We start from the raw sequence: 109986 nt of genomic DNA on the forward strand, positions 1-109986 counted from the left end.
TGGAGATATAAATGATAATGTAGAACCAGGATCAATCAATGCATACACATCACGAGAGAAAACCAGTAATATACCTGTGACGACATTAGGCGAAGCCTCCTGGTCCTGTCTGCTGGCTAAAGCATAAATGCGGTTCGAAGGACCGCTAGAACCCGAAGCTCCGCCACGACCCCTGCCGCGGCCTGCTGGTGCTGGAGTACCTCGCCCCGCAGGGCGCATCGCCACCGAGGCTGAAGATGAACCACCGGCTGACCCGGTAGACTGAGCTGAACTGCCTGTACCACCTCTAGCCGGACAGTCTCTCATCTGATGGCCCTGACGGCCGCACACAAAGCATGCACCCGTAGCTCGGAAACACTCTCCCGGGTGCTGTCTCCCACAGTAGGAACACAAAGGTCTGGGTGGCCTCATCTGACTGCTGGAACCTCTGTTCAACTGTGAACCTGAAGCCCTGGAGCTCGGGCCTGCCCCTGAATATCCGACACCCTCAGATCTCCTGCCGGTAAACTGTGGGGGTGTACCCCGGCCTGACGGAGGAGGATGTCTGCCTGACTGCTGCTGCTGAGGCTGTCCGCCTCGAGAGTCTCCAGAATAACCTGCGAATCTGGCCCTCTTGGGCGGCCTCCTGTCCCGATCTCTGCTAGAATAATCAGCTCTATGTCGGTCCTCCATACCTAGGGCATAAGCCTGTAGTCGGGCAATATCCATGTCTGCCTGCAATGCCACCGCCATACAGCCATCAATCAAATAGCGGTCTAACCCCATCACGTATCTGTGCATCCGATCGGCCATATCTGCTACTATGGCAGGTGCATACCGGGCCAAAGAATCAAACTCCATATTATACTCACGGACGCTCCGACCCCTCTGCTGCAGATGCAAAAATCGGTCAACCCGCGCTCGCCGTAACTCTGGGGGCAAAAAGTGGTGAGTGAAAGCAGTCACGAACTCGTCCCAAGTAGCTGGGGTAGCACCCTCACCCCTGGATAGCTCCCAGGACTCATACCAGTGAGCAGCAACATCCCGTAGTCTATGCGAAGCCAACTCAACAGACTCAGTCTCTGAAGCCCTGACCAAATCTAGTGAGCGCCGCATCCCCCGAATAAAGTCATGGGGGTCCTCGTCGGGCTTAGACCCGTAAAACTCTGGAGGGCCACATAATAGAAACTCTCGAACCCTCAGGCTGTCACGCCTATCGTCATCATCATCATCTCTCCGCCCGCGTCTGCGAGCCTGTCCCGCTACCAGAGTGGTCAATAACTGCACAGCCTCTCTCAGTGTCCTGTCCTCCGCCCCTTGCTGAGGAGCTGGAGGCGCGGAAGCTGAAGCCCCTGGAGCTAATGGTGAAGCTGCTCCAGACTCCTCTGACGATGAAGACGTAGCAGAGTCGGCTGGCCGGGATGTAATATCACGCATCATCTGAGCAAGGGTCCGAGTACCCTTCTGAGCCCGGCTGGTCTCTCCTACTACGCCCTTTTTCTTCTGGGCGGCCGTCGCCTTTTTCGGAGGCATCACTGAAAGAAAAACAACAACAGATCAAAACAGAATCATCCTAATAGCACAGTTCTATCGCACGATCTAAGATCAGAAGAAAAGACAACATCCTAAATGTCCTGTAGCCTCCTGTTTATAGATGTGGTGCACAACACACCGATAAACAAGACTCTACTAGACACGATCTGTGGACACTCCGAGGACAAACCGCTCTGATACCACTTCTGTCACGACCCAACCCCGTAGGCCGTGACTAGTGCCCGATCTGAGCACCCGAACCCATCTATTAAGTATTATCTCAAATTCCATCAACTCATTCTAGTATATGGCGGAAGCCGACAAGGCTTTATTTCAAATTTAAGTAATTTCCAGAAAAATTTCGGCAGAGTTTCCTTTGTTTTACGGACTATCCAATATACCCTGCACGCAGAAAATACCAACAAAAGCCACACAGGGCTAACCAAGCAAGATATAAACATATGCGGACCGGCCGCCTCGGCGTATAGGATCGCCCAAACAACATATGCGGACCGGCCGCCTCGGCGTATGGGATCACCCAAACGACATGTACATACATCCATACAGAAAGACCCTAACCCACAAACATGTCCACAGACCTCTAAACAGACCGACAGAATCATATGACGGGACAGGGCCCCGCCGTACCCATGAACGAATATATACAAATGCACTAATAAATATATATACCAAAAGTATAAGCTCCGGAAAGAGAGGAGCACTCCGAATAGCAGAAAGGGTGTCCTAAACAGGTGGATCACCAGGCTGTGCGTCTGTACCTGCGGGCATGAAACGCAGCCCCCGGAGAAGGGGGTCAGTACGAAATATGTACTGAGTATGCAAAGCAGAAGGTACAGAAATAAATCTGAATAATAATCGAATCAGATATATAGAAAATAATACATATCAAAATGTTTATTCCCAAAGTATAAATTATGCATAGGGCACTGGAAAATGTGGTCGCCCGCCTGTCGATGGCGCCACAACACAGCATAACACCAGAAAGTTTCAAATCTCCGAATCCCCGTCACACATCACAACACAGCATAACGCCAAACACAGCATAACGCCAAACATAAGTGGAACCCGGCCCTCGAGCAAGGAGCACGGTGAACCATAAACACAGCATAACACCGGAATATATCAAAAAGCGCACGACAACAGAACCGGCCCGGGAACCGGCGAACGATATCATAGTAGGCACGAGCGGAGTAGTGAGGAATCATATGCATAAAATCATTATTATAAATCCGAAGGATAAGTAAAATAGTCATATTTGAAATCGGAGTAATAATTATCACTTTTTGATTCAAAGTTGTCGAATTTACATAAAGGGCGTCGCGGGACCCACGGACGAGTATAGACCCGAACTGAGTCCGCCTATGAAAAACATACCCATTATACATCAAGCAAACTCCTATAAAAATTATTGGAGCGATCCGAGCCTCTATGCGAAAAATATGGCATTCAGAGATTACAAAATTCCTTAAAGCGAACATTTTCCATGCGAATTTCGGAAAGCGATTACTTCAAATACATCATGGTTCATATTTCATAAAAACATACATAAGAGTGCCAAAGAATATATATATATGGATCATAACATGCTCGGATCTCGAATTTGGAATTCCCTTAAAGCTCCAATCTAGCCTATGTGAAACTAAGGCACGCCAAAAGAAGGAAGGTTGCTTTACATACCTCAAACGCTCTCCAATATGATCCAACTCCAGCTAAGTCCAAACTATGATTCGGGCTGCCCAAGGTCTACAAACAAGCCATAAAATGCCAAACATTAGCTAAAGACTTTTTGGGCATTAAATTCCAATTTCGCCCTTAACTCTACGGAAATTTGGGCGGCATTTCCCCTGTAAATAGGCTACCCCGAGAATTTAACTCGGCCATATCAATCAACAACAACAGCAACAACCAACCTAACAACATCAACAACTAATTCGGAAAGCAATACAACAACAATAGCTTTCTTTTTCCACTATTCAACAACTTACATAAATTCAATTCGACAACTTACCTTCAAGCCAAAATCGACGCTTATACATTCACATACTAACTCATGCCCTTACCAACAATATTTAAGGACATTCTAAGCAATTCATACAACATTTCCAATAATCCAAATTTTTCTCCAGCTACCCGAAACAGCCCCCTAACCGAAACAGCCCCTCTAACTTTTTCTTCATTTACAAATTATGGTTTGTATTCACAATTCACCTTCTAACAATACTATCTCGTCCATATACCAATTACATTAAATATACAAAAGCCCCCAAATCAGTCCGCAACATCTACAACCTCAATTTGAACCAATGAACATTCATTTCCAGCATAAAATTCAAAGCGACGACGATTAAAACATTAAGCGATATTCATTCGCTCATTGTCATATAATGTGAACCATTTCAATCAACACTACACATACACATATATGGATGATTCCCAATTGTTCTTCACCTTACAATGATCATAATCAACTAACTAAACATTAATTCATAATTTCAATCACAACACAACAACACCCATCACACGCCCAACCCTCATACATATGGCATCCACTTCACCATTCTTTATTTCATGATTTTTAACCATAATAAGATACTACAACATGAATATAACCATCATAACACAAGAACAAGATCAAATCTTACCTTTTTATCTTCAACTTCCACAAGCCTAGGGTTTCCACAAGATGAGAAATAGTGGATTGATCGCTCCCACAATGCTTCCACGCTACTTAGGGACCTCAATATAGTTGATTTGTGCCAAAGAAATAATTTTTGGAAGGCTAGAATTTATCTTGATTTTTTTCAACTTGGCCGTGAGGTTGGGGGGTTTTCTCCTTCAACTTTTAGATATTTTTTTTTTTTTGTGGGAAGTGAGAAAGATGAATACATGGTCATCTTTTAACTAATATGAAGTGCATTGTTGTCCCTTGGCCCACATTAAATGAGTTGGACCACTTAAAAGATGACACCAAATTGTGTGGGCACCACATGGAATTTGTGGATGACTTTCCACTTCTAATTTTATCACTTTTGGTCCCAAATTTTTCCTAATTGATCCATACCAATAAATTCATGCACAACTTATATCTCAAAATAAAATCGAAGGTCAAGAATCCCGACTTTGTATCCCGAAATAATTTTGTCCCTAACTTATCGTAATTAATCCAGATTATTCCACTGTACAAAAATACGGGTTCTAACAAAAAAACTGGTTATTTTAGTGTTTTCACTAAAGACAGATTTCTCAGAGGAAGGCATATTTGGCTACTTGTACATTTGAGTAGTTACTTTTCACTGGTGCCAGATTTGCAGTATCATGGTTCTAATGTTATTATGAAATGCATATCTTTTTCTGGCACTGTATTTGTTGGACTTGGACTGAGATTATTATAGGGAGGCTAAAATGATTGAATCAGTGTAGATGTATCTTAATATTTTCATTATCCATTCACTCATTTCTCTAGGAACACCTCTTTCATTGGACATCTTTCAGTTTAAACCGTAGTTTGATATTTTTACTTTTAAATAGCTTTAAACACATATCTACATTTAACTTAATACTTTCCTTTGGGCAAACGCACAATTTATAGTTGTAAAACGCAACTCGTTATGTTTGTAAAATTGAATTAGTCCTACAAAATTAACCCCAGCCAGTACATAAAATTGTAAGATCTTTGTAAGGTGCCCATGCTTTCCGTCCAAAGAAAGACAAGACTCGGGACTTTCTAACAGGTAAGGCATATTTCTCTGTATTGGGTCTTCTTTGAAATATTAACATACTATCCCCTGAAGAAATATTAATTGATGAATTCTAAATCTATTTTGTGATTTTATCACACAACGCAGGATAAAAAAGATAACCATTCCTCCTTGTAAGATTAACGTTACTGCCCGTTTAGTTAAAAGGTTTTAGAAACATAACTACGTTTTCTTCCCAGTATAGCTGGATTTAGTTAATCAGAAAAAAGGAAAATAATAAATCTAGTAGACATATTTCAAAAGGAACAAGCAACTGTTATGCTAACGTTGACTTCATATTAATAGAACGAAATATAACATTCAACTAGTATTACACAAAATTTGGATTCTGCAAAATAATAATACACCATCCGCAACTATTTAAGTGCTTTGCACCATTCATTGTATCCTGAAACAACTACTTTCGAAGAGTAAATTGATGAAGTCCTTCTCGGGAACGGGAACTTGGCAACCAAAAGGATTAACCCTTGCTATCCTGCCTTGAGTTTCAGGCATCGAATTAGTCGAAGTACATAAAGATCTCTGAATAAAAGGATGTTGGAGTAGTTGTTCGGACGTCCATCTTCTTCGAGGGTCCTTTATGAAACACTTGTACAAAAAATCTCTGGCAATCTCAGAAACATCACTCGGAATCACAGGGTCTTCATTCATAATCTGCCACTGCAAATCTTTAGTACTGTTGCGATAAATCCAGATGCGGCTTCCAGTCATCATCTCCGCCACAGTGCACCCTAGCGACCATATATCATAAGCTTTGGAATGAAAACCACATGACAAAGATTCTGGGGGTGCATAGAGTAAAGTCCCCCGATTGCTCAACGTCCTTCCAGTCATATATGCCATTCCATCACCAACTCTCAGTGACAATCCAAAGTCGGCCAACTTCAACTTGTGCATCCCACCATGTTCATTATTATCATTATCGAAAACCAAAACATTAGCGGGTTTAATATCGCAATGAACCCACCCTTTCTTATGAACATGTTGAATACCCTTTAAGAGTTGATATGCATAAAAACCTACTTCCAATTCAGACATCTTTGTCATTCCTCTCTTTGAATTAATCAAATCGTGCAGCGATCCACCACTTGCATATTCAAGAAACAGATTGTAAGTTAGAATATTGCCGTTATCAATGCTTATGTCTGCTCCAAAGAACTGGACAACGTGAGGACAACCTTTTAGAGTTGTCAAGATTTGCGCTTCTTGTTGAAGTGAAATTGAACGGTTGATATCTGCGCATTTAACAGCAGCAACTGAAGCAGATAACGAAAAAGGATCGATCTTCACTGCATAATACACTTTGCCGTAAGAGCCCGCACCAAGAACGTAAAGCTTCTTCCACTCCATAATTATACTACTACTACTAATTTTCTTTTCACTTTCTTCTTACTTTGTAATTGAATGATTGTGAAAAATAACAAACGATAGCTGCTCTTTTATAGGGAATCCTCAATCCTTACTGATGTGGAGAAGGTTTCCTAAATTAAAAATTACTGTGTTGTTTTTTCGGTAACTTTAAATTTTCAAGAGACGATCCATATTTGACACGGAGAGGGTAATTTCCTTAACGCACCAATTTTAATTTCTTGGGCATTAATCAACTTTTTGCTAGTTATACAATTTTTGTTTACCTAAGGGTTAACTTAAGTATAATAATTCTAAAAAGGATCAGTTACCGGTATTATTACTTTCATTATTATTATTTTGAGGGAAAGATGGTATACAAATTTGTAGTTCAAAAAGTTACGAAAAGATTCTAATGAATAGTTACAGAAATATTAACTGAGCTATAAGTACACCCACGGTGAACGTGGCTTGGCCAGCACTGCATAAACTTCTAAGGCAAACGACTATCATTTTCGTCTTATCTTCTCGTTTATCTTCTTTATTTTTGGATCGGATCATCTGCCTTCTTTCAAGCCCTACTTGAAAGGCTCGCTTTCTCTAAAAATGCTTATGATGATAGTTTAAGTTTATGCTTGCAGTTTTCCATAATCTCAAATTTAAGACTTAGTTCCGACCATTTTTCGACCTTATATGAAAAGCACATACCTTTTCTTAGAATATGGGGTGATATTAATGTACCATCGCCGAAGAGATCTTAAATAATGATACAAGTTCTGTATTGTTGGACGACTTAGAAATAGGTAAGGCAAGGATGGTGAAATGAGTGAATCAGTGTATAGATGTGTGTTAAGATCTTCACTATACATTTATGTATTTATCTAAGGTCATCTCTTTAATTATATTGGACATCTTTCAGTTTTAAACGATCGTAGTTTGGTGTTTTTACTTTTAGGTAGATTTAAATACATATCTGCTTTTAATTTAGTATTTTCTATTTGGATGAAAGCAGAATTTACAGTTGTGAAAAACAACTCATTATCTGCGTAAAATGGAATTATCATATAAAATTAACTAGAGCCAGTGCATACATTGTCATTCAGAGAGATCCTTACAAGATAACCATGCTTTTACTTGATGTTTAAGTACAATAGTAAAATTTATCTCTGCGTGCTGCTTTTTTTAATGCTATCTGCAGAGTTACTGTCTAATTTTCGTCCAAAGAAGACCCAAGACTCAGACTTCTCAAAGGAATATTACTGTCTTTGATGAAATATTAACAAACTATCACCTGAAGGAATCTTATGAAATGGATTGTATATTGTATTGTTGTACATTATTGATATGGCGGAGATGCTAAAATAAGTGAAATCGATCTAGATGTGTGTTACGAATTCCGTTATCTTTTTACTCATTGTGCTAAGTTATCTTTAAACAGTCTTCTTCCCAGCATAACCAAATTTAGCTACAATAGTTGAATCTAGTTAACATCATTCAAAAGGAACAAGCAACTATATTACTTTTGTCTGGGTACATTAATTACAAATTACAAGCAACCATTGTACGCAGTATTGGTTTTGGTACATTACAAGCAACTATTTCACCGTGTTATATTCAAGCACAGTTGATATCATATTAATCAACATTCCAGGAGATTCTACTAAGGTTGAAATTTTGTTTGGATATATAAATACGATTTAGATTTTGTGACTAAAAAATTCCTAAAACTTATTTTTCTACTTGAAATGGCAATCCATAAAAAAGAAATCAAAACTAAAATCGGGTCGAACGCGGTAATCACCAAAAGGAGTTACTAAATAACTTAGATAAATATTACTCCTATGGGTCGGGTAGGACAAGCTGCCCACCCAAAGTCCTTTTCGTAGTATGTTGTGTTACTATAATTAAAGAATCATACAGGTTGGTCATTCTTTTTGTACATGCGTACTACCTAAATTATGTTGAGCAGCGTGAAAATGTAGAAGAAACAAACCGCGGTTGCATAGAAAATTTTGGAGTCCGGACGTACTAAAATGCTCAAAATAAACCAAATGGAGTGCTCCTTTCTACCATATACCAAAAGGCGTATAACGTGGAGGGGTCAACGTTATACCTCAAATTTTTTTTCAAACTGTCAGAAAAAAAAAAAAATTATAAGTAAAACGTGGACTGATCGACGTCAAAAAAAAATTATATTTTGTAAAACGTGGATCAGTCCACGTTTTACTTATATATATTTTGCAAATCGTTCCTCAGTCCACGACATTAGACAGATATGCGATTTTTTGTGCTCGGACGTCCGATTTACGTGATTTTTTTTTTTTTGCAACATATTTGAAATAAAGTTACGCATTAACAAAGAACACACTTAAGGAACACTAGGAGCCTGTTTGGATGGGCTTATGCCTATAAGCTGCAAACAGCTTATAAGCTAAAAAAAATAAGTTGGGTAGTCTAACTTATTTTTTTTGGCTTATAAGCTGTTTTCAGCTTATAAGCTGCTTTAGATAATCTAAGTCAAATGGGCCTAATTATTTTTTTGAGCTTATTTTAAGCACAAAATGACTTTAAGCTGGCCAGCCAAACACTCAAAAAAGCTGAAAACAGCTTATAAGCAACTTATATGCAACTTATAAGCCAATCCAAACGGGCTCTAGGTGTTTTTTTCCATAAAAAGATCGCAACATCTTATTTTAATAAATCTTTTTTTTGCAACACTTAGTGCTTTTTTTCCATACTTTGACCAATGATTAGTCGTGTGTCAAGACTCCGAAATGTCAATATTTTATATAGAACCTGATATTTTTTTTCTGTGTACAATAATGTAGGTTCAATACATCAAGGATACGTAAACGTTCAGATCGTCGTTTTTGGGGTTGAAAAGGTACCCGAAGTAAGTTTTGTTTGGAAACTTAAGGTTTAAGTGTTTTATTTTTTAATGTTTTGATTTAAGCGTGTTATTTTTTAATCAAGACATAACTTTATTTTGAATATAAATCTAATTCTAAAAAATATAGGGAGAAAAACTAGTTGTAAAGTGGTCAAACTTTAGATGGTCATAACTTGGCGCTGGGATGTCCGTTTTACGCGATTTTTTTTTTATCTTGCGTATTTTTTTGAGATCTACGCGGAAAAACAGCCACAAGGCGGTTTGGCCGAGCCGATTTATGAAAAAACACTTGTTATCCTATTCAATTTCAATTTTCCCCCAAATTGGCATGAAGTTTTTAGTTTTCTTTACTTATAATATGATGATACGCAATAGATTTCAACGTAAAAATCCCTGAGCAATGTAGCTGTGAATGTCAATTTCACTTTTGTGGTTCAATTTTCCAAAATAAAACTGACTAATTTTCTCGACATATAAAGTTGACTAAAATAACCTTATAAAAATAGAACACTTAAACCTAAAGTTTTCAAACAAAACTTACTTTGGGTACCTTTTCAACCCCTAAAATGACGATCCGAACGTTTACGTATCCTTGATGTATTGAACCTACATCATTGTACGCAAGAAAAAAATCGGGTTCTATATAAAATATTGACATTTCAGAGTCTTGACACACGACTAATCGTTAGTCAAAGCATTGAAAAAAAACACTAAGTGTTCCAAAAAAAAATGACCAAATTTTATTTTATTTTTTTAACGCAGTATTTTACTGCGTTAAAGGACTCAACCGCGCCGTTACGGTTAAGTCCTTTAACGCAGTAAATATTGCGTTAAAGATACTTTTGTCACAATTTTTATTTTTTTTTTGGGTATTTTGGGGGTATTTCGGGGTCTTGACACACGACTAATCGTTGGTCAAAGTATGGAAAAACAAAACACTAAGTGTTGCAAAAAAAGATTTATTAAAATAAGATATTGCGATCTTTTTATGGAAAAAAACACTAAGTGTTCCTTAAGTGTGTTATTTTTTAATGCGTAACTTTATTTCGAATATGTTGCAAAAACAAAAAAAAATCACGTAAATCAGACGTCCGAGCGCAAAAAATCGCGTATCTGTCTAATGTCGTGGACTGAGGAACGATTTACAAAATTTATATAAGTAAAACGTGGACTGATCCACGATTTACAAAATATAAATTATTTTTTTATTTTTTTATTTTTATTTTTATTTTTTTGCCTGACAAAAATTGGGGTATAACGTTGGCCCCTCCACGTTATACCCCTTTTGGTATATGATAGAAAGGAGCACCCCATTTGATTTATTTTGAGCATTTTAATACCCTTTAAGCTCCGGACTCGAAAATTTTGTATCAATGTACCATCGGATTTCAACACCCACGTATGTTTAGGTCTCTTCATAATGTATTGTATTATTTTTATTGCCATCATATGAAAGAAGATCATATGTTGGCCAACCTCGGCATTTATGAGGTTTCTTGATACTGTATTGTATTTTGCCTTAGTAAATGGAAATTCATTATGTTGGCCAAAGTGAGCATCTTTTATTTTTGGTACAAGCTCTGCATTTCTGAAATACGATTACATTTAATTTACTCATATTCACGCATCTTTAAGTATGGTTTGTGTCCTACCTTAAACCTATTGCAAGCATGAGCCAGTACAAGGATCAAGCTAGCACATAAGTAAACTTGGACGCCGCTAGAAGTTCTTTTAGCATGCAACTTATCAACGCATACATCAGTGGAAAAGGTCGATCAGGAAAGTACGCCAATTCAACAACAAACTAAGTAGGCATTTGGACATGCGATTTCATCTCATGGTCTCAAACCATGGGATGAAATCTCAAATCATCCAAAAAGGCATGATTTGGGGTTTCAAACCATGTCCAAACGGCACCTAAGATTAGGAACAACAACTTGCAACAATCTCAGACCTGCTCAAGGCCACACTAGTTTTGGCCACTACCAAAAGCTATAATTACAGCATTATGTCCAGCACTGATAATACAAGTTAATTTACTGGCACAGCAGGAGACAGATGTTCTGATCAAACTCAAGAAGTTGCTACTACATCCCAGCGCCATATAGTCCCATCTTCACAGCAGCTAAGTATGGTGCTGAAGAATAAAGACATAATTAGTTAAAGCACTGGTTGCAAAAACATAAACAAAGAAGCAGGTAAAGTGATTTTCGATCTTAACCTTCCATCAAAAGACATGGCAGTCTGTCTAATTGGTAATTTAGATTGAACATGAGATAACCTGCAAAAGTCAAGCACAAACACTTGAAATCCAAAGCATTAATATGAGGAGGATCAGAAACTAGGGAGCAGTGCATGGACGGAGAACAACCTTGCAATCAGAGTTGGTGGGCTGGTCTGTAGGTCCCAGACAAAGACCTTCCCTTCTCTATTTCCTGTTAGATAAAAGGTCATAGGGTGAATTCAAGTTTGCTAGGAGAAACCAGAAAATGGATCGAAAACTTTTTCTTTGTATTCAACTTGGACTAATATTAGATAATCTCGATTGCCCTCTGGGTTACAAGTCACTTCATACCACACTACTCAGCAGTACCAGATGGTCTTACACAAGCAGTAACATTTAATTCCAAATTTGAGCATTATACAGTGATCAGCCCATTAATAAAAGAAAAGTTGAAAAAACTCATTAAGCGACATACAAGATTTTGATCAACACTTAGAATTACCTATAGCTGCTGCTTTGTAGTGAAAATCACATGAAAACTTGATGAACCAGATATCACACTCCGGGACAGGATACTTTTGGAGGATGTCAACGGTGCCCTAAACATAGAGTAATATAAATTAGGAAATTTTTCTATTTAGAAAATATTTATCAAAGAGACAGTCCCAAACAAGACTAGACTAACCTCTCCAGGAGACTGTTCTTTCATCTTTGGTTCCCATAGTACAATTTCATTGTCAACACTCTGAGTATTTCAAACAAAATTTAAAGATCAGTACAGGTAAAATATGAGAAGACCGTCTGTGGTCAAGAAAGAAAGCTATAAAGGCTTTTCCAGAGGCTCCCGGGTTATTCTCATTTTCCCCTCTCTGAATTCAGAATAGTAAATCTCTCCCAGGAAAGGAAGCGAATGCCAACCAAGAACTAATACAGCAGAACAATTGTTTTAATTGGTTGATATAGCAGAACAGTTGGAAAAAACAAACCACTCAGGCAGTAAGCAGGTCAATCCATTTACCTTGGATAAGATAAAATCACCAAGCCATCGGTTACAGTCAACATAGTTGTTATGGACTGAAGCTATGAATATCTGAAAGGATTAAAAGGAGGTTACAGCAAGAAAAAAATCTCCAACCGAAGTTTCAGAAGGAAAAAGGCAGGGAAGGAGATAAGCAACAAGAAAATACTCACTGGAAACTGGACATGTTTTGTGGGGAACTTGGAAGGAAGATCCGTCCAAGTAAAGGATTTCTCAACATATGTCCAGAATTCTGCAGCACAAGCAGTTCATAAGAAAAGAAATGTCAGCTCAAATTGACGTTACTTATTTTCTGTTCTCAAACTTGTGTAACCACTGAGCACCAATGGAATAGATGATGCAATGCAAATCTGATCCACAGCCAACACTGCATCCTCCTACCAGTAACAACAGTACAGTATTTGCTGATATGTGTGACTATAAACGGGGTAGTATAGTAGTCTAGATAACAAGCATTGATGAATGGGGTAGTAAAGTAGTCTAGATAACAAGCATTATCAACACCAGAATTTGTAAATGTCTAGGATAACTGCATGCTGAGTCATATTTCCTTCTAGGTATTTGGTGCATTTATAACTACAATTGGATCTTTGAAACTATTGACTTCATTTCAACACTTGTAACTGAAGACAAAGATATCCTCATAGAAATATCTGCTAATACATTAATGTATTCCATGTTGTAGATTGGGTGCAAGTCATTCGCTTAACACGTCCAGGCAGTCGTGTCAGGTTCAGCGTATATAGGCTACAAGTCACCAAATCCAAAAAAGTAAAGGCATACAGTAAGCACAAAATTAACATCATTCGGAAGGTTCTGGAGAAGCCTTGACAACATAACCAATCACAAGTTGCTCATCTAGAGATCACCCTTTTTTCTCTTCTTCAAAGTTTTAGTACTACTTGGTCAGTTAGTTGTATATCATATGTCATTTCAACAATCTATGTGAAATGGAAAGTGTTATAAATCTTACCTTTCATTGACCAGATCTTAACAGTATTATCCATTCCACAGCTAGCAATGCGATATATATCAGAAGGATGGAAGTCCTACAACCATCACAAACCAGCGGATAAGCTCAAAATCCTAATTCCCAGTATTGTTGACAGATGTGAAAAACATTCTTTGCCACCAGCTCCATCGTTGGAGTGGGACTGCAGTTAACAGAGTAAATTACCACACTGAGTACTTCATTTCGGTGACCCCCAGCGCCAGCAAATACCAAAATGCATATTCCAGTATGAACATTCCACAGGCGAACAGATTCATCCTGGAACACTCGTGATAATTAAAATATGCCATGTGAAACAGATGCATAATTGATTGATACTCCACGTACAACTTGCAACAGTAATTTTTCTTCCCATTTTAGAGGAAACTAAAATTTTCCTTTTTGAGGAAGGGTTAAGAAAGAAAGGAAGAGAAGGATACTTAAGGAACATACTTTGCTGGCAGATACTACGAGAGATGGTTTCAAGGCTTGAGTCCTAATTTCGTTTATTGAGTCTCCATGCCCAACAAAGCTCTGTTCAATCATAACCAAGTAGATTAACAAAGGTGAATAGACATTAGCTATTAAGTTAACATGTAACTAATTTCAAGAGCACCTTTATCTTTCAAGTTTGTATTGTTAATACAACTTTAACATGGAACGAATCATGACAGAAAACTTAACTTGTTCATATCATGATGAATAAGATTGATCAGATCATGGAAGAAAGGAAATACTTTAGTGTTCAGATAAAGATTAATTAGATAAATGTTAGTAACACATTTGCAGATATTCATTTTTTATAACTAAAGAAGCAGCTACTTTTGTTTAACCATGTAAAGTGCGAATGAAAGATTTGATGTATAAGACCTTGTGTATCTTTTCATTGCCAGCATCAATAACACGGAGAATTCCATTTGTTCCTCCAGCCACTATCAATGGACTCCCGTCAATATTGCAGGCCCAGCTTACAGTGTAAAAGGATTCGTCTTTCTGATTTTCATAGCACATGGAAAAGCCCAAGAGCATTTTAAGTATATGAGATGACATATGTAAAGTACAAATGCAACAACTTAGTACTTGCAAATTCTTACATCTTCATCAATATAAGACTGCAGCACAGCAATAACACCACCTTCGAGACATTGGTATACAGTAACCTGACAAACCAGTTAAAAGCATATAAGTCTGAGCTATCGACAATTGGCATACAGTAGAAATGTATACTGAAGCTAGCACCCTGATGCTTCTGTTATTATTATCTTCTTTCAGTTCCGTATTATTGAACAATTATCAGATGACATGATCTACACCAAGAAAATACACCTCATTTACAAGAGCATGCACCTTTCTGAATTCTGAATTTATCTTAAGCAATAACAAATTTGCATCATGCATAACTCTCAGGTTTGATAAGAAATACAACAAGATGTATAATAGCAGAACTCCACAATGTTAAGAGGTAGTACAAGATTTACAGTTTATACCAATTCTGAAAATCATTATCTTTGGCATGGATAGTTTATATTAGTAAGGTAAAGCAATAAGAAATTATTATCAATCTGTTAAACATATGGCACTCCGCAAATGTGGAGAAACCAAAACAAAAACAAAAACAAAAACAAAAAAAGTCAACATATTACAAGCATATAAGGTAAGTTTGAACAAAGCTGGCCACCCATCCTCAGTGCATAAAGACATTTTAGTTTGTGATGTATCAACGAATCTACCAAGATAAGTATAAGAGCAATTGTAGGAAACAAAAGAGGTCCTTGAACCATCAACATTAAAGCAACTTGGAAGTCAATTTTTGGTACATCTTATCTGAAACGAGCAACAGGTGAGCTAATATTGACCTTGAGGCATTAAAACAACTAGACAGACCAAGATGGGAAAAAGAAAAAAAGATTGATGTTTTCTAGCTAAATAGTACATCTTTTCAGTATCACATTCACCAAGCTAACAAGTAGTAGTAAATTCCCAAAATCACATATGTTCTGTACTTCTCAGCCCTAATTGAAAAGCAGAATGTGAAACACATCCTAAAAGACTGAAATTTTAAACTTTCAAACTAATTCATGAAGCCAACAAGCACAAGAACAACAACAACAGCAAACTTCAACCTCAAACTACTGGGTCGGCTATATCTGTACCCGTTAACCCGTTTCATTTGAGAACTCAATTATTTTACTAGCGTTACTTCCGAAGGCAACACACAAATCTCTAACCAATCCAAAAATCGGTATAATTTTACCAATCCCCTAAAGGAAAAAGAAGGAGGAGGAGATTAAATACTCGATTCTCGCCGACAGCAGCAAAGAGATTAAAATAGGGAGAGTCGATGAAATTGAAGGCAATGGCGTATAATGGGCGTTTGCCTTTTTTTTGTTGTTGCTCTTCTGCTTGTTGCGTTCTTGGATTTTGTAAGTCATTCTGTGCTTTTTTTTTTTTTTTTTTTTTTTGGTTGGTCGGCATTAGCGATCCCACCATTGGCTCACACCCTATAGGTATTTTCGACATTGCTCTCTGCTTACTCTGGCGCCACAGGTTAGAGAGGACAGAAAAACTGGAAAGAGGACGTTTTTGCCACTCCTTTTATACCCCTCTCACACTCTCTATTTTCTTTTTTCACCAAATTTTTAGTATTTAGATTCTAGGATGCTTGGTTTAGTAATAATTTTTGAAAGGCAATACAATAAATTTATAATTTTGATTAAAAAGAATCATTCAGTAATCATTGTGGCGTAAATGAGGCTACTTAATCTGAACTGATTAATTAATTAACTATTATATTTCTCGATTGAGTAGAGGTTCTATCGGAAACGGCCTCTCTACCTTCACAAGGTGGGGGGTAAGGTCTGCGCACACACAACCCTCCCCAGACCCCACTTGTGGGATTACACTGGGTATGTTGTTGTTGTATCACATGTCTAGATTATCCGTAACACTTGTGGAATGAAAACCATGACAAATCCTTAAAGCATGAAAATTTTAAACTTCCATACTAAGTCATTAAACCAACAAGCACAAGAACTACAAAACATATGCTTCAACCTCAAACTAGTAGTATATACTCAAATCAGACTCATGAATTCTCGTACTTCTGTTGCTCCGACTCTCCAAAAATGTCACCGACCGTGTCCAAAAAATGCACTACATTTGTAGTATCTGACACGCACCCGTCAACAACATTTTTGAAAAATCCTAGCAACATATCTTCTCAGCCCTAAATGAAAACCAGAACTCGAGACAAATGCTAAAAGAATGAAACTTTATGTACTAAATCATGAAGCCAACAAACACTAAAACAACAACAACAAGAGCAACCCTTCAATCTCAAACAACTGGGTCGGCCATACCCATACCCGTTAACATAAAAACCAAGAAATGTTTTTTAACGTACAGCATAGCAAAAAACCCAAAAGAAAAACAAGAAGGAAGAGATTAAATACCCGATTTCCACCAACGGTAGCAAAAACATTAAAGTAGGTAGCATCAATGAAGTTGAAAACAACGGCATATAAAGGGCGTTTGCCCTCTTGGAGTCTGTTAGTCACTCTGTACTCCTTTTTCTTTGACGGCGTTAACGATCCCACCACTGCCTCACAACCTATAAGTGCTTTCGACATTCTTGTCTCTCTCACTCCACACAGGTTACACACCAAAAACTGGACATACAATGTTTTTGTCCGTCCAGCAAAACCCTTTTTATACCCCCTTCGCTCATTCCTAGTTGTCTGATATGTCCGATTTATATAGTAGTATTACTCTTCACGAGTTCCACTTAGTCATTTATATCTAACCAAAAATGAATAATTTGACTAAATTATTTTTAATTTAATAGGAGCAAATTTAAAAAGATAAGATAAATTATTTCATGATTTGATAAGTGAACACTTTTTTTGACCTAAAAAAAAAAATAAGTGGACAATTTTTTTTTATTCGGATGGAGTAGTGTTCACTAAATTTGAATTCGAGTTGAAAAATCCTAATAAGGGTGTTCTATAATGAGCAGGGCTGGAAAACAGAGACCTGATGACGGGGTAAATATCCTTTCACCATAATTTTTATTGATTTGTTTTTGCATTGGGACTTGAGTTGATTAATGAAGTATATGAAAATAAATTCAAAGAAAGTTTCAAAAACGTATTCGAAAGTTGAAATTGTGTTTGAATATAAAAATATGATTAATAATTTGTGAACAAAACTTATTTTTCTACTTGAACTGGAAATCCGTAAAAGAAAACGCTAATACTATAAGATTGGTTAGAACAAGATGATCAAACAAAAGAAATTACGGAATAACTTGGAAAGATAAGATATTAAACTACTATGATGGTCTCATACCGGATAAATGAGTATCTTCTATGTAGATAAAATAAGGTTCTCTTTTGAAATTAATTCGTCCCATCGGCTAGAGCTCGAAGAGTTACTAAAGGGTCAGCATATTCAGGTCCAATATGTTGTTGTATTTCTGCAAATATTTTTCATTATCAGATTCTGGTGGAAGACATAATTTTTTTGAAGTATTCGCCATGATATACCTCAGCCTCTTGCAGAAATACAAGGTAAAGCTGCGTACAATAGATACTTGTGGTCCGACTTTTTTCTGGACCCTACACATAGCGAGAGCTTAGTGAACCAGATTGCTTTTTTTTTATTTATTCATCATGATATGTCTTTCCCTGCATTATATCAGGAAAAAAAATACAAATCTTTGACTGCTACTCAATATTGACAATAGGTCTGAAAAAATATTTTAAAATATCAAATTTAAATATTTGTACCCTGTCTAAGCGAGCAACCATGCCTGCATATTTGGAATAGATTCCATTTTGAGATAGTTGAAACGGCACGATCCCATTGAAAGTTTCTTTACATTAACTCTTTGTCAACGCATTTCTTTAATCTTTAAATTTCATATCTCAAGGTTGAAGTTGCAATAATAGGCCGGTTTAATGAGAAATTACTTGTTTAAAACAATTTCCAAATATTAAGTCAAATTTTTGAAACCAAATTAATGGACAAACGGGGCTAGATTCTATGTTTGGTTTAGTAAATAGTGTATTTCTAAGGCAATCGAATAAATTTATAATTTCGATGAAAAAGAATCATCCAGCAGTCAATAATAGCATAAATGAGGCTAATTATCTTAACTGATTAATTAATTAACTATCAGCTATCTAGATTACCACTTTACCAGTAACACTTGTAGAATGCAACCCAAACAAGTTCCTAAAGTTGCTATCCTAGATCAATTCCTAATAAAACTTTAAATATATAAAGTTAGAAATATTTCAGAAGTCTCAGTTCATCTTCATGGTCCAATGAATTGTTTCACTTTTGATTTATGTTCAAATTTAAATATTCAACTAATTGATACCCATTAAATAAGAGTGGCTTCGCTGTTACTTAGAGATGACTTATTCAGAGTAATTATAGTAATAAATTACACAATTATCACTTGCAAAAAAGAGTAGAAATAAGAGTAATTTACATTGCTAAAAGAAGTAGAGTAATTTAAATTGTTAAAGTATATGATTTTTAAGATCGATTAAACTACACATATGGTATAATAGAAGAGAATGGAAGAGTATATTATCGATGTATATAAATTGCAACAATTGATAGCTATATTGATATTTGTTAAAAAGAATTCCAAACAGACAACTATATTCAACAAAATCCTGTCATGTAGTTAAAAAGGAATTTTAAAGAAGAAATACCTGGATCTTGTAAAAATAGGGTTTGTGCAGCTCTTTAATTTTTGTCCCTCGTAACAAATGAGTAATTATTTTGCGAGGCATTAGTTTATATTTTTACATCATAATATCCTACGAGTTATGTTTCGCGTGACTTTTTCCTTTAAAGAAGAGTTGTGGGTCAAATATCATGACTTTTTGTTTAATTAGGGATGTTCAAATGAATCAGTTCAAATATCATGACTTTTTGTAATTTAAATTTCCAAAAGTAACACTAGCTAGAGTTTAGAATATATATAATCTGAAAGTAAAAGTTTAAGGGGCACTACATATGCACTCGAAATTACGAACGTAGATGTGTATTTACTAATGTATTATTATATATATTCACCTATATATTGACGTAAAAATTTATTTGTACTAGGTGTTTACACCAAATCGATACAACATACTCAAAAGAAGTATCCAAAATTTAAGAATGTTAACTACAATAGTGGCACAAGACATTTAACTCTCTCTCTTTTGAAATGAATGATTCTATAAAGTATTTATTTTCTAACTTTTTTTAGATTTGATTTTGTACTTACTCATCATTTTCTTTAGCAGTATTCTTCTTCAATGAAATAGGTGGAAATCGGAGAAACCCACTCGTCAAGTATAGACACAATAAAATTCTGAATCCCCCACCGCATAACTTCTAAGGCAAAAGAGACTAATTTTAGGAAATGCCTTACTATAATTTTGCTTCTCTCTTTCAGCTAGTGTAATTCGATTCCATTATTTAATGCCTTCAAGTTTCTCCAATTGGTTTTATAAACCTTTCCTTGCATTCAACCAATGAGCAAGAAATCGTTAAATTGAACAACCAACGAGCAAGAAACAGGAAGAAAAATATCATGAAATTTGTACACTTGAAAATTAAAACAACAACATTATATTGGTGCCGCTCACATTTATACCAAGACAAGCTCATTAACATAAAGGCTACATTATATTACAATTCTCAACAAAGAAAACATTCCTCATTTTAATGTGGCCACCAACTTAGAATTCTGCTTTCCCATTTCTCCGTGTTTGTGAAGACGACCTGTAAATGCATAGCAGTAAGGCATCAGTTACACTATCACGATCCACTAATGAAAAAGAAGACTATCATCAAGTTCCCTAAATGAACACTACTATAATGTTGCTCTTCGCGAGCTACCTGGCCTAGAAATCCTGTGAATACGAGACCTAGGGCCCTCAAACATCCAGCTATCCTCATCTAGGGATTTAACCTCTTTATTCAGTGAAGCCATCAGATCGGATTTGAGAACTGCAAGCAGAACAAAGAAACATTTAGTTCTCTGAATAAAAACTGAAACAAACTATATCATCAGCTAACTACTGAATTTCTTGGATTAAGAACGTCTGTCACATTACATCATTGACCTAGTGTAATTCATCTTTCCACTGATAAGACAGTAGAAAATAATGCAAAGACTATAACACTGGCTTTCTCAATTTGATAAAAATTTGTTTTGAGCAACAGAAGAAGCCAAATTCACCGCCAAACATTCTGACAGATTGCATGCGATGTTACTTTATTCAAAAGGGGAGGTAAAGACACGACTCATGCGGTTTTGGTTTGTGTTTGCCTAATTATCAAATATGTCATCGAGTTTTATAGAGCTAAGAACTTCAATTGGCTTTATCTATCTGCCCTGCTACGGTAAAGCTCCAACGGCGGAACCTATAACCCAAGTACTGATGGACTAAAACGAAGCCAAACACTTTTTCCATCAGATAAAAACAGTCACACGAACCATTTAGGTCCCTTCTCAAGCATTAAATGGCACAAGAAGATAATATTTAGGAAATGAGCTCAATGAACTGACAACAGCTTACGTAACAATAATCCTAAACATATTAGGTTCTTACATCACAAGTGAAATTATTTGCCAGTTTACTCTATTTACAAGTGAATCATCACTCGGACCAATTGTAAATCTGATATATCTGAACCAACAGCTAAAAGTAATCAAATAACAAAGATGAGTACTCTTCATGAAGTACTGACAGATTTAAAAGTGTAGCACCGCAAGTATAGTAATGATAAACCTAGTGTAAGGCACAAACAATATATCTTTGCTACCTTACCTATGACACCATGCTAAAATTCTTAATATAATAGCTTTACCGCAACAGAAAAACTCTTAATATAATAGATATAACCTACTGAAATACAGTGCGGACTAGTTTTTCACCTTTATTTACTTTCACATACGAATAAAGAGCACTTATTGTCTACTTCATTGTTTGTAAAACTACCTTTAGGATGCAGAGGCTGTTCTAGATATATGACTTTAAACATCTTGTCAATTGAAAAGAATTAAAACAAAAAGTAGGACCATTTACAAATATTTCTTTGCTAGAAAACGTATTCTAGCTGAGATTATAAGTGATGAAATATGATAGGATAAACAATGGCTTCTTGGATGTGTCATTCATCAATCACTGCACAATGCTTAAAAGGACACTAATGGAAACACAACACTTCAGTTTTTATATTTTTTTAAGTATTTTTTTGGGTAAGTGGAAGCAGTGTTCCCAACTCACATATAACATTTAAATGCTTTCTTAACATGACGTTGGCACATGCATTACTTGAGAGTTACCAGGGTGTCTTCACTTCAGTTAGGTGGTCCTCGACTTCTATTACTTCCAACAACAACATACCCAATGAAATCCCACAAAGTGGGGTTTGGGGAGGATAGAGTGTATGCAGACCTTACCCCTACCTTTGTACAGAGGTTGTTTCTAGTAGACCTTACCCCCACTAAAATTACTTCCATCTTAGGAAAATAGAAATTAAACCAGTAGATGATTGGCTTCTAAGTTATTCCTAAAGAAAAATTGAAAAACATCAAGGCTTTACCAACACCCATTACTTCATAGGGAAACTTAGAGATGTATTCACTTAATTTCTCCGTCTTCTGTTCAGCAAAAATGGAGTCAGCATCATTAAGGGTGTGTTTGGTATGATGTTTTCCAATTTTATCATGTTTGGTTGGTCAAAATGTTCTAGAAAACATTTTCTCTAGGAAAACAAGTTCCTTAAAATGAGGACAATGACTTGCCTAATGGAATAGGGAAAACAAGTTCCATAAGTTATATTCCAACTTCATTGTCTCCTCCCCACCCACCCAATGTCCCCAACCCCCACTCCTCACCCCCCATAGTGTTTTGCTAGATTACATATAAATGCTTTTGGGATAATAAAGTTATTTGCTTACTTACCAAAACACTAGAAAAAAAGTAAGAAACCCACCTGTTTTACAAGAAAACATTTTCCTTCATACCAAAGACACCCTAAATTTAAAGGACCTTTCAGCATTTTCCACCAATGATAAAGAAAAAGGTGCCAGTATTTGAGTAAACGAAACACATCCACTTGAATTTTTCGCGCGTAAAATGTAAAACTGCCTTAATCCTTCAATATCCAGTCTAACATTCATACTTCTAACGATTAGCACACTCGCAATCATTCTCACTACCTGATTTTTACAAGAATGAAATCAATTGCCATCCCACTTTACCTATTGAAAATGCTATCCCTATTATTTCCACCCATATAGCCCAGGGTGTGATGCCTGATAAATCTATGTAAACATTGTTGCTACGAAATTAGTCATGTGATCAAAATATGGTGCTCCTCTAAATTCACAAGAAATCATTCAAAATTAGACTTGCTTCAGACAGAGTGAAATCATTCACTTTCATTAATGAACAAGTGAATTTACTCAACTTATTATCGGCGTATATCTAAACCAACAAGTGAAATCTATCGAGCAACAAAATGACTAATATAATGAAGTACTGGCTGTTTTGAAGACCTGATAAATTAAAATGTTGAAATTAGAAAGTTAAAACAAGGGACAGTATCAAATATCTCGCTGTGTACACCGAGATTAAAAGTTATAAGATAATACGATCTCCAAAAAGGATAATGACTTCTTTTTATAAGTAATAAAACATATTAACACTCTCAAGATTAGAACTTTGTATACCAGCCTAACTTTGCAAGTTTCAATATACAAGCAAGTTCTTGCAATAAAAATTGTTACCGTATTTTCGTCACAGGAACTTGTAGCCTAAAGTAAAATATTCAACAACTTAATATAACCAAATACTCATAATGTCCACATCCAGTAAAAATTATGAATTCATACCTAGCTTGAGGTTAATCGGCAGATATGCAAAATAAATTAGATCTTCTTCCAAGTGAACAGAGTTTTACATGAAAACTACTACTCTCTCTATTTCAATTTGTTTGTCTTGCTTTCTTTTTCAAAAAAGAACGCATATTTCTTTTTCTTTGACAACTCTTTAATTCCAAATTTTCACGTGACATGTTTAAGACCAATAACAACAACACACCCCAGTGAAATCCCACAAAGTGAGGGTACGGGGAGGGTAGAGTGTACGCAGACCTTACCCTATCTTGGAAGGTAGAGAGGCTGCATCCGATAAACCGTCGGTTCAAAATACAAACATATTTAGGACCACAAGATTAAAAGGGCATTTTAGCACATTCTCATAACTGATAAACTCAAAGTTGTAAACATATTTCACAAAAAAAAGAGATATGACCGTTAAGAGCTTCATCTTTGCGGTCTTGAATGGAGATGAGATCAGTTGGGAAGTTGAAGTCATCAACGGCTATAGATGATGATGACGTGGGCCCTACATTTCCTCCCATCATCGCCATCGTTGAACTTGATGACCTCGCCGGTGATGACGTCAGCGAACTGCCTGTGCTCATTTTCCCAATACTTTTCCCTCCTTTCTCAATTTAGAATCCCTAAAACGTAGGATTTAATTCTCGAGAAAATTTCAAAAATGGTCCCAAATATTTTGAGGATAGGTTTGAAGTCATCCCTCAAATATATTCTTTTCTAAAGTTTGTCACAATAAGTCTCAAACAAACTCTAGTTGTTGACTTTAATAAAAATTGTAAGAAAAAAAAATAATATATTAACCAGAAATACCACAAAATTTTGGTCAAATCTAAAAAATCACAACACAAAATTTATCACTCCAAACACCATAAAGAACCCGTTTGGCTTATGTTATAAGCTATTTTCAGCTTTTTTAAGTGTTTGGCTGGTCAACTTATAAGTCATTTTGTGATTAAAATAAGCTTAAAAAAAATAAATTAACCCGTTTAACTTAGTTTAAAAAAAAAGCTTATAAGCTGAAAATAGCTTATAAGCCAAAAATAAAAAATAAATTGGGCTGTTTTTTTAAACCCATCCAAACAGGCTCAAAGTCTCGTCAAAACTTATAAATCGCAAGTGAGCACTTTTAGTCTTCTTAAACATATATGTATTGTTCTTATCTTACTCATATATTTTTTTATGTTTTCTCTTCTTCTACTCTAATTCTTTATTATCCACAATAAAACTCACACATTCCACGTTAAATTCACATGTTGGGCTTGTGCATAGCAAAGAGGGCAATTTACGGGATTATTCTTCGCTGGGGGTGGTCTTTAATTTTTACCCCTCAAAATGGTGATTTTTAACTTTTGCCGTTCAGGCGGAATTTGGGCCTTACAGACAAAATTTGTACATGGGCAGAATTTGTAAATTTCTGCCTTAAGGCAGAATTCTGTCCATGCAAACTCTGCCTTAAGGCTCAAATTCTGATGCATGGCCAGATTTGCAAATTTCTGCCTTAAGGCATAATTTGAATTTACAACCTCTGCCTTGCGTTTTTTTCTTTACTGGGCTAGAGTTCGAACCCATAACCTCGGGGTATTAGGCGAAGGGCAAAACTTAAAGACCACTAATTTGAAGGGCAAAAATAAAGACCACCCCAAATGAAGGTCAATCCGCGCAAAAAACAGTAGCAAAGATAACTATCTAGTGTTATTTATAAGTCTAAGGGTGTGTTCGGTATGAAGGAAAATGTTTTTCACGGAAAATGTTTTTTCTGAAAAATGTATTTTTGAAAAATAAGTGAATTTCAACTTATTTTCTCATGTTTGGTTGGTTAGTGGACAATAAGTGAATTTCTTACTTATTTTCTCATATTCGGTTAGTTGGGAGAAAACATTTTTCGGAAAATACTCATCCAACCTCCACACCCCACGCCACCTCACCACCCACCCCAAGCACCCCCTCCCCCCAACTAACCTCTACCCTCGAACATATTTCATCTTCACCCACCCCTAGCCCACCCCACCCCAAACTACCGCTCCACCCACCCCTCCCAAATTTTCTATTTTATACATTTTATTTTACTTTTATAAATTTTTTTAATAAAAAATGAGAAATTTTTTCTTCCCACCACCCACGCTAAGCACCCCCAACTAAATCCCTCCCCCATTCAGCCTCTACCCTCGAACACATTTCATCTTCACCTACCCCTACACCACACCACCACTCACCCCACACTACCGCACCACCCAACCCCTCTCAAATTTTCTATTTTATTTTACTTTTATAATTTTTTTTAATAAAAAATGAGAATTGTTTTCTTACCCAACTACAACCCCACCTCCACCACCCACCCACACCAAATTTAATGAAGCAAACTTTCCATTTTTATACATTTTTATAAAGGAAAAATAAATTTGAAGTAGAAAATTAGGGGTGGGGGGGGGGGGTGAGTGTAGAAAATCAACAAAAGAAAACTTTTCAAAACTTTTTTAAAATAAAAAAAAAAATGATTTCAAAACTTAAAAAAAAATTAATCTTTTTGGAGGGGGTGTAGTGTAAAAACCAAAACAAAAAAAAAAGCTTTTTAAAACTTCTTTTTTAAGAAAAAAAAATATTTTTTGGAGGGTGCAGTGGGGTGTTGGGGCCGGGGGGGGGGGGGGGGGGAGGGGCTGGTGTAAACAACCAAAAAAAAAAACTTTTTGAAACTTTTTTTAAGAAAAAAAAAATTGGGGGGAGGGGTGGTTTAGTAAACCCAAAAAAAATAAAAAATAAAAATTGGAGGGGGGGTGCGTGGGTGGTTGGGGGTTTTGCGTGGGGTTGTGGGAGTGGTTGCGCTGTGGGTTGGGTGGTGATAGGGTGGTGGTAGGGTGGTTGGTGAAATGTCACTTGTGGATTTGTTTTCCCTACTTTGATTAGGGAAGAACTTGTTTTCCCAAGACTTTGACCAAACGGAAAACAGAAAATGTTTTCCTTGCTACCGAACACGCCCTAAATGGTTGTGTTGAAATGATATACATATACAAGAGCGAAATGAATATGAAAATTGACATGGTAATTTCCATATAATTGGTTCAAACTAATTTGAAATTAAGACTTATTATTAATTCATGAGAACGGTTTGATATATGAAATTAAGTAGGCGTTTGGCCATAGAAACCAAAAACTTTTTCACTTTTTTTGAAATTTTGAAGTTGGAGTTGGAGTTGTGTTTGGCCATAGTTTTTGCAAATAGTATTTTTTTTTTTGTTGAAATGTACTTGTTTTGGTTGTGAAAAACTTGTTCTTGTTTTTCAAATTCTATTTGGATTTTCATGGCCAAACATTAATTTTTTAATAAGTGAAAAAAAATTCCGAAAAAAGAGTGAATAATTCTTATGGCCAAACGGGTCCTAAGACTTATTACTATTAATTTATGAGAATGGTTTGATATATGTTCCAAGTATTCTTTTTTCTTCCTCATGTTTGTTAATTTTAAATATATAAATCTAACAAATTATTATATTTAAAAAAGAAAAAAAATATATGTAAATCGTCCGGTTCGGTTCAGCTCAATACACTTGCTTTTCCCTTGGAATAGGATCTAATTTGCTGCAACAGTTCTTCCTTCACCTACAAAACGCACATCAGCCTAATTAAAAACGACATTGGTGATTGGAATCTCCTAGTAAGTGTCCATTTCTGGTATTTTTTTTCATCATTTTGAGCTCTGGGATTTGTTATCTCTTCTGTTAACATTTGGAGATTGTATCTTAATGATGGATTTCACGCTAAGGGCACTAAAAATTGAATCTTTTTTCTTTATTATCCATTTTTCATTTAAATCTATCAGGTACTGTATTAGCATGGTTAATATGTTGATGTTGTTTGGAAAACAATTGTTAGTTCACCTGAAATCATGGTAAATTTCTCTATTTTATATTGGAGTCAATTTTGGTATTGTTATTTTCTTCTCATCTTTGATAGCATGGTAGCTTCTTTGTGTTTTCTCTTAAGCAATAAGGACTATGACAGAGATAATATTTAGCTTTTGAAGAGGTTTTGCTCTCTACCTATTTGTGAAAATGCTTGAATGAAGCACTCTCTTTCTATGTAGCCTACTGTTTTTCTTGGTATCTGGTGTTAAAAGTTAGAAATACAAAATGAGTTTTCATTCCTGAGACAAACAAAATTGTGCTTTCTTTGACATCTTGCTCTGCTTGTTGTCACTCTTTTGTTGGTATTTCATTTATGTTAGAATGGTTTCATATTTTTTTGTAATTATTCCTGCTTTTATTTGGTATGACAACAAGGAAGAATGAACTGCATAATTGGTTTTCATAACCTTCCTTACAATATCTGAGACATTAAGTTGGAATTGGAATCATGAATGTTACGTGTACTCAGCTTTTTTCAGATTTGCGAGTTTCTGTTGATTTTGTGTTACAAGCTTATGGATTTTGAATTGAACATGCAATTTTAAGACTTCTTTCTTCTTTTGCTTCCATTGGTGCCTTTTGTATTTCCTTGTACAATCACATGGAAAGAGTATTTTTCCATGGATTTTTATACTATTTTGAATTGCTTGTTTCCTGGAAACAGCCTCTCTACCTCCCTAGGTAGAGGTAAGGTATGCGTACACTCTACCCTCCCCAGATCCCGCTTTGTGGGATTTCACTGGGAATGTTGTTGTAATCACATGGAAAGAATCAGTAAAAATGTCTTCAAAGGCTGAATAATTACTCTGCTTAAATCAATTACGTGAGGTCTCATTTTCTGCTTCCCTTTGTGTTTCTTCTTCATAATGAATTCTAATGGTACACAACTACACAACAAACTGACAATTGTAATAGATAATTGATATTTTTTTCTTTGCTTTTAAATTAGTAATTGAATTTAGTTAGATCTCTCTTTTCACATATTTTATTTCCCGAAATAGTAGAAGTTTTGAATCATTTAAGGAAGTAATATTGGCTACCCTGCTTTGCAATGGGTGTTCATAATGACAACTATAGGCAAGTTACAATGTTAAAAGGTCATCACTGTTGATGTTGGTCAACGAGAAAATTAACACTCGGATTATTCTCCTTTGTGTCTTATACCAATGCCAGTTCAAAGAAAGTCACTTAAAAGCAGCGACAAGCTGCACATTTATTTTGAGAACCATCAGTCGTTTACCCGGGAATTAAATTTCAACAGTTGAAAACTCGGACGTGACATATTCTATTCCAGTAATCTGATCATCATTTCTCTAGAAGGGTCAGTTTTGTTGTTCTCTGTTCAAAAATATATAAGCTTATTCAAATATATAGATCTTATTCACTGATATAGTGGTATACTGGTATCTTACTTTCTTCATCAAGTTTTCGGCTTTCTTTTTATTCTTGCATAAAAAATCTATTACTCTGCTTTACAGAAGGTCTTCACAGTGACAACTTCCCCTGTAGTTGTTTAATATTCTCTGAGTGGACTACTTGGCTGCCTTAAGATTAAAGGCAGCTCTAACATATCTTGTTGCTGCTCCTTCATTGATGTGGAACATTTCACCTGCAACTGTTGAAGTATTAAAAAATAGTATACCCCATTGCACTCTAGAAACAACTATTTTATATTTTATCTATAACATGCAGTAGAGAACAAAAGTTGAGTGCGATGAAGCTCACCCTGGATGGTATGGCATGTACAGTTGCATTTTGATAGGCCACACTGATCACTATAGTAACAGTTCTTTACAGAAGCTTCAGTTTTTGATAAAAGCTTCAAATAATCGCTCAACTCAACAAAGTGTTCCAAATATTTTTGTGAAAATAACTGTAAATAGTGTGTCCTTGTATTTGTAAAAACAAGTGGTGAGCAATTTGAATGTTGGAAACAATTGTTTCACTTAAGAAAATTTTTGTATGCTCTTTTACCTGTGATCCCTTACCGTTTCTTGAAGGTCAAAGGAACAAAAATAGAGTGTATCATAGTACGGACTAAGGCATTGGGCACATCCCGCTAATGTTATTAGAAGTGTAATGTATAATATATCCAATATCTCTACGTGTATAATGTGGCCAGTGCTTAATTTCTATCCAACCTTCTCAGATTTACTATGGAACATCATGATCTTCTGGCACGACATTTAGCAATGATCATCACAGTGATACTAATTGCTAGGATCAGCTCATGTCTCGATACTGCAGTATTAAGTGAAGTAAGTGATCAAGCTGCTAAACAGTATCAAAATGTGCAATTTTTTCTCGATAATTGCAGTTCGGGTGTTAGTAATATCCGAATTTACATAAAAACTGTAAATGGATTGCTGTTTCCAAGAAAACTTTAGACTCAATTTAATCATGCAATCATTAATTTCTTTCCGTTATTCACCAGGTTTACTTTATCCCCATCTTCTTCAGGTCCATGCACCTTATCTTGATAAATATGTTGCAAAGTCCTATTTTAGTAAACATGACAATTTGGTAGACTCAAACTTTGAAGATTTCATTGCACATGACATACTGTCTAGTGCATGTGTATCGCTGCAAGGCAATTTCAAATTTGCACCAAGGCTGTCTGCTTTACATCGAAAGTTGATTGGTGAAGGCTCCCATCGGCGTCTATCATCATTTCTCAGATTGAAGATGTCATCAGAGTCCATTTCCAGGCCTCCAAAATCTTGTGAGGTGATAATTGTTGAAAAATTGCCTTCTGGAGTCTTTGCAGATCCTTTTGAGCTACAACACATTGTGCAGCGCGGTGGTAAATAGTATCCAATTCTATCAATTTCTAATGCTGCAACTCTTCATCTGAAACTAGTTGGTGTCCGAAATTTGGTGCAGTTTTCACGGATGCTGCTGTATTTGGAGATACAAATTTAGAGTTGCCCTCATTTCTGTCAAACCGATCGCTTGTTGAGGTTCATCTGGAAGTGGGTCAAAATGCAACATCACACCAGAAGGATGAACTGGAAATACACATGGAACTTCCTCTACATGCGCGTTATCAGGTACATCACGTAAACGATTCTCAAAAATTATGTCGGAGTCTCTAAATACGATTAAGATCCAAGGTAGTCAAGTCATTTTATTCTTCTGAAGTTTAAGTTGGAAGCCATGTACATCTGTTCTTATAAGCTTTTCAACTTTATTGTAACATCCCGACTTCTTGCTGGCAGCCACTAGGACACGGATTTTCAAGAGTCGAATTTTCTTCACCTGATTTGTTTCTACGCTGCAACGTGGAAGGAAAACAACATGACACGAGCTGTTTGTTTCCACTAGACAAACAGAGTGCTGTTTCAAATAATGGTCACCCTGTGTGGGACGTACCCTGTGGAAATAGAGAACATACAGAAGTTGTATCTGCTTTTACTTTCATCTCAGCTGTTGTGTCAGCTCTTCTCATCATTGTTGCCTCACTTAGGTATTCTGACAACACAGCGTCTAATGCCTTGAAACAATCATGAGTAATTGATAAATTTAGCAAGTCTTTTTCTTTTCCCTTTTGGACTAAGCATCACTCACGTGATATTTAGTAACCTCTATCAGTTATAGGCTGTTGCTTATCTAAGTTGTTGTAAAATGTTTTGCTGCTTTTGCCATTACTAATTTCTCAAATCAACTATTACGTGAACAGTTTTCATAGTTACAACACGAATACATACCCAGTAGTAGAGAACTTGCTTTGGATTAAGGTGTAAGTGTTTAATATTTATACGTGAGATTTTGCAGATACAGTAACGAAGACTTCAACCAGACAAGTAATAGTCGAATCAGCTTCCATTTAGATGTTCGTTTTTTTTTTTTTTTTTTTTTTGTGTGTGTGTGTGTGTTTAGTTGGAGAGATGGTCCAGTGTGTTCATGGTATGAAACAAAAGATCATAATTCGAAACAAATTTCACCTGTCTTGCCATAAATTGCAAGCCGACCAATCAGTAATAGCACCACACTATATCATCAATTCCTGGCCACCAGAAAGAGGTAAAAGCTTATTTCAAATTCTTGGGTACGATGAATCATCTTCTTTCTACTCAACCATAGCTCCACGAATATTTTCTTGCGTAAATTGAGCGCGGATTATATTTTTCGTCCTTAACAAATCAACTTCACATATATTCACGTAAAACTATTAAGAAAAATTCTAAGCAAACTTAACCAATTCATTCATCCAGTATAATGGTCTGAAATCAAGATTGGAAAACTGACTATACCCAACTTAACTTTGCGATCCATGAATAAAACTTAACTTAGCATCAACTCATCAATAAAAAGCTATGCTAGTATAGAAAGAAAAAATTATATACTAAATAAAATTACCATTCCACATGTAATATATGACAGTAAATTTGCGTTCGAGAGTTCGTTTGTAAAATAGGTACACCGCTAGGATAAATGGTAATTACAGATTTAGTTCAATGAAAGTGTAGAATTTCTAATTTAAAAATGTGAGTTATCCGGAATAAAATCGTTTAAATCAAATTAGCAAAAAAACAAATATGACCATGTCAAAGACCCAAATAGCAAGCCATCTTTTTAAATTAATATCATGTAGACCAATAATTCACATATCAGATATTAAACTAATTAGAACAAATACCACACTTAATCTTAGCCAGAAGGCTGAGAAAGGTATGCTTTAATAAGTTAATGGGCATCCGGTTACATAGCAGCTCTCGGCTATGTACGCATTAGCTTATTCTGATGTGGGACATTTAAGCGTTACAAAAATAACCCCTTTGCCTTCACTTCACAGTATATCAATGCTTCTGCCTCACATGGAAATGAATACCTTCACTGTCTAATTCATTTCCTCCATATGATGCTGCAATTGCTCAGTTAAACAACTTACATAAATATGGTGTTCAATATTGGCCGCTGGCTGGACTTTCTTTCAACAGAAAAGACTACGTTTAATGTTTTGAACAATTAAATGACTTAACATTCAAGATGTGCAATTATTCTCGATACATGCAGGTTGGGTGTTAGTAATATTCGAGTTTACTGTAAATGGATTGGTATTTCCAAGAAACTTTAGATTCAATTTAATCATGCAATCATTATTATGTTTCCATTATTCACCAGATTTGCTTTTTCCTATCCTCAGGTATCCATTGGCATTTGGCAAAGAGAAACTCACTTGATGTTAGGTAACCTTTATCAATTATAAGCCGTTGCTTATCTATGTTTTAAAAAGTTTTTGAGTGACTCATATAGTAGACTCCAACTTGCTTAGGATTAAGGTGTAAGTGTTGTTTAATGTTCATACTTGAGATTTCACCTGCATACCTTGCCATAAACTGGAAGCCCCAAGGACCAATCAGTAGTGGAACCACACTATATGTCATCAATTCTCGCCACCAGAAATCGGTAAAGCTTTTTCAAATTCTTGTGTAATGATGATTGATCGATTTTTTTTCTACTCAACCATAGCTCCACGAACATTTCTCTTACCTAAGTTGAGCACAGATTAATATTTTTCGTCGTTAACAACTCAACTTACATATTCATGTAAAGTTACTGAGAAAAATTCTAAGCAAATTTAACAACCAATTCACCCCCCTCCAGTTGAATAGTCTGTATCATGATTGGAAAACTGAAACTGAATGAATATACCAACTAAACTTTACCAACCCATCAATAAAACAAAACTTACCAACCCATCCATAAAAAGATAACATAAAAACTAGTACTCCTAAACAGAAATACCATTTCTCATGTAACATATGAGGATAAATTTGTGTCAGAATTAGTTAGCAATTTGTATACAGCTAGGATAAATGGTAATTACAGATTACTTCGTTCAATGATGGTAAATTTACCATACAAATAAAAAGGGTGTAGCAAGCATAAATTAACTTAGTAATTTTTACTAAAGCAGTTCAGAACAACTTCTTTGGTCCGATAAGATAAATATTGGACAAGATTTGGTGGGGTGCGCCAGGCCAGGGCTGTAGTGCAACGCCCAAGCGACACGCGAAGACCCGAATAGCAAGCTATCCTGATGAGCCTTCCCCTTTAAAAAATTGAGTTAATATCGTGTGGACCGATGATCCACATATCAGATATTAAACTGATAAGAACAGATACTACACTTGATCTTAGCCAAAAGGCCGAGAAAGGTATGCTTTAATAAGTAAATGGGCATCCGCCTATATACCAGCTCTCGGCTGTGTACGCATTAGCTTATTCTGATGTGGGATATTTAAGCATTACAAAAATAACCCCTTTGCCTTTACCTCACAGTATATCAGATGCTGCTTCCTCACATGGAAATGAATACCTTCACTCTCGTATTCATTTCCTCCATATGATGCTGCAGCTGCTCAGTTAAACAACTTACATATATATGGTGTTCACTATTGGCTGGACTTTCATTCAATAGTAATAGACTCTGTTTTGAACAATTCAATGCCTTAACATTCAAGATAAGACAGAAGTAGTATCTGCTTTTACTTTCGTCTCATCATTGTTGCCTCAGTTAGGTATTCTGATAACACAGCGTGTAATACCGGGAAACAATCAGGAATCATTGATAAATTTAGCGAGCTTTTCTTTTCCCTTTTTGGACTATCCGTTGGCAAGAGAACCTCACTTGATGTTACGTAGCTTCTACAAGTAATAGGCTGTTGATTTGCTTATCTGTGTTTTCAAATGTTTTGCTGCTTTTGCCTTTACTTATTTCTCAAACTACATTTATGTAAACGTCTTCCGTTCTTGCAACACAAACGAATACCCAATAATAGGTGCTGATGCTATAAGCAAATTAAATTTTCAGCCATTTTTTTAAGTTGAAGATTAATTTTAAAGTGGCGTGGTGAGGATTCATATAGTCGTTTCCAACTTGCTTGAAATTAAACGTAATTATTGTCGTTGTAGGCTGAAGAATTTGCAGATACAGTTACGAAGATTGCTGAGCTTTCGTGTGTTTAGGTGGAGAGATGGTGGCCTTTAGTTTCCATGAACTGATCCTGGCCACCAGAAATAGGTAAGAGGCTTATTTCAAATTCTTGAGTCGACTTTTCTCTACTCAACATAGGTCCACGTCAAATAAAAATATTTTTTCCTGCGCGGACGGTACTTTCATTTGATCATTTCCATGGAACAGACCAACGTTTCTGTTATGGCAAACCTACATTCTCAAAATACAGGAATTTGAGGGACGAAGTACATGAAGCATACACATTAATCTCACACCCTAGTGTTACGCATATGGTGACCTTTTATGATTAACAGGTTTAAGGATATTTCATTCATTTTAACAGAAGAAAGTTATTCGTAGCAATTATTTACCTAGCACATCAACTTTTTTTCAGCTTCAACACTTCAACTTTATATCCAAGATTTAATAGCAAGCACTTTCTGACAATTCTTGTGCCTCTATATCACCCCTAAGGTATACAAACTAACTAATTCTGACGCAATTTATTCTCATATATTACATGAGAACTGGAAAATTACAGATTAGTTCATTCAATAATTGTAAATATACTTTTCCAAATATAAAGGGTATTCGTAGCAAGCACAAATTAACTTGGTAATTTTTAATGAAGCAGTTAAGAACAACTTCGTTGGGCCGATAAGATAAAAATTGGAGTAGATTTGTTGGGGTGCGCCAGGCCTGGGCTGTAGTGCAACGCCCAAGCGACACGCAAAGACCCGAATAGCAAGCTATCCTCATGGGCCTTCCCCCTTAAAAAATTGAGTTAATATCGTGTAGACCGATGGCCCACATATCAGATATTAAACTGATAAGAACAGATACTACACTTGATCTTAGCCAAAAGGCTGAGAAAGGTATGCTTTAATAAGTTAATGGGCATCCGATTATATACCAGCTCTCGGCTGTGTACGCATTAGCTTATTCTGATGTGGAACATTTAAGCGTTACAAAATATAACCCCTTTGCCTTTACTTCACAGTATATTAGATGCTGCCTCACATGGAAATGAATATATACATTCACTCTCTTGTTCATTTCCTCCATATGATGCTGCAGCTGCTCAGTTAAACAACTTACATATATATGGTGTTCAATATTGGCTGGACTTTCATTCAATAGTAATAGACTCTGTTTTGAACAATTAAATGCCTTAACATTCAAGATAGACAGAAGTAGTATCTGCTTTTACTTTCGTCTCATCTGTTGTATCAGCTCTTCTCATCATTGTTGCCTCAGTTAGGTATTCTGATAACACAGCGTGTAATACCTGGAAACAATCACGAGTCATTGATAAATTTAGCGAGCTTTTCTTTTCCCTTTTTGGACTATCCATTGGCAAGAGAACCTCACTTGATGTTACATAGCCTCTTCAAGTAATAGGCTGTTGATTTGCTTATCTGTGTTTTCAAATGTTTTGCTGCTTTTGCCATTACTAATTTCTCAAACTACATTTATGTAAACGTCTTCCGTTCTTGCAACACAAACGAATACCCAATAATAGGTGCTGATGCTATAAGCAAATTAAATTTTCAGCCATTTTTTTTAAGTTGAAGATTAATTTTAAAGTGGCGTGGTGAGGATTCATATAGTCGCTTCCAACTTGCTTGAAATTAAACGTAATTATTGTCGTTGTAGGCTGAAGAATTTGCAGATATAGTTACGAAGATTGCTGAGCTTTCGTGTGTTTAGGTGGAGAGATGGTGGCCTTTAGTTTCCATGAACTGATCCTGGCCACCTGAAATATGTAAGAGGCTTATTTCAAATTCTTGTGTCGACTTTTCTCTACTCAACATAGGTCCACGTCAAATAAAAATAATTTTTCCTGCGCGGACTGTACTTTCATTTGATCATTTCCATGGAACAACCAACGTTTCTGTTATGGCAAAGCTACATTCTAAAAATACAGGAATTTGAGGGACAAAGTACATGAAGCATACACATTAATCTCACACCCTAGTGTTACGCATATGGTGACCTTTTATGATTAACAGGTTTAAGGATATTTCATTCATTTTAAGAGAAGAAAGTTATTAGTAGCAATTGTTTACCTAGCACCTCAACTTTTTTTTCAGCTTCAACACTTCAACTTTATATCCAAGATTTAATAGCAAGCACTTTCTGACAAATTCTTGTGCCTGTATATCACCCCTAAGGTATACAAACAAACTAACTAATTCTGACGAAAATTTATTCTCATATATTACATGAGAAATGGAAAATTACAGATTAGTTCATTCAATAATGGTAAATATACTTGTCAAAATGTAAAGAGTGTTCGTAGCAAGCATCAAATAACTGGTAACTTTTAACAAAGCATTTACATACAACTTCGTTGTGCCGAAAAGAAAAATATTGGACTAGATTTGGTGGGGTGCGCCAGGCCTGTGCTGTAGAGGAGTTACGTACAGCTTCGTTGTGCCGACAAGATAAATATTGGACTAGATTTGGTGGGGTGCGCCAAGCCTGGGCTGTAGTGCAACGCCCAAGGGACACGCGAAGACCCGAATAGCAAGCTATCCTAATGGACCTTCCCCCTTAAAAAATTGAGTTAATATCGTGTGGACCGATGGCCCACATATCAGATATTAAACTGATAAGAACAGATACTACACTTGATCTTAGCCAAAAGGCCGAGAAAGGTATGCTTTAATAAGTAAATGGGCATCCGCCTATATACCAGCTCTCGGCTGTGTACGCATTAGCTTATTCTGATGTGGGATATTTAAGCATTACAAAAATAACCCCTTTGCCTTTACTTCACAGTATATTAGATGCTGCCTCACATGGAAATGAATACCTTCACTCTCTTATTCATTTCCTCCATATGATGCTGCAGCTGCTCAGTTAAACAACTTGCATAAATATGGTGTTCAATATTGGCAGCTGGCTGGACTTTCATTCAACAGAAAATATGTTTAATCTTTTGAACAATTAAATGACTTAACATTCAGAATGTGCAATTATTTCTTGATACATGCAGTTTTGGTGTTAGTAACTGTAAATGGATTGGTTTTCCCAAGAAAACTTTAGACTCAATTTAATCATGCAACCATTAATATGTTTCCATTATTCACCAGATTTGCCTTTTCCCATCTTCAGATAACCATTGGCATTTGGCAAAGAGAAACTCACCTGATGTTAGGTAACCTTTATCATTATAAGTCGTTAGTTGCTTATCTATGTTTTAAAATGTTTTGCTGCTTTTGCCATTACTAATTTCTAAAATCGACAAACTATGTGAACAGCTTTCATAGTTAGAACTTAGATCACGAACACATACCCAACAATGGATGTTGATGCTTATAAGCAAATTTAAGGTTTCTCCTCGATTTACTTATGTTGAAAGTGATAGTAAATCGACATAAAAAGTGAGGACTCATAGTAGACTCCAACTTGCTTGGGATTAAGGTGTAGGTGTTGTTTAATGTTTATACTTGAGATTTCACCCGCCTTGCCATAAACTGGAAGCCCCAAGAACTAATCAGTAGTGGATCCACATTATATATCATCAATTCCTCGCCACCAAAAACCGGTAAAGCTTTTTCAAATTCTTGTGTAATGATGATTGATCGACTTTTTTCTACTCAACCATAGCTCCACGAACATTTTTCTTACCTAAGTTGAGCACGGATTAATATTTTTCGTCAATGACAACTCAACTTTACATATATTCATGTAAAGTTACTAAGAAAAATTCTAAGCAAATTTAACAACCAATTCATCCCTCTCCAGTTGAATGGTCTGAATTGTGATTTGAAAACTGAAAATGAATGAATATACCAACTTAGCAAGCCATCAATAAAACAAAACTTACCAACCCATCTATAAAAAGATAGAAAGATAAAAAAAAACTAGTACTCCTAAACAAAAATACCATTTCTCATGTAATATATGAGAATAAATTTGCGTCAGAATTAGTTAGTAATTTGTATACCACTTGGGATAAATGGAAAATTAGTTACTTCAATGAAGGTAAATATACTTTTCAAATATAAAGGGTGTTTGTAGCAAGCATCGAATGACTTGGTAGGTTTTAACAAAGCAGTTACGGACGACTTTGTTGCGCCGACAAGATAAATATTGGACTAAATTTGGTGGGGTGCGCCAGGCCTGGGCTGTAGTGCAACGCCCAAGCGACACGCGAAGACCCAAATAGCAAGCTATCCTAATGTGCCTTCCCCCTTGAAAAATTGAGTTAATATCGTGTGGACCGATAGCCCACATATCAGATAATAAACTGATAAGAACAGATACTACACTTGATCTTAGCCAAAAGGCCGAGAAAGGTATGCTTTGATAATTAAATGGGCATCCGCCTATATACCAGCTCTCAGCTGTGTACGCATTAGCTTATTCTGATGTGGGACATTTAAGCGTTACAAAAATAACCCCTTTGCCTTTACTTCACAGTATATCAGATGCTGCTTCCTCACATGGAAATGAATACCTTCACTGTCTTATTCATTTCCTCCATATGATGCTGCAGCTGCTCAGTTGACTTGCATAAATATGGTATTCATTATTGGCTGGACTTTCATTCAATAGTAATAGTCTGTGTTTTGAACAATTAAATGCCTTTAACGTTCAAGCTAGACAGAAGTAGTATCTGCTTTTACTTTCGTCTCATCTGTTGTATCAGCTCTTCTCATCATTGCTGCCTCAGTTAGGTATTCTGATAACAACAGCGTGTAATACCTTGAAACAATCATGTGTCATTGATAAATTTAGCGAGCTTTTCTTTCCCTTTTTGGACTATCCATTGGCAAGAGAACCTCACTTGATGTTACATAGCCTCTACAAGTAATAGGCTGTTGATTTGCTTATCTGTGATTTCAAATGTTTTGCTGCTTATGCCATTACTAATTTCTCAAACTACATTTATGTAAACGTCTTCCGTTCTTGCAACACAAATGAATACCCAATAATAGGTGCTGATGCTATAAGCAAATTAAATTTTCAGCCATTTTTTTTTAAAGTTGAAGATTGATTTTAAAGTGGTGTGGTGAGGATTCATATAGTCATTTCCAACTTGCTTGGAATTAAACGTAATTATTGTCATTGTATGCGGAAGAATTTGCAAATACAGTAACGAAGATTACTGAGCTTTTGTGTTTAGGTGGAGATGGTGGCCTTTAGTTTCCATGAACTGATCCTGGCCACCAGAAATAGGTAAGAGGCTTATTTCAAATTCTTGTGTCAACTTTTCTCTACTCAACATAGGTCCACGTCAAATAATTTTTCCTGCACGGATTGTATTTTCATTTGATCATTTCCATGGAACAGACCAACGTTTCTGTTATGGCAAAACTACATTCTCAAAATACAGGAATTTGAGGGACGAAGTACATGTAGCATAAACATTAATCTCACACCCTAGTACCTCCTTAAGCTTTAATCTCCTACGTAGAAATTGGTAACCACGATGGCAGTTTTCAGCAATAGTAAACATGCTATTTTCTATTAAAAAGATGCTCGACCAAGAAAGTAGTTTTATCTGAAAATTACAAACACATCAGGTTGCTTCGGTAGAAAAAAGCAGCTGGAAACCTTCCATACAATATTTATCCAGCAAAGCAAGACAAACAAATCAACAAATCACTAGCTTCACACACAGAAGCATCAATAAAGAATTGAATGTCAAATGTTATCTGGTTCAATTGTACCCAGAGTGCAAATATAAGAGATTGCCCCTCCAAACAAGAATAAATTTTTATTGACAGACCCGCCATTACATGGCAGCAATACATCTTTCAACCACAGCACCAGGTTTACAAGTTGAACTTCACCTTTGCTCTCCCACCTCCCTAACTATGCAACTTTCCTATTCTGACTAGAAGAAAGGATCGGGACGTCTGAGCCACACTACAGGGAGCCTTTGAAATGACTCGAAACACAACAGTCAACTGTTTTTCCCGAATCAAAACAATCACTTCCGTCACTGAACAGAGTTCGGGACTCTTTTCTATATCCCAGTAATCTTCAGCTCAGGCTGCAAGTACTATGATCACAATGAGGAGCACAATTCCAAAAATCACTAGGAGTAAGCAAGTCTGCAGAAAATATTATATGTCAGGAAATCATCTCTAGAGTATATATTGTTCGGTGTAAGGAATATAGAGTGCAAAAATTTAAAGTTGTACTCAGAGGGGAAATCCAAATTATTCACCAACCCCCACCCCCCCGCCCCCACCCCCCAAAAGAAAAAATGAAACCCCAACCTTTTTCCTTTCATGACGGCATGTTAATCAAATTAGGACCTTCTATCAACTCTTACCAAACACACTCTAAAATGTAAAAGGTATAAATTATGATATGCCCAAAGGCAAAACGCTGCTCACCAACTTCTAAATGGTCTTACTGTTTTTTAACATTTTCTTATTTCTACTTGAGCAATAATGTGAAGAATAGCATAAAAATACAATTAGTGGTAGCTGGTCAGTATCAGAATCATAAACCTACTAAAGCTTTGGATTTGGCAAAGGAGCTTATAACCAATTAATAATCCTGTGGATGTCGCATCAAATACAAGTTCAACGGAACTAATAAAAGGTCTCCCACTAAACACACATCATGCTTAAGCACACCAGCCATAGAGTTCTATGTTCAGTAAGATGAATGGTCAAATTTGATGAAGTACCAGAGATGAATTTGATCTTTGGGTCTTCGCAGCTTTGGCAAGTTGCGATCTCCCCTGTGCAGTCGCGGCATGTGCATTCTCAACGTTGGAACCAATATCATCTGCAGAAAACAGAATTTTAAATACCAAAACAACATACGTTATGGAAATTTGAATACTAAAACAAAACAGAGTGGCCTACCAATCATAGTTCCTTGCTCGTGAACAAGCACAGCAAGGTCCTTAAAAATTTCATTCACTTCACCAATTTGTTGCTGTATTTCTTGTATTCCCAGCTCTCTTTCTTCAATAATTGCTTCATTGAAGGCAATCTCGTTGTCCAAAAGTAAAACGTCCTGTCTGCAGCACAGTGGAATATAAAGTTACTAAATACAGGAAGAAAATGGGATACATCTTCTGATGAGGCAACACCACTACTCTACGCTCAGAACATCATAAAAATAGTTCCATATAATGCATCTGAGCTCAACAAAATATGACTTCAGCATATTTCAAAAAAAAATATGACTTCAGCATATGACCAACTGAAGGAAGCTTCAATATGAAAGCTTCATTACACCAACATCCAAGCCAGCACTAAATTCAGTTTTTAGTAAATATGATCGCCCATCGATGGTTATCACTTTCGCATAAGTTAAGCAGCGTGACTTCGAACATTTTTCGAACAAGGAGAGAGCGAGCGAGGATTTGATTTTGACTTAAAAATATGAATAGGATAAAGTGAAAGGAGAAGAAAAGGTAGGCCTTATACAATATGAATACAAGGACTCCTCTCCAGTTACGTTCTATATTATAGTTATAGTAACTTCTTTATCAAAAAAGATATTCTAGCTATAGTAACTTTTCTTCTTCTGTTTCCCCACATCAATTGATTTACTTCTCTCTTATTTTAAGAGAACTATCTTGTTCTTTTGTGTAAAGCATCTTCTCCTACGAATTCTGCCTTTTGGCTTCTTTTCTGCTGTATCCTTGCTGTCAAACATTATTTCTTCATCTTTTTCTTATTTTTTTCATATTCTATTCTCCTATGCTTGATTATAGGCTAATTGTCAAAAATATATACTAACAAAATATGTCATTTGAGATGAGTAACAAATACTTATGCATTTGAAGCTAAATATTAGTCCAATTATCAACGCAATTGGACATGAAACTGAATGCTGCAAATATCTTTTTTTTATGGTGATTTAATTCAACAGCAACAACAACAACAACATACCCAGTGAAATCCCACATAATGGGGTCTGGAGAGGATAGAATGTACGTAGACCTTACCTCTACCTTGGGAGGTAGAGAGGCTGTTTACGGTAGACCCTCGGCACAAGAACAAGCAGTTAAAAGCAGTATATAAAAGCATGAAAAAATTACTGTAAAAAGCATGAAAAAGCCGTTTGAAAAAAAAAAGAAAAAAAAACAAACAAACAAAGAAGCAGTAACTACCACGTAATAGTACGATAATCGAAGTACAAGAAACAACAGATAGTAGCAAAAATCGAAGGCCGGTGGTTTAATTCAAAACTGAAAATCAATTCGCATTTGAAGTTACCTTATTAAAGGCTTATCAAAGTTGCATATAGATGAACTTTAATTTTAATTGCTCAAAGTAATATTGTCATCGTTGTACATCGAAACTAGCAATTTTGATGTCTAATACAATCATTTATGTTAGCTAATTTTTGTACCATTTTTCACACTTCATATGACAATATTTGACTGCACAAAATATTAGATGTTAATGGCTAAACAGCCTCTCTACCCCACAGAGGTAGGGGTAAGGTCTGCATACATCCTACCCTCCCCAGACCCCACTTGTGGGATTACACTTGGTATGTTGTTGTTGTTGGCAAATATTACATTAGTGATAGATGAAAATATTAAATTAATGCTTGAAAGGTAGTGTGAAAGAGAAAACATCACAGCACATTTCAAACCTTGAATAGTTAAATGAATTTGAATAATTGGAAGTCGTGAAATTGCACAGAAAGAAAATTATGTCAAGCCTTCTGGGACACCCCACAATGGAAAGAGTATGGAGCATTTTATGTAAATTGTGTGCTTTATTTCAAAGAAGTGTGCGCTTTTGCTTCTTTTTCTACTCTCGCTTACAGCCCCAAAGCACTTTTTTCGTTTGCGCTTTTGCTTTTAAAAATCTTACCAAATTAAGAGGGATCTATAATTCACCATCCTCTGATGTCCCTTCCATTAATACAACAATTTTTTTCCTTTGCAGTTTATGAATGCCTAAAAAATTAACACAAGGTTCTACCTAGTAATTTCAGAAAACTATAGGAGTTGCTCCACTCCTGATTCACAGTCGAGAACAAGCGAAAATATTGGATCAATAATGTCAGTTTGCTTTAACAAAATGACTTAGGCAAGTGAGCAAACAGCAAGTCAAGTCACTCATCAATAACACATTCTCCTGGACATTTTCTTCACATGTTACTACCACTAGCAAAATTTTGCAACTGCTTACACCACTTGCTAAAAGTTTAACCCTATTAAGCCCCAAAATTCAACCAGCATCCAATTTCTCTATGCTGCACCAGAAAAAGATCCTGCATCTAATTTACTCTACTGAGCAGTCATCTTGGATCCAAATCCAGAGGTCAATTCATTTCCTCATATGATTGACATCAAGTCTTGCTTGCAACATTTTGCAGTTAATTGAATCATCATGGTGTCTATAAACTTAATGGATAGCTGAATTTGATAATTATGATATTAACAATCTCATGAACAAGCACAAAAGATTAAACCTGTACAAGGACATGTCAGCCAACTGACCTTCTTGATTCCACAAGCAGAGCCCGCTGTTCTGGACTCTTTTCCATAACATCTATCTCACTGGCTGTATAACTGTACCAAAAGATGACCAAACCAAAAAGAGAGAGAGAGAGATATCAGTCACATTGAAGGCAAAACATTTCACTTGAGATTATAAACTAAAGAGAGTATGAATTTATCATTCCTGCAGTCTGCTGCAGAAGTTGCTTATATGTATATTTTAAAAACCATGAAATCCCCGAGAAACAGTGGCGCAAGGTTTAAAACTCGCTGAATAATGCACCCGCCCCTCTGCCCTTCTCCACTTAAATACCAAGCGGGCGCTTGACCACACATCCTGTGCTGGGCTGTTACCACTAGACAAAAACCCTAGGGGTGTTGCTTATATGTATTTCATGTGTTGATAACTCAGGTTTCTAATAAACAATTCATACTTTAACAAAGCTGATTGATATTTCTTATAATATAGCACTATCAGAAGAAACTTACCTAGAAGGAAGAACTGCTTGGGGAACAAAAGGTGTATATGCCGTCTCTCTCTCAGCTGCAAGCCTCTGAGCCTTTTGAAACTCCTTCAAGACTGCTTGAAAATCTTTAGCGAGCTTAGCATCTGTTATTTTCTTGCTAGCCTGATAGCAGAAAGCAGGAGTTTACAGTTATTAGTGAAAGAGAAATTTTAGAGTGAAGAGCAAGAACAAGCACATATAAGACTAATCAAACAAAATGATGAGAAACTCATAATATAGTGATGACAGAAGATAAAGAGCATGTGTACTCTGCAAAAATATGTCATGGAAGTCTACACTGACAAAGGCAAACACAGAGGGGAAGAGGAAATAGGTGAGCTCTTAATACTTACACTGACTTCAACACGATGATCTGTTTCGCTGGCTTGCTTAAGTTTTGCAGATGTATCTTTCACTAACTGCCCAATATGTACCCTCGTCTTGTGCCTGTACTTAAGAAAGTTAGTATAAGCCCCACGTGAAACCAAGCTTTTTAATCCAATGTTAACTAGTACATGATAACAGCAAATCTATCTATTGGCTAATTGAAACACACTACACAATCTCATTATTGCAGCACCAAACAGGAAAACAGAATTGAACAGCAAAGGTAATATTGACTATAGAATCTGCTCAAGTAATGGTTAAAGCATGACTGCCAAATTCTGATTCATTAAGGTCACATATCGCATTTCTCCACTTCACTCCTCACCCCATTTTTTTCCTGGTGAACCATCACCAATTATAATTACTTTACGCCAGGGAATGAGTGACGCAACATTCAACCCAATCTAGTTCTAGAGGCATTCCCATAGGCAAACCTCTTTGAGTCATCCTATCAGAATTCGCTCAATAACTTGAATACTGTCTTGATTGTTGCACAATAAGCACCTTGCAGTGCACACAAAGAAGTTCCAATATCAGACATAGTAGGGTTGCAGCAATTTTTAAATTTATGCCCGTACAAAAATCTACATACACCATACTACTATTTTTTTCTAAGTACGACTAGCTATTGCCTTCTGGAAACCAATTCCAGTTTGACAATATAAGGAGTCAAGCAAAGCCTTATTCGACCCTCTAAAAGGCACAGGAACCTAAAGTTCAAACTTCTTCCAAAAATTATTTACTACTCCCTCCGGATCAAAAAAAGAGTCCACTTAGCCATTTGCACACCCCTTAAGAAAATACTAACTCCTAGATAAAAATTGGTAATTTGACTAAACTACCCGTAATTAAATAGGCATTGGGATTTGATCATATAACACTTAATAGGGGCAAATATGAAAAAACAAGGTTAATTTTTTCTTGATTTGCTAAGTGGACTCTTTTTTTGATCCAAGAAAAAAAGGCTAAGTGGACTCTTTTTTTGATCCGGATGGAGTATATATTTAGCCTAAAAACATGTTTTATCATTCATCAGAAGCATATACTGAACAACATATTCTCCCAGGTATCCAGACAAAGTAAAGGGGGACAAAACCCTGAAAATTATTTTCTCATTTGATTTATCATCTTCCCCAAGCTTACTGTTTTTTCTCTATATCAAGCATTCAAAAGAATTCATTTGCACATGTTCAATGATAAATTAGACATCGCTTTTAGCATGTGCCATGTACTGAGCCCTTCCTTAAAATGTAACATCAAGTTCCAAATATAATGCTCTCTCTAACTCAGTTGACCCGGATTATCTCAGGAAATTATAATTGTTACTGTACGAGCTCAATCACAACTATAGTTATAAACTTATACAATAACTCCACAAAACATCAACATAAACATCAAATTTCAACGTCCAATTTTATTACAAAATGCAGAATTTCATCCAAATAATTCTAATTTAAAAATAGATTCTAAACGCCTAAGGCAAGTCAGCTTCAATTTACTACAATTGCATGAAATCTATTGCAATTTGGAGGGCTTACAATTTCTCACGTAGCTCGGGTGTATCTTTAGGCGTTCCAAGTGTATTAACCAGCCTTTGAAACGTGGAAACAGCAGTGTTAATCTGGAATATTCCAGAAGCCACAGCTTGGGTCGGGTCTTGCTTCCCATTCATATACCCCCGTCGGGGCCCCAATGGCCGACCCGCTTCAAGATCTTGAAAACTCATCTCTTTCTCTCTCAATACAAATTCGAATTCCCCCAAAAACCCAACAATCGGAACCAAAGAACTAAAATACAGGACCGATTCAAAATTCAACAAAAGGATTGAAAATGAAAACCCTAGAATTTTGGAGGGGTTTGGGGGAAGAGAGAAGAAATGGTGGAACTTTGGGGCAAAGGGAAAGAGAATAATTGGGCGTGAATTGAGGGAGGGATTGAAGGAGTAAAGAAAAATAAAAAAAATTGAATTGTTTTTTTTTTTTTAAATATTTGGGAGAAAAGAAAATAGTGGGAAAGGGACGTAATGATTTGATATGCGTTGGGATTGTGGTGGGGGGTTACGTTAATGGGTTTAGCAGGATCAATTTGAATTTTAATATTAATAGAATAAAATAAAGCAGCGACATGTAATAGCCGGCGGGACTCGTGGTTATATAATGTGGCAGGTGGATGTTGTCGGCAGCTTTATGCGTCTGTTATTTGTACTTTGTATTTAGCTGTTTTTAATTTATGCCAAAATAAATAATTTTTTTCCTAATTTGAAAATAAATTTACTTTATGAAGTGATTTACAGCTATATAAATATTCAAGATTTATTTTAAATCATAAGTTTCAAAAGTCTTCACTCTTTCTTAAATGTCATGTCCAGTCAAATGGATTCACATAAATTGAAACAGAGGAGTATATTTTATGTGCTCCCTCCATCCTAAAAAGATTGTCTTGGTTTGAGTTGACACAAAGTTTAAAAAATAAAGAAAGACTTTTAAAATGTGTGGTCCAAAACAAATCTTATATATTTGTGTGGTTGTATATCACCTCATAAAATTAAATTATTTCTAAATATATAAAGGTATTAATCTTTTTGGGACAGACCAAAAAGGAAAAAAAGACAATGTTTTTGGGACGGAGAGAGTATAATAGGGAAAATGACCTAATAATACCAATTTAAGACTCTATATTACAAAACATAAGGATATTTTTCTTTATTTATAAAACATACCAACATAATTACAAAATATACCAGATTTGAATTTAATGGGATGCCCACGATTTTAGGCTTTTTTTAAGGAAGAAAATCTGATTTTAAATGTTGACTTAATTCTAGGATAGTTCTCATTCAACTTCTTCTTCTTTTTAAAAATATTTCTCTCTCTCTCTCTTTCTCCCTCTATGATAGACACCATTTTCATACCTAAAGTCCATCTTATCTCCTATTATAAATTTTCAAACTAATATTACAAAATATTTCTTATTACTGACTTGTGAATTAAAATTGATTTGTATCGTTTTGAGATATATATATATGATCATTGTGTGTTTTGAAAATCTGTATAAATTATATAAACTGTAGTTTTAAAAAATGTTGAAAAACAATATATGCATGAAATGTGTATGGAGTCTACTATATGTCATTTTTTAGATATATGTGACACAATGTGTATGAAATGCGGACAAATTCGATATCAATTAGTCTTGAAAATGTTGAAAACTGATATGTGTATGAAATGTGGATGGAATTTGATTTGTATCAATCAAAAAACTTATTATACATATATACTTTCTCATAATCTATACATACTTTGATCAGATTTTATACAATTTATATGTATTTTATCATAATCACAATATACATACAACTTTTATACATATTTCATACGTAGAAATTATAACGAATTTATAAATTTATACATATTGCATACAAAAATTAACATATATTTATTTTCTGGTGTATGAACATTCTATGGAATCTGGTTTGTATCAATTACAAGTTTATTATACATATTTTTGTCAAAATTTATACATACTTTGATTAGATTTTGTACAATTTATATGTACTTTATAATAATCAAAATACTCATATAATTTTTATACATATTTCATACATAAAAATTATAAGAATCTATACAGTTATACATATTGCATAAGAAAATTATACATATATGTTTTTTGGTGTATAAACTTTGTACCTAAAAATTACCGATTATAATGGACTTTTTGAATAAAAGTTGGAGAAAATTAGGTAACAATATCTCTTAATTTTGAATGGGGAGAGAAAAGTGGATAAAGTAAGTAAAATGATTTCCTTACCTTATTTAATGTGTTTTTTTGCTTCTTTTTAATTTACCTAATTTGTATAGATTTTGTAACAAGTCTATTGATATATTTTGTAAACTGAAAAATATCGTCATGTTTTGTAAATATACCCCCTTATCATGTACATATATGTTTTTTGCCCATAATATAATGAGGCCCAATACATCATAACCACATAAGTTTATCAATAAATTTCATTTCAACATTTAAATTTCGGAAAAGGGCCAAATATGCCCCTATACTATGAGAAAAGGGTCAAATATACCCCTCGTTATACTTTTGGGCCAAATATACCCCTGTCGTTATACTTTGAGGCCAAATATACCCCTCATCCGTTAAAGTTGTCCAAATGAGGACATCTCATCCTACTTGGCCGCTACACATTTGATGAGGTGGATGCCACGTGGCATGTCACCTTAACACTCCTAACCCATTTTACTCCTTTCTTCTATTTATTCTTCCACCATTAAAATTTTCTTCCCCTCCACCACCATTGTCGCCGTCACCGCCACCACGACCAATTCTCAATTTGTCCCTTTACAAATTTATCCTAATTAATTACAATTTAACAAAACCAGAAAAATAAAAGATTCAAGGTCCTGATAAGAAAAAAATTATATGCACCAAAATTACAAAAAAAGAGTTTAAACATGCCTACCCCCAGTCCAATCATTTAAACTTCCTTGCAGCATATATGATCAGTTTGTAAGGCATATCACACTGTCTCCTACAGCTTCACCAGACCATGGAGTCTTGTAATCCGATGAGCCATAAATTAGTTAAACAAGAAGAGAAAGGGAGGAGGCTTCAATTGTTTAACCTATATCACTTGTATTTTCAGTCTATTCATACATCATACCAGAACTGGAAAACACTTCTTTCAGTCTTCCTGCAGAAATTTGTAAAGGGACAAATGGAGAGTTGTCGTGGTGGAGGTAATGGTGGCAATGGTGGTGGAGGGGAAGGAAATTTTAGTGGTGGAAAAATAAATAGAAGGAGGGGTAAAATGGGTTAGGGGTGTTGAGGTGACATGTCACGTGACATCCACCTCATCAAATGTGTAACAGCTAAGTAGGATGAGATGTCCACATTGGACAACTTTAAAGGATGAGGGGTATATCTTTTTTGGCCTCAAAGTATAACAGCAGGGGTATATTTGGCCCAAAAGTATAACAAGAGGTATATTTGGCCCTTTTCTCATAGTATAGGGGTATATTTGGCCCTTTTCCGTTTAAATTTTAATAGTTTTGATTGAGAATCTGATTACATAATAAAGTGTTCTTACTTTCAACTAAAATTTTGAAAAAGTTTTAAGCGTACTTTCAAAACCAGTCACTATGTTGATTATATACATAAGTCTTAATAAGTGGTAAAACCTCAAGCATGTTCAATTGATACTAATGTGTGTATTTAACGGAGGCTACAAAAGTCTAGAGTCAACTAGTTCAAGCTAGGGAATTGCAATACTTCATTTTTTCATGCTTGTATGAGGAACAGGCTTGCTAAATATCATATAAGAACACTAACAACTATTGATGGTATACTTTTGCAGAAGGATGAGGACATACAAAGTGAGGTCATAGGCGTCTATAAATAACTTCTTGGGACAACAGCTCATCAATTGCCTAGCATTAGTTCTGATATTATGAAACAAGGGGAGGTGCTTAACAAGCAACAACAGTTCTTATAGATAGCCCCTATAACTAAGGAAGATGTGGTGGATACTATGAAGAATATTGATGACAACAAAGCACCAGGTAGTGATGGTTATAACACATTATTTTATAAGAAAACCTAGGGCATAATAGGTGATGAGGTAGTAAGGGCAGTTCTGAATTCCTTGAGGATAAGATCATGCACAAGCCTTTGAATTGCACTGTTGTAACACTGATCGGTAACAACCTCTATCAAAGAGTATAAGCCAATTTCTTGTTGCAATATATTGTACAAAATTATTAGCAAGATTCTTACAAAGAGGCTAAGTGTAGTGATGAATGACATTATAGATGGGAGCCAGTCTGCTTTTATTCCTGGAATGCTCATCTCTGAAAACATTATTTTGAGTCATGAGCTGATAAAAGGGTACTCTAGAAAGGGTATATCAACAAGATGTATGTTAAAAGTGGATACGCAAAAGCTTATAATTCACTTGAGTGGATTTTTCTTAAACAAGTCCTATATGAGTTGCAGTTCCCTGAATTATTTGTGCAATGGATTATGAGTTGCATTTTAACAGTATCCTATTATGTAGCAATTAATGGAGTGTCAGCTCTTTCTTTCATGCAAAAAGGGTTTAAGGCAGGGGGTCAATGTCACCTTGCTTGTATGTGATATCCATGGAATACCTAAATAGAATTCTGAAGACTCTTTTATTATGAGAGCAGGTTCCGGTATCACCCTAGATGCTCTGAGTTAAATATCATCCAATTGAGCTTTGATGATGATTTTCTACTTTTTAGCGAAGGGGACACTCAATCTATTCAATGTTTTTTCAATGCTTCAATCAATTTTCACAGGCCTCTGGACTTCATGTCAGTCTTCTCAAACGTTCCATTTATATTATGAAGGGGTAAACCAGATGGTACATGATCTGATTATAGAGTTTACTGGCATTCCTAGGGGGGGGGGGGGGGGGGGTTACCAATAAGATACCTTGGTGTACCACTTAGCACTAAAAGGTTGTCTATAGTACAGTGTCAACCGTGTTGGAGAAGATCTTGGGAAGAGCGACCAACTAGATTGCAAAATTTCTTTCTTATGTAGGAAGATTATAACATCTAAAAGCAGTGTTATTCTCAATTCAGACATATTGCTCTCAACTATTCCTCCTACCTAAGAAGATCATGGAAGCCATTGAAAGGATATGCAGAAACATTCTTTAGACTGGTGGTGTGGAAATATCTAAAAAGACACTTGTTGCTTGAGAAAGATTATGTCTTCCACTGATAACATGTGGGATAAATCTAATGAATTTGCACACGTGAAACAAAGCAGCTTTGTGTAAACTGTAATGGAGCTTGTATATGAAAAAATATATTTTGTAGATATAATAGTACACATTTATTGTGGGAAAGGTAATCCAATATAGGGTACAAAAAGTAGGCTTGCTGGATTATTCAGAAGGTGTTGAAAGCTCAAAAGTACATGAAGGAGACGGGATTGAGTGAAGTTGATGTGATTCAAAAGCCCTATTTCTTCATCAAGAACTTATCTCACAGGTGCTTGGAACTCATCATAAAATGACTTGGAGGAAACTAATGTGTAACCCTGGATCTCCCAAATGGCTCTTCATTCTGTACCTAGTTTTACATAGAGACTCTATACTAGGGAACATGGATAGACTGATAAGTTAGGGGATATTACAACTTTTCCCTAAGTGCCAATTGTGTGACAGTCGACCTAAATGTGTTGACCACTTGTTTTTCAATGCTCAGTGATTGCTAAAGACTGGAGTAAGATACTTCAATGGCAGGGCATTGGCAGGACTGCTAGATCATGGTCCGAAGAACTACACTGGGGTGAAACGAGAAACAAAGGCAGAGAGAGTGTTGCTACTATATATGGAATGTCTCTAGCTGCAACCATTTATGAGTTATGGCTAGAGAGAAACCATAGAGCATTTCAAAGTAAGAGGAGATGTGAGGTAGCAATTGTGAAGAAGATTATTCAAGAAGTATTTGTAAGAGCAAACATGTGTGTTAAGCTAAAACAATATCTGACTAGGCTCAATTCATATCTTGTTTAGCTAGTTAAGGCTAGGAGTTAGTAAGAAGATTCCGTCTCACTATGCTGGGTCTGTCCAGATAGTGCATATAGTATAATTTGTTTTTCCTTGTTTGAGATGTAAAGATCACTTTTGGTAATAAAATCTGGATAGTTATTAAAAAAAAAAACAGAGGCCACATATTTTATGTGACTATGTAATAAGCGTTCGAGAACATGCGTGAAGATTTTTTCAAAAATTTAGTGTGGAAGCGTCTCATAAGAACACTTAATCAGATGCCATAATTCAAGTGGCTAAGTACGTTTAGACATGAACTTGAAATAATGATTTGAAATCAAAATTTAGGTAGAGGTTGATTTGAAGTTGAATTTTATTTGGACATGCATTTTGAATTTTAAAAATTGGACTTTTTCTATAAACATAAAGCCACTCAATTTGTGAAAACTATCAAAATTTCCCTAATTCTTATACAATCATACCAAATAAGCAAATCACAGTTTTTAAACAAGGTATCAGACTTATGGGTCAAGTTTTTTTTTTTTTTTTTTTTTAAATCGAAATCACAAACTTGAAATTGAAATTCTCACTTTTAGGTGAATTAAGAATTTGAAATTAAAATTTCAAAGTGAAGTAGAAGTTTCATTCAAATGTCATAATCAAATACAAATTTCAAATCAAATCTTCAGGGTTAAAGTCTAAATTGCATGACCAAGTAGGCCATAGATAAAATTTACTGAAAATCTTAAGGAATTGTCAATGTATTCGGCCGTATAATAATTAAACAATGATGCAGGATTCAAGCAAATATTAGAATTTCATATTAATTGGTTTGATAGCAAATGATTGAGTAAATATAATTAGTTTATTTATTTATTTATTAGTCGTAAGAATTGGATAAATTGATCCTTGTTGATCCATAAATGGTTCTATAACACTGAGGGGTCGTTTGGTAGGAGGGATAGGATGGGCAGGATTATTAATCCAATAGGATTGAAATTAATTCTATGTTTGGTTGGTTGGATAACTTTTTTTATATCTCATCAAATCCCATGTAGATGGGATAAAAGGTGGGATAAGGTGGGATTAGTAATCCCACATAAAGGGTGGGATTAGTAATCCCATCTTATCCAACTGAATCCCATCTACATAGGATAACTTATCCTCCTACCAAACGACCCCTGACTATATGGGGTCATTTGGTAGAAGGTATAAGCTGGAATATCCCAGCACTAATTTTTATACTATGTTTGGTATAAGGTATAAATTTATCCAGGATAAATTTATACCTTCTACCAAACATGGTACAAAAATTAGTGTTGGGATATCCCAGCTTATACCTTCTTATCCCACTTATACTGAGATTATTTTATACCATCTTTTAGATGGTATAAAATAATCTCAATAGATAGGATAAATTAGTCCCGAAATTATAATCCCGGGATAATTTCGACTATCTACCAAACGACCCCTATGAGTCTAGACCTCATAGGAGCTCACACAATTTGACCAGGTGTAGCTCAATTTTAGATCACTTCATCTTCTTGCCAATGAGAAAAGATCTCTTCCTCATTATCCTTAGAAATCTAGCCTCGAACAACTCTAATTAATATTTTCTCTATTTCAATTTATGTGAACCTATTTTTTTTTAGTTTATGCTAAAATGAATGACCTCTTTCCTAATTTAGAAACAAATTCACTTTATGAAATGATTTACAACCACACAAATATTCAAGATTTATTTTGGACCACAAGTTTCAAAAGTCTTCACTCTTTTTTAAATATCGTGCCCAGTCAAATGAGTTCACATAAATTAAAACGGAGGGAGTATGTAAATATTATTTAATGTAAAAAATATAATAGGATACTATGAGCCCGTTTGGATTGGCTTATAAGTTGCTAAAAACAACTTATAAGCTGTTTTTAGCTTTTTTTAGTGTTTGATTGGCCAACTTAAAGCCATTTTATGCTTAAAATAAGTTCAAAAAAATAATTAAGCCTATTTAGTTTAACTTATCTAAAACACTTTATAAGCTATTTTTTTTAAACCCATCCAAACAGACTCCATGCTGAAAAGCTAGAAGCCTAAGGACCACGAATAATATTACTCACTAGAGTTGATTCAAAAGACAAAATCGGAAGCTACTGCTTCTAGAATGGAAGCTCTCTTTTTTGTTTGGAATCAAAAATGAAAAAGGTTCGTGATGAGAAGAAGTCACTTTAAACTTAGATGGAAAGGACCGCTGTTACTTGCTACAAGACGTGTGAGAGAGTATGAATATAAAATTATAAAATATAAAATTATAAATTTGTAAATTTACGATTCTCTTTTTAAATTTTAATTTTCTTTTGAGCATTTAGGGCCCGTTTGGCTATAAATACCAAAAACTTTTTTACTTTTTTTGGAAATTTTAAAGTTGGAGTTGGAGTTATATTTGGTCATAGTTTTTGAAATTATAATTTTTGGTGAAATGTAGAGTAAAAAAGTGAACTTGTTTTCAGCATTCCAGAATATAACTCCGGAAAAAAGTGAATAATTTTTATGGCCAAACGCTAAAAGCAAAAAAAGTGAAAAAAATTTCCGGAAAAAAGTGAATAATTTTTATGGCCAAACGCCCACTTAGTTTTCTTTACAATTACATCCACATATTTAAGAGCTTATTTGGTCAAGTTTTAAACATATATTTTTTTTTAAAGTGTTGTTCGTATAACATACTTTTGGAAAAAATACTTTGAAATTGTAATAAATTAGTAATTTATGTTTGGTCAGATCATTTGAGAAATAATTTTATTAGCGTTAAAAAATAACTTGTACATATTTGGCCAATCTTTTTATAGAATGTTTAAACCATCAAAACACGAAATGATAGTTACAAATTACTTTAAATTAATGTTTTTTTTAATATAAAAAAGCATTTTTTTATTAATTTAGTTTATTTAATGATTTTTCTTCATTTTCTTGTTTGAGATTTGTAAGATTTGCTGAAATATTCTTACCAAAAAAGATTTGCTGAACTTGAAATAAGAGTAAGGAAGACATGGGAAGAAATCATGGTAAGGAATACATTTTAACGACTAATTTCTCGTTTGAAATTATAAGGGTAGCATTGTAATAAAAGTTGATGATAAAGATATATTTGTCTTTTTAATAAAAATCTACGAAGATTTCTTCCCAAACTACAAAACTGGCTGTTACTGCTCAAAATCATTCTATTCTCTGACCAGGCACCTCAAATTAAAAAAAAAAAAAAAAAAAGATGTTTTAGCTCTCGAAAGTTTGGGCAAACGTAACATAAAGCTCTGCATTAATTCTTTAGTAGGATAAAATTATTATACAACAAATATTTGTGAGGATTCTCATTTTATATAATAAGGGGGCGGGGGTTTAAGTCTATATATTTTTTTCATATACGAGAGATGTATCTTGTGTAAAGAAAATAAATTTTGAGTCTAACTCAACCTCAACCGCTAGTTCAAAAGGGAAGAATTGCCAAGACCATTTAAGGAGATCAAGGACTCCTTAATCCCATCGATATGGAACTCCAACACTCTCCCCCCACCCGCCACGCCCAAGACTGCACATTTGGAGTGTGGACAATATAAGACCGGGGGTCCAACATGAAAATAATAAATTGGGATGAGCATGGCGCTGATGCCATGTAAAGAAACTGTCACGACCCGTCTAGGGGCCGTGACGAGTACCCGATACTTGTACCGAGCACCCCTTGTCTATCGTTTTACCTTTACCTCTTAGCAAGCCATGTAAACAGAGCCATTTTTTTTTTGAACATTAACATTAGCGGCGTCATTCTGAACATAGACTAATAAACTTCGTTATCACTTATACATCAACATTAGCATGCCAAAACACCATATACCTAACTATACTTAACTGACTGTACATATCTGTCTACGAGCCTCTAGACATAGTACGTTTATACATAGAAAGGGCTGAGTACTGCCGTGCCCGAATATATATACACAAAATAGTACCAAGGAAGTGAGGCTCCGGAATAATTGGAGCACTGTCAACACTGCTGGTAGAGCTTCTAAGGATCAAATCCGCCTGTCTGCTGACCTGCGCGGCATGAAACGCAGCGTCCACAAGAAGGGACGTCAGTACGAATAGTGTACCGAGTATGTAAGGCATGAATAGTAGCATACGGAAAGTATAAAACGGAAATAACGACATAAGAGAATAATAGCACATGTCCTGAGGTAGAAACATAACCTGTATATATATATACCCTTGGCAGGTGCTATGCGTACTTAGCTTTCCTTTAAGAATCTTTCCTTGTTCATATACATATACATATAAAATAGGACATCTCATATTGCCGAGGCGTCGGCAGCCGATCCATTTAACCATAAATATACACATCCCGCGTCCAGGACGATATCATATCATGTAATGCCAACTGATCAGGTGGATATGCGTTCATAACGCTCTGCCCTTACCTCCATTTTCCCCGTATACACATGCATATATCATGTACATATATCAGCGTCTATAGCGCTCTAGCTCTTTTATCATATACATATACGTGTGTCGTGTAGGTACATCAGCGTCTATAGCGCTCTGGTGCTTTTATCATATACATATACGTGTATCATGTGCATGTATCAGCGTCTATAGCGCTCTAGCTCTTTCGTCATGTGCATGTTTTAAAAATATATACACATATCTTACATACATTTACATGTCTTATATGCATTTACGTATCCTATATACATATGTCTCATAGGCACGCAGGAAAGCCCAAAGAAGAATCATGTAGTCATCGGAGTGACGTAAGGTCGGTGACCTCCAATTATATTATAGAATACTCGTGATCGCTTTGTCTCACCTTGAAGGAACGAGTATTTTAAGGTGAGACTACCAACGGGGAATAATATTAAAGTAAACGTAGAATGAAATCGGGGCATCATAGATGACAGTTCATAGACTTTGAAATCTTTTAGAAAATAAAGTCATAGCTAGGAAATATAAATAAGATTCAAAAATTAGTTTATCATTTTCATGTTTACATAAGATACTTAGCTTAGTCATCTTAGTCATAGAGTCGTTCCGGTAGTACGTATCATAGGCATATTCTCTTATCTAACATCATTGTTATCATTATCGTCATGGAAGTGCCCTCGTTAGAGGAGTCATAGTATTTATCATTTGGTAACGAAATCGGGATCAAAGGTTCCCTTTGGATTCACTTCAAGTAAGTCAAGCAAGACTGTAAGGAAAAATCCGAGAGTAGCTGGCCCACCTCGGGCCGGATGGGGTGACGTATATGATTTACATATATTACGTGTCATGTCATTACTTGTGAGGGTCCTAGGGTAATCGGGTCCCACTTATGCAAGTTCTAGGGGTTTAAGAGGTCTTTCCATCATTTGCACACTTTCTAGTTCAATTCTATTGAACAAAAAGTGGAAAACTTTGGATGCGGATTCCGGGGAAGAGAGTTGTCCCCGAGGCGCGTACCCAACTTATTCCGTCTAAGACATGCCATAGAAAGAAGGGTGAAACCTTACATACCTCTTTCCACTTCTTTTGCTATTCCGAATTCACGTTGCAATCTCGTCAAAATCTGCAAATTGGTCATGTTTACCAAAACTCTTATTAGGATACTTAGAGTTGAATTCTTAAGGAAACATTTGGCTACCGAAATTTCGGCAGCACTTCCCCTATAAATACTCCATCCCACCAAGTTCAACTTGACTAATTTCAATCAACAACAATCCCGGGAATTCAAACCCGGCCAAAATATCAACCACAATTCCAACAACAACAATACTAACAACTTCCATATTCAATCAACTTACTACTTCTTCCAAAAACTTTCTAACTTTAATGAAAACAATCACAACCTCATGATCTATATTCCAACAACATCATACTAACCACATTACCTTCCATGCATGCAAGAACATTACATTCAATTCACATAACTTCTAAAACAAACCTCCACCTACTTCAACTTCACAAGATTATTATGCATTCATTAGCAATCTAGCATCCATAATTCAACTACAACCAAAACATTAAATAGAATTGACTCCTTTTCTTCCATATTACTCTACAACTACACGGCCAACATCAAGCATACACACTACAACCTCTCCAAATTTATTCAACTTCCATTTTCCACATACCATTCACAACAATAACAACCAAACACTAGATAAATTAATTAAAACACAATTTCTACACACATATACATGTTCCATACCTCACGGCCACACCCCTATTTTTATCTCTTTCATGAATTTCATCCATTTTAACATACTACAACACATATAAACCATTCATAACACATAAAGAAAGATCAAAACTCACCTTTCTTCTTCAACTTCTCACTTGACTACAACTTGTATGATTTTGAATCTTTCTTGCTCCAACAACAACTCCACCTTGTTAAGCGCCCTTTACTTGGTAGGGATTGATTTTTGAAGAATTTTTATCAATTTTTCTCATGGACTTTCTCTATGGCCGAAATGGCCTTAAGCTTTTCTCTCTTCTTTCTTTTGTTCTTCTTTTCTTGAAACCTCTAGAACTTATTGTGATAAGGATGACTTAGTCATCCTTTTATTGACCAAATTTTATTTAATATTGGCTTGGGCCATAACCATGGCCAGTTGGGCCTCACAAATTTGGGCCTTATTATTTTTTTTTTATTTTTTTGGGCCAACTCGGTTTGGTCCCGAGTTGGGCCTAGCCCACTGACCTTTCGACCTTAAAACGTTCATATCTCCTTGTACCGACGTCACCTGGGGACCCACGACCTATGGTTGGAAAACTAATTCAATTATCTACAACTTCTATTTCTTGGTACTTTTCCAAATTCCAAACTTATAATATCGTTTTTGCCCCTTGAAGTCAGATCACCCGAAAACGTTTTCTTAAAAATATTCGTTTGGAGGACTTCCACTTTGATTTGGCCCAAGGGTCCTTCTTGAGTCGTGTTTAACTTCTCATATGTGATTCATATGAATTTTTAGATGTCCCAAAAAAAAATCTCGATGTGTGGGTCCCACCTCAGCAAATAATCTGACGTTAAAAAATACGGGATATAACAGAAACAAATCTTGGATCTAATTCAACCCCAAAAGTTAGCTCATGAGGTGATTGTTAAGCCATATAAAGACCGCCCACACACCCAGGCCTGCCAACTGTAGCGTGAACAATATAATATAACGACCCAACATCGGTGAAACAAAGAATTAAGATGGATCTGTCTATGATATATATATATATATATATATATATACTATGTAAATATATGGATTTTAGGCCTAACTCAACCTCAAAGTTAACTCAAGTGGGGAGGATTGCCCAATAGCGTATAAGGAGACGAAGGACCCTTTATCCCATCACTGTGAGATTCCCAACTTATTGAGCTAACGTTGAGTTGAGTTAGATCAAAAGTCCATTTTTGTTTAACACTTTATTAGCAATCTATGGAGCATTATAACTTCTTCTTTAAGACATCATTAAGTTGACATTAGCTCTGTACTTTACGGAACTTTTCCAAAACACAACATATACTTTGCCTTTCTTACGGAACTTTCTCCTCTTACTTCCAACGTCTTTGAAATCTTAATTAGAATCGTTAAGTAACCTTTCTTAATTATAGAAACATCGCATTCATCTCTCCCCGCATCAGTCTATCTATCATACCACGACATGAAATCTTCCGAGGTGTAACATCAACCACTTCCAGAGGAGAACAAGAGCTTTGAAGAGTCGGCTTCGAATAATCAAACACAACTTCAACTTCAAATAAAATAAAAAATATTTGATTTTGATGGACTTAAACTGTTGAAATAGTGAAGTCAAAATAATTCTTTTGCAGTTTGCATCCCCGTTAAGTAAAAGTCGTGGCGTCCATTTTGACTAAAGTGAGCACCCTATATTTACGTGTAGGCCTGTAATGACCAAAAACCTAATAAGCTAATCACAAATCAGCATTCAATCGTGGCGTCAATTTTGAACACCGTTAATTCTAGCCGGCTCTCCATTTTCTAAATTTCCAAAATCCTCTTCATAAATCCTCTCTTCTCTCTGCTCTGCTCCAATTCCATTTCATTCTCTTCCACATCTCATTTTTTTTCCGATCTAACGGCTGCGATATGTCGGTGAGTATACGCTACATTTTGAGTATTCTTCAAGTTTTTAACTGACTTTTTTACTGTCTATTTATCTGATTTGATAGTTTTGAATGTTGCCTCTATTGATTGCTTTTATTGAAGTTTAGCTACGAGTTTTTTTTTTTTTTTTTTTTAATCCTTGAGCTCTGAGATTGAGATGCTTTGAAGTATCTAATTACTTCAGTTATAAGCTAATTTAGCTGTTTTAGGTATCTTTGATATATTTATGATATTCGTGTAATTGTTATTGATTTGTTTGAAATCGTCAAAGTTGTTGTTGGCAGTTTTTCTGTAATAGGTATAGAAAGTATAAGATTTGCGCTTATTAGAAAAGTTGATAATTTATGGACTGTGCATCTGGACAAATTTTTTGTACTACTATCCGAGTTGTGGCTTATATGCGACACATTCTGCGTTAACTAAATAAAATGGAAATAAAATCGGATTCCAGGCGATGAAGCTTGCAATGATACATGTCCTACAATAAACAAAGCAAACTAGGCGGGTTCGATCAAAATGAAGTCTTGTTTTGACTAAATAGTTATGGATGACTTCACTTGACAATTCCAATTCTAATCGATTAATTGAGGAATCATATCAATCAATTGACTAAGCATGAATGTGAACTGTTGGAGTCGGCTATACAAATCCTCTATATCCATTCAACTATCTTCGAGGCTGTATCATTCCAGTACTTCTATAATTTGTTTTTGATAACAAGTCAGCTGAAAAATAATTATAAGGTGATGAATCCTCTAATTCTATTTTGCGGATCATATACAACAACAATTCTTGCCCAGGCATTCAAGCTTATACAAAAAAAAATTGTTTGGGTTAAGAATTTGGCGATGTGCATTTTCTTGCTCAAACTGGGAAGATTTGACTACTCTAAGACCAGATCAGTTTTGTCTATGTTATACGAGGAATCCTATATTCCTATATACTTATGTGTGTTGGGAGGGGGAGGCCGGAGTGGATGAGCTTGACCATCCTCAAATTTGAGATAGTGAAGTATAATGCTGACTCAGAAGACCAAAGAAGTTAGAGTCAACTTCCGGAGGAGTGAACCAAGATTCCGGAGGAGTGAACTTACTATAGAATGTCATATCAAGCAATATCACAATGCTAAGTCACGAGTGAATATACCACATCTTTTAGGTCAAGGGTATCTTCATACGTGGGGTATCGAATAAAAGTTGATGGTTAATCTAATTGCAATTTCAACAAGTTCTCGTAAAATGACTCATTCAGCAAACATTACTTTTACTTTTGATGTAAAGGAGTATAAACTATCACTAAATTACATTTTTAACATGTCCAGCAGCAAAAATATTGGACAAATACATGCTGAACAGGAGCAGCAGAGTTGAGAGAGTATTTTAATAGGTAGTTTACAGAAAGGGGTCAAAATAACCGGGCGTAAAACTTATATTGTATCAAATTAACCTAATTTCAATGGCTCAAACATTGCTGATAGGTTTCAAGCCAAGTACCTCTCTTCTGATATCTTATTCCTAATAGTCCCAAGTCTTCATTTTAGATTACTAGCACACATCTTTGCGTGGTCCTTTGGTGTTAACATGTTGCTTTTCTTATTTGTTTTAAAGGATGATAAATGTTCCGAGTATGTCTTATTAAGAATTAGGTATAACTGAAATGCTGAAAATGAGACTATCTTCCCAAGCTCTTGACAGCTTGCTGGTTCCTGGGCAGGTGAAAACTGTTAAAGTTAGCAATGTCTCCTTAGGGGCATCAGAGCGCGATATCAAGGAATTCTTTTCTTTCTCTGGTGATATTGAATATGTTGAGGTGCAAAGGTTAGCTCTTGAGACTGTTTACCATTTTCTTTGAGCTAATTCTTTTAGTTTGTCTTTAACATCAATTTTTTTACTTTGTAGTGATACTGAACGAAGTCAAATTGCATATGTTACGTTCAAAGATTCTCAGGGAGCTGACACTGCAGTTCTTCTTTCAGTTATCACCGTTCTCCTTATCTGTCAAATTTTCCTATTTGTTTCCCTTACTCTTTGCATTATGCTTATCTGGGGCTAAGCCATCAAGCTGATAATCTGAAATCTGAAGATTAACAATTGCGATAACGTTCCCTCCTTTTGTCCTATATGCATTTATATCAAGTAGTATTCATGTTTATTTCTTCATTATATTGTCCTGGCATATTACTATAAGTCATTTGTGTGTGACTGAGATGGTACTTTTCACTGCTAGAACAATTTTCTAGTAACAGGCCTCCATTATCGTCACTTGCTTGCTTAGTCTTTTTAATATGCTGTTTGCTGACAACTTTCTTTACCACGTTTGACTGTATAAAGATATAAAGTAATGACTTTAGCTAATTGACGATGCAACTGCCAGACAAAACTTTTTATCTGATTGAGGTTATTGTAGAAATTCATTTTTGAGTTCTTTATTTTTGTCATTTAAAATTTTAAGCTAATTTAAATTCATGAAATTTGTGCTGCTATATAGTCTGGCATCAGGGATGTTGCATTTTCAGTTTTCACTGTAGAAGTCCAGGTGCTCCCTTAATGCTTATCTAAGCATGAGAGTTTGATTGCTAAGGCAGACGATTTTAGTGCTGGCTTCCCTTTGAAAGACTCTAGGAGTGAGTTTGGCTGACCCACCATATTAGTGTCCTAAGAAAACTTATCATATAAAATGTTATTGGAGAAAGGGGAAAAGAATATTTTTTGGGCTGTTGGACTTCTGTACATAGTTCTGTTTAAATAGATGAGATATGAGGGAGTTGCAAGGCTGAAACAGTAGTTTTATAAGGAATATGGTACACTATCGTAGTCATTCCTGATTTATGTTGTTATGGTGGAATCTCACTTTAAGTTCTATAAACACACTTAAATCTACTCATAATGTCAATTGCTCATATGCTTGACATTATGCCGTCTCACCTTCAAAACCTGTTAAGAGTCTGGTGATTGCCACAAAATGTCAGATACTTGCAAAACTTTGTTAGGTACTTGTAAAATTTCTCCATCCTTTATCGTTCTAGGGAAGGTATTGAGAGGGCTTTTCATTGTTAAATGGGAAAATGTTAACACGAGGTAGCACTTGGTAAATACACTGAAAACTGAGCCGGACGTTTAACTTTCATGCCCACATAGAGTCCCATGCAAGTGTGAAGGGTTAAATGAAAGGCCATTCATGTTTATTCCCTTTTTCTTCCTAGGATTGTTGGGCTTTCTAGGATAAGAAGGTATTCAATGCAATCTTTGCTTCTGTTCTCTTTTTTCTTTTTTAAGTGGTTTACGGGTCAGGATGGGTGCACCTCAACTATTCCGCCATGTACCTGCATCTCCTGCCATTGCAGGTGCCAGGTAACTTTTCCCACCAAGGCTTAGGCAGATTGAGAGAAATAACTTTTTTTCTCCTTGCTGAGAATCGAGCACTATCTCTAGCAAAAAAAAATTAAAAAAAATCCAGCTTCCTTGACCATTAGGCCACTTTGGGTGCAAGCTTTGGCAGTTCTCTTGAAATAAAATAAACTACTTTAAGTTTTGAATTTATATGATTGTGATGCAAATGAGGTATTAATTGTGCCAAAGGCACTATATGTTAGAACAGTGTCATGTATCCTCATTGCTGACCTTTACCTTGTAACATTTGAACTTTATATGTTGGCAGTTCTTCTTAAAAAGGGTATCGACAGTTATGATGTAATCCTCATGCGAACAAACGTGCTTTCTTCAGACTTGATTTTATTTCCTTTCTGATCTTTTCCTGCAATTCTTTTAGAAGGTTCTGATACAACGTAAACTCTACTTCAAGCAAGAAAGAGAGTTGGTGGCATTTAGCAAGACCGTGAGACAAAATTGTAGTTTTTCTCATTTTAATCCCTATGACTATATCACTTCTCCCTTTTAGTGTGTACATTGTTGTATACGTTGAATGTTTACTACTATGGAAACATGAAGGAGTTATCAACAGTATCATTGCATTTATTTCAGGGTGCAACAATAGTTGATATGTCTGTTATCGTGACTTTGGATCCAGTTTACCAGCTTCCTCCTGCTGCTTTTACAGCATCAGTGGTAAATAAGAAAAAATATACATACTGGCATGCCCGTTGAACATGAAAAAACACGTTTCTTATATGATATTTGTGATCTGCAGCCAGCAGGAAATAAAAGTGCTGGTAAGTCAGCATCTGCTTTTCAGAAAGCAGAAGACGTTGTTAGCAGCATGCTCGCAAAAGGTTATATCTTAGGTAAAGATGCTGTGGGCAAAGCAAAGTCTTTTGATGAGAAGCACCAGTTGACTTCAACTGCAAGTGCTAAAGTGGCCTCATTGGACAAAAAAATTGGTCTCACTGAGAAGATAAGCATTGGTACGTCCATTGTTAATGAAAAAGTTCGAGAAGTGGATCAGAAACTCCAGGTTTCTGATAAAGCAAAATCAGCATATTCTGCGGCAGAGCAAAAAGTTAGTACTGCTGGATCGACCATTATGAAAAACCGGTATGTTCTCACTGGAACCACTTGGGTAGCAGACGCTTTTAGTAAAGTTGCTAAGGCAGCAGGGGAAGTGGGCCAGATGACAAAGGAGAAAGTGGAAACGACAGAGGATGAGCAAAGACAGAAAATGGTGACTGATTTCGCCCAGGTTCATTTATCTGAGTCTCCAAAAGCTTCTGATTTCATGGAGCATCAGTCAGCCAAACCTGCACCAGCACAAGGTTTAGTCCTTTGAGTTGAAGGCCTTGTAAGTATCTTTGAGGACTTCCAGTTCCTCGTACTACATTTCATTTTCCAATTCCCTGGTCTATAAAGAAATGGCAAGCGTACAGAAATATGTTCGATATGCAATTTTAGACGATTTCTTTTGGATCTGTACTTCTTACTGCTACAGAATTTGATTGATTTGAATATAAATGATAATTTCAAGTGGATAAATTCATAATTCTGTGTTATGCCTTGACAAACATACACAATTTCGCACCCTTTTGCCCTTATAGGTTCTTCATTTTCCTAGTTAGTTGCATGAGACATTCTTCTTGACTAAAGTAAATCTCCATAGAATGTGGAGGGGGATATTTCTGGAGAGTGAGTGACCTAACATGCGAATTGTGCTTTACATCGTGGGAGGCGGTTGCTGGGCATCTCTTTTTAACTGGCATTGCAGATTTCCTTTTGTCTGTTTTTGCATACATTTTTGTTCTTTGGGTGTGAAATGCAGAGTATTTATCAGTGTAGAAGGCATTCTTTAGAGGCATAACTGGAAACAGGGCACTTTCTTATTAGTGCGTGTGTGGTTCTTTTAAGACTGTAGTAAATGAAAATCTGATGGACGTTTCTCATGCGTATTTATATTTTAGTGCTTCAATCCATTTGTGCTGGAGAAAGCTCAGTTACTCCAGGTACATTTGTATGTCTGAATCATTAGGTTTTGGCAGAAATCTGAGGTCGAAGTCCTGTAGACATGCTTCACGTGAGTATATACAACCTGGTTTGATCTTCTGTGTTAAGGATGTGTGCTTTAATCTTTCAAACTATTAAGAATTATGGTTTGAGAAGTATATAATAGCGTCAAGTTTTGTCTGTATCTTGATTTTCTAGGAATTCGGATAGATTTGCTTATCACATTAAATATTTTTTCTGTGTCAATCATGAATCAAGCATACCCACTGCTTGACTAAACATTGCTCAAAGGATTTAATTACTAGGAGTACCATTTTCTTCTCTTTTCCATTTGATACTCTTAGTTCTACACAACATAGGAATGACATGAACTTCAGGGAAGCCTTTGGTTTTAGGTGGTAGTTATGTCCTTGATCTCAAGTCACAAATTTTAAGCTTTGCACAGTCTTGATTAGGCTTTCTACACTCTTCCTTTTGATTCTTATCTGAAAGATATAAATTTATAGAAGAATCCTCAGCATAGGCACAGTGAATAATATTTTAGAACATTAGACGTGTTTCACAATGACAACCTGGATGTTATAACTTATTGAAGTTGATTAGGATAAGACGGTACTTAGTACCCACTAGTGTATATAATAAAGTTGAGCCTTCTTTTAACTTTGGTTTTGTATCTATCTGATAATGAGGAATCATGTGATTGAATAATGTTCTCTCCTTTTCCTTGCACTCAGAAATTATTGATAAGAGAAAAGATGATTGACGATAGATGTCCTAAATAAACTTTCTTGTTTTTATTTCTACACCTTTTAGTTTGTTGTAAAATCTTAGCATTGATTCTAAAAAGCCTTCAAAATCAGGAGTGAACATGCCTAAAAGCTCTCAAATTTCCTAATCTCGTATGAGTTATTTCGTTGACCGCGCTGAGAAGAGGATTTTTTAGTCTTCGTATGCATAAATTGTGATAGCTAAACTTTTTAAGTGAAAGAAAATGAAAATACTACAAATTTGGATTCAATTATATATGGTAGCCTAATTTGTTACTTAACTGGACTTTCACCTTGTTGGTGGAATTGAATTCCGATCTTGTAATCTTTTCACATTTCACTTCCCAAATGTATAATAATTTTTTTCAAAGAAATCAAATTAGCAATTGGAATTTTAGTTGTAGTCTAGTAGTGTAATTGTAGGCCTATATGTGCTACTTAGCTATATCCCTAGATGTTGACCGATCAAAACCGTTTCTCTTTTCGAGGAATTAAGATCTATTGTCGCCTTACAATTTGAATAGAAAAAAATGATTTTTTCATATATTTTATGTGTTTCATTCAAATTTCTTATGTGTAAAAAATGAAGATCTCTTATAAAAGAGTTATAAAATTAATTTTTTTTTGTAAAAGTCTAAAAAAACTATTTCTCCCCTCTTTCCTATCCTTTGCTTTATTTTTCTCCCTATTATATTTACCCACCCATCGTTACTATAAAAAGAAAATTTAAAATAAACAAGAAAAGTAGGGGTTAAAAAGCTCGAAAGTGCACATCTTTGTGACTTAAAACCACAAGAATCCTTCAACAAGCTAAAGAAACAGTTTCCCATTCATAGGATGCTTATCTATCAAAACCCTTTTAGCTTTGGCAAGAATCAGTCGGGGGCAGAAATTGGTATAGAAAAAGTAGGTCGTGTCCCTACTACTACTATCACGAGCTGATTTGTTGCACTGAACTCGTGATGGTGGACCCTCTCATTTTTTTTTGTTTCATTTGGTATTTAGTAAGTGGTTACCCTATGGCGTAAAATAACAATCATAATCGGAGCGGCTAAATAAAATTAGTAGTCTAAAATCAAATCTTAACAAGAAATCTCAATTATATTTAATAAAACTAGCTCATACACGTGCATTCCATGAAATAAATTTAGTTGGAATATGACCAGTATTTCTCGTACATGAAATGTACACATCGTTGTATTTATCAATCGATTTCTGGATAGAACTAGTGAAAAATGTGGCCCCAAAAATTCTGGGGCCTAAGGCTTTTGCTTTATCAACTTCATCCTAAAGCCGACATTGGACATACCCAATGTAATCCCACATGAGGAGGGTAGAGTGTACACAAATCTTACCTGTACCTTGGGAGGTAGAGAGCTTGTTTTCGACATACCCTTGACTCAAAGAAATACAATTAAAAGCAGCCCAAAAAAAGAAATAGCGGAAGTGAAGAAGCCATCACAAAATAATATAGAAAGCATGACAAAACATTTTAGAAAGAAAAAAAAAACGATAACTATTACAAAATAATCCGATAATCGAAACAACATATAATAACAAAAATTGAAGGACAAGAAAACTAAAAGAATAATACTATGACTAAGGCCTCATTTGTTTTCATTAAGATTAAGACGTCTGAATCTGAATGCACATCTGAATGATTAAGATGTTGTCTCTAGGTCTGAACACTGAATGATTAAGACCGTTTGTTTTTCAATATCTGAATGTGCATAATGTATTTATTTAAACATAATAAATATACAATTCAAATTAAAAAATAACTAAATAGTAGAAAATAAATACAAGTTTAATAAAATAAAATATTATTTGATAAAAAAAATGAAACATTTATGTTCACTAGTAATGGTGGAGATGTTTTGTAGTCGTGGTAGGTGGAGAGTGGGGCGTGGAGGGGTGAGTGGGTGGTGGGTAGTTGGGGTGAGGGGTGGGAGGTAGTGATGTGGGGTTGGTGGTGGGGGTGGTGGGAGGTGGGGGTAGTGGGGGTGGGTGGTGTGGGGTAGGGGTTGATGGGGAGTGGGGGTAGTGGGTGGTGTGGGGTAGGGGTTGGTGGTAGGAGTGGGGGTGGGTAGTATGCAGTGGGATTGGGGTAGGGGTGGTGGGGAGTGGAGGGTGGGTGAGTGGTGTGGTGGGGTTGAGGTGGATGGGTGGGGTTGAGGTGGAGGGTTGGGGTTGGGGTTGGAGCTGGTTATAAAAAAGTTTCATACAAAAATACTTCTTAATGATATTAAGATTTGGTTCAAGATTTTAATGATTAAGACCTATTCAGACTCAATAAGTGTTTATATCTTAATGCAAATAAATACACTTAATGACTTAAGATCTGAACCATTCAGATTCAGACCTCCAATAAGTACAAACAAATGAGTCAGGAAGTAATGGTAACCCTTCGGCTTGACTATTTTAAATGTGCCGGAAAGTCTCGTAAACTCTACTTTGAGAGTAAAACGTTCCTTATCAAGGACGATTTATATCCTGCTCAAATCCTTGTTTCTTAAGAATAATGGACCCCTATCATTTACTTACTCCTACTCGAAGTCTGCAACACCCGTAAAAAAGAAGGAAAAGAAAAGAAGGCAAATGGTTTGTTACTAGGCATAACCAACCAACCACGAGTATCTAACTATTTCTTTAATGATTGATGATGATGGGAGAAAAGGTTGGATAACGTAGCAGTTGGTCCAGTTTATATAATACATAGAAATGTTACATCATTATTTCAATTATTAGTACTACAGCCAATACACTTTGACACCTTGGAAACTAAGTTTTGAGTTTTATTAAACTTAAGTTTCAGTTCTATAACCTCCGAATGATTTTCCACTTAACTTACCTCATAACATATTTATCAATACGGTCTTAATATCGCCAGGTGGTACAGCGGTCAAAGATAGTTTGTAATTTATGTATTTACTTGAATTCAATAATTTTGTCTCAAACTTTTTATATGCACCATAAAATTCATTAATATCTATTAGTTCTTTTATTTTACCCCACCCCCTAGAGCTTCATCTTTTGGTGAATCGAACTCACAATCTTTGGGTTGAAAGTGAAGGATGTTACCATCTGAGTAACCCCTCGTGCATAACTATTAATATTTGAATGTGAACCCAAATATTATTGTACGTTAACTTGAAATTTCCTTAGAAATTTATGAAGTTCTTAATTTGAATACACCTCTGACGAGGCAAGGAGATGGAGTTGAGGGTAGGAGTGGGGGAGGGGGAACTCATTTCGTCCAATAGAAAATGTTTTTCAAATGCATATTACCTCTAAATGATCTTAATCTCTAAACTAATCAAAATGATCTTCTAGAAGTGAAAAGAGACCATAACCTGAGATTTAGAGCCCGTTTGGATTGACTTATAAGTTGCTTATAAGTTGTTTTCAGCTTTTGTGAGTGTTTGACTGACCAGCTTAAAGTCATTTTGTGCTTAAAATAAGCTCAAAAAAATAATTGGGCCCATTTGACTTTGCTTATCTAAAACAGCTTATAAGCTGAAAACAGCTTAAAAGCCCAAAAAAATAAGTTAGACTACCCCAACTTATTTTTTTTAGCTTATAAGCTGAAAACAACTTATAGGCATAAGCCCATCCAAACAGGCTCTTAATATCCGCTGATATTATCTATTTATTTTTTATTTTTTTCTTTCTAATTAATACCATTGAACTAATTAATTTGTATTTTCAATTTAATGATCCAACAAACGTGGGAAGAAATTTATTACTGATACTGATTTACGAATTATGTAAAGTTTTGTTAATTCACGATAATTGTGCATGGTCAATTATCAATTCTGGGAGTCAGAGTAATGTAGAATGACCTAAATCGATTTTCTTTCCAGCAATTCCTCGTCAAATAGAAAAGTAGTTGAATAGTGACCATAAATTTACCTTATATTTACTTAGATATGTAGTTTGAACCCTATCGAAGATCTTCATTACCAAATGTTAAGCGTTACTTGACGTTTTAGAAAAATAAGGAGTCATTCATTACTTTTTATTTTCAAATCTTCCTTTACTGCTCCAATCTGTAGAGTATTAATCAAGTGTGCTGTTTTAAGACGGAGGTAAATGTCAGTTTAGACAAACATCTTTAATTAAAGCTATTAAATATCTTTTCCAATAAATACATTAAAACACAAATAATATGAGCAGTAAGACTTAACTTTCTTCATTCTCTATTTACGGACCCATTCATGCAAGGAAAAAAAAAAAGGAGTATCCATCAGCTGGAGATCGACAAGTCAAGTGAGACAAATCTAATCAACTTCCAAAACGACTTTCTGACTTTTCAAACGAAGGGATATATGAAAGCAATCTCACTTTACAAATTCATATTGCATGTCGTCCATTTTATGCTAACTTCAGTTTATAAGTGCCCTTGCCCAATTGTTGAAACATTCCTCATGGCTCTACTGGTGGCCTAACGAAATTCAATCAAACTTTGATGCTCAATCAAATTTTAGCATTTGTCGTAAAAAGTTAAATTGTCCTTAGCGTCTTACTTTTTAACAATCTGTTACAAATTCCAGAGTATACTTTATCAATGAAAATTAATCTTATATTAATGGAGAGGGAGAGGGAGAGAGAGAGAAAGTAATTGGGATTATGGACCAACTTTTTATGCTCTTTACTTGTCAATCTATCCCTCATTAAGTCTTCGTCAAACCCATCGCCAGCCTCTCGTGATCGGTCACTTCTTTCACTTGTATACCTCAAGTGACCTTTGTTCCATTCAGACACTTCAGGTGATCAACAGATGTTCCATTTAGACAATTTTTACACGATTTCAGAATTAGCTGAAGCGCGTATTGCCAAGCGCCTCCTACGTGGAAAAATAAACGAATTCGTATGGGACACGTGGAATTTTAAAAAAAAAAAACTTTTTATTTATTTTTCTTTAGAATTTCTATCCACCCCCCTCTTCCCGTCGTCTTCTTCACTCAGATCCCCACCATTGCAATTTTTATTCTTTTTACTTCTTCTTCTTGTTTCTCTCTCCTTCCCAACACTTCCTCCACCATCCACCACCACCTTGCCACCGCAACACCACCACCAATATCCAACCTTCTCCTCCTATCATTCTTTATCGTGGCAAGTTAAATCAATAAAAAAATTATGTATCAGCAAAAAAAAAAAAAAGTAAAGAAAGGACATGGGTTTTTCAAAACTCAAACTCCATATCAACCTCCTCTTTTCGAGAACTTAAATTTAAATTCAGCAACTATGGCTGAACAGAAGAGCATTAGTAGTAATTCAAAAAGTCATAACAAGGTTGAGTTAAAGAGTATTTTTGCAACATTTAACAAGAAGAATGATGGGTACATAAGAATCACTCAAGAAAATGTATGGCTTTTGATGATATTTTTATTATTGCTCCTTATTTCTTAATAGTTTAATAAGGTCCACCAACTTTTAATTTCATATTTTAAAGCAAGTTGGAGAAGGAGAAGTGTGGGGAAGAGGGTGCGTGCTGCCATCTTTTTAGAAATTTGGAGAAGGAGAAGTGTGGGGAAGAGGCTGTGGGGGACCCCCATAACTAATAAAGAAAAGAACCAAGAAGAAAATAGTTAAAAATTAAGAAAAATATGTTCCCAACTTCAAAATAGCATTTATCATGCACCTATTTGATGTGGAACTCACTCAAATTGTCATGTCAGCAATAAGTGTCTAAATGAAACATCGATAAGTGTCTAAATAGAACATTGATTGTCCACATGAAGTGTCTAAATGGAAGAAAAGTCACTTGAGGTGTTCAAGTGAAAGAAGTAGTCGACCACAAGGGGCCGACAATGGGTTTGGCATTAAATCTTTAATATCGTTCTCGCTCATTACTGTTTACAATTGTTAGGAAGGTAAATGGAGCGAGACATGATAATTCTTGACCCGCTAAGATTTTGACCCGTCCATCTCTGCTTAGTTTAGACACCATCCCATTTAGAAGCTGCCTTGCCCCATGTAGAGTTTGCTTTGTCCCGCCCTGTTCCATTGCCATGTCTTACCAATTGTTATCAAGTACATCATTCTTTACTTTCCATACCTTAACATTCGAAAATGGAACTTTCTCAGACCACTTCCCACAGTACCCAAATTAGTGAAAAGTAGCGAACTCAGCTTTATGAAAAAGGTTATCACCCAGAATTTATTAGTGGGGTCCCCAGTCTCCCATATCCTTTTGCTGGAGGGACCCAAAACATAAATCAAGATTATCCAAAACACTCAACAGTCACTGAATAAAAGACACCTATTAGGTTGTTTTGGTAGTGACACAATGATTTAATAACACAAATGCTTCGTCCTGTCCCTATGGCTTGTTAGAATTTTGCAACCTCAATGGGACCAACAAGGAGCGAGAGAATACTTGTGTTACCGACTATTTGGTGATATAGCTTTCTTATGCTACCTTCTGTAAGTATATTTAAAGACTTTGTGAAACAAAAATACTAGTAGTAATATTATTCTTGTTGCAATGGGTTCCAATATTCTACATGATAGAAACTAGCAACCTAGATTATGGAAACCCGAAAATTTTCCACCGACATTATAATATTTTCATGTGATTATATTCAATTACTTCTAGCGTGTCTGTTATGATAAGGGTACCCATTGGCTGTTATCACTTAACACAAAAGTATCGAATAATTTTATCTAGCAAACTTTAGTCCTCAGTGTTTCAGGCATGATTCGTTCCCTACTTTGGGAACTTATGATTTCCGACTATGCAACAGTGTAAAGCTCTTCGACGCAAAATGGTAGAATGCTTCTGGATGTCTGACTACATTTTAGACGGATGGAGCTTTCGAGAGATCGGGTTAATTTGAACTAAACACTTTTGGCGTGGGATATAAATTTATATGTAAAAAATCGTTAAAATTACAATAATAATAAATATGAACACACAACTTTAAAAATATAACGGGTTTAAGATTAAAAATCTTAAAGATTGAACCCATATAGCTAAAATTGTGGATTCACTTCTTATTTATTTTTATCATGTATTATGTAGTGTCATCCTGATGCGAAAAACATGATTTACAAGGACCGGACATTACACGTGGTTGGTTTTGAAACTTTGACCCCGCTTGCTCATGAGGAGAACTTCAAGTTTTACAAGTTTTGGCCCATGGCAACCCTTTTGACCTTAAAGTTTTTTCATGGGCAAGTGGCATTAAAAGCTTAAGATTACTAATGTTCAAGATCATTGGATGTAATTATAGTGAACCCGGATACAGATAATTTATCAAAAAGGGGAACAGAAACCTTTTGGGAATGGATAAATGGAAGATCGCCATAATCTAAAAAAAAAAAATTAGTTACGACTATAAATCATGCCCTCGACCAAACATCACATGTTGATCCTTCAATCGCCTAATATTTGATTTCCGCAAAAAAAAAAAAAAATGGGGGAAAGTTACCAAACATAGACGAATTCAAAGGACATGGTCAGAACTTTGAAAATGGAAATGGACTACCACCCGTTACGATATGGACATAGATTTTTATGTAAGAATTATTGCAGAATATTGAGGAAAAAAGGAAGTACTTATTTTCTACACTAGAAATAGGGAAAAAGACAAGCATTTATAAGGGGAAAGAGAAGTATACTGCTTTGCCTTTCCGCTAGTAGTCCAATACTTTTTTAAAGCTCGATTAACTTAGTAGGCGTTTGGCCGTGAGTTTTGAAATCATAGTTTCAAACTAGCGTTTGGACATGCCTTTGAAATCATGGTTTTTCAAATCATCCAAAAAAATATGATTTGAGGTTTGAAATCATGATTTCAACTTTTTAAAATAAAAATTTTTAACCCATAAGTTTATATTTTATAAAAAAAGACTCATAAGTTGGTAGATATTTTTAACAATTACCCCCAACAATCATTTAACAATCTTATTAACTTCCATCAAATTTTATTTATATCTACCAACCTTTTAATTTTGTAAAAAAAGACCCATAGTTTAATTTTATTTATTGAACTAAAATTTGATGTTGTATTTTTAGAAAGGTCTTCTAGTATTAATTTTGAGCCGGTTGTTATGAATTAGCACATTAATTTTATTATGAATTATGACTTGCTCATTTGGTAAGATTGTATAAGAATTGAGAATGTTTTGATAGTTTTCACAACTTGTGTGGTTTTTTTGTCTATAAGAAAAAATACTCCTTAAAATATCCAAATTACATGTCCAAACATGGTTTCAAACCATGTCCAAACGAGGCCTTAGATAGTCATCAAAAAATTCACTTTAAAAAAATAGAAATGGATTCATGATTTTAAGTTTATAAATCTAAATTGTAACACAAGATAACAATTGATTTAAGGATAAAATTATTGAGCTTTATCGAAATCGTTACTTGAGTGTAAATTCACCCGTGAGTCATGAGTAGGATTGTACATTTTCTACCAAACGAGACTCCAAAACAGAAGTGTACTAAGATGAGTACTCCCTTCGTTTTAAATAATCTGTTGTGATTTTTTTTATAAGCCCCTTAAGAAATATTAATTAGGAAGAGTTTTTAACTATTTTACTCTTTATTGATGTTTGAACAATTATAACATCACCATGTAATGGAGGTGTTTGTAATCTCCAAGAACAATAAATATTCCCTCCCTCCATTTTTACTTATTCATGTTTAACTTGACATACTTCTTAAGAAGTAATTAATAGAGGGGAGTGATAAGTTTCCTATATCATCTTTTGTATATAATAAATTGAATATATTGAGAAATACATTGGAAAATAACTATAGTTAATAATAAGGGTAATTACGAACTAAGCGATAAATATTGTTTTGGACCTTTTGGTTTTAAAATTGGACAAGTAAAAGTGAACATCTTTTTTAGTATAGTGAACACATAAAAATTGGCGGAAGGAATAATACTAAGGATGAAATGAAAAAAGAAAAAAGATAATTAATTTTGTCTTAAACTTTTAAACAGTAAAAAATTTGAGATAATTATTTTTAAAAACTGCGATAAATAATTTTGGTAGGGAAGTGGCACACAGGGAAGGTGAACTTGTGGGTGAGAAATACGGTAAAGAATAGGGAATCAAGAATTTAATGAGGGAGGGGGAGCCAATGGGGCATTAGGCATCTGAATATAATAGTCTTTCCCAGCTGGCAATTCCAAACGAAACACGACGCACTTGTAACGGTCCGAATTTTCCAGCTGTTTCCCATTAACATCAGCACTCCGCTCCAGCATTAATATCTCTTACCTTAATACTCTCATCACTGCCTCGCCTTTAGCTTTAGGCTTTAGTTCTCTTCCCTATCCATAACTACATATTTAATCTTTCTTTATTCTTTTGCTTCATTATTTTATTTTATTTTATTTTGTTTTGTTTTTAGTGGGAAAGCTAAAAACGAAGATAAAGGTAAAAAAAACGAGATTGGTTGAATTAGTATCTACAGGCCCTAAATTATCAACGGACTCTCCAAGCACGTTAAAAATTCGTCCCAAAGTCGCTCCCCCGATCGGAACACTTATAGGAGCTCCTGTGTCAATCACTTCCATTCTTTTCGTCAAACCGTCTCTAACACTCATAGCTACGGCCCTAACTCGATTATTTCCTAATAATTGGCAAGAATTATAACTTTAAAAGGAAATTACCATGAATTATTGTTGATAATTGAATTATTACTCCCTTCTTCCAAACTTATGTAACTTTTTTATTCATAAAAGTCAATTTAACCAATATTTCAAGCTAAATTGAATTAGATCGACTCGCTATTTTAAAATGTTGGTCAAATCATAAATTGAAATGAAATAGTATAATGTAAAAATAATACAAGCGTCATTATGCAAACATTGGCTACTTGAGGATATTTCTTGACTTTAAATACTGTTAGTATTATTCTCGTGTTGCTAATACAAATACCTTACTCTACTTCTACTTTGTACAAAATAACACAATAATTCTATTTAGTAATATATACCCCTACATTTTAGTATTAGCAATATAATATCAAAAAATTTACTTCTAGTATTGAAACACTGCATCAGTATAGTAATATTGCAGAATTTGTTACAGATTAATTTTTCTCAAACCAGAAAACCAAGCAATCATTGATATTCTGTATCTACTGATTTAAATTCCTAAAGATTGATCAAATCCTTTACGATTTTTGATTGACCGAGGAAAATAACAAAACACATGATAAATGGCTAATACTGGAAAAAAAAAAACTGTCGGTTTGGTATAATAACTCTACGCAAACACAAAATCTTACTAATATTTTCCTTTTAAGTTTTCAGCTCCAGCTCAGGAATTTCCATTTATGTACCCAAAACTTGGCAGTGATTTGTTTTCTGCAGACGCGTTTAATTTAATTTTTGTTCAGCAAACAGCTAATACTGGGGAAAAAAACTGTCGGTTTCACCAAAGATTTTTTGTATAGAACTCTACACAAAACACAAATTTTCAACATTTTCCTTTTAAGTTTTCAGCTCCAGCTCAGGAATTTTCCATTTACGTACCCCAAAACACGACAGTCAATATTTTGTTTTTGGTTACATCAAATAAATTAAGTAAATTATTTATAGAGTACTGGCCTGCACACGCGTTTAATTTAATTTTGTCCAGCAAACGGCTAATACTGGAAAAAAAAAACTGTCGGTTTCACCCAAGATTTTTTGTATAAAACTCAATACAAACACAAATTTTCAACATTTTCCTTTTTAGTTTTCAGTTCCAGCTCAAGAATTTCCATTTACGTACCCCAAAACTTGGCAGTGAATATTTTTGTTTTTGGTACACCATATACAGTAAAGTAAATTATTTACATAGTAGTGCACACGCGGTTAATTAAATTTTGTTCAGCAAACAGCCAAAACAACAATAAAATTCACATGCACACGCGTGGTAAATACTTTTTTTTTTTTTTACAAGTAAAAACGGTAAAAATTGGCAGGGACTGAGTTACGCACGTGGGAGAGCTCCGCTATGAATAAGGAGAATAAATCGGCTTAAAAATCGGCGAGTTTCCGGTGGAGCCGATTTTTTGGATCAATCTCTTGCAAGTTCCTAACGCTTCGGATCGCTAAAACATCGCCTTTTCCAATCTCTAACACTCGTTGTAACTCGTCAATATTTGCCGATTCTGTATAAACATTGCAAAAAACAGAACTCAGTAGAGCAAAAAAAAATACGGAGAAATACTTAATCATTGGAGTATTAGAAATACAACAATTTTTTTTCTAGTAGTAACACCGTATCAGTAAAATTAATATTGCAAAATATGTAACTGATATTAAATTTTCTCATTCTCAAACCAGACAACTAAGCAATCAAATTGATGTTAAATATGTGAAACTCATTGTAGTCCGAATTTTTGCGTGAAATTGATTAATAATCGAGTATAATGGAACTAAATCTGAAATATAAATTGAAAAAATCAATTGCGAAAACAGAATGTGAATTATATATACCTATAGGCTTGGCGAAGCCTTCATATCCATGAAACTGAGCTAAATCTGAAACAAAAATCACAAAAATCATGAAACAAGTTCCTTTTTTCCTCTAAATCACGAGGTACTATAAATTAAACGTAGTGTATACCTTTATCAGACGGATTATGAGAGGAGAGATAAAGGATAAGGAAACAGAAAAAAGTGAGAACAGGAATGAGATGAATGTACTTCTCAGCTCTAAACAATGACTTGTTTAAAGCCTTAATTGACCTGCGTACTTGTTCATCTTCTTCGAGTGACGTAGACTCCGCCGCCGTGATGACGGCGGAGTCGTGGATGCCGCCGGCGAGGTGTAACTTGGATGCCGGTGAGCCGAGTGATTGTCTATGCATGTTGAGGGCAGGGCTATGGAGATTTGAGTTTGAGAATGAGAGAGAGAGAGAGGGAGAGAGTGTTTGATGGCTTTGCCGAGCGTTATTTATCGGTAGTCTGTGGGGATTTATTAATTAATCCCATTAAATTTGAGAATACACTTGTACAAAAACTACTTAAATAGTGTAATAAATTGCATTAAACACCCGTAACTCTTTTTTTTTTTCCCTTTTTTTTTTTTTTCCTTGTTTGGTACCGCCTTGAAGACCCGATTAAATTTGGATTGCGCACCGCAGGGCCGATTTTTGGGGCGACGCTTTTCATAGATTTTTTTTCATTCTTTTTAAAAAAATTATTTATTACATAGGGGTAGGGAAAGGGGATTACAATGTGGGATTCGAACCCTCACCAATAAGGTAAAAGTTCAGGTAGCCAACCAACTGAAACGTGAGACTTCTGATTAGGATAGAGGGATCTCAATCATCCACCACAACCCATATTGGTAAGGAGTCAATTCCTCAAATAGTCACTCAACTTAAGCAAATTATCTAGTAAAGTCATTTATCTATCCTTTGTTCCTCCTATGATCATTAAAGTTTATAATTTGACTTACAAAGTAACAAGGGCTAAAAGTCACTTTACAAATAAAAGAAAAATGATCAAAGTAGTCCCTTAAGTTTGAATTTTCATCTAAAATAGTCTTATTCTTTAACTTAAAAACTAAGAACCTTTTAATGATACAAAATAGTACAATTTTAGTTCAACTCTAATTGTGGTGTTTAAAGTAACGAAACACACAAAAAAATTGTGACTAAAAAAAGAATATAAAATACTCTCCTTGGATAAAAAAAAAGAGTCCACTTAGCCATTTGCACACCCTTTAAGAAAATACTAACTCCTAGACAAAAATAGGTAATTTGACTAAACCACTCCTAATTAAATAGGTATTGAGATTTGATCATATAACACTTAATAGGGGCAAATATGAAAAAACAAGGTTAATTCTTTCTTGATTCGCTAAGTGGACTCTTTTTTTATCAAAGAAAAAAGGCTAAGTGAACTTTTTTTTTTTATCCGGGGGGAGTAGCATATATGTACTCTATTTGCTTGGAAACTTAGGAGTTCAACAATACAATAATGTTTTTATTCATTTTATGAGTAATCTTTATTTTGATAAAATAGTTTAAATTAGTTGTTAGTTTCTTCTAAGGTAGAAATTATTGCCAGGACATTCATAATTAATAAGGAAGACGATGAATTCCTTCAAACCAAAAAACTAGGTCCTAATAGAAAAAAAAATCATATGTAAAGATTAATCATAAAGGGTTTTCGTAAAGAAAAAAAACATAGATGCATATAGAAGGACATCATCATAATAATATAAATCATTCGACATCACATAAAATAAGGAGATTGTATATCATCATTGTGTACTAAACTTTTTTAAAGTTTTCAAATATTATTTTTGTCAATCTTGTAATATCATTTGGGTGAAAATGATTTTTCCCCTACAACCCTGCTAAAAAAATTAAATAGCTCTCGCAACTTCGAATAATAGTTGTTCCTCCCTTTATCTCATTTAAAATTTTTAGTACCTATTTTACCCTCTGCATTAACACTCTTCATTTCTTTTTACTTTTAAACATTATGATTTGTTTCTTTTATTTTTTAATCTATATTATGAACTTCCCTATATCACGAACACAATCTAATTTACGAAGTAAGAAAGTGAAAAATAGTTGGAGGACTATTATTGTTCGGTGTTAAAAAATAAGGGATGTTTTAACTCAAAGTCCAAACTTAACAAACTACTTGGACCTTTTTTTTTGTTTTTAAAGTGATTTTTAACCCTTGTTACTTTATAAGGCAAATGCATAAATTTCAATGACCATATGAGAAATAAAGAAAAAATAAATGACTTTAGTAGATAATTTTTTTTAAGTTGAGTGACCATATAAAGAATTGACTCTATTGGTAACACCCCTAACTCTAACGACTACCGTGGAATGATACCTTCTTATTGCAAAGACACTTTAGTCCCCTATATTTATGACAAATCCTACGCATTAATTTGTCCACTAGTAGTATTTTTCATAATAAATAAAGGAAAACATTTTTATCTTGCATTTTTTGGGTTTTATTTACACATCTTTTATTGAAAAGGACATTAAATATATTTCCAAAATTACTTAGGGTGTCCCCTTGCTTGATTGGTTTCATATTTTGTCCTCAGTTTTTGCATGTTGCAAAAACAGGTATATTTGAATTCAGGGGCAATGCAAATAACATATTTATCCTTGCAATAGAAGCTGACATATTGCAAGCCTTAGGAACAAGTTATGGTCTCAATCAGCAAAGAACTTGCGACTAATCCAACATGGCAGCTCGGTTGAATATAACATGAAGTCATATATACTTGTTAGTTATGACTTGCAAGTCATAAACATTTTTTATTTATAGTTTTGAATCATGACGACCTGGTACGATTTATGAGTAAGCTAACAAGACAAATATATTCAATATAGCGTGAAGTTATATGGTCTATTATGACTTGCATGCACAATAACGTAATGTATTTTTTTCCTCTTCTATGTTAGTAGCTTTGAAATCATAAAAAAGAGGCACCATAGATGAAATGAATGAATAAAGGAGATATATCATGAATGAAACTAGAAGAAACAATGCTTTAATTTATTTGTAGCTTTGAAATCACAAAAGAGAATGGTAGCGTGGATGAAATAAAAAAAAATTAATAAGTTCCTACTAGGATCCATGAGTGGAATGTAGGCTTGTGCACGAATCGGTTCGGTTCGATTTTGGCCATCATCGAGTTGAAATTTCGAATTTCGACTTTCTAAAATTCTCAACCAAACTCGATCCATTCTAGGTTCAATTCGATTCGTTTTTTATTATTTCGGTTCGCTTGCACGAATCAATTTGTTCAGTTTGTTCAAAGTTTAAACAAACAATTATTTTCATTTCAGTTTTAGAGTAAACATAACAAAAAATAATGAGATCCTAAATTTGCAAGCTTATAACTAAGACATTAACCAAGAAAAAATCATAAACTTGCAAGCATAATAGCATATAAATAGCAAAACAAGAGCTTGACAACTTGTGCAAGCATACAAATCTGTCAACACCACATTACATATACCAAATTAATAATCCAGCATCTTGCAAGCAGACAAACATAATAGCTTAGTTTGCATCCTCAAAAAAACCAAAAAAAAACTCTAATTTGTACAGGCTAAGATCAAAGAACAAACAAAGCCATCGGTGGAGGCAATGGCCAAAAGGCAAAGATGGCTTGTGAGAAGAACGCCGAAAAGATGAAAGACCAAAAGGGAATTCAGCTTGAGGCCAACAAGATCGAAGGCCATGAATATCCAGTGCAAGGTGTGCATGCAGACATTCATTTGCACCACTTCTAAAGTTAAATAAATATTACTTCACTATAGTATTAAGCGTATATATAGTTAGACTATTAAAGTATTAGTCATATTAGTCATTAGTGGCATATAAATTCGGTTTGTTCGGATCGGGTCGGTTGATAATTGAAGTCAACCGTATCCGAACCGTTAAACCGTAACATTTTAAAATTGCATTTGTAAATCAAAATCGAATTTTATTATCCAAATTGAATTATCCGAACTGTTTCGAATCGGTTCGAAAATTCGAGTTCAACCGATTTGTGCACAGGCCTAGTGGAATGTCGACATCAGTATGCTTTGGGCGAATCTAAATTTTTTAGAACATAGTGCATCACTAAAGAAAGGAGAAAAAAAAGAATTAAGTTAGGAATTAATCTTCGTTGCTCTAGGTAAATAATACAACATTCAACCAAGTACACCAACTAGCCCTTTTAATTTAGTAGCAAGGGGGGCAATAGAAAAATTTTGATCAATTTTAGGACATACGCACATAAAATACCTAATTTTATGGAGAGACTATGGGTTCACGTCCATCATATTTTAGTCAATAAATCCGGCTATGTCGGATATGATTTGTTAGTGATTCGACAATATAACTAGGTTGCATATAATAAAATGAGGTCTTACCGCTAGGACTGGGCAAAAAATACCGAAAACCGAATTGCCGAACCGAACCGTCTATTTCGATATTTCGGTATTCGGTAATTCGGTATTCGGTTCGGTATTCGGTACTAAAATATAAATTTTAAAATTTCGGTTTCGGTATTCGGTATTTACACTTATACCGTTCGGTACTTCGGGAAATACCGAATACCGAAATTAATACCAATACATACTATACAGTGTACACCCTAAACCTGAAGGAGTAAAGGGCTAGAGGCCCATTGTAAAATCATATCAAGTCCAGCCCAAATCCGTAAAAATCCCAATACTTCACATTTACCTTCAGTTCACTGTAATCCTAAGACCCTAACACTTCACCATCATCATCAGTTCACTTCACCTTCATCCCTAATACTTGACCCATCAATTCTACTTCACGCCTAAGTAACTATAAATGGAATTGACAACTTGGGTATTCTTGGTACAAGAATCTTGGGAATGTATGCTTTGTGTAACAAGTTTATTGATGCCAAGGAATTATTTTTTCAGCTTAAATTGTGTTATGCTTCCCTTTGGAATTGATTGATTAGAGGGTATACAATAATGGGTCGTTTTGATCTTGCAATTTTGTTGTTCTTTAAAATGTTGGTTTTTTGTACTTGCCCTGATAAATACACTTTTCCTTATGTTGCTAAAGCTTGTGCTGGTTTAAATTCAGTTAATTTAGGTAAATGGTTACATGGGATGGTACAAAGTTTAGGTTTTGAGGATGATGTGTTTGTGGGCAGTGGTTTTATTAAGTTTTATGCTGAGAATGGTTGTTTGGATGACGCTCGTCTTTTGTTCGATAAAATGACTCAGAGAGATAGTGTTTTATGGAATGTGATGCTTAATGGCTATGCTAAAGATGAAGAGTCAGTGAATGATATGGTTAGGTTATTTAGGGAAATGAGGAAAAGTGAAACTAAGCCTAATTCAGTAACATATGCTTGTGTTCTTTCTGTTTGTGCCTCTATATCGATGGTTAAATTTGGTTGTGAGGTTCATGGGCTTGTTGTGAGATGTGGGTTGGAAATGGATTCTCCAGTAGCCAATACATTAATTGCGATGTACGCGAAATTCTGTTATTTGTTTGATGCACGCAAGATATTTAATTTGGTGCCACAAGCAGATCATGTGACTGATATGTGCTCATGTAGTTAATGCTTTTTTTAATTCCAAAAAAAGTTGAAAAAAATTGCAATTCAGTTGAAAAAAAAAAAAGAAGAATCCAATTTTGATGCATCTTTGGATGTCTTCTCAGGAGCAGTGGTAATAGATTTAACAACCTTTGCTAGAGCTTTCATCCCTTAGACTGTTTCTTTTTTCTTTTTACTGCTTGAATGGGTGTTTACCTCTGTTGCATATCCTTAAATTGGTTTCTTCCATGGTGACTGTTCACGTTGGCATCAATCAAATGTGCTAAATAGCTTAATTTTTTCCTTCCAGCCCTTTGTAATGAATATTGCAGACGGTCTCCCTTATATAGATTGATTTATTAGGCCTTCTGCAAAGTAAATATTCAATGTTTTTACTTCTCTGTGTGTATCAGATCAAAGCAAGGACTTCACCCAAAATTCTGTAGATCACGAATCTAAAAAAGGATTAAGCTTCAGTGCAGTTGTGCGGCGAGCTGCATCAGTTGCGTCAGAGGCAGCAAAGCATGCATACGCTGCTGCTTCTGCTACCCGAGATGAAGGAATGATCCCCTTAAAGTGCTGCTTGATGTCTATATCATTACCTTGGGAACATATTGCTCATGATCTTTTGTTCAAGGTGAGAGCTATTTCAATTAGTACATTATTGTTCCTTCCTTCAGATCAACCTGTTTGGTTATTTTTTTCACTGGAGCTCCTTTCATGAGTAGTTCTGATGGCCTGTTGTTACTAATTACATTGACCCCTTGCATAGTATACTTGCATTCTAATAGACTAATACAGTGGACTTCGACTTCAATATGGTATTACCGAATACCGTACCGAACCGAAGTTTAATTTACCGATTACCGAACCGAAGTTTGAAAGTTCGGTATTTGGTATATACCTTGAATTACCGAATACCGAATTACCGAACCCGAACTTTGAAAATACCGAACCGAATACCCAACGCCCAGCCCTACTTACCGCTCTATCGTGATTTGCATATCACAATCCACCGATTTTCGTTTCTCTTGTCGTCATCTTTGTGATTCAACTTCATGGTATTTTAGTTCGATATTTTTCTATTAAATTCTAACAGGGCTTTATGCATAAATGTCAAAACTGAGAACAATATTATAATAGCAACCCAGAAATACAGAGGGTGTTTGACTAAGCTTATAAGCTAGTTAACTAGCTTATAAGCAATTTTTAGCTTATCTACGCGTTTGGTAAATATTAAAAGTGCTTATAAGTCAAAATAAGTCATAAGCCATAAATTAGTCACCCCCAACTTATAATATTTAGCTTATAAGCATTGTTAGTTTGACCAATGATTTTACTATTCTATCCCTAATTATTTTATGTAATTCCTAAAATACCTTTTTTTAAAACAAAATCCGAACCTTCCCCATGATTTTACTCCTTCACGAGTTCTTCAAATCTATGACTTATGTAACCTCTTCAACATCAACAACTTTATTTTACAAATTCTTCTTGGTATTATTTGGGTGTGAAAGTTCTCTTTTACTTTGTAATTTGCATATTACATAAAACTACGTTACGATGTATTTTCTAACTTTTTAATTTTTTTGGATCTCCAACTTGCTACCAATTCCCTTCTACCAACTGGACGTCAATGACTGCTGATTTGTTGGTTTTATAAAGCATGGAACTCAATCCTATTCCTCTACATTCTAGGGCATGTTGTTGTTGTTGAATAATATTCTCTAATCAATTTTGAACTAAACCTAAATTGAGACATAAATCATTTTGTATTTGAATCAAACAATTTTTTTTAATGAATTATTCGAATAGGACAACTGTCAATCTGCCTATTGAAATATTGTAATAATCATGTCCTATTAGTTTAAACAGCTTCAGGGGCATTTAAGTCATGTTAACACAAAAAATTGCTTATCAGTACTTTTTTGCCAAACGCTTCAATTGCTTATTATTAGTTTCATCACTTTTATCCAAACACGTAATTGCTTATTTGTTAAATCAATTTCAGCACTACAAAATGCTTATCAACACTCAATGTTTACCAGCTATTTTAAATCAGCTAAGCCAAACGGGCTCATAGTTTGTGCAAATCTTGCAACATATTTTCAAATGTTTTGGCTCAAGAGGTAATACAACCCAATTACCTCATTAGATCGAGGGGCTGACTTAGGTTGAGCTTAAAAAGTCCCAATTTTAAATGGATTACAAAATATCTCACGTTTGGTTCAAAGTGTGGATCCTAATTCGAAAATTATTATATCTTTGCAATATAGCTTGATTCGACTTTGTTAGAGATCTTTTCTCATACGTGAGACTTTTATTTCTTTAATAGATTATCGATCATCTTTCATTTATATATTAAATAATTAATGTAGTACTAATTCAAGTTAATAATAATAATAATAATAATAATAATAATAATAGAATAAGAGAAGTAAAAGTCACATGGTGATATAGAGAGGAGCTAAAAATTAGAATGGGCTTGGATATTTACACCATCAGGTAATATTCTATTAAGTTCTGTCTACAGTGAGTATACATAATATTTACACCATCAGGTAATATTAACCTGCTATAGCAGGTTACCTACTTTTTCCTTATGCTTGTCCTAAAATTTAGAGATACTGTTTTTATGTTCCCATCTCTTTCTCTCTCTCATCCCTTCAAAGTTGTCTTCCTCAGTCTCTCACGAACTTTTTCTTCCAACGTAGGCTCTGAGCATGGATATTATTCAAAGCTTAAGGTTTAAGTTCTTAGATCTGAAATTGTTTTAAAGTTTAATTTGGTACAAGGTTTCAGATTCCTCTGGCAATTGTTTTAAGGTTTATGTCCTTAGATCAGATACATAGGTTCTTTGATGGAGTTTTTGAACTCCTCTAAATGAGAAAAAATAATCTGAAATTCCTATATAAAAAAACACACCCACGATGATGGAACTATACGAACATATTGACTATTAACGTAAAATGGAACAAAGTTACACATGTGGACATACATTCTGTTAATGCAAAAGAAATTTCCCAATTTCCAGGATGTTTGAGGCATTGAAGAATTAGTTTTCCATGTTTCACAATGTTTGAAGTGTTGAAAAATTAGCTCATCAATTTTTTCATGATCAAGAAAATAACCCATGAAAACGTTAGGATTTAGTGAGTAATTAGGACTCCTTTAATGATTTCAATCCTAAATTGTAGTTATATTAAAAAGGTAATTCTCTTATTACTTAAATAAATTACTTTAATTACTCTTAGAACATGGGCGGAGCTAGCCTTTCGGGCGTGGGTTCGGTCGAACCCAGTAACTTTTGTCCGAACCATATATTTATATTAAATTTTTTGTCAAATATGTATAAATTATTAACTTAGAACCTAATAATTTTAAAGAATTAGAACCCCGAAGCCATAGACTTCGGATCTTAGCTCCGCCTCTATCTTAAAATTACCTGATGATGTAAAATATTTCGTACATTAATAATGCACAAAACTTAAACACTTTAACCGTTATGTGTACGCCAATTCCAAGCTTTTCCTCCTTTTCCCCCATTTTAAGTCATGATTATAATGATGACATTTTATGCTTTAAAAAGGAGAGGAGGAAAAAAGTCGTTTACATCATCCTTCCTTTAAAAGATTCGGTCCAACTCCACTCAACTAACAGATTAGGCTGGTCTAGATGGCTCTCTAATGAATGTTATTGTTTCACTAATAAAACATATATCCGCAACTTCAACCAAACACATTTTAGGTATGATTTGTTCTATACTCTAAAAAGGAAAAAGTTTAATATCTTCATTTTTAAATTATCAACAGTGTTAGGTCCCTATACTCTTTTCATAGATTACATAAAAGATCCTAGAAACTAAGAAAATGATCATTTTTTTTTATATATTTCATTTTTGGAAACTGAATAGCTAGAAATGTGAAGTTAAATGAAAGCATATATATTGGACGTCGAATCTCAGTCAGAATTCTGTTTATGGATAAAATAACGGTACTCGTAATTTTTTATTTTTTTTGAGTCTTTCTCTATCCATAAGGGGGGTTGTTTATTTCTCCTTACTATGATGATTTAATAGGCCTATCTGTAAAATTACTAACATTTTTTTCTTTTAGAAAGTCACGTACAGTATTAGCATAAGTTAATAGCAAGAAGTAATTCACATGATCCTCATCATAAGAAGCAAATTCGATGTTATTAAAACTACAAGGAGGTGATATGCAAGTAATTCTATAATCTAAAATCTTTTATAAATAACAAGCAAATGCGTATTATAGGAAGTACACAAAGACCTATTATGAAAAGCACTGGTATTTTTCCTTTAACGAATTTGTGGCATACTTTACAAGCTTATAAGTGGGCGAAATAAGAAGAATTACTTTCCAAAAAGTTTCGAATTCTTTTTTAAAAAAAATTCCCCATTCAGTGTGCGGTATTTGCTCTTGGATTAGACTAACTCGGAGGCACGCTGAAATGTCTAAATTTGGTAGGTAAAATGTTCTTATCAAAAGAATTTCATACTTAATGTTCGAATCCAAAATCTCTGATTAATAATGAAATAGACATTATTATTCCACTACATTTTTTGGTGATCGGGTTCGTTTTCAATCATTTTATTCATAAAAATTGCTCTTATAGTGTCAAGTAATTGACTGGGCTTTAACGAAAAGGATATTTTTCTTGCTTAACCTGGAAGCTAAAGATTTTTAAAACTTGAAATGGGGGACTACTCCTCCATCATAAGGATGGATCCTTGAAAATTAAAAAAAAAAAAAAAAAAAAGAAAGAAATGGGGGACTGAACTTTGCTTTCTTCACTCTTTTTGAATAAAGATGGCTGAGGTCGTCACTTTTTGTTTGGGTTTATGAATTAGTCACTAATATTTGCCTTATCTGCTTATGTTATTCACTCACCTGAGTTAGTTTTCTGATATTTTGGTTTTCAATTTGACGTTCGTATAGCCCCAAACCTCAATATAATGATGAAGTCAGCAACAATTGAACAAAGAGAAATCATAACAATAATTTCATTTTTTTTTTTTTACTATTGTACTACTGTCAATCATTGCTTTTTATCTCATTCACCAGCAGGTTAAGACCTTTTAGATTTGGAACAACGAATTTCATGAATCCGCGACTTTTGTAGCATAAAAAAAAATATTAGTAGGTTTCACGCACTAAATTAGTGCGTGAAAGGGCCAAACTGTAAAAATGCAAGTTGGGCCTTTCACGCACGAATTTCGAGCGTGAAGGAGGCCTTTTTTTTTTTTTTTTTTTTTGTGTTACCTTTCAAATCACGTTTTTTTCCATACTTTGGGCAAAGATTAGTCATGTTTCAAAATCCCAAAATATCAATATTTTATATAAAACTTAATATCTTTTTTTTGCGTACAATAATGTCGGCTCATTACATCAAGTCCACCTAAACGTTTGGATCGTCGTTTTAGGGGTTCTAAAGTGCCCCGAAGTAAGTTTTGAAACTTGTCATATTTATAGGGTTTTGATTTAAGTGTTTTATTATATTTGAATGTACAAATATAAATATTTGATTTAATAATAATTCATCCAATACGAGAGGTTTATACTAATTAAAAAATAATTCATTCCATTTAATTACAATACTAATTCAAAGCAATACAATAATAAATTACAATAACAATACAATCTTCAAGTTGAAGAGGCTCTATTACTTCGAGACGTGCTTGTACTACCACGGCCTTGTTGCCCACACGAACGCTTGTCATGGCCATATTGCTTACATATAGAGCACTTGCGAGAGTAAGTTCTTTCACTAACATCCATTTGATTGGGTCTACGACTCCGTGAGTTAATGCCCAATTTCCTGATGTAATCCTTGTTAGCAACCATCGAAAACGGCTCGTTTGGCCAATAAGCTTCATTACCAAGTGGGTGGAATTGGCCGGAATATGCTCTAAGGTAACTGTGGACCTTGTATTCCCCCGCCACATAACTTGTTACCGTTTTTCTCATTCTCTCGAAGCACTTGACAGCATGAGAACACGGCATGTGGTACGTTTGTCACTTACCACAAGTGCATGTTCTTGTTGCCTCATAAACGGTATGCACGTTTCCACCTTACCGTTGTAATAACCCGTCCTAACTTCGTACACATGTTGAATTGGGTTGTTGACACCCAATTTTGTCCATCCTTTATTCTAATTTATTTCCTTGGGCTTCTAAATTTATTAACGAGCTAAGTATTTTATTTTCACTACTATTTCTACTACTATTGATATCGTTACTTTCATCTTCACTATTCTACTATCAATATTACTATTATTACTTTATCACAAGTTTAAATGGTTCGTCATCGTTTCATTTTAGAATTTGTACTCGTTAAATTAATTTTACTTTATTAAATCCTTTACGTTCTATATACTAATTATTGATTGTCTTCACATAGTATATATTGTACTAGTTGTTAAATTAGAAGCCCAAAAGGAATTAAGTAAAGAAGGAAGGATCCACATTTTCAGCCAAATAAATGGCCCAAACGATAGCCCATTACCCCTAAAACTTTCGGACCAACTGAACCCATTATCCATTCCAACAGACCAGCCCATTACCCATTATACCCGGCCAGCCCAACAACTCAAATAATTCAGCCAATACCCGCAACGACCCGGCCCAAAAACCTTCACTTGGTTGAAGCCAAAAACAAAAGAACCCTAATAAAAAAAACTCTTCAGCCGCACAGCTTTGCCCTTCATCTCTCTCTCCGTCTCTTTCTCTCTCCCTCCTTCCATTTTAGCAAAAACACAGACCTCTTTTACCATTCCAGACCTTGTCCTTCCATTTCCTCACAAAAAAACGTCTGTTTGTCTGCGCACCCTGTCGTTGACAGGGGAGAGTTTCCTTCTTTTTCACTTCAAGACGCGATAACCTCAAAAATCAGAGAAAAGTTTAGCCATTTTTGAGTAAATCCGAATCAAAACACGTGAAAGGATCTCAACGATCGGATTATCACGGGTTTTGACTCGATTTTTTGAATTTTGATTCTCAAATCCCGCCCAAATAAAAAACCCTAGCCTTTTTACCTATAAATATGATCTTAAGTCCATAGCCGAAAGGAGGTTCTTTTTTTTAGCACCGGGAAAACTTTACCACGTTGAAACATTCCTTTATTTCCTTACTACTCTAAATCTTAGATTGGTTGAAATTTCCCTTCTGTTCCGGCAGATCGGGGCTACTATAGAAAATCATCGAACTCATTTTGTGTCGAAATTCGGGTCTGTCAACACGACTAAGTAGATCCGAGGCCATCGACACTCAGTTCACTGCACCATCGACAGGTAAAGTCCGATGCAATTTTGACTTATCATCGTTATTGAAATATGTTAGCATAAGGAAAATCATGTTTTTTTTTTTTTTTGCTGTTGCAATTTAGTGATTCGGAAATATGTTCGCATTTCTTATCTCGTGTAATTGCTGGGATTGACGAATAATAAATAGACATTAAGGTTCACGCCTTAGCTTATTGCCGTTTGTTGATATCTGAAATATGTCGTATGAAGGTTCTATAAATTAAATCATGATAGTTCTGTTTTGATAATAGCAAACTAGGCACTTCTTGATGTTTTGAATACATAGACAGTTTTGTTGAGTTTTGAGTTCATTTCCTCGTCTTTATGTTCAACATGTCTACGGCTCCAAACTGCTAGTTATTTGACGTATGTTTAAACTAGTTCAGGTTTGAGTTGATTAGCTGCTCTCTTGTCTTTTTTTTTTAGTTTGAAATATAGGTTCATGATTGGGATAATGACTTTAGAAAGTTAAGATTGAATATCTAATTTAAAGTCAGATTCCGAATTCTCTTTAGGCTTGAGTCTTGTTATAGACTAGGTATGGGTGCTTAGACTGAATTTCCAGAACTTAGAACCTATTTAATGCCGAATATACATAAGATATACAGTGGACTATCAAGGTAAGAAGAGGGTATACATTCGATATACATCTGATATACACATCGTGGTGTGTATATCTTAGGTATATTGTGTATATGATTAAAACAGGTAGTAACACATAAGGACTGTTTGTTATTTTATATTTGATAGAGAAGATTTTTATGTGTATGAAATCATGGATGAATCAATAAATTTTTTGTGAACTCCAAATCAGTACTAGCCCGAGACTGTATGTTAAGTTTAAATGATCTTTTCATATTTTTAAATACATGTTTAGCTAAATATCTGTTACTTATAATAACCATTCATTAGGTTCCCCCCCCCCCCCCCCCCCTCTTTCTTTGCTTTGCCTGCGATTCTCTGTTCCTTGGCAAACCAACAACCCTAAAAAAGAAAGAGACAGATAGAACATATTTTAGTTCCCTTTTTGTTGCGTTTTGCACCCTGCATATACAATCCCTGGTCTGTTTTAAATCTTGTATCATATATGGCTTGCCTCTCTCTATGTTCTGTTATTGGGCTGGGTTTTATTCCATTAGTAAATTACATCTATCAGGGCTGCCATTATTTATATGATGTTTTTTTCATCTAAGTTCGGTTGTTGCTTTTCTTTTTATATGTGAAGCATAGGTCTTATAAATCCTCACCGTACTAATCCTTTTCTTTTCATTTTTATGCATGACCATCGCATACGAGTCCGAGGGACTCGTTCTCCTCCACATTCGGTGTTGGGCTAAAAACCCAACAAAATCCTCCACTCGAGTCAGCCCACCCGCAGCAAAAAAAAAATAAAAAAAATCTGGGCCGAAGCCCATAACAGTGGCAGCGAACAGCAACAGTCCAAAATGGGCTGAGCCTATTTAAATCATTTTACCCCTCTATATTATTTTATTTTGTGCATTTAATTTGTAATTACGCGACTAATACTTTACTTGTTTTATTTGCTTAGATTAGGTGAACCTTAGTAGAATTAGTAGGTTAGTCTGATGGGTAGTTAATTTAAAAGAGAAACCAGCAATTAGCCCCATAGATTTCATCCCTTTTTTTTGTGTTAAATCATTTATAATATCTATAACATTTATTTCTTATTAGAATAATTGATTTTTAAAATAGCATGACTACATATTTTGAGTCAAAAGAATCAAGACTCACTCTTACTATCTTAGAAATTTAAATGTTACAAATTTTTACACAAACGTTAACTTATTTGAGAAATAAAAAAGGTAAACTAGTTCTGGGTATAACTTCTTTACTTTAGCTCTTTTTCAATACTTGAAACATATATTTGTTAAATTTGTTAGTCGGCATAATCTACTTTCTCCAAATATTCATAAAATGTTGTACAAATCCATACTTTCCTTGGTTTATTTATAACTAACGTCTTTTTATACAAACTATTATATTTTTCACAAATCTTATTTAAAACAGCATGTTCATATTTTTACTATAACCTTAGCAACACCCACAAGATATTTTCTTAAATATGTAAAATATTATATTTGCATTCTTAGCCTAATTAAATTTTAGTCCGGTCGGTTAACCATTATTAATGGAATTTAGAGGATGCCTAATACCTTCCCTCTAAATTAGTTGAACCCGTACCTAGAATCTTTTTGATTTCGTAGATTTTAAAATAATATCAACTTTAGATAATTACTTTAATTAACTTTAGATGTCCTAATTCACCATAAATAATTAGGTGGCGACTCCTTAACTTTAATTAGCCCCGGAATTACCGGGATGTTGTAAACTATTTTGACTCCAGTTAAAATAGGGTATAACATGGGTCATACTCGGTCATTTAGTGATGCTCACATTTTTTTCTATAATGCTCCATATTTTTTAAGGGTTTTGGCATCCATGTCCCGTCGTCGGCTAATATCGCTCTGGCCTGTCTTGTCCTAACCACAAATCGCTCCACAACCTGCTTGAAAGTCATTCTCACCATTGCGGTGACAGGTAGTCCTCGAGTAGATTTCAGCAAGCCATTGAAAGACTTTGAGCTGTTTGTTGTGAGCATGCCCCATCTTTTGCCTCCATCAGCATGAAACGTCCATTTTTCAACTTCGAGCTTCATCAACCAAACGTATGCGGGTTCACTCACTGCCCTGATCAGATCCATTTTTGCAGCCCATTTTCGTTGTTGATGCTCCATCGCAACCCCCCACATCAATTTGTTTAGAGTGTCATTGTGAAACTTTGATTGCAAATTTGCCTTCAAGTGCCTTAAACAATAGCAATGGTAAACAAAGGGGGGCTGCCACCCCGGTAAATTATCCATATTGTGCAATATGCCTTTATGACGATCAGACAGCACGCATATGCCGGTACGATCCTTAATAACATGAATTTTCAAATGGGTCAAAAAGATCCCCCATGTGTCGTTGCTCTCGTTAGCGACAATTGCGAAAGCAAGAGGAAATATTGACCCATTGGCATCCATTCCTATTGCAATTAGGAGCTTGATGTCGTAGGCACCATATACATGCGTACCATCTATAGATATCACTGGTCGGCAGTGAGCAAAACCATCAATGCATGGTTTGAATGTCCAAAATACGAAGTTGAAGATTTTACCCTCTATATGCTACCACTCTACAACAGTACCATGATTAAAATGTTGTAGAGCTGTCATATACCTTGGCAGCGATTGAAAAGAAGTATGCCAATTTTCAAAGACCATCTCAAAAGTGCGTCTACGCCCGAGAAATCCCTTTCTGTTGCTTATAGTTTTACTATATACGGTTTGAACGTTTCGAATACAATCTTTGATGGGGAACCTACACAAGTTTAAACAAACAACATTTAGTAATGATCTTTCAATTGATATAAGACATATAATGTACTAGGTAGGATAAGTTACCTTGGCATTTCGGCAATGTCTTTAAGTAATACTTGAGCAATCATGTTGGTATCTAGTTTATAATGATCTGCTCGATTTTCTTCCATATCACAAGTGTGTCTTTCGCGGAATTTTTTAATAGCCCACATACCATCAGGCTTAACAATTCTCCGAAGCAACCACTCACAGCCTTGATACCGTCGTCTACAAACTAGCCTCCATATCTTTGTGTTTGACTGATCAACCTTAAACTCCCCCATGTCCTTAAAACAATAAATTTTGACAGCCCGTTGCAACGCTTTTTTGGATGCGAACAACATTTCCTTTCCAAGGTAGCATCGATCTTTGTTGAGATCCTTTGTTTCAATCCAGGTTTTTAGGCGACTATCATCATCTTCTCTTGTGAAGACAAATGCATCATCACGACCCTGCAGGCTGTCAAGATAAGGGATATTGTTAGAATGCCACTGAATTGGGCTTTTAGAAGTTGGGTTTTCAGCCATCGGTGGTGGTACGTGGTGATACATTGGTTCTTGTTGGTTTTGGCTTTGAGGAATATTGTTGGTCATACCAACTTGAACATCATCATCATCTTCATCATCAGTTACCTCTGCATTATTAGCTATTTCAGCGTCATCACTTGATGATGACTCATAATAATTAGGAAAATCTTCATTATCAAGTGCATTCATCCTCCTACACGAAAAATAACATATTTTAAATACCAACACACATACACACACACACACACACACATATATATATATATATATATAGATAATTTAATATCAAGGTGATGAAATTATTGTTGTTCATAAGCACTGTCATGGTGTGGAGAATGATCAACTCCACCGAACTGAGAGGATTGACCAACATCCATATTTGGTACCACTGGCGAGTTTTGAGAATAGTTCCTATAAAGATTTGAAAACTGGTTATTTACCAATTCATACAATAAACACGTGCTACTACACATAATAATAATATGAAAAATCCATATTTATCAATTTTCATTGTAAGCTTTGATTAAATTGTTGGCTTAGATTTTCCAACGGCACTTGACCACTCAAAATGTCTCCATAAGAACTAAAGTCCCCATAAGTGTTACCATGAATATGCTAGACTTGAGGGACTTCTTCTCGAGGTATCTTTTCAACATACATCTCAAGAACATTAATGAAGACTAAATCACGATATTCTTCCGGCGATCCCAAATAATCACTCTCATCGTTGATATTGTGCATGCCATAACGCACTACACCGTTTGATATTGTTTGTGGATATCTGCCAGTTAGTGAGATTCCAAACTCAGTGGGTGTAGTTTTCATTCTTTTGTGCATATAATTGACTAGTGATTCATAATTTAAAGTTGTTGAAAATTTAACATGGGCTTTTGGTTTGATACTATAACGAATGGAGTAATTGTCCTCGACGATATCTCCATCCCAAAAAAGTGAAACCTTAACAGTTGAAGCATTTTGAGACATTTTTTCTATGAAGTTTTTTTTTTTTTTGAATGACTTGTAAGACTTAGACTTATGAAGTTGATGAGTTTTTCACTCGTCAAGCCTTCAAGTTAAATAGATTCCTGAAATTGTCATGCGTGGTGTGTTGTCAAATCAACACTTACATTGCGCATTAAAATGGTGCGCAATACAAGTCGTATTAAAACGGTCAAATAATGCAGCAATGTATTGTCAAATCAAGCTTTTATGTGTCATAGATTCCTGAAATTGTCATGCGTGGTGTGTTGTCAAATCAACACTTACATTGTGCATTAAAATGGTGCGCAATACAAGTCGTATTAAAACGGTCAAATATTGCAGCAATGTATTGTCAAATCAAGCCTTTATGTGTCATAGATTCCTGAAATTGTGACAGGTGAGGGACACCTTTTCACGTACGAAATTAGTGCGTGAAAGAAGAGAACCTTTCACGTACAGTTTCTGGCCGGAAATATGACCATCCAGAGCCGCGAAACCGGTGAGTCTAGTCAACTCATCCCGGTAAGGCGACAGCACAGGAGGCTCCTCAATATACAATGGGCGTCCATCAACTTGTAGCCCATAAATGACCTCCACATCCCGAAGGGTAATGGTAGCCTCACCGGTGCGGAGATGAAATGTGTGCGTCTCCGGTCGCCACCTCTCAATCAATGCCGTGACTAGCGACCTATCATGCTGTACCCGACCAACTTCGACGCACCGGTAGATACCGCCCCGACGTAGTATATCCAGGACACGAGGATGTGGGGGGCGAGCAGCTAAGATCTCCCATGCTGAGTCCCCTAACCGGGTACGGACCTGAGACTCAGGCTGCAGGTCGGATGTCCATATATGTTGCGACCTATGCTCGGGCTGAAGATACAGTAACTCTCGGTCGAAGGGCCCCGGATCAAGACGGTGGTGATCTATCTGTTTTACGCATTTTAAATCAATCATTAATAAGCAGTATTAGTTATGTAATCTTTTATCAAATTTTTTATTAAGGATTGTGGTGACCCATCTGTTTTACGTATTTTAAATCAATCATTAACAAGTAATATTAGTTATGTAATCTTTTATCGATAATTTTATTAAGGATTGTGGTGACCCATCTGTTTTACGTATTTTAAATCAATCATTAACAAGTAATATTAGTTATGTAATCTTTTATCGATAATTTTATTAAGGATTGTGGTGACCCATCTGTTTTATGTATTTTAAATAAATCATTAACAAGTAATATTAGTTATGTAATCTTTTATCGGAAATTATATTAAGAGTTTTCAATCCTAAGCTACGGATTATGAATCCTAAACTAAGGGTTTTCAATCCTAAAATATAAAGATTAAAAATTAATAAGTCAAATAATTAACAATTAGTTAGCATACAATTAGTATAAATAATTAATAAATAAACAATTAACTAACTAATCAAATAATTAACAAGTTATTATCATATATTTAATAAATAAACAATTAAGTAACTAATCAAAAAATTAATAAATTATTATCGTATATTTAACAAATAAACAATTAATCAACTAATGAAAAAATTAAGAAACCATTAACAAATAAACAATTGGCTTAACAAAAAATAAATAAATAATTAGCCAGTCTAACAATTGAAATAGCTAGTCTAACAATTAATAAATACTTAAGTCGCTAATCGAACAATTAACAAATATTAAATAAACAAGCAATAAATAATTAACTAATTAACAATAGATAAACAAATTAAAAAAAAAAATTAAAGGGGGCAGTCGCAGTGGTGGGTGCGGACTGCCCAAAAACGCACAAAAAAAATGCGCAATCCACCACAGATCCCTCCCACCATACCTAAGGTAATAATATATTTAGCAATGTAATAAAAAATTCGTAGTAAAATACCTAGAATGAAGGTGTTTTTGAGTTTTCAAAATGAGCTCCGCGCCGCTCTATTCCAAAATCTAACCTTAGAAACTTGTTCCTCCACTTCAATATACCAAGAATATTGAGTTTTGGATTGAAAAACAATACGAAAATAACGTTTTGGGGGGGCTGGGGACCACTGAAAACGGCGTTAATGGCGGGTTGGTGGATGGGTGAAATGGTCGGGTCTGTGGTGGGGAAGGAGGGGGCGACTTTTTGTTGCCTCCTTCACGCACGAAATTCGTGCGTGAAAGGCCCAACTTGTATTTTTGCAGTTTGGTCCTTTCACGCACTAATTTAGTGCGTGAAACCTACTAATGTTTTTTTTTGTGCTACAAAAGTTGCGGATTTCGAATTTCATATAGTATAATACGAAAGAAATAACTATTAATCTCAATACTGTGGACAATTTTAATGAATTCAATTTTGACAATTAAAAAAAGCCAATCCCATAGAACAATGAAGTTTATATATATTTGAAATTGAAAATAATTTTCTAAAGTTTGAGCTATCATTTTTCATCTATGCCATTTCTAATCTTTTTCAACACCACCACTTGATTTAAACTCAATATTTATATTCGAAATTTAAGACTCATTTTTTCAAGCTCGCAACAATGGTGATGCCTAAGTTTACATGTTTTTTCAACAATACCACTTGTAAACCCACTCTTCATTTTTGAAATTCAAAATCACTTCTTTAAGCATGCAGCACTAGTGGTCTACATGTTTATGAGCTTTTCCAACAACATCCACTTAATTTAAACTCAATTATTATATTCAAAATTTAAGACACTTTTTCAAACATTATACTTCAATTGTTGTACAATAAATTCGAAAGTAGTGTTTTACCTGAAGTTTATCTATACCAACTATCAATTAAACACTTTTAAATATTGGCCATAAGTTAAATGAGAGCATCCAAATAGGCTGTTCCATGAAACTTTCTCAAAACGCAATTTAACTAAACCGTGGCCCAAAACGGGCCCATATTTAGAGTAGTTGCTTGCAATAAAAAAAGCAAGCCCACAGAATGGGATGGGGGAGGTTGAAATTGGTGGTACTTTCTGGCGGCTCTCCAGAAATAGACTGACTTTGCCTTGTTGAAAACGAAAAACGGTTCACTATAATAATAAATTGAAGAAGAAGAAAGGAATAGAAAGCAGAAACAAACAAACATAATACATGCTCTTTTCTCATTCTGATATTATTATTATTATCATCTTAAAAGAAAATGGTGCTATGGGAGATCACATTGGGAACGGCGTATTTCTTGGGTCTAAAGCGAACTTACAAGCTCTTCTTGAGGATTCAACGTAAGCTCATTAGTCCAAAGTATCCCAAGCTTCGTGATTTCGCTCAAAGGTACTTTTCCATCTGATTGTCATGATACCCTTTTATTATTAGGTAATAATTTATGAATCCATAGACAAAATCCATTTGATTCAATAGGCGATAATGTATATTAACTTATTCCTATTGGGATGTCACCCTGTACAGGCAAAATGAAAAATTAATATCAGCAAAAGCAGCTTCATTATTAATTAATATACAATAAGCAATAGCCTTGGAAGGGTTATCTGGACTCTCCTGTGTGATTTGCGGGCTATTGCACACGAGCGGGGTTGCACCCTTCCTGTAGGGGCTGCAGGTTCCCTTGTCATCAAAATCAAAAAGAAGGAGAAAAGGGCCGAAGGTAAGAGTAGAATTTGAGGCAATATCTTTGCTATTAGGAATTGGCTCATCCCGAATGGGAGTAAGAGAAAGAGAGTCGGGGAGGTATTGGGAGAGTAATATTAGGGTACAAGTACAACTAATCGAAGGTTAAATGTGTCAGCAAACGAGATGACAAAAGCCATTATATAATACCAGTATAATGCTACTCTTTGCTTTCCTTGGAGCAACAGTAATTCTTATTAGATGGATTAAATAATAGACAGGTAAGGTGAAAAAGAAGTTTAGGATAATATTAAAAATATAGAAGAAGTTTAGGATAAATTATCAGCCTATTTGGAGGACATCCATTTTGGGGGCCCTTCTAGAATGCATATGCAATTTCATGTTCTGGTATTTGGAACAGGTTCTATAAGAGTTGGTGATAAGTTTGTCACTCCATCTCAATGCAAATGGAAAATTTGCAATCCTTGGAGTCGTCTGTCGAGAGGAGAACTTCTCGTATAGGTGTCTAAGTTAGAATATGATCTTGCTGATTCTTCTTGATAGTTTTATCTTCATTAACTTTTATTGTTGTTTTAGCTCTGTGATTTGGTTCTTGATTGTTAGTACTATATGTCTTTCTCCAAAATTACTTTCTTCAGATGATACCCTTCCCGTGTATCTTTCTGCTTTTAGTCATTCTCAATGACAATGGTTGCCGCCCTCCCAAATATAATGGCTCTACTATTCCAGCTTCCACAATTTGATGCTTTTGTTTGTTTAAATACTTTTGATGCGGATTTTCAGATCCATTGCTCCCAATTCTTAAACAAAGTAAGTCTTAGCTTTGGTGTTACCTCTTTCTGTGCTTTATATGAGTGCTATTCTAGTAAGTGGTAATGGTGGACTAGTGTCCCATTTTTTCAGTTCGTGTCCTCGACATTTGACAATTTTGTTGGAATAAGATTGTTACACGTACATCTCTTTAATTTTATTCCTTGAATTTTGTGAATGTTGATTATAAGCAATGGGACTGGAATACCTGCTTGTCTTATCTCTTAGGACAGTTGTTTGTTAAAGATTTTTAGAGCCGACAGTGTATGTGGTGAGCTGAGCACATATTGCACTTTAACATACAAAAGCAGGCCTATATTACCTGGATTTGTGTAGGCGTATTAGATCATATATGTGTTTTGAGGTGTTAGATTTACCGAAGCCTTTATGTTCAAAATGCATGGATATGGATAAGATGTTTGCACGCACGTCGGAGAATACGGCTAATAAGCATTTAAAGTTTACACATAGGATGATGAAGAGTGGATTTCTTTTACTAAGGAAACTGAGGTTAACAAAGTTAGAAGAAAGAATTTTTCCATATTTCTCTTCATCAAAATCTACGACTGGTTGACTGCCACATGGTGATAGATGTCAAAGTACCTCAATTAGCATGACCAAACTAACCACATCTTCACCACACTGCCCATTTCATACCGTGTTGACATGAGTATACTGTATAGACTACAGTCTGGGTAAAATTATAATATAGAAGCTAATTTCTCGTCACCTTATAGAAGGATTTCTAGAAGTTTGAAAGTGCCCAAACATCACATAAGCCGAACAATTTTAACCATAATCAGCAGCCTTCATCTTGCTCATAAGTCTTGACTCAATCCCCATGTAGGTTTGGCAGTCATGCCTCATTACCCTCATCACGGTGGCAAAGCTACGAGCACCATCTTTTTTCTCTTTAGGTTTTTCTTAATGTAATCAATCACTCACTTCTATATAGTTTGATCTTCTATTGAAAATTACCAGTTCTTCAATTTTCTTGTGTTGAATCCAAGCTTTGTGATTGCTTTACAGAAGAACAATGGATTTGCATGAAGCATATATGTGCCAAAACCAAACATTAGTTTTAGTTCCGGGATTGAATTTTTGGAAACCAAAACCTATTGTTTGTGTAGCCCTGGATGTGAGATCAAAGATTGTTGTAATTTAGGTTTCTTAATTGTATATCACTTTTGATATGAGGAGGAAGATGATGCAGATTAGGCTTTTAAGCCAGCAGAATGAGCTGAGAATGCATATCTATGACAGTAATCAACTATATAGGGCCTCAAAGGATATGTTATGTGTGTGTGTTGATGCAAGGAAGAGAATACTCCTGACATGAATTGCATTTAAAATATGATTAGGAATTTGATGTAAAAGTGTGTACACCATCCACGTTCTTCATAAATATGGATCTGTTTATATAAACCACCATATTATGTTCTAGACTTGTAGTACATAATTCCTCAGTTGTCATGGAAATCATCTAGTGTGATCAGACTCTTCACCTTGTGGAAGTGTTAGTGTCTATGGTTTACCGCTCCTGTTTTGACAAACTAGTTTCATATTCACTCAACCTTTATATCTTTTCAAATTTAAGATATATCCTGTTACCTGTTGGTTGGGAAATTTGCAAGGTTGTCAATATAGCCAAATTAGCCTAAGGATGGGCATTCCCTGTTGTGCGATGCCTGTTCGTGATCTTTTCTATCCATCTTTTCTGTCCTGTACACCATCCAAATGCTTTTTGCTTTTCCAGGCGAACACGAGCTGCATTTGATGTGGCGCTGACCGTTCATCGGAAGGTACAGGAAAGAGATATTGAAGCTGGTCGGAACCTTGGTAATTGGATCCTTCGATGGCTTGACAAAATGAAGCCATCTGCTAATATTCGAGGCTCAAATAACAATGCAATTACGAGTGCAACTAAGCGGCATAGGATATCATCTCACTCCCCGAAGCCTGATGGTTTCCAGAATTATGGTGCTGGTAAGGACAAGGGATCCAGCAGCAGGCATCTGTTTACCTCAGCTAGGAACACATGGCAAAAAGCGTATCCAACCATTTCCATGATGATCAAACCAAGAAGCCCAGCTGGAACAAATATCCAGTACAGGCAGTTCAACACTGTTTTGCCAACCAGTTTCAAAGCCATGAATCATGCAAAACATGGTTTTAATGGAGTGATCCGACCAGACATATTGCAGTGGATTCAACGAAGCTAATCCATTAGTTACTCTGTTGCTTCACTCGCTGAGCTGAACCGTCCGAGACGACCTAAATCTGACAATAACTAAAAGCGTTAGATCAGTGCCATAATGGAAAAAGATGGTTTTAAATTGTAGTTTTGTGGTTTCTGTTTTCTTTTGGCTGGACCTTCTCCTTTCCCGTGAAAATTGTACATTCTTTTTGGATTTCGCCCCGTGTGCACTTCAACCGACCTTGATTGTTGAGTTGTTTCTACTCTGTTGTATTTTCTTCAGGATTATACTTTATTGTGGAAGTGCATCAAGGCTGAAATCGTCCACAACAAAAAACCCGAAAATCAATACAGTTTTCTTCATATGAATTTGCATAAGAATAGATAAAGTTTGCTCATACATCCATTGATCTATCGCATGTTCTGTTTTATACAGAGTAGAATTAGCGTACTTGGTCATTTTATCAATTCTAACTTAGCTTATATCGTCCTTTCTTGATGATAGTAAGACCTTAAATGAGAAGCTCTTTTCGAAGATAAGGTTATTGAGGAATAGAGCAGAATCAATGTCGAGTGGGGCATGGTTGGTGTCATGAAGTGCGCTAGTGTACACTTTATTTGTCAAATTTACTGTCTAAATTTAAACGGGTTGGTATGGGTTCATTTTAAATGGGTATATGATTATTACAAGATTCATTTCTATTCAAGCAAAGAAAAATGCGCTTGTGCGACTTTGAAATGATTGATACAAGATTCACATCTGGGCACGGTATGTACAACCCAATCCCAAGTACATGAGTCAGTGAGAGATTAGATAAAATGTTCCTCCACTATAAGATAAAATGTTTCAGTTTTCTGCCAGTTTTTAATTCTCATATGATATGAGGCCGAAAAATGGTCCGAACCAAGTCATAAATTTGAGAATTCAGGAAACAGCAAATAGTACTTCACCCATTTTTTTTTTTTTAAATAAAAGAAGCAAGCCTTTCAAGTAGGGGCAGAAAGAAAGCAGGCGATTTTAGACGAGAAGATAAGACCAAAATGATAGTCGTTCGCCTAAGAAGTTTATGCAGTGGATCCACGTTCACCGTGGGCGTACCTGTAGCGGTAAATCTAAGCATTAGCTATCCTGCTGATCACAAGTCACTACTAAAAAATGAAAAATTCTTATTGCAAACGTTTGCAACGAGCTTTCCATTGAAAACCCGAATCTTCTATGCAAACATAGGTCGAACTTTCACGTTTTTTTAAGTAGTAAGTTAAAATTTATTTGTGTACTGACAATGTATATTACTTAAATTCGGACAAAGGAGTGAATTACCTTGAGATACTACTTGACTTGTTCGGCTTGTGGATACGAGTACTCGGTCCCAAGAGCAACAGCCAAATTCTTGTAAGCATTGATGAACATATGAGGTGCAGCTGCAAGTAGGGGTGTACATGGACTGGGTTGGTTCGGATTTTTCAAATACCAAATCAAACCAATTATATCGGGTTTTTAAATCGATAAACCAAACCAAACCAAATCAACAAAAGTCGGGTTTTTCACTCTCGGTTTTTCTCGGATTTTTCGGGTTGGTCGGGTTTTTTCGGGTTTTCTTTTTTGGTTCAATACGAAGCATCTTATAATAGCATTTGCTTGACCAAAAATAAGCATCTTACCCTTCTATTTCTAACTATGTAAAATGAAAAATGTGTGGTGAATTCATTGACTCATTAAATAAAAAATTCATAACAATTGAATCAAATAAGTATAGAACATGCATGTGATGTATAACTATAACAATCAAACAAAATGTAGTAACAAACAACTTCAATATTGTTCCGTAAAATGAGTTTTAGTTAGCTTTTAAACATTTACTTAAAAAGCCTATCGCTAAATGAACAAAAAGATTATAACTCAAACTTAGCATTAAGAATTAATTATACACCACAAATACTTACAAGGAGGATCATACAAGAGGTGTTTGTTAGAGGTTCCCAGTGGACAACACTCACAAAATAATTGGATGAGCTGATTTTCTAACCTTAGTCTACTAGTTTTGTTTATTGTTTGAGTTGTTTTGATGTGATAAAGGCTAGCTTTGATCGCTGCTAGGCTGTTCTGCCATAGTAGTGTTTTGACATTGGACAACAGTAGCTGTTTGTAATGAAAAAATCTCTTTTAATTGCCAAAAAAGAATTAATTATACAATCGGATGTGGTACCAATTCTTAAACGAATTGCATCACGAACGAAGCTGACTAATCAATGCTTAAAAGTGATAAAGTTATACACGTATTTATAAATTATATATGTATAAAAATATTTATAAATTGTGTATATATAATCGGATCGGTTTGGTCTCGGTTTGACTTTTTTTAGTTAAAACCAAACCAAACCTATTATGATCGGGTTTTTTTTATCCAACTCCAAACCAAACCAAACCAAACAAACCTTTACTCGGGTTTTTTTTTCCCGGTTTGGTTCGGTTTGTCGGTTTGGTGCGGTTTGTCGATTTTCTTTGTACAGCCCTAGCTGCAAGTGTAGGATGAGAAGCAGCCAAAGACAAAGTAGTAACCATTGAAACTCCAGTGGCAAATTTCTCAACAAGATCATCTTCTGTAAGGTCCAACACCTCTGGGCTGAATACCGATCCATTATCGTATACAGAAGTAAAACTTACACAAATAGCTACCTTTTAATAGCTTCTAACTAGTGATAGCTACAAGTTGAAGATTTACAATTCATAGCTGCTTTTGGCTGTATTTCAGTTGTATCTCGCATTTTTGAAACACAGTGAAATATAATGAAATACAAAACACGTTAGAGTAAATTTAGGCTCTATTTTTGGAACATATTTTTTTTTTATATTTCTGAGAGAAAAAATAGGCTATATTTTTGGAACATAATATTCTTTTCCTTTTTAAATAGTAAGTCAAATTAAATCAACCATATTTCACACAAATCACTGAAGAGTAAAATCAAGCCCTATTTATGGAACACTTTAAAAAAAAATATGGGATTCAATTTAAAACTTCCCATAAATCACGCATAACGGTTGTTCTTCCATAAAAGCTTACGAATCTCTCTCAACTTTTATCACAATCAAAACCTTTTGAATTCAAAAACCACTAAAGATCTAAAAACTTCCAAATACAGCAAAATAAACACTGAAATATAATGAAATATGGTTAATTGTTTAAGAAATATAAAGTTGTAATATACGTATATACAATGGAATACAATGAAATATATCAGAAACTGTTTCATAAATTAGAAATACAGCGAAATACAAAAGTCATGAAAACAAAATGTAGTAAAAATAGGCTCTATATTTGGAACATTCACTATATTTACACTAAAAAAAGATAAATACATTGAAATACAACGAAATAATGTACTTAAATATACTGTTTGTTAATACACAGAAATACACTGAAATATACTGAAACATTTTATCAAACACTTGGTGGGCATGAAGCTCCACAATTCTCATCAATGGTGTTCTCATGGGAAAGAAGTGAGTCGTCTCAGATTGTTACAAAAATGATGTTATCCAGAGATAAAGACTTTCAATTGGACTAGTTAATAAAGCTTCACTTCGTCGTCCTTCACCGTTGTTAAAGCTCTTTTCTTCACTCCGTCGTCGACCATGGCTTCACTCCGTCGTCGACCTTCACTCCGTCGTCAACCATGGCTCATTTTAATAAAGCTTCACTCCGTCGTCGATCATGACTGCTACTACTACTGTAGGATTCTTCTGATTTGTAAGAGAAAATAAGATCTAGGACAGGTGATGGAACAGAAGCATATGGAGTTCAGATCTGAAGAACTAGAACCTTAAGGTTTTTTTCGAGTTTGGAGATGGAGATGGTAGTAATAGTGGTGGTGGTGTTGACGGCGGCGTGGGTAGTGCAGATAGAGAAGGGAGAGAGGGGTAAGTGAGGGGAAGGAGAAAGAGGCTGGAGATAGAGTAAGGGAGGGAGAGAGGCGGCAATGAGGGGAAGGAGAGAGAGGAAAGGGAATTTTTTTTAGGGTTTGGAGAAGATGATAAATCTTAAATGTGTAGTGAGGGAGAATAGAGAGGTACATGTATTTTAAAAGTTACTGGACCAGTTATGAAATTTTGAAAAAATAAAGCTACGAAAATTAAATAAAAAATAAGATAGTTATTATTCATAAATAAGTCTTACAGAATGGTCTAATTCCAAGCTTGGCTGATAGGGCTGCTTCTGATGAGCCCACTTTTTCACCTTTCTTGATGAGTTCCACTGGTGTTACGATTTCAACAATTGCCCTGTTGATCTAGGTGGGGAATGTTTAGCACCTACATACTGTAAACCAAAAATTGCACAAAATTATTGATAAATTTTAATGGGAAAATTATAGCCCAATACCTTTGGACAATCTAGTTTACAAAATAGCCAATAAATCTATAGGTTTTGTATATTTATACTTGGATATAAATAAATATACATATGGTATACATATCAGTATATAGATTTTCTATGCTTAGACTACTGTTGCTAATTTAGTTTGACCGACGGTACATTTACATAGTGTAAAATAATATTTTAAACTATCAAATCATCTGAATAAAAATGTTAGATTAATAACCTGAAAAATGAAGCATGTTAGCATTGTTACAACGGGTTAAAATACATTGATACAATGAGTGTGAATAAGTAAAACATAAAATTGTACTCATATGAGATAATAACCAGGATGACGGAAGTTTGAGAAGGATCAAGGCCAGTGTTGCCAGGAGGGACAATCACATCAACTGGAGCAACTAATCCAACACCTGCGGGAGCTCCAATATGTTTGCAATGACAAAACAGTTAAATAATAAAAAAGTGAGTTTTACAAATTTAAGTTAGTATACAGTGAATAATCAATATAGTATAATTATTTTATAATGTATATACATTTGTTATACACTACGTATTTGCTAGTGATAAGTGATAACTACAAACTGTTACGATTAGGCGTGTAAACTTTTTTTGTAGCACGGAGACAAAATCTTAAGATCCCATTTCAATTTAATAGATTCGAGTTTTGTATTCCTTGAAAGTATTTATAATACCTTTTTAGGATTTTTACACATGCATATTGTATCTAAGGTACAAGCAAAAAAATGATGGGAACCAAAAACTCAACAATTAAGGTCTGCTCATGACTACATATCGAGGTAGGATTTTATGAAATAGAACACATCAAGGTACATCAAAAAACGTACAAGACAAAATATCAGTGTTGAAAGGTCCCTCTGGTGGCCAAAATCACACCTCATAGCCTACCTAACCTTTCTTGTTTATCGTTTATTTAAAACGTAACCGCCAAAATGTCCAAAAAGGATTGAGGGACTGTATGTTTCACTCAAAGTACCTAAAGCCTATGTTGCTCGGACCCTTCACTTTTGCCGCCGTACCCGTGTCCGACACGACACGACACGGGTTTGGGTACGGAATTCGTGTCGGATCCGGTCAATAGAGATCGGATACTTTGACCGAAATTCATGACCAAATTAAAGAAAAATTTTGAGATTATGATTTCTCAAGATAACAAAAAGTAGAGATTTGAAGACATGAGATGGCATACCTTCAATATTATGTAGAAAATTTAACTAGTTTCTCGGAGCACGCAATCTAGCACCTAGTAGAATGGAAGATTGAATCACATGTTTGGTACAAACTACATGTAGGTGCTTCCACAAAAAGCTCTCATAATCTAGGCATATTCTTGTAGCTATATTATTAGAATTTTGAATTATTTTTGCCGAATCCCCGCACCCATATCCGTACCCGGATCCGTACCCACGAATCTTAAAATTTAGATCATGCCGAGTCCGACCTCTAGATCCATACCCGTATCCGACACCCGCACCCGAGTCCGAGCAACATAGCCTAAAGCAAATCCATCAAATATGAATAACTGAGTCTAGCACGTAAAATTACATTAGTAATGTAAACTTATCTTTTTGTAATCGTAATTGTGTACAGATTAAATTCTTTTAATTAATAAAAGTTGACATATGTTGATATTTGCTGCAAATAATTTAGTATATCAAAATTTAATATTTCATTTTGTAGCTAGCTCTTGAGAAAGATATTTTTGGATAGGTAAACAGTTTTTGCTAACATTTTAGAATTATTCAGTATTTAATCACTCTTTAATATGGAAATGACTTCTGATGCCATAGTTAAAATATGAAAGAATTCTTGAAGTTTGAACCCATGAAGAGTTTAATTTCATGAATCATTTATGGAATTGAAACTAATTTTCACATTAGATTGTGAGAGTTTGAAAGACGAATCATCTATGGAGTTTGAACTGATAAAGGATTGAACTCCATGAATCGTCCATGGAGTTTGAAACTCTAAATTATTCTATTTAAGTTTTTACTTGTCAAAATTTCAAACTCCACGTGCACTGAAACTGTTCCGCATTTCAGCTAGGTTTATTTTTGTACAAATGTTATTTTCGGCTTAAAAAATGAGTTATTTCTCAATTGCATTTTGAAAAGTGGCTAAATATAACAAACGGTCTGCAAACTGGTCATCCGAGCTAGTTTTTTTGCTGACCAAGATAGTTTTGTTGGCCCAAGCCCGACTGCTATATAAGCCAATAGTCCAATAGCCACTTCCCGAATTTTAAAAGAGCAATCTGGAAGGATATGGACCAAGCCCAGGTACCAAATAAAAGGAGGAGTATCCAGGGGGCCATTTGCACTTTCGTCCTATTTTGTGTTGGTATTTTATTTTTGTCCCTCAATGCAAGTACTTTTATCGCAGGACATAAATTTATATTTTTGCATTATATAGTATTTAACAAATTATGTCCACGCCTTTAAAGAACTTATGCCTCACTAAACATACGTTCGATTTTGAATGCCATAAATTAAATATCAGTCCATCTGAAGGGAAAAAAAATTAAAGACCAGTCCATTTGAAGGACAAAACGTGCAATTACTTGCCAACCCATTTGAAGAACAAACCGTGCAATTTCTTGAAGTAATTGCACGTTTTGTCCTTCAAATGGACTGGTCTTTAATTTTTGTCCTTCAACTGGGCTGGTTTTCAATTTTGCTCTTCAGAATCCAATTTATGCCTAGAGTGACATAAGTTCTTTAAGGACTCTAGCATAACTTGTGGATATTATGATGCATAAATTAGGCATAAGTTCGATTGTGAAGGGAAAAAAAAGTAGGTATGCATTTGGCCATGAAAAACAAATATTATTCACTTTATTTGGAATTTTGAAGTTGGAGTTAAAGATAAAATTGTGTTTGGTTATAGTTTTTGCAAAGAATTTCACTTTATTTGGAATTTTGAAGTTGGAGTTGAAGATAAAATTGTGTTTGGTTATAGTTTTTGCAAAGAATAGTTGGTTGTTTGAAAT

The 109986-nt window shown here is 35.1% G+C and overlaps 8 protein-coding genes, 4 non-coding genes and 3 pseudogenes across 17 annotated transcripts; 4 read left to right on the forward strand and 11 right to left on the reverse strand.

The window, feature by feature from the left end:
• Nucleotides 1–5568: 5568 nt before the first annotated feature.
• On the reverse strand, nt 5569–6797 carry LOC132638225 (mitogen-activated protein kinase kinase kinase 20-like). Its single transcript, XM_060355180.1, has one exon. It carries the CDS (start codon nt 6639–6641, stop codon nt 5670–5672), a length of 972 nt encoding a protein of 323 aa, XP_060211163.1. The 5' UTR covers nt 6642–6797; the 3' UTR covers nt 5569–5669.
• A 4447-nt stretch (nt 6798–11244) lies between these two features.
• Nucleotides 11245–17664, reverse strand: LOC132635324 (polycomb group protein FIE1-like). 2 transcript variants are annotated; one of them, XM_060351656.1, is made up of 13 exons: nt 17235–17664; nt 14877–14942; nt 14653–14775; nt 14236–14316; nt 13969–14061; nt 13765–13840; nt 12944–13023; nt 12771–12842; nt 12438–12497; nt 12255–12351; nt 11900–11963; nt 11750–11809; nt 11245–11665 (listed from the first exon to the last, which is right to left on the reverse strand). In XM_060351656.1, exons 1-13 carry the CDS (start codon nt 17409–17411, stop codon nt 11602–11604), a joined length of 1113 nt encoding a protein of 370 aa, XP_060207639.1. In that variant the 5' UTR covers nt 17412–17664; the 3' UTR covers nt 11245–11601. The 2 variants fall into 2 exon arrangements, with proteins under 2 accessions (XP_060207639.1, XP_060207638.1); XM_060351655.1 differs by lacking the exon at nt 17235–17664 and adding an exon at nt 16078–16599.
• A 2691-nt stretch (nt 17665–20355) lies between these two features.
• LOC132635325 (protein SAMBA) lies at nt 20356–24429 on the reverse strand. Its single transcript, XM_060351657.1, has 3 exons — nt 24117–24429; nt 20689–20799; nt 20356–20571 (listed from the first exon to the last, which is right to left on the reverse strand). Exons 1-3 carry the CDS (start codon nt 24286–24288, stop codon nt 20507–20509), a joined length of 348 nt encoding a protein of 115 aa, XP_060207640.1. The 5' UTR covers nt 24289–24429; the 3' UTR covers nt 20356–20506.
• A 2767-nt stretch (nt 24430–27196) lies between these two features.
• Nucleotides 27197–31297, forward strand: LOC132635326 (uncharacterized). 4 transcript variants are annotated; one of them, XM_060351659.1, is made up of 5 exons: nt 27197–27353; nt 29753–29861; nt 30064–30406; nt 30487–30653; nt 30822–31297. In XM_060351659.1, the coding sequence occupies exons 2-5, from the start codon at nt 29760–29762 to the stop codon at nt 31110–31112; spliced, it is 903 nt and encodes a 300-aa protein (XP_060207642.1). In that variant the 5' UTR covers nt 27197–27353; nt 29753–29759; the 3' UTR covers nt 31113–31297. The 4 variants fall into 4 exon arrangements, with proteins under 4 accessions (XP_060207642.1, XP_060207641.1, XP_060207643.1 ...); XM_060351658.1 differs by lacking the exon at nt 27197–27353 and adding an exon at nt 27369–27518; XM_060351660.1 differs by lacking the exon at nt 27197–27353 and adding an exon at nt 27529–27587.
• An 870-nt stretch (nt 31298–32167) lies between these two features.
• LOC132638853 (U2 spliceosomal RNA) lies at nt 32168–32278 on the reverse strand (annotated as a pseudogene).
• A 1294-nt stretch (nt 32279–33572) lies between these two features.
• Nucleotides 33573–33768, reverse strand: LOC132638844 (U2 spliceosomal RNA). Its single transcript, XR_009581916.1, has one exon. It is a non-coding gene; the product is annotated as a U2 spliceosomal RNA (small nuclear RNA).
• A 1479-nt stretch (nt 33769–35247) lies between these two features.
• Nucleotides 35248–35443, reverse strand: LOC132638845 (U2 spliceosomal RNA). Its single transcript, XR_009581917.1, has one exon. It is a non-coding gene; the product is annotated as a U2 spliceosomal RNA (small nuclear RNA).
• A 1589-nt stretch (nt 35444–37032) lies between these two features.
• Nucleotides 37033–37228, reverse strand: LOC132638843 (U2 spliceosomal RNA). Its single transcript, XR_009581915.1, has one exon. It is a non-coding gene; the product is annotated as a U2 spliceosomal RNA (small nuclear RNA).
• A 1451-nt stretch (nt 37229–38679) lies between these two features.
• Nucleotides 38680–38875, reverse strand: LOC132638846 (U2 spliceosomal RNA). The gene has a single exon (XR_009581918.1). It is a non-coding gene; the product is annotated as a U2 spliceosomal RNA (small nuclear RNA).
• Nucleotides 38876–40172: 1297 nt separating this feature from the next.
• Nucleotides 40173–46921, reverse strand: LOC132635328 (syntaxin-22-like; annotated as a pseudogene).
• Nucleotides 46922–60335: 13414 nt separating this feature from the next.
• On the forward strand, nt 60336–65513 carry LOC132635329 (binding partner of ACD11 1). 2 transcript variants are annotated; one of them, XM_060351662.1, is made up of 5 exons: nt 60338–60569; nt 62295–62398; nt 62480–62555; nt 64562–64645; nt 64728–65513. In XM_060351662.1, the coding sequence occupies exons 1-5, from the start codon at nt 60564–60566 to the stop codon at nt 65301–65303; spliced, it is 846 nt and encodes a 281-aa protein (XP_060207645.1). In that variant the 5' UTR covers nt 60338–60563; the 3' UTR covers nt 65304–65513. The 2 variants fall into 2 exon arrangements, with proteins under 2 accessions (XP_060207646.1, XP_060207645.1); XM_060351663.1 differs by lacking the exon at nt 64562–64645 and having other exon boundaries at nt 60336–60569.
• Nucleotides 65514–77432: 11919 nt separating this feature from the next.
• LOC132635330 (uncharacterized) lies at nt 77433–78710 on the reverse strand. Its single transcript, XM_060351665.1, has 3 exons — nt 78322–78710; nt 78192–78236; nt 77433–77863 (listed from the first exon to the last, which is right to left on the reverse strand). The coding sequence occupies exons 1-3, from the start codon at nt 78563–78565 to the stop codon at nt 77730–77732; spliced, it is 423 nt and encodes a 140-aa protein (XP_060207648.1). The 5' UTR covers nt 78566–78710; the 3' UTR covers nt 77433–77729.
• Nucleotides 78711–82866: 4156 nt separating this feature from the next.
• LOC132638226 (uncharacterized) lies at nt 82867–84737 on the forward strand. The gene is made up of 2 exons (XM_060355181.1): nt 82867–83082; nt 84174–84737. Exons 1-2 carry the CDS (start codon nt 83037–83039, stop codon nt 84482–84484), a joined length of 357 nt encoding a protein of 118 aa, XP_060211164.1. The 5' UTR covers nt 82867–83036; the 3' UTR covers nt 84485–84737.
• Nucleotides 84738–98974: 14237 nt separating this feature from the next.
• LOC132635331 (uncharacterized) lies at nt 98975–102972 on the forward strand. The gene is made up of 2 exons (XM_060351666.1): nt 98975–99281; nt 102163–102972. The coding sequence occupies exons 1-2, from the start codon at nt 99151–99153 to the stop codon at nt 102626–102628; spliced, it is 597 nt and encodes a 198-aa protein (XP_060207649.1). The 5' UTR covers nt 98975–99150; the 3' UTR covers nt 102629–102972.
• On the reverse strand, nt 102637–107405 carry LOC132637194 (large ribosomal subunit protein uL10-like; annotated as a pseudogene).
• Between the last annotated feature and the right edge of the window lie 2581 nt (nt 107406–109986).

Source organism: Lycium barbarum, chromosome 4 (assembly GCF_019175385.1).
Source record: "Lycium barbarum isolate Lr01 chromosome 4, ASM1917538v2, whole genome shotgun sequence".
NCBI lineage: Eukaryota > Viridiplantae > Streptophyta > Magnoliopsida > Solanales > Solanaceae > Lycium > Lycium barbarum.

Bases quoted from the DNA above. Each gene is read 5' to 3' on its own strand.
- LOC132638226 (XM_060355181.1), top strand. From the start codon at position 83,037: ATGGAATTGACAACTTGGGTATTCTTGGTACAAGAATCTTGGGAAT. The intron at 83,083-84,173 runs GTATGCTTTGTG...TGTGTGTATCAG, and splicing joins GGTACAAGAATCTTGGGAAT to ATCAAAGCAAGGACTTCACC.
- LOC132635324 (XM_060351655.1), bottom strand. From the start codon at position 16,302: ATGTCGAAAATACCTATAGGGTGTGAGCCAATGGTGGGATCGCTAATG. The intron at 14,317-14,652 runs GTCTTATACATC...ATGATTGAACAG, and splicing joins GCAATGAAAAGATACACAAG to AGCTTTGTTGGGCATGGAGA. The intron at 13,841-13,968 runs GTAATTTACTCT...TGATGGTTGTAG, and splicing joins GAAATGAAGTACTCAGTGTG to GACTTCCATCCTTCTGATAT.
- LOC132635325 (XM_060351657.1), bottom strand. From the start codon at position 24,288: ATGAGCACAGGCAGTTCGCTGACGTCATCACCGGCGAGGTCATCAAGT. The intron at 20,800-24,116 runs GTCATATCTCTT...TTCTGCTTGCAG, and splicing joins CAAAGATGAAGCTCTTAACG to TTCTCAAATCCGATCTGATG. The intron at 20,572-20,688 runs GTAGCTCGCGAA...ATGCATTTACAG, and splicing joins TCACAGGATTTCTAGGCCAG to GTCGTCTTCACAAACACGGA.
- LOC132635330 (XM_060351665.1), bottom strand. From the start codon at position 78,565: ATGCATAGACAATCACTCGGCTCACCGGCATCCAAGTTACACCTCGCC. The intron at 78,237-78,321 runs GTATACACTACG...TTTTTGTTTCAG, and splicing joins TCATAATCCGTCTGATAAAG to ATTTAGCTCAGTTTCATGGA. The intron at 77,864-78,191 runs GTATATATAATT...ATGTTTATACAG, and splicing joins AGGCTTCGCCAAGCCTATAG to AATCGGCAAATATTGACGAG.
- LOC132635326 (XM_060351658.1), top strand. From the start codon at position 27,442: ATGATGGATTTCACGCTAAGGGCACTAAAAATTGAATCTTTTTTCTTT. The intron at 27,519-29,752 runs GTACTGTATTAG...CAACCTTCTCAG, and splicing joins TTTTCATTTAAATCTATCAG to ATTTACTATGGAACATCATG. The intron at 30,654-30,821 runs GTACATCACGTA...TCTTGCTGGCAG, and splicing joins CTCTACATGCGCGTTATCAG to CCACTAGGACACGGATTTTC.
- LOC132635331 (XM_060351666.1), top strand. From the start codon at position 99,151: ATGGTGCTATGGGAGATCACATTGGGAACGGCGTATTTCTTGGGTCTA. The intron at 99,282-102,162 runs GTACTTTTCCAT...TTGCTTTTCCAG, and splicing joins CTTCGTGATTTCGCTCAAAG to GCGAACACGAGCTGCATTTG.
- LOC132635329 (XM_060351662.1), top strand. The intron at 62,556-64,561 runs GTTATCACCGTT...CATTTATTTCAG, and splicing joins ACACTGCAGTTCTTCTTTCA to GGTGCAACAATAGTTGATAT. The intron at 64,646-64,727 runs GTAAATAAGAAA...TGTGATCTGCAG, and splicing joins CTGCTTTTACAGCATCAGTG to CCAGCAGGAAATAAAAGTGC.
- LOC132638225 (XM_060355180.1), bottom strand. From the start codon at position 6,641: ATGGAGTGGAAGAAGCTTTACGTTCTTGGTGCGGGCTCTTACGGCAAA.